General features: G+C 44.7%; 5 protein-coding genes across 11 annotated transcripts in view; 2 read left to right on the forward strand and 3 right to left on the reverse strand.

The window, feature by feature from the left end:
• Positions 1–2567: 2567 nt before the first annotated feature.
• On the reverse strand, positions 2568–14074 carry bloc1s2 (biogenesis of lysosomal organelles complex-1, subunit 2). The gene is made up of 5 exons (XM_068020435.1): positions 13843–14074; positions 10285–10401; positions 8605–8724; positions 6165–6269; positions 2568–5348 (listed from the first exon to the last, which is right to left on the reverse strand). Exons 1-5 carry the CDS (start codon positions 14039–14041, stop codon positions 5317–5319), a joined length of 573 nt encoding a protein of 190 aa, XP_067876536.1. The 5' UTR covers positions 14042–14074; the 3' UTR covers positions 2568–5316.
• Positions 14075–20453: 6379 nt separating this feature from the next.
• Positions 20454–46793, reverse strand: LOC137355406 (heterogeneous nuclear ribonucleoprotein D-like). Of its 4 annotated transcripts, XR_010970922.1 has the most exons (9): positions 46482–46793; positions 35104–35272; positions 28975–29133; positions 27872–28003; positions 27592–27685; positions 25662–25829; positions 22808–22919; positions 21461–21546; positions 20454–20830 (listed from the first exon to the last, which is right to left on the reverse strand). XR_010970922.1 is itself a non-coding variant. In XM_068020437.1 (8 exons), exons 1-7 carry the CDS (start codon positions 46751–46753, stop codon positions 22843–22845), a joined length of 1062 nt encoding a protein of 353 aa, XP_067876538.1. In that variant the 5' UTR covers positions 46754–46792; the 3' UTR covers positions 20454–20830; positions 22808–22842. The 4 variants fall into 4 exon arrangements, 3 of the variants coding, with proteins under 3 accessions (XP_067876538.1, XP_067876537.1, XP_067876540.1); XM_068020437.1 differs by lacking the exon at positions 21461–21546 and having other exon boundaries at positions 27601–27685; positions 46482–46792; XM_068020436.1 differs by lacking the exon at positions 21461–21546 and having other exon boundaries at positions 46482–46792.
• Positions 46794–52492: 5699 nt separating this feature from the next.
• Positions 52493–115557, reverse strand: LOC137355306 (protein transport protein Sec24A-like). The gene is made up of 26 exons (XM_068020292.1): positions 115350–115557; positions 114826–114890; positions 113542–113659; positions 110910–111194; positions 103230–103299; positions 100427–100566; positions 100053–100162; positions 99153–99316; positions 97280–97382; positions 96207–96333; positions 94901–95010; positions 93879–93991; positions 92465–92583; positions 80645–80700; positions 77933–78133; positions 76905–77028; positions 70914–71072; positions 69153–69326; positions 68229–68339; positions 66354–66529; positions 65015–65167; positions 64736–64840; positions 56887–56990; positions 54101–54203; positions 52726–52788; positions 52493–52600 (listed from the first exon to the last, which is right to left on the reverse strand). The coding sequence occupies exons 1-26, from the start codon at positions 115555–115557 to the stop codon at positions 52493–52495; spliced, it is 3369 nt and encodes a 1122-aa protein (XP_067876393.1).
• A 5012-nt stretch (positions 115558–120569) lies between these two features.
• sar1aa (secretion associated, Ras related GTPase 1Aa) lies at positions 120570–135869 on the forward strand. Of its 4 annotated transcripts, none has more exons than XM_068020441.1 (7): positions 120570–120663; positions 123812–123887; positions 125622–125741; positions 127088–127153; positions 128459–128562; positions 129326–129457; positions 133404–135869. In XM_068020441.1, the coding sequence occupies exons 2-7, from the start codon at positions 123830–123832 to the stop codon at positions 133518–133520; spliced, it is 597 nt and encodes a 198-aa protein (XP_067876542.1). In that variant the 5' UTR covers positions 120570–120663; positions 123812–123829; the 3' UTR covers positions 133521–135869. The 4 variants fall into 4 exon arrangements, with proteins under 4 accessions (XP_067876542.1, XP_067876543.1, XP_067876541.1 ...); XM_068020442.1 differs by lacking the exon at positions 120570–120663 and adding an exon at positions 121610–121631; XM_068020440.1 differs by lacking the exon at positions 120570–120663 and adding an exon at positions 121667–121764.
• Positions 135870–142692: 6823 nt separating this feature from the next.
• Positions 142693–143603, forward strand: part of LOC137355409 (peroxisomal leader peptide-processing protease-like) — a 10256-nt gene continuing 9345 nt past the window's right edge. Inside the window, exon 1 of the mRNA XM_068020444.1 lies at positions 142693–143603. This exon is cut by the window's right edge and continues 390 nt beyond it. Coding sequence (XP_067876545.1) covers positions 142774–143603 — 830 coding nt within the window. The 5' untranslated portion in view covers positions 142693–142773.

Consider the following 143603-nt stretch of genomic DNA (forward strand, 5'->3'; position numbering starts at 1 on the left):
TTTGGCAGACTTAGAGGTGATTACATTTGCTAAGGGTTTTTTTTGCTAAGGGTTTTCCAAGAACGGTCCCCCCGGCCGCAACTTCAAAGCGCCCGCAGGAGATGGCTCGGAGAGCATCTGCAGCGCACTGTCGGCAATGCTGCATGCCTTTATTTAAACCACTGCAAAAAATAAAAAACCCTTAGCAAATGTAATCACCTCTAAGTCTGCCAAATGATGCTTCACCTCCCGAAGAACGTGGATGAGTTGGTCCAATGGGGAGAGAATCTGTAGTTTCTTTCACGAGTTAAAAGGTCTTCCTCATCTGGGTTCATCTTATTTATTTAGAGATACAGCACTGAAACAGGCCCTTTGGCCCACCGAGTCTGCGCCGACCAACAACCACCCATTATACTAATCCTACATTAATCCCATATTCCCTGTCACATCCCCTACTATCTACCTACACTAGGGGCAATTTACAATGGCCAATTTACCTATCAACCTGCAAGTCTTTGGCTCTGGGAGGAAACAGGAGCACCCGGCGGAAACCCACGCAGTCACAGGGAGAACTTGCAAACTCCGCACAAGGCAGTACCCAGAACTGAACCCGGGTCGCTGGAGCTGTGAGGCTGCGGTGCTAACCACTGCGCCACCCCTGTGAATGCCCTCTGACTGGTAATCAGCCATTAAACAGATTACTCTTTTGAACAGCCAGTGCAGACATGACAGGCCAAATGGCACCCTTCTGTGCTGTAACAATTCCGTTATCTATGCACATTTAGTGTTTTTTTGGGGTGGGGGAGGGGGAGGCAGAGGGCGAACAGCCACACAGCCTGGTTGCACACACTAGGTTCCTGAGCTTCCTCCAAAAAAAAAAGTGTATCTGGGGATCAGTGCTAAAACCATTACAACAGACTTCCATCAGTGTAATCCTGCCAGTACAAGCAAGGTTGCATTTCACATGCCTCACTCTTCAGCAACCATAACATGAATTTCACTGCATTGAATCAATCAACTGGACAACTTTAAAAAGTAACTAATTCCACAGAAAAATCCACTACAACTGCTTCACTGCCTTACAAGTGGCAGTAATTCACTGTAGCAGCACAACTTCCTAACCTAGTGTCAAATGTGAGCACACTCGCGCCTTAGACTAACCTCCAATGCAGATGGTTTAATCAAATACTTTTTCTGATGCAACCATTAGTCAAAGCCCACACTTCTATGACAATGGACAGAACTGTGGAAGTCACATAGGACTTCATCGGTTGGAATACATTTAGCAGCAAAAATGTACTGTTGACATTGTTTGGGCCAGCATTTTAGCAACAGTGCATAGTACCAGCCAAATCATGGCATGATCAGTGCATGAAACTATTTGGATCATCTGGTTTGTGCAAATCCAAGTTCAAACTATTACTCGCTCAATACCCTCTTCTCTCAACTAAAAAAAAGGACCACCATAAGTTGTTTAACATGTTCAGTTATTGCATACATATTAAATGGCATGTTAACTGGGTTCAACTGGACAATAGCAACAAGAAATAAAGATTTCAAGTTTAATTTAGTGGAAAGGGAAATTGTACACGTTTAGTTTTGATACTAACTGCACAGTTGCTGACCTCCACTGTTGCACAGGAAGGTGGCAACCACAGGGCAAGCATGCCTGCCAACAAGTTGGCCATGGACAACTCTCACTTCTGAAGCTAGTGCATGGCATAGCAAGATGAAAAACAAGGGACAAAAGTTTTCTAAGCATGGAGCCTCACCAAAAGCAGCTTGTACTGATGCATCACAAGACATTGCGTGCACGCAGGCTTCTCAAGTCAGATGGTCAGATCCCCAGTCAAGCAGCACTCAAGACAATATGCAGCTGCAACACCAATGCTTTTTGCAGGACCCTAGGTGCTATATTCCCCAGCGTCATCACCAACCCGGCCCAGTAGAGAGTGACCACACAAAGACCCCCTTGCAGGTTAAAGAAAATTGGTACTTTTGCAACAAAATCTGGCAAGACTATTGTCTTGACAAATGAGTCATGAATACAAAGCACTCTTTAGATGTTCCTTCTGTACGTTTGATATTTGCAGATATCTTCAGTATTGTCTGTCAGTGCCCTAACTTCAGTTTTAAAAGTGGGTTAACCAGCTACAGTTTGGCATTAGACAACTATTTTGTTATTCTTTTATTGCAATTAAATCAATCCTAGGGCTAAGCTGAAATGGGTCAAAATTTGCCTTTTCCTTAAAATTGCAGACTCCTTCACTTGTGTTCATGTTGAAGATTCTGGATGCATCAGGTCGACTGTGTTGTAGTCATGCAGTCACGAATGTTCTCAATAATCAGGCGCTAGACTGACTGTACACCATGTGATCTTGCTGTTACCACAGCACACAAGATGAGCATTCCAGAAAAAGCAGCTTACAGTTGCGAGATGGGCCCCTTTTTGTGGGTCAGGTTACAGGTATACTTAGACAGGCACAAAAATATTAGCACCACACCACTGTCCCTATTACAGCCTTCATACAGCATCAGACATCAGTTGCATGACAATGCTCTTCACAAAACCCAATTTAAAATTGACATTTTTAAATTCATTAGTTTAATTTAATAGCAGTCAGATTATAAATACAAGACATAATTGCAACTATTAATCTCAGTTTCACATGCTGAGATTACATGAATCCTCAAATGCACTTGTGCCAGTTTAAAAGACAGTTAATACACTTACAGCCAGGACTTGCAGAAATAAGAGGCAAGTCTGTTCTGAAATGGATTTGCGCTTAAGATTCTATTGTTATAGAAGACTGATCAAAAGGTACCAAGCTCAAGTCCATTCCTCTGTTCCACCACTGCCAAGAGGTGGGCAGTACAAATACTGTACAATCCACAGTTTAAAAGAAAATCATTTTATATCCAGGGCAGTGAAAGTCACATCTCTTACAACACAGTAAAAAAAAAAGTGAAGCTGTGCAAACTTAACCAGGAGGGTCCAATGATACAGAACATGATTGGAGGCACTGAAGAAAGTGCAAGATTTACCAGGATGGCAGCAGAACTGAGGAGTTATACCCAGCAGGATAGATTGCACATGCTGGGGTTACTTCTGGTAAAAGCTGAAGGGGGTCCTGAGAGAGGTCTTTAACATTATGAAAATGTTTGATAGGGTAGACCAAGAGAAGATGCTTCCACTTGTGGGTGAGATCAGAACTAGGGGCCATAAATACAAGAGATTCACTCATAAGCAAGGTCAATAGAGATGAGAAACTTTATCTGGAGAGCAATTAGAATGTGAAACCCGCTACCACAAGCAGTAACTGAGACAAATAGCATTGAGGCATTTAAGGGGAAAAGCAGTAGGATACTTTGATGATAGATCAGGGATGGAGAGAGGAGACTCGTGTGGAGCATAAACACCAGGGTAGATGAAATGGCCTGTTTCTGTACGGTAACTACCATGCAACTGATCAGAAACTACAGACTCCTATCCAAATAGGAATGCTCCACATTGGGGACATTACTGTTTCTGCCTGCCCCCCAATACAACAGACAGATTAAACGAACTCTCGAAATATGTGGAATTGCTCTGCAGGACAGAACTGTGGAACCAACTGGTTGTCAAGTAAAGGCACTGACCTGCTGGCTTTCTGGAAGATCAAAAGCATCTAATGGTATCTACATTTCAGGCAGGGCTTGGGAGGAGCTGCAAAGACCCATAGGAAACCGTGGCCCAAGATCAGAGAGAAGACGGAGCATGATCTTCATGGATTCAAAGAGGAACAGGACTCAAACAATGACAATGTCTTCCCACCTAGTGCCAACCAGGGCACGTTACTGAACAATGCTAGAAACTGCTACCAATGCCAGAACAAGGAAAGAGAAAAATCAATACCAGTAATTAGAAAAGCAAGTAGGGAAGAGGAGGAAGTGATTAGCAGTACAATCTCCAGTAAAAAAAAAGTGTCAGTGTAATTGAATATTTAGAAAAACAAGCTGACAGTGAGGGAAAGAGAGTTTGCTTGGCAACAAAGAAGGTTGAGGAGAGATCTGATTGGAGATGTACAAGATGATGACAGGTTTAGATAAGGTAGACAAAGATAAGCTGTTCCTATTAGCTAATTGTACATGGACTAGGGTGCACAGATTTAAGGTTTTGGGCAAGAGTTGCAGGGAGGATGTGAGGAAAAGTTTTTTTTTTTAAACCCTGTGAGCAGTAATGACCTGAACTCACTGCATACAAGAGCTGTAGAAGTAGAGATGATCGATGACTTCAAAATTTGGGATTGGATGGGCACGAGGGACATAAACGTGCAGGGCTATGGAGATAGAGCAGGGTAATGGTACCAACTGGATTGCTCTACAGAGCCATAATGGACTCAAGGGCCAAATGGCTGACTACTGTATAGTTGAAAAACACTGATCGGCAACTCATTTACTCTAAACTGATTCTTTTCAGAATGCCGCGGTAGACCCCATTAATGCAGATAATAGGTGCTGTCGGTTAGAACTGATGTAGCACAGAACCAGAGTTTACATGCTGAAGATTTAACTACAAAATGGAATTCGCGAACAGGATGTTCGGACCTACACTACCATTTAATACTAACATGAAAATAAAGAATAATTTAGTCTTCATAAGCGACTGCATTTTGGACTTTTGCATCAGACGGTCTTTGAATGCTTTCACTCAAAATACTGCAAAGTTTCTAGTTTTGTATACACCAAGTTCATTTTTTTTTTCTTAGAAATGTACACCAGTCACCAGCACCTCCAACGCAAGAACTTATGAATGGTCAAGAAAACCCAGATAAGATTTAATATACTATTTAATAAGCAGTTTTCACAATTTACCACCTGCTGCTGCACAAGATTTGGAGGTTCTGCCTAGGGAAGGTGTGGGCTGATAACTCGAGGGCCCTTTCTCATTCCATTCATAGGCTTGTGTTGGGAACAGTCCAGGTGGCTTTGCCCTAGTAGTCACAGAGAGGAGGAACGATCCATTTAAATAATGAAACAAATTCAACAGCAACAAGCTAAACCTTTAAGCAGTTTGCACAACACCGGTTTCCCATTATCCTGGAGTGGTTATAATAGTGGTTAGAGTCCAAAATCTTTACTCTTAGCTCAATCGCTTGCCTATACATGTTGAAAAAAGGCTGCCACAACACAGCCAATGTTCAATCTTCGTAGATTGGTCACTGCAGAATCAGCCAATAATCTCTTCATCACCATATGACAGTTTTATCAGTTCGCTAGTTCTTTTTCCAATGGCTTATGCTTCATCTATCCATAGATAAACGTACATCGATGGTGACATCTTCAGTGCTGCAGAAGTCACCGTTTCTCTAATTTCTTAAACTTGGCTTCTGTAATAGAACATAGTGAGAATCTTAAACATGATGATTACTACATGGAAAAGGCTTCAACAAGGATTTGCTTTTTCAGTCATACAAGTTTGCACAAATATCTATGTTCGCAGGAGTTTGGCACAGTTTTGCCACACAACATGGCACATTAGTTTCACAGAACAGATAAAGGCCACATTGGACTGCTATAAAAGAGCATGGATACTCAGATTAAGAAACTTGAAATCTTTCAACACAAATCTTGGAATATGTCCCATCTTCCTCTTTGTCCACCCTATCTGACTTGCATTTATTTTGCTCCCTAGTATTTCACACAATTAATGTTGAAGTACAATAACAGAATAGGCAGCCATTTTGAATGTACAGACATCCAAAAACAGAAATTTAACAAGTAACCAGTTAAACTGGTTTCGAATGGGAGTTGATAAAGGGAGAAAGCGTGTGGCCAGGACAACACTCTACTTCAAGTAATGACAAGAGATTTTCAATGTGCCCCTAAATAGACAGTCAAGACCTTCTTTAACACACATCTGCCTCTTCCTTAGTAACACAATGGAATGCAAGCTCAGATCATAAACTCAACGATACAGAGCTCCAATCCATAGCTTCAGATTTAGAGAAAAGTTCTACCAATTGAGTCCCCAAGAACTGGAGATTGATTTTTTTTTTTTTTAAAAGTTGATGCCTTTGCAGCTCAAATCAATTTATAAAACATGGTCCCAATAAATATACCATTTTGCTTTCATACTCTTATCCCCGGGTATCAAGAGTGTTTGCAAAATTAGCAAATATTGTAAACAAAGCAGAAATTCCCACCCAGCTTTTTGGAGTATGCATCCAGTCTGTAGGCTGCTTGTTCCAGTGCTGCGACTTGCTCCTCAATCTGATTAATCTGATCAAGGTATGGCTGCAGACTGGCATCTAAAAGATAAACACCATGTAGATTTCAATTAATCACAAGGTTACACAAGAAATATAAAAATTTTATGAATCAAATGATCTGCGGAAAACTGATTCTACATCAGTAAATGACGGTTGTGGAACACAATTACACTTTAAGACTAACTTATCAGCAGGAGTTAGAAGTATGATTGCTTAATAAAAGCAAAGAGAATATGCTCAATCACTGCAGTGTGGATGGCTTCACTTTATGGTGCACAAATGTTACAAACTTTTTCTTTGCCCTGCTGCCTTTGTCTAGTTGCACACAATGTCTAACAAAATTATCCACTGCATGAGGTATGTTACTTCAAATTTGAACACAAACTTCTCCGCCGACCTGTCCCTGTATTAGAGGCATCCATTTGTGCTTGGGACTCACTGAAAAGGGGCCACACCAGCAATACCTATGGCACAGTCCTTTGACACCATCAAGACCTCAAGATTTGTAAATTGCTCAGCTATCTGCCTTCAGACTATTTTAAGTCTGTTGTCACTTGGAGGAGGAGGAGGGGGAAAAAATAGAAGAGATGTTTCTAAACTTGGATTAGCTTTCTCCCAACAGCCAGCTTGAAAGAACAAACTGTGCTAAATTATGGGTGCAGGCCAGGATCCTACCACTCAAATCTGGCAGCATACGCAACCACTACACTAGCCAGCTCTTTGGTTTGATCTTCTAACAGCTAAATGTCACATTAGCACTCACAGCCCAATCATAGCTCAATTTTATTTGTTGTAGCTTTGGTCTCAACACAAGCGATGCCAACATATAGCATAAAGGGTCTCACTGGAGCAAGTAATCTGAAAGAAAGCACCCCCAACACTGCACTATATCCGTCAGTACTGCACTTCAGCATCAGCCTGGATTGTGTTTCCAGATTCTGGACCAGGACTCCAGGCTACGAGATTTTCTGACTCAGGTGGTGAGAATATCACCAACTGAGACGAGCTGACAAAATCACTGTCTGCCCTTGACTGAGTATGGCATCAAGAAGCCCTAGTAAAACTGAAGTCAAAAGGAATCAGGGGAAAACTCTCCACTGGTTGGAGTCATACCAGCACAAGGGACGATGATTGTGGTTATTGGAGGTCAACCATCTCAGTCCCAGGACATCACTGCAGGAGTTCCTCACGGCAGTGTTCTAGGACCACCCATCTTCAGCTGTTTCAATGACCTGACCTTATGAAGAGGAGAAGGTGGTGAGAGCATTTGATGATGATTGTACAGTGTTCGGCACCATTTGCAACTCCTGACAAGTCAGGAGTGTGATGAAATACTCTCTACTTGCCTGGATGGGTGCAGCTCCAACACCATCCAGGCCAAAGCAGCCCACTTGATTGGCACTCCATCCACCACCAGTGCACTGTAACAGCTGTGTGTACTATCTACAAGATGCACTGTTTCAACTTGCCACTAATCTTATGACAGCACCTTCCAAACCCACCACTTCCACTCCCTAGAAAAACAAGGGCTGCAGACACCACCACACACCACCACCTTCAAGTTCCCCTCCAAGTCACACATCATCCAGACATGGAACTATATCGCCGTTCCTTCACTGTCACTGGGTCAAAATCCTGGAACTCCCTTCCTAACAGCACTGTGGGTGTACCTACCCTACATGGACTGCAATGGTTTAAGAAGGCAGCTCACCACCACCTTCTCCAGGGCAATTGACACCCACATCCCACAAATAAAAAAATTAAACCATTTACTACAGGGAAACTTCAATATTTATTGCACGACATACCTAAACATAGGTTATGTGTTTGGATAGCATTAATATGAAAAACAATCCAATTCTACTTCAAGTTTATACGCTCACAACATTTAGTATTTTTTTCATGTCCACTGGAGCTTTACCTACAAGTTATGACCACTGTCTGAAGTAGTGGATTTCTAGGTCACTAAACAATGCTCAAATTGGCACTTGTTTGATTCAGCGTAAGTTGGCTATGCAGATCCTCACTCATCCTGGAGAAAGTTACCCCAATGTTTCAAGCCCATCTACGCAAATGCTGCATCCGGCACCCACCACATTTGAAGAAATCCAGTTAACCCTTGCTGTTTTTAAATCTCAGGATAACCTGGGCAGACCATCGAGATGAAACATCAAGCAGCTCCCAATCTAGATCAGCTCCCAATAATTAGCCTCCACTTACCCACAAGACCCATTTAGACAGTCCGACAGGGGAATCTGAGCAGTGACCTAATGGGGCTAGCAGCTAAATGTTCCAACCATGTCCCAGCTCACCCATGAACAATGCCATAGGAGATTAACGACACTGTTGAAAATTGTAACGCCAAAATACTCACATTTTTGATTGAGATCTTTGAGGTTGCGGTTAATATTAACAGCAATCTCCTTCATCTCCAGGTATTTAAGGCCAGTCAATTTGTTCATGTTCTCCAAGAGTTTGTAATCTTCACAGGTAGCTGAGGCAGATAAAGAGATTGACATACATCAGTAACTCAGTGACAAATTCTTTTTGTAATGTATAGCTCAGCAGCAGGTCTGTTAAAGATAGCAACAGGTACAAGTTTATTACTGCTTATCCAAAAGGGACGCGAGCACAGTCAAACTTCAAACTGTACGGCAACAATCACTAAGAAAGAAGATTGATCCAATGTGGTTCTTCAGCCCATTTGAGCTCATTCTTGAGATTACCAACCGTAACATCATCTTCCCATTACTGACTAGCTGTTTCTCAAATGAGCCCAGTGTCCTGGTCTCAACCACCCACTCCAGCTGATGATTACCTTGTATGAAGAAATACTTCCCAGTTGTACATTTGCTTTCACAACCCTCAACCTGCTTTTTCTGATCAGCCCTGTACCAGCAAACATACACTAGCTCCCTATCCCCCAATGTATTAAATTTATCTTCTCTTCAACTTGGCTCTGAAGCCTCCTCCGCATTTGTTTGCACCCTTCATGATTCCCATTGCCCCTTCATCTCAATCACTGGTGGCAGATGTTTCAGCCATTTGGGCCTTCTCTATGTGACTATCCAATCCTGAACTCCTCTGATCGTCTCATTCATCCTTTTAAAAACCTTTCCAAAACCAAATCTTTTTACCCAATCCCTCTCAATGGTTTCCTCTGCCTCAGCCACCCACCCTTTTGCTTCTACACTAAAATGCTGTAGGACATTATCTACATTCAAGGCGCTACATAAATGCAAAATTCTGCTGCCTACCACCTACCCTAGAGTTTCACTTCAGTTTAAAAATCGAGCAAGTTTTATCATTGGGAACTTAAGGCTCAGATTGCTTGACGCACTTATGTATCAGCCCTAAATCTAACTGTAGAATTAACAAGGATGTTTCCTGCTAGTACTAACCTGAAAAGTTTGAATAAAATGTACCATCTTTCTATCTATGGCATCACAGCTGCAGTTCACCACCACTGTCACCATTTCACACAATTATTTTTGGAATGCAGTGAGTTATGCAGATAGCAGCCAATCTGCAGTAGAATCATCCCACAATAGAAATATAGAAACATGCAGAAACACAGCAAATAAGGAAGCCATCTGGCCCAAAATGTCTGTGCTAGCTGAAAGTTATCCAGCCCCTGGTCTGTAGCCTTGTAGGTTATGGCACTTCAAGAGTATATCCAAGTATTTTTTTTTTTAAATGCGATGAAGGTTTGTTCTAACATCCTTTCAGGAAGCGAGTTCTAGACCCCCCCATCGAACTCTGGATGAAAAAAAATTCTCAACTCCCCTCTAATCCTGCTACCAAATACTTTAAATCTGTGTCCTCAATAAGTTGAATGCCCAGTTAATTTTTTCATGGTATTAGTTGAGGATGACATGCTGGCCAAAACAATTAACACAAACTGAACCTAGAGAGAACCTCTGTTTATTTGTTTCAGGCGGTCTGAGAGAAACAAACAATGCCAAGGACCAACATACTGGTATGAAAGATGAGTTGTGCTGTTATAGAGCAAGGCTCCGCAGTTTCATCGCTGTACAACCAATATCAAACTCACCCGAGAGCTCTCCTTGCAGGTAGACAGACATTTTGGTAAACATGTCCTTACAGAGTTCATTGATGTTTGGTTCAGAAGGTTCTGTGGCTTCCTCTGCTGTTTCCACTCCAAAATCATCTATTTGCAGAGTAAAATTGTAACATAACATTACTGGTTGATCCAATGGTGGCAGAGACAGGTTCAAGACCCACAAAGCCAATCTTTTGCCCAAAGCCCACACAAAAGGTTTTCAAAAAAATAATTCCATGGAAATTTTTGGAATGGTCAATATAATGTTCAGAAACTATGACTCTAAACATATATACTGATGGCCATGTACATTTGTTTTAAAAATGTAAAACTGTTCAAAAAAAATTAGTTCTTGATCTTTGTGGTCCCCAACCTCAATTTAATGCACTTATTTCATTGTCACGACCAGTTTACATGGAATGTTTTTACAGTTGAAGAGTCAACATTGTATCTTACTGCATGAAAGGCTCCGCAAGTAATTGAGCAATTCAAATCAGGAGTCTCAGATCTGATACAGAATTACCCAACTTCAAAAAGTGCCATCCCAGGTTCGACAACTCTTACCCCATACTGCCATGCAGATACTCTTCCTGGAAACACATCTGTGCAATACAGCATTGGGCTCAACTCTAAAGTCCCCAACAGCAATCACCATCATGGCACAGAAAGTGACCATTACAGCAAGGTACTAAAGAACTACAAACACCATGCTATCTGATGCAGTAATGGATAAACATTAAGAATTGGAGAAGGAAACAAAAAGCATTTTCAAGTCAAACTAGTACACAAAACACTATGTGAAGTTTAAAACCTTTCCTTTAAAGATACACTAACACACAATGAAAGTACTCTCAGTATAGAGAAATTTGGACTTGGCGTTTCAGTAACTCAATAGGACCCCACAGAAATAAACTCAAATAAATCAAAACTCGAAAAACACCAGTTTTGCAGGTGGGAATACTTCAGTTTCCTCTGGTGTTATCAATAGTTACTCGAGCTCCTGGCAGCATTCTGTTCGCACTATGAAGTCAATTGGTGCCAAACAAGCTAAATGTGGTACCATTGCTGCAAGTAACCTGCACTGAGGAGGAGGAAACCTCTAGCAGCAAAATCTATTAGAACAGTTAATCAGTTTGGGTTTCTTAGTGTTTTTGAACAGATGATAATAGTTTGCCATTTACAATTCACAAGAAATAGGAGCAGGAGCAGACCATATTATCCGTCGAGCCTGCTCCACCATTCAACACTATCATGGCTGATCTCGGGCTTCAATTCCACTTTCCCGCCTGCTCCCCATATCCCTCGATTCCCTGAGGCACCAAAAATCTGTCTATCCCAGCCTTAACTCTATTCAATGATGGAGCACCCACTACCATCTGGGGTAGACAATTCCAAAGATTCACAACCCTTTTCTCCTCATCTCAGTCCTAAATGATTGGCCCCTTATCTGGAGACTGTGCCCCCATGTTTTAGATTCCCTGAACATCAGAAACAATCTCTCAGCATCTCCCTATCAAGCCCCTTCAGAATCTTGCATGTTTCAATGAGATTGTTTCTCATTCTTCTAAACTCCAGAGCACATAGACCCAATTACTCAACAGATCATGGGACAACCACCTCATCCCAGGAATTAATCTAGTGAACTTTCACTGTAGCGCCTCCAATGCAAATATATCATTCCTTAAATATGCAGACAAAAACTGCACACAGTATTCCAGATGTGATCTCCCCAAAGCCCTGTACAATTGTAGCTAGACTTCGTTATTCCTGCACTCCATTCCCCTTGCAATAAAGTTCAACATGCCATTAGCCTCCCTTGTTGCTCGCTGTACCTGCATGCTAACTTCGAGTTTCTTGGACAAGCACACCCAAGTTTCTCCGATCAACATTCACAAGTTTCACACCGTTCAAAAAATATTCTGCTTTTCTATTTTTACGACCAAAGTGAATAACCTCACATTTCCCTATATTATATTCCATCTGTCATATTTATTTTTTTTATTTATTTAGAGATACAGCACTGAAACAGGCCCTTCGGTCCATTGAGTCTGTGCCGACCATCAACCACCCATTTATACTAATCTTACACTAATTCCATATTCCTACCACATCCCCACCTGTCCCTATATTTCCCTACCACTTACCTATACTAGGGGCAATTTTTATAATGGCCAATTTACTTATCAACCTGCAAGTCTTTGGCATGTGGGAGGAAACCGGAGCACCCGGAGGAAACCCACGCAGAAACAGGGAGAACTTGCAAACTCATCTTGTTATCCACTCACTTAAACTGTCAGCATCTGTCCTCCCCACAGCTTAATTTTCCACCTAGCTTTTATCAGCAAACTTAGATACATTGTCTGTTCAGCCAAGTCATTAATAGATTGCAAATAGCTGATGCAATACTCCAATCGGGGCATAACCAGTGCTATATAAAGGTTCAGCATCTATTTTTAAGCTCAAGATTCCACATGCTTTACTAACCACTCCCTCAATACATCCCTAGGTCCCTCTGTCCATGTACACTCTTTAGAACTGTGCCATTAAGTATATATTGCCTCTCCCTATTCCTTCTGCAAAAATGCATCACCTCACACTTGTCAGTATTAAATTCCATCCGCCACCTGTCTGCTGCCCACTCTGCTAGCCTATCCCTGTCCTGCTGCAGGCAGTTCATATCCTCCTCACAGTTTGCCACATCTCCAAATGTGATGTAATTGGCAGATTTTGATTTTTGGTTCCTCTTTATCTACTCTACTAGTTACATTCTCAAAAAACTCAATTTCTCAAACAGGATTTCCCTTTCGTAAAACCATACTATGCTTTTCCAACGACATTGTTGAGACTTGCTTTATTTATTTATTTAGAGATACAGCACTGAAACAGGCCCTTTGGCCCACCGAGTCTGTGTCGACCATTTATACTAATCCTACACTAATCCCATATTCCTACCACATCCCCACCTGTATTCTATATTCTCCTACCACCTACCAATACTAGGGGCAATTTATAATGGACAATTTACCCATCAACCTGAAAGTCATTTGGTGGTGGGAGGAAACCGGAGTACCCGGCGAAAACCCACACAGACACAGGGAGAACTTGCAAACTCCACACAGGTAGTACCCAGAATTGAACCCAGGTCTCTGGAGCTGTGAGGCTGCGGTGCTAACCATTGCACCACTTAGTAATAGATTCCAGCAATTTCCCAATGACTGATGTCAGGCTAACTGGCCTGTAGTTGCGTTTCCTCACCCCCTCCATTTTTTCCCTTAGCAACTTTTTGGTGACCTTTGTTGGTTTTTTAAACACTCCCAATCCTCCAAAGTTGCTACTGTTCTTTGCAACATTATAATTCTCCCTTTTTATTCTGAAGGAGCGGTTGAGAGTCTAGAGAGGAGAGGTAACCCAATGCAGAGTTCCCAGTTGGGGAAGGGGGTTCTCCCCCCGGCGTTTCAATGGTAACGGAGGCGCCCCCGGGAGGGAGAGGCCCCGCTTGCAGGGTGCTGGGCCTGGGCCTGGGCCTGGACCCCCAGCCTCCCCGCTCACCCGTCTTCCTCACTCCTCCGACAGCCTCCGCCTCCTGACCGTCCCCCGCTGCCAATGCACCCGGGCCCGAGGAGCCTGCGCTGCCATGGCCGCCCGGTCGCCCCGCTCCCTCTTCGTCCGCCTCTTCTTCTTCCTCCTCCTCCTCCTCCTCCTCCCGTTGCTGCGGCGGCTGCTGCTGCTCCACAACCACCGCCGCCATTACCCCACCGCCGTCATGTGACTCGCCGTCCTTTCACAGGCCGACCAATCAGCGCGCGCCCGCCGCCCCCCACGTGGGACCGACCACGCCTCTTGGAACACCGCCCCCCCCGTCCCGTTCGACCAATCAGGGGGCGGATGTGCAGCAGCACGTGACTACCTCCTCCTCTTCCCACCCCCCCCCCCAACCCCTGTGATGGAGCACGTGCTCAGGGACTGGGCGCTGCTGCCTTTCCAGCAAATGGAGTGGAGGCCATTCAGCCCTTCCAGCCTGTTCCAGCAGTCAGTCACATCAAGGCTGATCTGCACCCTAACACCATCTGCCCACCTTAGCTCTGTATCCCTAAATAGGCTAGCAAAAAAAAAAAATCTATTGCTCCTACACTTAAAATTATTGAGTTTTATTTTTGGTGGGGGGGGAAAGAGTTCACAATCCTACCAACTTTTGCATGAAAAAGTGTTTCCCAACTTCTCTCCTGAATGGCCTGCCTCCGATTTTGAGGTTACCTCCCCTTGTCCTTGACTTCCCCACCAGAGAAAAAGTTCCTCTATCGACCCTATCAATTCCTTTCACACCCCTAAAAACCTTACTCAAATCTTCAACGTTACTGGGAATCATAGAAATATTCCAGGAAATACAGGGTTAGTTTGTGTAATCTCTCCTCATAATCTAACCCCTGGAGCCCTGGTAACATTCTGCTGAAACTGGACAGAGCCCTGCAAGGGAAATCAACTCGACATAATTATTACATTACAACCTGTTACAGCCATAAGTTTCATTTCCGTATGGTTAATACAACAAAAAAAGGCAATCGCATAAAAATTGTAAAATGATTGAAGGGCACAGCAAGAGCAGTGATGCTGGTGTAAACTCCTTAGTTAGAGCTCCTGCACTATTTCCTGCAGACTGTGCTTTTATGTAATTCTGTATGGCCCATAGAGAGGTTGCAGTGAATTCAGAGGGGTTTTTAATCAACCTTTGGCAAACTGCACAACTTTATAATTTTGTTACAAGGCTTTTTGTTTATGTATTAAAAACTTAGAATTCTGAGTTTTAAAAAACTGAAAAAGGAATTTTATTGGACATTGAGACACCTGCAAATAGTTGAAAGTTATGAATGTTTTGAAAGGATGTTCGAAACAAAAGCTGAACTTTATGGATGTTTTGAAAGAAAGCTTAACTTGTACCCAAGAACAGGAAAGCAGATAATTTCAAGGAAACCAGCAAGGGGTTTGATCTCCTTAGAGCTACTCTATGACAAGGGAGACTTTATATCTGGACATGTGACCTGTTCAGGAAGGGTTTGCTTTCACTTTGGACCCTTTAAAAAACCAGAGTTGGACAAATAGCAGGCATTTTTGAAATTTGGTTTTGACCTGCCTGGAGATCAGAGAGGAAGACCCAAAAAGTGTTACCTCTCTCTGGAAAGGAATCCTGCATCTCTTGAGAAACCCTGTATTTCAAAGGTGGCAGATTCCTATTGCCTCCTGTCTCTGCATCAAGTGTGGTTCCTGTTGCCTCCTGTGTTTTAACAAATCCTTTAATCTGAAGAAATCTTCTATTGCTATACTATTGCTGTAAGGTCTAAGCAGACCTGTTGCTACACCCCTGATGAAAGACCTATGTGAAGCCTTCTGCAGTTGAATTGCCTTGAATGCCTACCCTTCACAGACTGTTCATCCACCTCGCCTGGAAAGACTTTGAGTAGCATCTGACTATTAGACTTTGGGACACCTCATCAAACCGAAGGACGTCCTACCAGAACATACAAAATTATTTTATTCTTTTTATCCGTACGAAACCGCTGTAAACCAAAAATCCTTTTATCCCCCAGTTAACCATTTTTTTTTGAGCGTGTGCACACACGCACGAGGGCTAGGGAAATAAGGAGCTTTTCGTATATAGATTTACTTCACTATTGATTAGGACTTAATTTTGTAATAGTTAATTTTGTTGTTGATTAAAGAAACCTAGTTATGCTTTATTCTGAGGAAAGAATAGTGTCATTGGCTGTTTTTTGGTAGTGGAAAAATTTGATATGCTGTGACCCATGGAGAAGTGGGACTGGATTAACAGTGCATTTCTCTCACCTCAGTCGCAACAATTTGGACAAGCAGTTCCCCATCCACCCAATATCTTGGCCATCTCCCAGATCAACACACAATGGCAATCATAGCAGTCCCTTTTAAGATGGTCATTGGTTCAGTTTTGGCAGCAGTTGATTTTAGCATTGTTGCAATCCTGGAAAAATTGCTTTTATTATTCTTCCTTGGGTATGGTGCTCCTACAAATTTTTGCATCCCATCTCAGTACTCTTGTTTGAAGTATTAGACAAAGAATATGAAATTGGAACAATTTAAGTAGATGCAGGAGAAAGGAACACAATAACATTGCAAGGATAAGATACAATAAGGGAGGGAGTTCACGTGGAGCATAAATATCAGTACAGATTGGTTTGTGCTGTAAAATTCTACACAGAGCTCCAGTCACTAATTGTTCAAAGATGCAAATGAATTCACTGATCATTTTGACTAATTCTAAACACTTTGCTTATGTGAATACAGGTAAAGGATAAGAAAGGGTCATGTCTCAATGGTCTCACCCTTCTGCATCTCTGATGATCCTTAACACTATTAATGAATTATTTGCAACAATCACCAGATGAGGTTGAAGTCAAAACATTAATGATGTGCAAAGTCATGTTGGATCATCCTGAACATAACCTGAACAGTGAACCATCAAATTGTCTTTTTCTTCCATAAGAATGTTAAATCTGAGGAATTGAGGGCTAGGAGGCAACATAAGTCAACAACAACTGGGGTGATAAGTGGGAGAAGATACAGAGAGTTGAAGTGGCTGATAGGTGGTCAGCCTGGATATCAAAGGTGATAAGAGCATGAGTGAGTTAAAGTCTCATGCAAAGGATGGTACCTCCTACTGTGTCACGCTATCTACACTGGAGTGTCTGCCTAGTTGCTGAAGTGGGACTTGAACTTCCAGCCTTCTGACTCGAGCAGCAAGAGAACTACCACTATAACAAGGTGACATTTAGTTATTTTCTTCTTCTTCTTTGGCCTCCTTATCTCGAGAGACAATGGATAAGCGCCTGGAGGTGGTCAGTGGTTTGTGAAGCAGCGCCTGGAGTGGCTATAAAGGCCAATTCCAGAGTGACAGGCTCTTCCACAGGTGCTGCAGAGAAATTTGTTTGTCGGGGCTGTTACACAGTTGGCTCTCCCCTTTCGCCTGTCTTTTTTCCTGCCAACTACTAAGTCTCTTCGACTTGCCACACTTCAGCCCCGTCTTTATGGCTGCCCGCCAGCTCTGGCGAACGCTGGCAACTGACTCCCACGACTTGTGATCAATGTCACAGGATTTCATGTCGCATTTGCAGACGTCTTTAAAGCGGAGACATGGACGGCCGGTGAGTCTGATACCAGTGGCGAGCTCACTGTACAATGTGTCTTTGGGGATCCTGCCATCTTCCATGCGGCTCACACGGCCAAGCCATCTCAAGCGCCGCTGACTCAGTAGTGTGTATAAGCTGGGGATGTTGGTCGCCTCGAGGACTTCTGTGTTGGAGATGCGGTCCTGCTACCTGATGCCAAGTATTCTCCGGAGGCAGCGAAGATGGAATGAGTTGAGACGTCGCTCTTGGATGACATACGTTGTCCAGGCCTCGCTGCCATAGAGCAAGGTACTGAGGACACAGGCTTGATACACTCGGACTTTTGTGTTCCGTGTCAGTGCGCCATTTTCCCACACTCTCTTGGCCAGTCTGGACATAGCAGTGGACACCTTTCCCATGAGCTTGTTGATTTCTGCATCGAGAGACAGGTTACTGGTGATAGTTGAGCCTAGGTAGGTGAACTCTTGAACCACTTCCAGAGTGTAGTCACCAATATTGATGGATGGAGCATTTCTGACGTCCTGCCCCATGATGTTCGTTTTCTTGAGGCTGATGGTTAGGCCAAATTCATTGCAGGCAGACGCAAACCTGTTGATGAGACTCTGCAGGCACTCTTCAGTGTGAGATGTTAAAGCAGCATCGTCAGCAAAGAGGAGTTCTCTGATGAGGACTTTCCGTACTTTGGACTTCGCTCTTAGATGGGCAAGGTTGAACAACCTACCCCCTGATCTTGTGTGGAGGAAAATTCCTTCTTCAGAGGACTTGAACGCATGTGAAAGCAGCAGGGAGAAGAAAATCCCAAAAAGCGTGGGTGCGAGAACACAGCCCTGTTTCACGCCACTCAGGATAGGAAAGGGCTCTGAGGAGGAGCCACCATGTTGAATTGTGCCTTTCATATTGTCATGGAATGAGGTGATGATACTTAGTGGCTTTGGTGGGCATCCAATACTTTCTAGTAGTCTGAAGAGACCACGTCTGCTGCCGAGGTCAAAGGCTTTGGTGAGATCAATGAAAGCAATGTAGAGGGGCATCTGTTGTTCACGGCATTTCTCCTGTATCTGACGAAGGGAGAACAGCATGTCAACGGTCGATCTCTCTGCACGAAAGCCACACTGTGCCTCAGGGTAGACGCGCTCGGCCAGCTTCTGGAGCCTGTTTAGAGCAACTCGAGCAAAGACTTTCCCCACTATGCTGAGCAAGGAGATTCCACGGTAGTTGTTGCAGTCACCGCGGTCACCTTTGTTTTTATAGAGGGTGATATTGGCATCGCGCATGTCTTGGGGTACTGCTCCCTCGTCCCAGCAGAGGCAAAGCAGTTCATGTAGTGCTGAGAGTATAGCAGGCTTGGCACTCTTGATTATTTCAGGGGTAATGCTGTCCTTCCCAGCGGCTTTTCCGCTGGCTAGGGAATCAATGGCATCACTGAGTTCCGATTTGGTTGGCTGCATGTCCAGCTCATCCATGACTGGTAGAGGCTGGGCTGCATTGAGGGCTGTATCAGTGACAACATTCTCCCTGGAGTACAGTTCTAGGTAGTGCTCAACCCAGCGGTCCATTTGTTTGCGTTGGTCAGTGATTGTGTCCCCTGATTTAGATTTGAGGGGGGCAATCTTCTTGATGGTTGGCTCAAGAGCTGTCTTAATGCCATCATACATTCCTCTGATGTTTCCGGTGTCTGAGGCCAGCTGAATATGACTGCATAGGTGTTGCCAGTAGTCGTTTGCGCAGCGCCTGGCTGTTCTTTGTGCAGTGCTTCTGGCTGCTTTAAGTGCTGCGGATGTTAAATCGCTGGGGGCTTTCTTGTAGTTCAACAGTGCAATGCGCTTAGCGGCTATGACAGGTTCCAGCTCTTCATTATGAGATTGAAACCAGTCTGCATTTAGGTATTTAGTATTTAGGTAGAGGCATTTATATCAAGTCATTAATTCTGGTAGTTTTAATCTAGATGTTTACTTTTCCTAATTAATTACTTGACCATCTTCCAAGCTCTGCTTTTGATGTCACTTCTCCATTCCCCTCATGTATCTCATGTATAATGTATTTTAATGTCTTCCTCTATATAAATAGCTCATCTCCCTGGCCTTGTCCTTTTAGATGCAGCCCATTTCTTCTGTACCAACCTGTTTACCCCAATTATTTATCAAAGCATTTTCACAACCCAAGCCAGTCCCTTCAATTTTCCTTGATGAATAGTTTTGCAATGCCCTGAGGATAAAGTACTATATACACATGTAATTTCTCCCTCATGAACTTGCTACTTCTACCAAAGCATGGTGATAAATCGGGATTTTTAAAGGAGTTCCCAGTCTTCTTTCCCACCCACCCCCCCCCCCCCCCCACCCCCACCCTTAGCAGAGAGGTCAATAACCAGGGGTATAGATTTAAAATTGGTGGAAGGATTGGCGGGGAGTCGGGAGAATTTTTTTTCACTGCAGGTGGTGAGGGTCTGGAACTCACTGCTTGAAAAGGGTGGTAGGGGCAGAAATCCTCATTGCATTTACAAAAATACTTGGAAATGCATTTGAAGTGGTGGAACTTAGAGCCATGGAAAGTGGGATTTGGCTGGATAGCTCTTTTTTGGCTGGCACAGACATGAGGAGCCAAATGACCTCCCCTAGCGCCATAAATATGTTTTCCAAGCAGTATTACTTATTGAATCTATCTAATTGATTACTTTCTGGAAAAGCTTCATCTCCACCTTGTTCCGAACAAACCAGAAATCAAACCTCACCACTACAGACAGGCCATACTTGTAACGAAAACCCAAAAATTCCATTACATTAAGACCGCAACTATGAAAACATGGAGAAAATTCAGTCAAAAGACAAGTTACTGCAGTAAGCTCACCATACCCTAAACATGCCACCTGGCTGTGAAAATACCCTCAATGCTGATATATTGAAACTGTATTTCACACGTGGCAGGTGCTGTGATACAAGTTTCCCATACAGTGACAATAGTTTTTTTTATGTGGAGGGCAGGAGTATTAAAATAGAAGAGATGCAATGAACATATACAAACGTTTTTATTTAATCACGCAGAAGGAGTTACAAATGGAAATATTTCACAGAGCTCATACAACAAAAAAAAAACATTTTCCCCTTACATCTGCCACACTGATCCACGAAGTGCTCACCAGCAGTAAAACTAAATGGTGGTAACATTATATTAGTTTAAAAACTCCACACAAGAACTTTGTCTCCTTTACAAAAACAATGTCACAGTCATCAAGTATTACTTGCATTTAAAAATTACAAAGGAAACGTAAAAAGTCCACCAGATCCAACACTGCCCATAATGCAAAACAAAATCTGTGACAGGTTTCTTCACTTCTTAAAGGATTTCAAAAGATGTCTATTCCCTCTTGTTATAATTGTTGCCGCCTGGAAAACAGAAGGGACAACGCAGCAAGATTAAGCTTTTACCTCAGTTTTCTTCCAATAAAAAAAAGCACACACTAACCGTGTGAAGTACTGGGCTGGCCGAGACATGTTAACTCTATTTGTCAATATTTGATTAGCAGATTTGAAGAGCAAAACTATGTTTTTGTTTGATTGGTAGTATCTTCAAGGAATTATCCAAGTCCGCCATGCTCTTGGGCCCAGCCTTCAGTTGTTATGCCAACTGCATTTACAATACATAAACTATATTTCACACACGGCAGATGCTGTAATATACAAGTCCATTAACATTACAGACATGAGTCACTCATCACTACTGTGCTATAGAAAGAAAAAAAGCAAGCATTATTTAGCAATTGGTAGTACATTATCAAATTACACACTATTAATAGAAAGCACAATGTGTAAGAACGGCTTTATCCATTGAAGGTACAGGAGGTCATGGCTATATTACCACTTAACTTGAGCCTGTAAAGAAAATATCACTATATAATTTTATTTTTAAAAAAAAGGAAAAACAATGTCTGCGTGAATGAAAGTGTATAATTAGAGTTTTTTTTTTAAACTGTCTTTAATCTTTATGGTGAGACAGAAGGTTGGAAGAGACCATACCACAGGGCATCTCGAATTCTGTCCACAATGTGCAGGCTTGTGCGAATCGTGTGGTCATGGTGACATGGCCTGCAATGAAGCTCCCACTGGCAGGTACAAACATAACGGTACAAGTCAGAATTAGAGTGGTAGAATTCTTATCAGGCTGTTGCTCTGATACTCTTAAAACCCATTATGGTACATTACCTGAGATCTTTTACTCATTAAGTGTTCAAACAGGACTAGGTTATCCTTACACTATTTACTGCTGTATACATATATGTAAAAGTTCAAGAGAGTTAAATGGGAGTAAGAGTAAAAAATGTTATACCCATATTTAATGCTTATAATAATGGAGTAGAATTGCATCATAAAAATATAACTGATTTACGAATCTAGATTACTAAGCACAGAGATTAAAGAGCTAGTTCAATCAGGAGGCAAATATTTAGGTGACACATACCAATTCAGTTCTGCCAGTGGCTTTTTCATTGATGTTGCAATCTGATTATTACCCATTTCAGAAGTCCACAGTTTAGCTTTTATTCGCACACTGGAATTGTTTTTAAGACCTACAAGGTGGTCTCGATCAAGGAGAATTATGCTCCACGGACAATGAACAATTCAGCATGAAGCAGGGTATTAAGTTACATTACGTCACCAGGAGTGACCATTAAGTGTGCAGTTCAATGGATCAGGTTAAAGGTACCAGTCTCTCTCTCTCCTCTCTCTTATCCCCCTTTCCCCCACACTCGTATGCTTGGCTGGGATCCATTCGAAACTTCCCCAATGCCCCAAGTGCATTTAAAAACGTCACTTTTTACCGTCAGAGCAGTAGATTAGATCAAATAGGCAACACTTTTTTTTTTAAAATTAAGTCCGTATCTATTATCCCATCATCTAACAATTCAAAAAAAAAGTTGGATTTAGGTTTTTAGTAAACCAGGCTACTACCTCACTGCAACATACAACCTATTAAAAACTACAATAAAGATCATCCTCGTCACTCCAGCCAACCGCTTACGTGGCACAACAGCAGCACGTGCTTTTAAAAGCTATAAAACTAATGGAAGTTAGTGAAATAGTAACAAGTTTACCAGAAGTAGCTAACCTTCAATCGAGAGTTTAGTTTCCACAACAGACCCAAATGATGTACCTTCAGGTCAGTGGGACTGTAAAAGGTTTCAGATAAATTTGGGTCAGGAGCTTTTTTTTTTAAAATATAAAAAGCTTTGTCTTCAAAAAAAAAAAGCAAATGGAATGCAAAGGAAATTTTATTAACCATTTTAAAAGCAAAAAACATTGAACTAGCTTTTCAATTACAAATGTGCATGTTTTCCTCAAATACCTGTGAAACATAGGCTTTACCTTGTTCATGGAGAGCTTCGGAAAGGCCAAGTCATCTAATAAGGCCTATACTGAGTTTGGCCACTTCCTCCTCCTCCTCTCCTAGGAGCTTTACCATAGGTGCCTGGTTGACCTGAAAGTAAAATTAGTTGAAGAAAAGGATTTGTCAACTCTCAAGCTGTTGACTACCTTTTGAACTAAACTCTGTTCACCCAACACCTTTGTCAGAAGTGTCAGTTTGGCTCAGCTGGCAGCACTCGCACCTCTTCAGTCAGGAGACACTGGGATCTAAGCCCCTTCTCGGACTTGAACACAAAATCTAGGTGGATGCTTACAATGCAGTGGAATTCTGCAGAGTCAGATGCGCCATCTTCCAGATGAGATGCTAAACAGAGGCTTTATCTGCCTACTCTGATGGATATAGAAGATTCCATGGAACCATTCAGAGGAGCAGGGAGCTTTGGGCAACATTCAACCCTCAACCAGCAACAGAATAGCCATTTATCTCACTGCTGTTGGTAGGACCTCGCTGTGTGCAAACTGCCTGCCTTGTTTGCCTACATAACAGGAAAAACTACATTTCAGAAGTTTGCTGTGAAGTGCTTTGGGGCATCCTGAAGATGTCATACAAGTCCATTCTCTGTAATCCTTCTCGTTAAGGTGCGTGCAGTAAGTCGAAACTTTATCTGGGCAGTTTCAAAATACAGACCAACATCCAGTTCATTATGCCATTGTTCTTAAGACTATGAAGAGGAATCTGCTTATGATCACACAGATGTATGGATCAAATCCAGTTTGCCAAATCCCGCATACTTTCACTCAAGTGTGATCAGTTTATGCAGGGAGGAAAGAAAGATTCCTTCGTTCTAAACATGGAGAATGCCTAAAAGTTCAATTCAAATGGAAATGATCTGCCTGTTCACAGCACTTTGAACAGCAGTGCTAACAGCAGGCACTTCCATTTCATCTGAATTTAGCTTTTAGATATTCTTCCAAACATACTCTGTCCTGATGAAAGGTCACTGACCTGAAACGTTAACTCTGCTTCTCTCTCTCCACAGATGCTGCCAGACCTGCTGAGTTTTTCCATCAATTTCTGTTTTTATTTCAGATTTCCAGCATTCACAGTATTTTGCTTTTAACAACGCACTCTGTGGTCTGTGTTATTTTATACAGCATGCTGGCAGTTTGAGCACAGCTGCAACTGTGCAAGTCTCTGATGCAATGCTCTACCAGAGAGAGCATCATACTAAGATGCCTTCTCATGATAAAGATCCACTGCATTTAAACAAACACCCCTGGCTTGGAGGGCCGAAGGGCCTGTTCCTGTGCTGTAATTTTCTTTGTTCTTTGAAGTTAAACATATGCCTATGGTTTAACTATAGCAGGGGTGCCTTATTTCAACCCTGCTCTGCGACCAATTCTGCATGGGTGATCAAACACTACAATTGGTTTTCACTGAAATCCACATTTGGTGCAATCCTTTTATGCACCACCATCTTTAAAGATCATTTCGTGACGTGTTTGGGAGATTGAGGAACAGGATTAAGGAGATGATAGCATTTCACAACAGAGACAATCCTGGGGAAACAGGGCAAGATTTCTTACTATTTTTTTGCATGACAGGGCAATTTCACAAGCTAGAGAGAGATGATTCCTAGAATATTATAAACTTTCCAGGGCATAACAGCAAGTTAGCAGAAGTTAGACACCAAGACCAAATGTAAGGACAGACAAAAAACTAAGGGAGGACAGGTTCTTACTTCCATTTCCCAAAGACATTACTCCCTGTTGCTTTATGGTTCCACGGGCACGAGTGAACCTCACACTACCTCGGACAAATTATCGTTCATGTGACCTGTATCTCAGTATGCTATGGGAATGCATGGGGCATCACAGCCAATCCCGGCCCTGCTCTCATCCAATGTCCACAAGCATACATCCCAAAGGGACTGCTGGATAGCACATCAGGAGTGGAGACCCTGGACAACAACTTCTCCTGGGGTGTTGAGGCCAATTCCAGTATGTCAGCTGCACTCTCACCTTCAAGTCAGAAGACTGTGGGTTCAAGACCCACTCCAGGGTCTTGAGCATGAAATCTAGGCCAACGCACCCGTGCAGTACTGATGGAGTGCTGCAGTGTCAGCGGCCCCTTCTTTCGGATAAGATGTTAATCTGAGGTTCTGTTTGCTGTGTCGGGGATGGGGTGGCGAGAAAGATCCCATCGCACTATTCAAAGAGCAGGGAAGTTCTCCCCAGTGTCCAGGCCAATATTTATCCATCAACAAACACTTAAAACAGATGCTCTGAACAGTACTGCTGTTTGTGGGGCTTTGCTGTGTGCAAATTGGCTGTGTTTCTTATAGGACGCCAGTGGCTACACTTTAAAGCACTTTGGAACATGCTGAGAACGTGAAAGGCGCTATCAAATTGCAAATCTTTCTTTCATACCTACCACTGTCCAAGTGGCGATGAACTAATGGAATCCAACAGCCTTCCTAATGTGTATGATTCAGCTACTGACAACCAGGTGAGCCATCAGGAGGTCCAGGCAACAAAGTTCTGGCTGAAACTGCACTTTATTTTAAAAAAAAAAAGGTCTTTCCAACATCTTCCCTTTTCAGGTTTCTCTGGGTCATGTAGTTACTGTGGGTTGGTGTGTGACCCAACAGAGTGACGTCTGCCAACGTCATTCAAACCACTTGCTCAAAAGACAAAGCAACTCACTTTCCATTTTGCCTCTCCCTTGTTGGCAAATACCTCTCCACTACATTGGTTGACATCAGCAACTCAGCAGATTGGCAGACCAAGGGACTACTTACTGGATTTTGTCAAGCAAACTATTCAGAAGTGACTCCTGGTCTATGAAACTTACTGTTATAATCACCATATCCCTGTCCATAACCATAATAGCCATAGTTGTATGCTGGGTAGTCATAGCCACTATATCCACCATAATTCTGGTTATAGCCATAGTTATAATTTCCATAACTTGGGTTCCAATAGTTACTGTTGTAGCTTTGGCTCCAGGTCTGACTTTGTCCTAGAAATGGCAAACAAAAGAGTTAGTAATTCAAAACAAAACAAAAGAATCATAGCTTCTGACAAGGTAAAGTCTTAAAGGGCTTAATAGGGTAGATGCTGTAAGGATGTTTGCCCTGACTGGGGAGGCTAGAATTAGCAGCTCACTGTCTCAGAGTAAGGGGTCAGCCATTTAGGATTGAGATGAAAAATTTCTTCACTCCAAGGGTTGTAGATCTTTGGAATTGTCTACCCAGAGGACTGAGTGCGCTCAGTTGAACACATTCAAAACAAAGATCGAGAGGATTTTTGAATATTAAGATATGGGATAGTGAAGGAAGGTAGAATTGAGATAGATGATCAGTCATGGACTTAATGAATGGCCTACTCCTGCTCCGATTTCTTATGTTCTTTAATATGTAAAAACAAAATAGAAGCAGCCAGGTCAAAGTAGGTCTCCACAGACCTTCAGAGAGACCAATATGAATTTTGATGCACATTCCATCCTTAGTGGATCAATCCATTTACCTCATTCTCAATTACAGGTGTGAGTTAGATGGATGAATACCAGAAGTATCAGAAGGGCAGGGAAGAAAGCACCAGCTTGGCTGAAGCGGTCATACTCTTATCAAGGCAGAAGACTGCCAATTTGAGCCCTTTTCAGAACTTTAGCCAATAGCCTAAGCTGAAATTCCAACACAGTACTGAGGTAGCGCTACATTATCAGAAGTCTCATCTTTTCAGGTAAAAGATCAGATGGAGGTCCTGTCCGCCTGTTCAGGTTGCATGAAAGATCCTGCAACATTATTGATGAGCCAAGGATTTTCCAATGTCATGACCAACATTTTTCCCAATCACCACCAAAATCAGATAAACTATTCAATTCAGGCACGTGGGATCTTTTTGTGAAAGAAATTCTTGCCTGCATGACAGTGGTCACGTTTCCTATTAATTGCAGATAATTTGGTATACTTCCTGAAGGCATAAGGTGCTTTTTAAATACAAGCTCTTTCAATATATAACCAGCCCCCTTTTCCCAAGACTATAGTGCACACGAGTGTGTATCAACAGGCATTCTGACTTAGGGGAGGATGGCAGCCATGTCCACTGCCCCAGACAACATAAAAGTTCAGCAGAGAACAAGAATCAAAATTCAGATCAACTTCTACTCTATGGTTCTGTTTTCTACTACATGGTACATTCATCTGTCAAGCCAGAGACTAATGGGCAATCTAAGAGGCAGCAATAAAATGGGATATGTTACATTCATGCAGTTGGGTCAGAGAGATTGGACCTAAGGAACAAGGATGGAGCCAAAAACAAGCATCTTACTCAAATTAACTTATGCTACACCAGCTAGGATTGCTCAATAGTAATTAGAGATGTCTCAAATGGAGAAGTGGTCCATTTCTTAAGAGTAAACATCCCTCACCTTGATGAGCACAATGTTACACAAACTTCATGAATATACATAAACTGAACATGTGGGTATAATTTCAAAATTGCAGCCTTGTGCATTCAGATGACTTTTGTACTCTTCCCAACCTTTGATCTTATGGCTTTATTTAACCCCTTCAGGTTGTTCACTTTGTCATCCCCAGGGATTCACCAATTTCTTTACATTGCTCAATAAGTATTCCCATAAAGCTGAATGAGTGTAGCTATGGTTATTTCTACAAACCCCATGTTATAATTCAAGGATTATGCCTAAATAATAGGAACTCTAAGTGATGGCTTCAGAGCTGTACAGTAGCTTCCCATTGTGAAGATCCAATACATTATACCTCCTCTACCTCTTCCTCTTCCAGTGGCTCCACCTCGGCCTCCCCACTGCTGCTGCTGGTACACTTCCTTAGGTTGGGCCAATTTGATTTCAACCTTTGGGGAAAAAAAAAACACAGCAGCAATTAAACATTATATGGAAACACATTAGAACGTAAGTAGGATTATATAGACAAATCGTTGCATCTTCACTTATTCCTGATATGAGGAATCTATGAAATATCTGACAAGGTAGCATATGCATTTGTTACACAATTACCATAACTGCAAAAAGTGCCACACCTTGCTTGTTCCAACATCATGAAACTTCTTCTCCATTATTGTCTTCACTGGATTATCCTCTTTGAATGTGATGAAGCAGAACCCTCTTCTCTTGTTGGTCTTCGTGTCCATAGGGAGTTCAATAGATTCAATCTATGAAGTAAACAAAACTAATTATATTGCCTAAGTAAATTTCAATGAAGAAGTCACAGACCTGAAACGTTAACTCTGCTTCTCTCACCACAGATGCTGACAGACCTGCTGGGTATTTCCAGCATTTTCTGGCTTTATTTCAAATTTCCAGCATCTGCAGTATTTCATTTTTTTAATTTTATTTATTTTTTTTAATTTAGAGATACAGCACTGAAACAGGCCCTTCGGCCCACCGAGTCTGTGCCGACCACCACCCACCCATTTATACTAATCCGACATTAACCCCATATTCTCTACCACATCCCCACCATTCTCCTACCACCTACCTACATTAGGGACAATTTACAATGGCCAATTTACCTAGCAACCTGCAAGTCTTTGGCTGTGGGAGGAAACCGGAGCGCCCGGCAGAAGCCCACGCAGTCACAGGGAGAACTTGCAAACTCCGCACAGGCAGTACCCAGAACTGAACCCGGGTCGCTGGAGCTGTGAGGCTGCAGTGCTAACCACTGCGCCGCCCTTCTTTTAGTGTTTGCTTCCATTTCAAACTACTACCCAACTATCAGGAAATATATGACTTCAAATAATATGCCATCCGATTTAATTTCCTGTAGAAAAAAGGACCTAACCTGTACTAATGACAGCACTGAAAGCACTCCATGAGGAGCGCTTACAACCAAACTCAAAATTCAAACAGCTTTAGAACAGAGAAATATGGACATTTTAAAAGGCAAGTTAACCCACACAGCTCCCAGTAAAACAAAACTCAGTAACAGCACCTGGGAACATTTGGGGAATGGTTGGGACTTTGGAACTGGGCGAAAACGACCTAACAAAAATTAAATACGTTTAAAATCTTCACACACCTAAAATAATCATTCAAGTTTCCAGATTAGAAGACTCATTTTTCAATTAATATATGTACTACACAAAATATATCTACATATAGAAAGAATAAACCAAGGTCTTACCTCTCCAAAAGTTCCAAAATATTCTCTCACTTTTTCTTCTGGACAGTCAGGGTCCAAACCACCAACAAAGATCTTCTTTATTTGCTCTTTGCCCTTCATAGCCTGAGCTTTCTTGGGATCAATAACTCTCCCATCAAGTTTGTGTTCCTTATTCAATACCTGAATGTTAAAAAAACCCGACTAATTTACACTGCATTGGTTGAATGGATCATACTTCAGTCAGCAAGCTAATATTTTATTTGAACTAGTCAAAATTAAAATACAAACCTACAAGTGAAATACTTTTAATCATAAATCTGCAAGATTTGTAATTTTATCAATTTTAATAGTTCCTCTTCAAGTAAATGAAGACCTGTGATATTAACTCATGCTTGAAGGTTACTGACTAAATGTACTTCAATATATATTTGCAACGTCATACATCAAAGCCCAGCATCCTCAATACTGATCTGTCAAATAAAGTCTATCACTTATCAATTTGTGTTAAAAACAATTATTGAAATTCACGTGTTAAAAATAGAGATGCAATAAAGTAGAATTAAGTTTCAGTACTACCCAAAGCTTCAGCCCTAAGTTTAAGCAAGCTTGGGTTTTTCACAGCCAGTTTTCCCCTCTTTGGTTCTGAATATTTAGGCAACGTGAAGCTTCAAAGTAAAGGACATGATTATCACAAAATAGGGTCATGCTATCTTTTTCACATGACTAGGTTAACAGAGTAATGTCATGTAAAAGTTGTTACCTCTAAGGTTAGCATATAGTTTGCGCATGCATAGCAAATACACACAACTAGCGAGACCCATCAGCACATTAAAAAGTACTTAACCTGACCTGAAATAATACTTTATTTTAAAAACAAATTTTAAAAGTAAATCACTGTTATTGTTGCCCAGAAATCAAGTTTAAGGCTGTTATGCATTTAAGGCAGTCTATCTGAAGTTACTTTGAGAAGCACCAAATTTCTCTGATGAATGAAATGATGTGTTTGAGGGTAAGATAGTGTTGGCCGAGCATTAACACCTCATTTTACGTGGTATGGGCCCTGGTGAATTCAGTGTCATCTGATCTTCAAGGTCAGTTGTAGCATGAAAGACATCCCCATGCACTAAATTACGGCCCGTCACTCTGCTCCCGTTTCATCTAAACTCTGAATTGATCATTTGTATCATCACCCACAACTTCTGAAGATCTATGAAGAATCAACTTTCTATTTCAATCATTTGAGGATGGATTTCATCTTTCCTTCAAGTATCACAATTTAGTAACCCATCAAGCCTTGCAGCTGCCACATATTATTCAATTTGATCTTTAACCAATCATCTTCAGCTACTTCCCACCCTTATAAGGCAGGAATGGGGCCATTTGCTAAGGATTCCATTCTTCAGTTTCAGTTACAACTACTCCAACAATGAAGCAGTCTATGCCAGCCTGTTGCAGGACAATATCCAAATTTGAGCAACGTCAAACATTCACACCACGTGTGCTAGGCAATGACTATTTCCAATCTGATCTTCAATGGGACTAACCACATCTTGGAGTCACCAATGATAAGATTAACTAGACCAGCCATATCAATGTTCATTGTACATCAATTGCTTGTAACGTTTCACCCTGTAAATAAATGTCAGATTCAGTAAAGATTGGCTCCAGGATTATGCTTCATGAACTGACTTTCTGGATTATAAACAATCAATACCTCAGCTACAAGAACAGGACAGAGTTTGACATCTCTGCAATGAGTGACTCACCTCCTGAGCTCAAAGCCTCTCCACCATCTACAAAGCTAAACTCAAGAGTCTGGAGTACCCATCAGTCATCTGGATGGGAGCAACTGCAACAACACTAGAGAGATTCAACACGATCCAGGGCAGACCAGTTTGCTTGATGGCCTTCCCTGCTACTGGATTCCATTACTGGCACACTGTGACTGCAGAATGCACAAAGCAGTCTCCAACGTTACTTTGAAAGCATCTCCCAGTCCCACAACCAATGAGACCATCACTTCCAAGTCACAGAACAACCTGACATAGTGCCATCACATTAGTCATGTTTCAAAATCCTTTGGAATTCCCTCGCTGACAATATTTTAGTCATTGGCCTCCCTGTGTAGCACAGGGGGTTATTACATCCTGTGCTAACCTCTGCACATGCTTTGAGCCCACCATGGCCTAAAGAAAAAAGCAGCATGGTGCTCCTCACTTGAGGCATGCAAGCTTCCTTGTTTATATGGGACCTACTGCCTTCAGAGGTTGTGCTATAATATAATGGAATAGAAATGATAAATGGCCAGCTGCACTTATTTGGGACTCAGCAGCTCCACAATTTTCTCATCCATTTCAAGTTCAAAGGTATGAAATGGGTGCTGACATATTGTATGTGTTAGCAATTTGGATGATACATGCAACTGTTTGCTAAACAATATACGCTATTAAATTCTCAAGTAGAATACATTAACAGAATACAACTGTTTACTGTGTTTAAGCATACAATTTCCTTGCATCATATTCAACTCATTTTTCCTACATCTTTTACATCACTTCCCTAAAATAAGGGGTTCAATCAACAGTACGTGTCTCCCCCAGCTTCCCCCCACCCGGCTCAACCCCTTCTATGTACCTCCGCAACAATGTTTTGCTGCTGATTGTTTTAAACAAGTTTTTGGATCAGGTTTCAATACCAGTTCCAAGTGCAATGGCTATAATGGCCACAAGGCTGCCATGTCACTTAGAAAAGCCGATGTTTCAGAAGAAACTGACTCGTCATAAACAATACTTCTGTGGCTGAGCCATCAAAACGTACTGTCCAGACTCCTTGCACTTTGTGGCATGTTACCAGAAGGCTTTCGGCAGCTACATAAACCGCACGAAATTGCCACCATCAGGAGAAGTGTTGAAAGAATTACTGAGCACTGGTTACTGAACATCGAAACCCCATAACCTTACGCAAACAGTTCAAATAAGGACTACTGTAGTTAACCAATGAGTCAAAGTCTTGAAGGTTGGAATGAGGAAGAATCCTATAATGATAAAAAGGTCCAAAAGCCATGCCTTCCTGACTAAACAACAGTGTAAAGGAGACAATATATGAATTTTCTTATATTCATTCACACTGCGATTACAAGGTCATACTGCATCGTGGTAGTTCCTATACACTTCTGCACTGTTTTGAAACTTGAAGAAGTCAGTCTTCAAACTTATAGCTCTCAGCTAGCATTTACAGCTTTCTGCCATTTTAATACACAAATATTTTTACCTTTCCTTTTTCAGTCTCCCAAACCTTACTCTGGTTAAGCCATCCTGTCCTCAGGCCTTTGCCATTTTGCTCCGAGGTGAGATTACGACACCAATACTCATCGCTTCAGTATTCTTTCCAAGGAGGCATCAAGCTAATTTAGTTCCTCCTTGTGCAGCAACACTGAGACCATGATCTACATTCAACCACAGAATATCAAGAGTTCCAATAGATTAACCTACAGTGTCAATTTGGTGTAGTGTTAGTACTCAACACCTCTGAAGTCAAAAAGTCTGAGTAAGTCTCAATTCAGGACCTGAAACCAAGCTAGGCCAATACATCAGTACAGTACTGAGGGAGTGCAGCATCAAAGCTGTCTCCTTTTAAACCAAAACCCCAAACGCCATTCAGCTGGATGCATAAATCACTGCAATATTTTGAACATTTCTCACTCATCTACTACCATCTCACTGCGCAAATTGGCCATGATGTCTGGCATAACCCAGTGGCTGATATACACTGTGGACAGGATATACAGGCCTTGGAGGGAATGGGGTGCAGATTATCCTGAATGATATCAGACCTGAAAGGGATATATCAGGAGCACAGATTGCATAAATGTTAGTATTTTTGAATTTTGATGGTTGAGAAGTAATCTAATTAAGATGTTCAAAATGATAAAAGGAATACGATAGATACAGGGAAACTTTGTGGTGGAATCCAGTACAAGCAGGCATAATCTTAGAACTACAACTCAGGACGTTAGGAATGAAATCAGGAAGGATTTTTTTTTTCCACACAGAAGTGGGAATCTGGAACCATCTCCCCCAACAAGTTGTGGATCCTGGGCCAATTGAAAGTTTCAAGACAGATTTTTGTTTGACAACAGTAACCAGGGATATGGAACCAAGATAAACAAATGAATCTGAGGTACAGATCAACCCTGAGGCTGAACGGCCTACTCCTGTTCCTATGTCCCGAGAATGCAAGAAGCTATATGAATTCAAGTTTGCTTCTATTACACGACTTTCTGCATCTATCAGATAGGAATATAACTGGCTGTCAGTGTTCTCGTAAATATTGTTGGAGAAAATCATGACATTAAATGTCATATCATGGCAGTAAATTCCAATTTATCCAAGTGTTGGATAATGCCAGTTAGAGTATTAGCACATTGTATCACAGATTGGCACGATGCATATTCCTACCACAACTACACAAAACTTCAATCCAAGCCTTATGATTCATGAGGGACTCTTTCCTCCCCGTGCTGAACATAATCTTTATTTATTTTTTATTTTATTTTTATTTAGAGATACAGCACTGAAACAGGCCCTTCGGCCCACCGAATCTGTGCTGACCATCAACCACCCATTTATACTAATCCTACATTAATCCCATATTCCTACCACATCCCCACAATTCCCCTACCACTTACCTACACTAGGGGCAATTTATAATGGCCAATTTACCTATCAACCTGCAAGTCTTTGGCTGTGGGAGGAAACCGGAACACCCGGCGAAAACCCACGCGGTCACAGGGAGAACTTGTAAACTCCGCACAGGCAGTACCCAGAATCGAACCCGGGTCGCTGGAGCTGTGAGGCTGCGGTGCTAACCAATGCGTCACTGTGCTGCCCTAAAAAAAAACTAAGTCTTTCGAGATCTGGTCCCCAATCCAAATAGTTCAGTGAGCAGTATACAGCACCAGTTATACTTTTTCACCCTCACAGGCCCCGGGGCCAACGTTCCCAAACAAATTCTAAAAATTGCATTCACAAGCTTAACCATACAAATTTCATTCTGTGTCACTACCTCAGGGTATACTCGCTCTTTACAATGAGCGCATGTACTGGAAAGAGACAGAAAAACAAGGAAATAGCTAACTATTTCCCAACATCTATACTCCCATTGAGAATCTCAATTACAGAGGGCAGTCTTTTTTTTTTAAATCTGAGCTAACTGGATTTTATGCAGTGAATGGCAGGTTTTAAAAAAGAACTACGTTTAAGATTTGTTCAGAACCATTATCATTCAATTGTCAGACAAGCAACTCAGCTGACCAGGAGGATTATCAAATCTCACCCTACCCAACCATGGCGGAGAGCGCAGCTTGGTATTTCGGATCGAAGGAATCTCCAAGTGGTTGACAAATGCAACACATGGAAATAAGTGCCCCCTTCAGATCCCTCTCAAGCTGGTCAGTCTAAGAATTGCAGCAGCCTCACCTTGGCAGCCAAACAGTTGTGGGTTCACACTCCACTCCTGGACTTGTGCACATGACCTGAAGTACTGCATTGTTAAGAGGTGTCTTTCTTCAGATGAGACATTCTCAAATTGCCTGAAGATAAAGTACTCGCCAAAGAGAAGGGAGTTCTAGTGGTATTGCGGTCATCAATTCTTCCTCAACCAACACAAAAACCAGATTACTGATCATTCATCTCACTGCTGTTTGTTGGAGCCTGCCACAAACAAAATGGCAGCTGCATTTGCCTACAAAGAATCACTGCACTTAAGTATAGTGAAGTAATTTGGATGCCCTGACATATAATGCACTATATAAACGCAGTTTTATTCCTTATTGCTTGAATGATTTGCAGTGCAACACCACTCTACAGGAAAATGGGAAATCTGATGAACAAGTAGTATGATACAATCATGCAGCTCAAGTGGCTTTGGAAGAAGCCCAGGAGCAGCTTGACTGTCCAACTTCTTGGGTAAAGAATGGTGTTGACATCAGTACACCTGAAAAAAAGGGAGAGAAAATAAAATGGAAACCAAAAGCCCTGCTATTCAACCTTATGCAGTGTCACATTTGAGTCGTTTCACAAAGTAGTTAGGATTCCTCATTTAACCTGGATAAAGTCAGGTTAAAAACTGGCAGTGAATTCCGAATCCTACCTTGTCTACACTTTCAGGATCCTTGAAGAGGATAAACCCAAATCCTCGCGAACGCCCAGTCACAGGATCCATTTTGATTACGCAGTCTACAATCTCTCCATATTTAGAAAAGTAGTCCCTTAAATCTTTCTTGCTTGTTTCCCAGCTGAGTCCACCAACAAACATCTTCCTGCACAGTGATAATATAAAAAGGAAGGGCAAATCAGTTTTAAAAACAGCGCCAGTACAAATATAGTAACTTAGGTCTGGTTGTGGGACAGCATTGCCAATGTTAGTAGTCTCCTCCACTGCCACCTCAGTGCAACCTTAACCTTTGGCTATGAGGAGAATGCCCACTTTGTACTTCCTCTGTTCTGGGTCTCAAGCTAACATCTCCCATGTTTCATTACCTAGATGTATGGGCTTTTCTTCAAACTCCACATGGCTATTCATTCTGCAGGGATTAAGACCAGGCCATAGATCCTTCTAAGACCTTTGCAACAGACACTTTCCCCATAGTTTAAGGACTTCTGAGTTGTATCCTCAGAGTGCTGACCATGTCCTGCACACAAACAAAGCCTGCTCCAAGTAGGTCGAGAGTATTGAGGAGCTGGTATGGTGGAAGCTTTATACATGGAGTTGAACTACATTCACGGAGTGCAGGCAATACTTGCAGGAGGTAAATTATTCTTTACTCAATCACACATTATAATAGAACAGACCAAAATAGTGCAAGGACCTGGAAAGAAGATTCTGAGAACCTAGGTTCAAAGTAACACTGAACTCTGCAAATTCCTTATACTCTGCAGCGAATTCTAGATAATGCATGTGACGATATGCACATTTCGGTTAACTGCTGTGGATAGCATTTTGTGAAATCTTCCCTGTATTGTCCTTGAGGTTACTACTGCCTAACTGGACTTTCACTTTGTTTAGTGCTTCCTGGCTATCCAAAGAGTAAAAGGACCCAAGTTCTTAATAGCCAGTTCACTAATCAATGCTCAGTGATGGGTTTGCCTCTGGTTCCAATCCTGCTACCAAAATATTCCCTGGATTGACAAGTATACATAGTTTATTTCCATGGCTAAAGCTCAGAACAAAAGATTTTCCAAAGATAGCTGATGAAAAACACTGTACAAAATTACTGAAATGACTAAAAATCAATTTTTAATCAGAAACTTATCTTTTAACTGTAGTTTTGGCATGTCAAACATAAGCTACTGGGACCACCAACAAAGTTTGCTAAATCCAGCTTTACAAAATAGTGCCACTGGTGTGATAATCGTTTGGATCCAACACTAGACTTGTTTAGAATGAGACTCAATCTTGGAGTTAGTTAATAGACAGCAAGCTTAATTACAAGTGCAAACCCAAGTTGGCAAGCCTGCATCCAATGATTCAGAGCAAGGAAACCACTGCTCAAGAAGTGCCTCTAAAAGGAAGAACACCCAGCCATTAACAAGTGGGCTGGCTGTCATACAAAAGAATTGCAGAAATTCATGAAGCTTTTCAATGCCTATTTACTTAGCCGAGATACATCTCTGAAAATGCAAGCTCCAGTACTGTAAATTTTCAGAATCCATGCTTCGAGTTGAAAGTCAGCCAATAAAACTAGAGTTCAGCCTTCTATTCATATTAAACTTATTCCTGTCTCCAACACAGGCAATAACAAGGGAGAGAACAAAGTGAAACAATTTTAATAAATGCTCATACAGTATTGCAGTGAAATTAAAATAAAGATCAACAGGTTTTTTTTCTCAATTCACTTAGGGGACATGAATGTCATAGGCAACACCAGCATTTACTGCCCATCCCTAACTGCCCTTGAGAAGCCACTGTGGTGTAGGTACACCCATAGTGCTGTTAGGGAGGGAGAAAGAGGAGGATAAAGATGATTAGTGGAGAAAAAAAGAAATGGAATAGAAACACAGAATAGGAGTAGGCCATTCGGCCCTTCAATACGATCATGGCTGATCATCCAAACTCAGTAACCTGTTCCCGCTTTCTCCCCGTATCCCTTGATCCCATTAGCCCCAAGAACTATATCTAACTCTTTCTTGAATATATTTAATAATTTGGCCTCAACTGCTTTCTGTGGTAGAGAATTCCACAGGTTCACCACTCTCTGGGTGAAGAAATCCCTCATCTCAGTCCCAAATGGCTTACCCCTTATCCTTAGACCGTGACCCCTGGTCCTGGACTCGTCATCGGGAACGTCCTTCCTGCATCTAGTCTGTCCAGTCCTGTTAGTACTTTGCAGGTTTCTATGAGATCCCGTCTCATTCTTCTAAACTCTAGCGAATACAAGCCTAATCGACCCAATCTCTCTTCATTCGTCAGTCCTGCCATCCCAGGAATCAGTCTGGTGAACCTTCACTGCACTCCCTCCATAGTAAGAACATCCTTCCTCAGATAAGGAGACCAAAACTGCACACAGTACTCCAGGCGTATAATTGCAGCAAAACATCCTTGCTCCTGTACGCGAATCCTCTCACTATGAAGGCCAACATACCATTTGCCTTCTTAACTGCCTGCTGCAAGGCCATAGGGTTTGTTTTTCATGTTGTAGTAAATAATTTAGAATTAATGTATACTACAGAGTTATGCAATGTCCAAGTGGCTTTCAAAATAGTTTGCATGCCCCATGTTGTAAAACTGCTTCAAGTATTCAGAATTCACCCTATTCGTATTGCAGCATGGATTTAAACGCAAGAACTTGAGGCATAGTCCAGTACTGGGACCTCAATGGAGCAAAAAGTGTCAATACGTGAAATGAGAACATAATCATTCGGCTCAGGCATTAGAAAAGGGTACTGAATGGGGACTTATATTGCTGCCCTCCCAAACTCCATTCTACACAAAATTCAACTTGTCCAGAGAACCCTATCCCACATAAAAACCTGCTCATCCATCATCTCGGTCCTTGCCAACCTCCACTGGCTCTATGCCCTGCTGCATAGCAATTTCAAAATCCACCTTCAAATCCCATGGCCTCACCACTCCTCATCTTTGTAACACTCTCCAGGCCCAAGGGCTTTTACACACCATCCACTTTTCTTACGCTGGTCGACTCTCTTCTCTCCTCTGGCCCCCAATCTACTATTGTGACAGAGTTACAGCCATCTTTTCCTCACTCTGGGAACGTCTTCCCCACCCACTCCCAACCACCCAATCCCTTCAATCTTGTTGCACCTCTCTCCACTTTCAACTTAAATTGCCTTGGGAATTTTTGCTACATTCTAAGTTGTTGCTTTTAGCATCCACTTTCTTCCATTCAACCCAATCATGGTAGACACAAACATGGTGCCTGCTTACAGCAACTACCATACCAAGTTCAGGTATACTATTGATTTCATCTTGCAGCAGTGTAATCACCTACGCAGGATAGCTGGTGATGTCTCCATTTATCTCAATGCTCTAGAAATCAGAATTGATTTGCTCTTAACTTTGGGGTTCTGCACCAGACATAGACATCAGCATAATCTAGGTCCTCATGCAAGGTTCTTTCTCAAAGAGGTATGTTCGCAGCAAGGCTAACTTCCCATCTTCAGGCTCTGCAGTGACAGAGCGGTGTGGACCAGAACCCTCCCTGCAATAATTTCGATGAGAGTGGCCAAATCGAACGCAGGGCTCTAGAGTTTACTATTAGATGGAAGGCAGTAAACTTCCTGCCAGCACTGCATCCACACCATTGACTGACAGCTAAAATCTGAAGATTAAGTGACAAACATTAAAACTAGGCAGACAAAGTTATCTTCAGCCAAATCTATCTAGAGCGAGCACTCGTGAAAGCAAGGATCCAACCAAAGTGTGTATATATTATTTTAGAATTTACAGCAGCTGCAGACTGCTCTGATGGAATGCACAGTACAATTGTTCTCAGACTGCAGGTGCCACTGGCAAGGCTGTATTTATTGTCCAGCTCCTGTACAACTAGGTGGCTTGCTAGGCTATTTCAGAACACATGTAACAGAGTCAGATGTTAACCAGACCAGGTAGGGTGGCAGGTTTCCTTCCCTGGGGTTTACTTCTTTTAAAAAAAAATACAAATAGAGTTATTTTCCAGACCACAAATTAGATTGATTGAATTCAACTTTGCCTCAGAAGGATGAGAGTTCTGGACCACTAGGTGGCCAGTCTGAAATCAACCATGCCACTGCTATTCACCCATTCAAGTTAATACCATTATCTCAAAATTTCCCTGCTCAGAGAAAGATGACCACTAAGGGAATCTTTCCAAAGGGCAAGAAACCCCTTTGCATGCACTAAAGTCAATCAAATATTGTGGCACCATCTGTGTCAGTTTAAGCTCAGTGGTGAGGATACTTCTAGAAATGATAATTTGGGACAAAGTTAATAGTCACTTGGGCAAACGTGGGTTAGTTAGGGAAAGACAGAACAGATTTCTGAATGGTAAATAGTGCTTAAATAACTTGAATTTCTTGATGAAGTAACAGAAGGTTGATCAGGGTAATGCTGTTGATGCACATGGACTTCCAAAAAGCATTTGATAAAGTACCACACAAACTTGTGAGCAAAGTTATAGCTCATGAAATAAAAGGGATAGTAGCAACATGGATATGAAATTGGCTGAGTGACAGGAAACAGACAGTAGTGGTTAATGGATGTTTTTTAGACTAGAGGAAGGTTTGTAAGAGTTCCCCAAGGGTCAGTGTTGGGGCCCTTGCTTTTCCTGATATATATTAATGACCTAGACCTTGGTGTACAGGGCACAATTTCAAAATTTGCAGATGACATGAAACTTGGAAACATTGTGAACCGTGAGAATAGTGTAGAACTTCAAAAGGACAGATAGGTTGGTGGAATGCGCAGACAAGTGGCAGATGAAATTTAATACAGAAATGAGAAGTAATTCATTTTGGTAGGAAGAACACAGACAATATAAAATAAAGGGTACAATTCTAAAAGGGGTGTAGGAACAGAGGAACCTGGGTGTATGCGTGCATAATTCATTGAAGGTGGCAGGACAGGTTGACAGAGCAGTTAATATAGCATACAGTATCCTAGGCTTCATTAGTAGTGAGACAGAGTTAAAAAGCAAGGAATTTATGTTACCTTGTATAGAACACTAGTTAGGCCTCAACTGGAGTATTGTGTCCAGTTCTGGGCACCACACTTTAGGAAAGGTGTGAAGACATTAGAGAGAATGCAGAAAAGATTCACGAGAATGGTCCCAGGGATGAGTAAATTCAGTTACGTAGATAAATTGGAGAAGTTGGGACTCTTTTCCTTAGAGAAGGTTGAGAGGAGATTTGATAGAGATGTTCAAAATCATGAGGGGTCTGGACAGGGTGCATAAGGAAAAACTGTTCCCACTGGTGGAAGGATCGAGAACAACAGGGCACAGATTTAAGATAATTGGCAAAAGAAACAATGGTAACATGAGGAAAACCTTTTTCATGCAGCGAGTGGTTAGGATCTGAAATACTTTGCCTGAAAGTGTGGTGGAGGCGAGTTCAACCCAGGCATTTAAGAGGAATTGGGTTGTTATCGCAAAAGGAAGAATGTGCAGGGCTATGGGGAGAAAGCAGGGAAGTAGCACTAGATAACTTGCTCTTTCGGAGAGCCAGCACAGACATAACTGGCTGAATAGCCACCGTCTACATTGTAACCATTCTGTGATTCCATATATGCTCAAAGTTCTACTCTCATCAACAAGAATTTAAGGCAAACAGCAAAGATTACCAATGAATTTATACAAACAATTCCTAATCCAGAGAGAGGTCAAATCTTGAGCTCAATTTTGAAGCAGACGGCTATCCGCAGGCACGTTTCTTACTGAAGATAAAGGCCAGTGCAGCCAATGTGAATTGAAAAAAATGAAAGCATGACGGTCTTTACTCACATTAGGAGAGCACAAATCAACAAATTCAACAGCAGCCTTAACTGGTCTGAAGTTTAAAACACACCTATCAAAGTTATAGTTTAAATCTACAGTTGCAGCATACAACACTGAATTTGAACTTTCCTACCTTCCCTCAAACCATCTTCCATGAGCATAAAACAAACACTCTGGCATGGGGATTAGGAAGAGACATTATAAATGCCTTCAAAACACATGCAACAAGTACAGTTCTTCTCCACAGTGTCTGCATAAATACCAGTCATGCCTGAGGCATTTTCCTTGTGAGGAGCAGCAATATAAAGTACTGGCCCACTCTTGCTCCCAATGCCTTGGATCCCACTCACAGAGTGGTGATAAATCCCAAGTAAACTCACTGGATGAGCCAAGGCCTCCGCTGACAAGAGTTAGTCAAAACAAAAAAGCTTCTCAGAACGCCTGCTCACTTTATATCCAGATATTGCGCAAAATAAAAGCAACTAGACATTTAGTAATCAGGAGTAATTAAATGACTGGGTTAATTGGCAGATTAATTTTACTACATTATTAAATAATGCACACTGGAACAGGGAGTATTAAACACACAAACCCAATAAAGGAGTAGCTATATGAAAAGGTGGAAAGGGAAAAGCAATTCATCATGATTGTTTCATGTTGACTGGAAATTCAGTAGGCACTCAATAAAGCTGATCAGATGACAAGATATATTTTAGAACACTGAAATAAAATATGAAACAAACAGTGCTGACCTTATTCCTGCATTACAACAGCGACTACACTTCAAAAAGTAGTTCAGCAGGTCTGGCAGCATCTGTGGAAAGAGAAGCAGAGTTAACGTTTCGGGTTAGTGACCTTTCTTCGGAACCGAAGAGTTCCGAAGAAGGGTCACTGACCCGAAACGTTAACTCTGCTTCTCTTTCCACAGATGCTGCCAGACCTGCTGAGTGGTTCCAGCATTTCTTGTTTTTATTTCAGATTTCCAGCATCCGCAGTATTTTGCTTTTATCAAAAAGTAGTTCATTGGTTGTAAAATACAGATGTCCAGTGGTCATGAAAGGCACTATACATCACTAGAAAAACTGCACAGTTTTGAGGATACTACCTGTAAGGGCATTCACTGATCTAATGGATAGCTCTGAAACAACAGGATTATACCAGAACTTGGGGCTCTAAGTCAGGGGTTTCCAAGCTTTTAATGTGAGCTGCATAGATGCATACATTCTGGATCAGCAATAAAACTTCAGCACATGTTTCCAATGGTATGCATACATCTTCAGTTCCTGTAACTAACAGGTTAGGTGTTCTAATTTAGGATTTCTTCATTAATGAGACAACAGCACCAAGAGCAACCCTTTTCAAAAGCACAAACAAAACTGAGGTATCTGGAACTACAGGCCAGACTGCCAGCAGATGCACATGGCTTCAAGGATCCAGTTTGGACATCCTCCATAAAAACAATACACTGGAATGTTTAACAGGACATTGTGCCCCATTTCTCTGTGATCTTACCGCTGGGTAACAATTTGTTCAATTCTCCCTGTATGGAGAGATTTGCATAACCCAATCAATTTTACTGGATGTGATTGCACTGGAGAGGGTGCAGAGGAGATTCAACAGGATATTGCCTGGGCTGGAGCATTTCAGCTATGAAGAGAGACTGGATAGGCTAGGGTTGTTTTCCTTAGAGCAGAGAAGACCGAGGGGGGGACCTGATTGAGGTCTACAAAATTATGAGGGACATAGATAGGGTAGATTGGAAGAAACTTTTAGCGGAGGTGTCAATAACCAGGGCGCATAGATTTACGGTAAGGGGCATGTTTAGAGGGGATTTGAGGAAAAATTATTTCGCCCAGTAGGTGGTTGGAATCTGGAAAACACTGCCTGCAGGGGTGGTAGAGGCAGGTACCCTCAACATTCAAGTAGTATTTAGATGAGCACTTGAAATGCCATAGCATACAAGGCTACGGGCCAAGTGCTGGAAAATGGGATTAGAATAGATGGGTTCTTGATGGCCAGCACGGATACTATGGGCCGAAGGGTCTGTTTCAGTGCTGTATAACTTTAAGAGGCGAAGACTAAGTAGAGACACAAACTACGTCTTTAAACTGCTGAGAGGATGAGCAATGCAGATGGTAACAAACTCTGATTAGCACCGAGAGTAGAACTAGGGGACAGAAGTTCTAAACAATACCCAATGAAGAGTAATTCCGCCCCCAAGTTACATGGATCAGACTCCGAACTAAATTAGCTGATGTGGCATTATTTATACTTTTTTTAAAAAAGCCAGATGGTTAGAATGGGATTGGAGTTTATACAGACACGTAGACAGACTGGAACAATCAAATACACCACAGAATACAATGTTTTCCTGCAGACTGGGTGGGTCAGGAAGCATTTTCTGTGCAAGGCAGCAAGTAAAGACTGAGTAACAAATGGACCGGAATTAATATTCCAGAGTTTGTCCAATCATTGGAGAATCAAGAAGCATTTGTACAAAAATCTTCCCTTAGATTAAGTAAGGTAAATAGAGTCCATTATAGGATACAGTTGGCTGCTGAAAGATATAATGAGCTGAATGGCTATGTTCTGATAGTTTGAGATATGGCATAACAGAACAACTCTCCCACAGGAAACGCAAGTAAAATACTTTAAACATCAAATCAGAAAAGGTTAGAACAGAGGTAGCAAATAAAACTACATAAAATACAACTGAAGAGAAAATTAACAGGGTGAGCATTGGTGGAACTTAAATATTTTCACATCAATGCAAAATTGGTCTTTAGGTGCTTAATAGTTTGGGGTTGTTGCATTAACAAAATCTAACTGATTTCTGAGCAGCATGACTGTAATTAGCACTATTAAAGAGCATGAGCTGAACAAACAAAAAAAATCAACCCAGGAAACTGAAAGCTCCTTGAACAGCTATACAAGGATTAATTAGTTTCAATAAGTGCTAAAAGCAGAAATTATTTTCGCATTCAAGCCTGCAGTGATATCAAAATTGACCTTGCAACATCAGCACTTTTTGTAAACTTTCATTCACATAGTGTTCTTTTTAAAAAAGGGATTATATACATCATATATGCACATCACAAACCATTCGGGAATAAAGATGCAATCTAATCAATGAGGTCAAGGCACGAATAAACCAGTCAAGACTTCTGTGTGGTTTAGGGCATTATCCAAACTCAACTAAAGGCTTCTTCACTGGTGGATAAACAGTCCAACATAATTTTTGCAATATGGCTTCTGAAAGATCGTGTCCTACACACCACACCCCTATACCCAATATCTGAAGAGTAGATTAGTCACCATTTTGCTACACCAGCTCCACAATGCAAGTTAGCACAGAATTTCAGCAAACTCAAATGGCTGGAATTGTGAATTTCAGCATGCACTGCAAAGAAGTAAAGTGCAAGTTTGTCAAAACTATGCTGTTCACACTAACAAAATTCAAACAAATATGCTTCACTGCAGTAAGCACTGTAGTACAAGTATGTGAAAGTTTGAATATAGATCTCAACAAGATGGCAATGATTGCAACAAGCAGTAACTGCTCAAACTTGGAGATTCGGTTGGTTTTTAAACATATCAACCAACATGGTTCCCAGGTAGATAAAACCCACAAAATCTGATTTTTTTAAAACTGGAAATCATTTCAATGTCTCATTATTTAACAGAGCTCTTAAGAAGCTTTATTCAGTTTTGCTCAGGACCCAGCTACAGATTAATCACATCGCTTGCCTCCCAGACCAGCTGTTTGTACTTCTGCACAGCAGCAGAGCATCAGGTCAGCTCTACAGTTACAGTGTAACCTGAAAAAGAATTCACTCAAGATGACATCTCCATATCAGAGATGTTTTAGTCAAATGGTTGAAAAATGAAAGGACTTCAATTACGTGGAGACTACAGAAAATAGGATTGTGCTCCTTACAGCAGAGAGAATCAAGGGGAGATCTTAGAGGTGTTCAAAAGTGACATGTTTTGGTAAGAGTAAGGAAGGAGCACCTGTTTTCACATGCAGAAGGGTGATTAACCATAAAACACAGATTTAAGATAATTGGCAAAAGAACTAGAGGAGGGGTAAGAATTTTTCTGAAGTGAGCTCTGATGATCTGGAATGCACTGCCTAAAAGGGCGATGGACACAACTTAATAATAATTTACAAAAAGGAATTGGATAAATACTTGACATGGAAAATTTACAGAACTATTGGGAAAGTAGGGAGGAGGACTAATTAGGCAGCTCTTTCAAAGAACCAGAACAGGCACAATGGCTTCCTTCTGTGTTGCAACGTTCTCCAACAAATCCACATTGATCAGAAAAGTGCTGTAAAAGTAGCACGTACCCACCAGCTTTTGAAAAGATAAATGTTTGCAGATTTGACAATGTTGGGCTATTTTTCTGCAGATTTCCATTATTTGTCTAAATTTTTCTCTCACACTGTCACAATGAGTCAGAGGATACTTGAGAGTATGACACCTCAAGGTGTAAAGGGAAGCAACAGAGACACTTAGAGGAAAGGGCAGGACATTTGGAAGACTATTAATGTGTATATAGATGTATCTCAGCCAGTTGGTAACACTTTTGCCTCAGAGGCAGAAGGTTGTGGGTTCAAGTCACATTCCAGAGACTTGCACAAAAATCCAGGTCGACTCTCCAGTGTAGTACTGTGACAGCGCTGCATAAAGCCTGACTACCCCACCCGAACCCGACTACACGTGCCGGGGGTCGGGTCGGAGTCTATATTCCGAGTCCAGCATTCAGGCTCGGGCAGGGATGGACACTGCAGTTTCCGGGAAGTCACGAGATCATGATGCCCCACAACTCCATCTGCAGGAATAGCCTGGAATGGATGAAGGATATTTGTGTCAGGTTGGGCGCGGAAAAAAATTAAAGGACTCGGACCCGGGTTGGGTAGGCCATGGTCGGGTCGGGTTTCAATTTTATACACGAGCAGGCCGTTAGTGCTGCATTGTTGGAGGTGCAGTCTTTCAGATGAGACATTAAACTGAGGCTCCTTCTGCCGTCTATTCAAAGAAAAGCTGGGAAGTTTTCCTGTGTCCTGGCCAATAATTACCCCTCAAGCATCACTAAAATAGATTATCTAGTCATGGTCACACTGCAGCTTGTGGGAGCTTACTGTGCGCAAACTGGCTGCTACATTTCCCCAAGTTACAGCAGTGACTGTACTTCAAAAGGACTGCATTGGCTGTAAAGCGCTTTGGGGCGTCCCGAGGTCATAAAGGCGCTATATAAATGCAAGTTCTTTCATCTCTTCAGTCACGTGTTGTACAGTAGAAATGGAGCCTGTAAAAACATCCAGTTCATTTAACAATTAAACTTCTGGATTGCGGGTGGAGGGGGGAATATGAATTCAAGGTTTTAAACGCTGAAGTTAGCAATGAGCCAATCTCATTTACAGGAACAGGCCCAGGGCTCCAACAAGGGGGGTCACTCCGGGGTCAACTGCATTCCCAGGCCTCGAGGCCCAACCGGAGGCCCGGCTCCCTCCGAACCCTCTCCCCGCACTCACCCTTCGTCCTCCTCATTCTTGCTGGCGTTAATCTTCGAACCTTCCACCTCCTTCACCGGCGGCAGGGGCTGCTGCTGATCCCGGCTCCCGTCTCCCACCCGCCCCGAGGCCTCGCCGCCCGCCCCCGTCGCCGGCGCGGCTTTCGAGTCGGGCCCGCCGCCGAACGACGCCTCGCTCCCTCCCTGCCCGCCGAAGCTGTAGAAGGCGCCGTCGAAATCGTCGGCGGCCGCCCCGGCGCTCCCGTTTTCCGCGAATTGACCCCCGTCCGCCATCTTGAGAAGCTCGGAGAACAAACGCGAGGGGGCTTGGGCGGAGCTTGAGGGCCCGCCTGATTGACAGCGGCGTCCGGCCAATCGCCAATCGCCATCCTCCCCGGCCGCCACGCCTTCCAACCAATCGAACCAAAGGAGGGCGGGACCGAGCGGGCGGACCAATCGTCGCGCGCGGAGCGTCTCGGGTTTGAAATGAAAACGGGCTCTGATTGACATCACCCTGCACCAATAAGGAGAGGAAAGGAAAGAGAACAATGGTACACTTGAGCCAATTGGATTACGTAATTGAAGCTACTGGTCCAATCAGCGTGCAGCATGGAGGCGGGGCAGTGACGCTTTTTTTCTGCTACAATCCAGACGTTCCATTGATGTTGCCACGTCCCCATCTGCTCAATGAATGATTCAGAGCAAAAACCCATACAGGCCTTACAAGGGTCCCTCATTCGGGGTTTTAAAAGCTGTGGGTGCAAAAAATGTTCCTGTTGCCTTGTTAGTGGATAAATCCAAAAGCAGATCTGTTAAAGTGTCTTCCTTCGGTTGCCTCCCAATACCTTAGCTGCCACACACAATCTTCACTTCTTTAACCCCCCTTTCCATGATCCATGATAAAGATTGTCTCAGCCATCTAACTATCTCATTTTTTCCCTGTTAAGTCGATTATAGATCATTTCAGAGGGATACACCCTCCCTGTTTCTCCCCTCCCCTTTATTCCAATTCTATTAAAATACTTAATAATCATTTTGTGTGAGTTTTCATGAATGGCTGTACTTCTAACTGACATGCTGTTTATTTCTAGCATTTTCCACTTTTTCTTCATATTTCCAATATTTGTTGTTTTTAGCATCTATCTCTTTCCACCGGCAGCAGGGTCAGTAACCAGAAGACACAGATTTAACATAATTGGGAGAAGAACCAGGGAGATGATGGGAAATTATTTTAATACAATGAATTGTTGTGATCTGGAATGCACTGCCTGAAAGGTTGGTTGAAGCAGATTCAATAGTAACTTTCAAAAGGGTATTGGGTGCATTTTTAAAAAGCAAAATGTGCAGGGTTATGAGATAACAATGAGGGAGTCAGATTTAAATGGATAGCTCTTTCAAAGAGCCCACAGGGGAACAATGGGCCAAATGGCCTCCTTCTATACTGTAAGTTTCTATCTGTTAGTAAATAGCCTTTACTGTCTGGAATTACAATAGAGATGATTTTCCATTACATATTTTTTAATATTCCATTATTTGGGAGGTTTAAACACACAATCTGACAATCTTTAAGCACAACTTATTGACATGTACATTAAAGTGCATAAGGGTTCGGTCACACACATTATTACCAGTGACTTTGACTAGGGCTGGTGGAGTGAAAGCTGATTTGGATGGTGCAAGTCACAACACATTCAACAACAGAAACTTGCATTTATGTAATGCCTTTAACACAGTGTCACAACCAGGTGAGGAAGGGGGCTTAGGCTGTCCTCTTGCCCCTTTCCTGGTTTGGCCGTAACTGGGTTTATCTTTTAAAACACATGAGTCTTTGCTCACTGCTCTCTAATTGTAATTGCAAATGAATCAAGCAGGAGGTTTTCTTAGGTTTAAACAAGAAAGATGCAAGTTTATTAGCCTTATCACTCTAACTCAGTTAAAACTACTAAAATACGCAATGCAGCCACGCTAGCATGCATACGAGAGAAACACACGCCAATAGATACAGAGGGGGAGAAAGAATTAGGGGGGTTTGAAGTAGAGTCGGCAACAAATGGAATACAGAGTTTTACCTTTGAGGTAAAGTCCTTGGTTGAAGTTAAGGTCTTGGAGTTCTCACTGGGGCTCAGTGCACAATTTCAAGCTTGCTTCTCTGGTACCAGAAGGCTGAAGAGGCGCTCTGTCTTGAGGCTTAAGCTGCTACCTGTGGGTCGCTGGGACTTTGCATGAGAGAGAGAGGAGACCTCCTTCCTTGGTTCTCAGCTTGTTGTCTGTTCTTTCTGCGAGGCACAATTCAAATAGTCCCCAGTCTGGCCAGCAGGTAAGTCATGTGACCATCTCTTTGTTTGAGACAGCATCTTCTGGGAGGGTTGTTGATTACAAAACCTCCCAGACACACTCGGTGGAGTGTGACGTTCTGGCTCTTACACAGACAAAGAATGTTGATGATCATGATTGCCCATACCAATCTTGTTAATTGAATCAGTGAGCACTCCCATTGTGTCTCTATTCAACTGTCTCTCGGAATGCAAATGTGCAACCATGTTTCCAGCTGTTCAGCTCTGTCATCGAGTCATAGCACTGAAACAGGCCCTTCAGCCCACCGAGTCTGTGCTGACCATCAACCACCCATTTATACTAATCCTATATTAATCCCATATTCCCTACCACATCCCCACCTTCCCTCAATTCTCCTACCACCGACCTACACTAGGGCCAATTTACCTATCAACCTGCAAGTTTTTGGCTGTGGGAGGAAACTGGAGCACCCGGCTGAAACCTACGCAGCCACAGGGAGAACTTGCAAACTCCGCACAGACAGTACCCAGAACCGAACCCGGGTCGCTGGAGCTGTGAGGCTGCGGTGTTAACCACTGCGCCACTGTGCTGCCCCTCTGTGGTCTTTTTAAACAAGTTATGTGCAATGTCCAGTTAAAAAAAAAAGCTTCAGTCATGTCCCACATGACAAAATTAATATGCTTCCATTTGGCAGGTATGGTTTCTGTCACAATAGTAAAACATCTCAAGGCATTTCACAGGAGAGTAATGAGACAAAAAACTTGGTCAAAGAGGTAGGTTTTAAGGAGCATCTTAAAGGAGGAGAGGCGGAGAGATTTAGGGAGGGAATTTTAGAGTTTAGTACCGAGGCAGCTGAAGGCACAGCTGCCAAGGATGCAGTGATGAAAATCAGGGATGCAAAAGAGACCCAAATTGGAGGAGCGCAGAGATCTCAGAGAGTTGTAGGACCAGAGGATGTTCTTCTTCTTTGGCCTCCTTATCTCGAGAGACAATGGGTAAGCGCCTGCAGGTGGTCAGTGGTGTGTGGAGCAGCACCTGGAGTAACTATGAAGGCCAATTCTAGAGTGACAGGCTCTTCTACAGGTGCTGCAAAAAAAATGTGTTTGTCGGGGCTGTTGCACAGTTGGCTCACCCCTTGCACCTCTCTTTTTTCCTGCCAACTGCTAAGTCTCTTCGACTCGCCACACTTTAGCCTCGCCTTTATGGCTGCCCGCCAGCTCTGGCGAACACTGGCAACTGACTCCCACGACTTGTGATCAATGTCACAGGACTTCATGTCGCGTTTGAATGTGTCTTTGGGGATCCTGCCATCTTCCATGCGGCTCACATGGCCAAGCCATCTCAAGCGCCGCTGACTCAGTAGTGTGTATAAGCTGGGGATGTTGGCCGCCTCGAGGACTTTGCACAGGCTAAAAAGCTGTAAGGGATCTGAACATAAGGGTGAGAATTAAAAATTTGAGGCTTTGCTGGTCTCTGCGCCAATGTAGGTCAGCGAGGACAGGGAGTCGTAGGTGAATGGGGCTCGGTGTAAGTTAAGATATGGGCAGCAGGGTTTTGGATGAGCTCAAGTTTACAGAAGATGGGAGGTTGGCATTGGGAGGGCATTGTAATAGCCAAGTCTAGAGGTAACAAAAGCATGGATGAGAGTTTCAGCAGCAGATGGGCTGAGGCAGGGGCAGAGACGGGTAATAATACAGAGATGGAAGTAAATGGTCTTAGTGATGGAGAGGAAATGGTGTTGGAAGCTCAGCTGAGGATCAAATACAACACTGAAGTTGCAAACAGTTTGGCTTAACCTCAGACAGTAGCCAAAGAGAGGGATGAAATCATGGTTAGGAATTGGAGTTTGTGGCAGGGATTGAAGACACTGGCTTGGAATTTCCCAACATTTAATTAGAGAAAATTTCTGCTCATCCAATACCAGACGTCAGATAAGCATTGTAACAAATCAGAGGCAGTGGAAGGCTCAAGAGGGTGGTAGTGAGGTAGAGCTGGGAGCCGTCAGTGTACAACTGGAACCTGATGTTGCGTTTTCAGATGATGTCACCAAGGGGCAGCATGTAGGTGGAAAATTGGAGGGGGCCTAGATCACTAGGGGACACCAGAGGTAACGACGTGGGAGTGGGAAGAGCAGCCATTGCGGGAGGTTCTCTAGCTACGACTGACTAGATAAGAATGGAGAAGAATGGAGCCAGGCGAGGGCAATCCCACTCAGCTGGACACCGGGGGAGAGGCATTGGAGGAGGATAGTGTGACCAACTGCGTCAAAGACTACAGACAGGTCAAGAAAGACATGGAGGGATAATGCACCATGAGCACAGACACATAGGATGTCATTTGTGACTTTGATGAGGGCAATTTCAGTGCTGCAACTCATTCAGAATGAAAGTTGACAAAGTTGAATTGCTACTTCCTGATTGGCTTCGACTTCACTTTTCAAACGTTGCATTGCCCTGCTTTGAGGGTCTTTGCTCTTCTGCACGGAGTCTCATTAAAAAAACTCCCAGACTCCCCTGCAAACCTGATTTATTGGGTATGTAATACTTAACTCCAGCCACTCAATGGCACTATGTAGAAACAGAGCAAACTGTGTAACTGCAACTTTACAAATATCAGAGAAAAATCAGAGCGGACCAAAAGTGTTATTGCTCCCCAATTTGTGAATGGGAGAAGCTTTTTTAAAACTCAGCATTTATTAACTGTCCATTAACTATTCATTACAATAACTCTTAGAAATGTCAAAGATTTATTCCAGACATCTGACTCACCACCTTTGTTCTGTTCTGTAAGTGAAAGAAATTAAACCACGACATTAAAAAAAAAACAAGGCGCTGTTTGTTTTTGTAAAGGTTGGAATAATGAGTTATGCTGTCAAATTTCTCATTGGTTTTGTTCTGGGTCAGAGAGGTTCGATCTGATCAGACCCACCTGGAGTGCTGCATTCAGTTCTGGGCACCGCAGATCAGGAAGGATATATTGGCCCAGGAGGAAGTGAAGTGCAGATTCACCAGAATAATACTAACAGTTAGATTATGGATCATAAATAAATTATAAATTGCATAGCTTTATGGTTCTCAAACTGGTGTCCACGGAGTGGCATGGTTGTTTCAACTAAGAGGCGAGCACGCATGGAGGAGTGCCAAGAGTGGCATGAACATCTGAGCAATTTAAGGCTTCACTGTCCAATAGTTAATGGGCTACCTCCACCCCTCTTCACTTTTACCATTATTGGTTAATCCTCAGGTCTCCTCAGCGTACTACGTGGACTACCACATCGCCAGGCATAGGCTGCAATTGGGTGCTACAGCAATGCCAGCTTTGCGTGTGGATATTCACAGTAACAGAGTGACATTACAAACTAGCTTCATTCACCTGGTTTGCATCAGCTAAAGCTACACCAACTGCCCGCCCCGCATGAGTTATCTGGTGGGACGTTCATCAGATGTCACAACTATCCAGGTCCCACAAACAGCAATGAGATAAATGACCAGTGTTTTGTTAATTGAAGCATAAATGCCAATCAGGACACTGAGAGAACACTGCTGTCTTTGAATGGTTCCATGGAATGTTTTTACATCTCCTTGAACAGGCAGACAGGACGTCAATTTAATATCCTATCTGAAGGACAGCATTTCGAATAATGCAGCACTCCCTCATTGCCAGCCTGAATTATGTGCTCAGGTCCTGGAGTGCCCTCTTCTGACGCTACTTAGAATTTACAGCACAGATACAGGCCATTCAGCCTGGCTGGTCTGGTACCGTACATGCGTATCTTTGCTGTACACTTTCCCTGGCTTGAATATCCTTCCTGCACTGGGGTGTCCAGGACTGTATACAAGATGGCCTCTGTGTATCAAAATATTGGAATGTATAGGAGCAGAAAATCTGATAATAAATAGACGGTGTGTGTATTGACATCAATGTTCCAGCCAATGAGTTGGAAGCTGGGCAAGATTTATGTCAGGACTTACAGCAAACAGAAATAACTTTACAGCAAACAACAGTCTATTTTGTAAGAAAACAGCAAGCAGAATCTATTTTCCAGAAAATAGCAGAGTACATTTAAACGGATTCTCTACGCACTATAGCAAACAGAATCTATTTAAACAGAAATCATGACCGAAACTACAGCAGAGACTCTTGGAAAAGGCAGGATTATTTTTTCAGGAAAATGCAGTGAGTGGAGGATAGATACTGTCATGCAGGCCCCCACCTGCCAAGACTGAGGCACACATTATTTCGCCACATGAACATTAAAACTTAAACTTGCGGCTGGGAAGAAAAGAGGGCCTATCACAAGGAATTGCCAAGCCCTTGACTGGAAAGACATTTGCATGCTGGCAGACAGTGTTGGAACAAAGGACCCAGTCCCTGCTTCTCCAATACATAGAAGACCTGGTCAGGCCAGTTTAGTCACATGACTGTGTGAATTTGCACTTGCTGAAAGAAACTCAGAAAGCTGTTTGCTCCTGGACTGAGAATGCCTCTCTCCTGTCTGCTCTCATCTCGCTCACACCAGCTTCGGAAACCATTGAAGACACGTAAACTCAAAGAGAGAAAAGTCTCCTATGTGAATAAGGTTTAAAAAGAATACTGGGCCCCAATGAAAAGTAAGAGCTGTCTACAATCAAAGACTCTACAGCGAGCTGGAAACACAGAAACAGTCGCAAGAAACCCCCTTGAAACCTAAGAAAACCTGGTGTGCTCACTTCTTTGCCTTATAATTGGAAAGCGGTGAACAAGGATTCACCAAGTGGGGAGCTCAAAACGCGGTGTGTTTAAAAATCAAACCCTGTTACAATAAGACCAGGTGAAGACAGTAAAAGACCCCTAGACACCCGAAGAAGGGTCACTGACCCGAAACGTTAACTCTGCTTCTCTTTCTACAGATGCTGCCAGACCTGCTGAGTGGTTCCAGCATTTCTTGTTTTTATTTTTTTTAAAACCTGTTTGAACACCATGAACGCCACACGGTCTCGATGTGCTGGGGTGTTTGGGGCAGGGACGAGGGGAGGTTTCATACCCGACCCGACCACTGCTCCCTCCACCCTTCCTCACTTTGTTCAATCCTACTAATAGGGCTCATTTGGCTTTCTGTTCAGATGAAGGGTTTAACCCCTAAAAGCTTAACTTGTCTTTTCTATGCAGAGATACTAAGGGACATCTTGTGTGTATATTTCCAGCATTTTCTATTTTATTCCAGAACTTTTCTGGTTAGAATAATATTGGAATTCCAGCGCTGTAGGTGAAGGAGAAAAGATTTTAAGAGCCTACGCTGCTTGAGGGAGCTGCTGTGAACCAGTCCTCTGGATCGCTCCCTGCGGAGAAAGCTGATCACTTACACACCCGTTCTTTCAGATGAAGCAGAAATTCATAGTACGACATTGCCGTCTCAGTGCGGTCATCGACTAGGCGCCGAATGAACACGGACCGCGAGGTACTGTCATCCCTGCCAACAAAGAGATCAACAGAATCAATGTAAGGCAGCAATTAGCTGTCAATTGCCAGTAAAGTGTCTCAAAGTACAGTTGCGCTTGTCGCACAAAAGATGACAAACCTCATTTGATAACATTTAAACCGCCTTGGGATATTTTACTATGTTAAAGCTGCTGTATAAATGATAGTGTTGTTGACATTCAGCCCATTGTACCTGTGCCTGCTCATTATGTAATTAGTCCCATTCCCCTGCTCTTTCCCCATGGCCCTGCAATATTTTTCCCTTCAAGTTTTTATGCAATTCTCTTTGGAAGGTTACTATTGAATCTGCTTCCACTGCCCTTTCAGGAAGTGCATTCAGATCACAACTGACTGCATTAAAAAACATCTCTCTTCATCTCCCTCTGATTCTTTTGCCAATTATCTTAATTTTGTGTCCTCTGGTTACCGACACTCCTACTAGTTACTCTATCAAAGCCCCTCATAATTCTGAACACCTCTATTAAATCTCAATTTACCCTCCCCCGGCACTAGGGAGAATAATCCCAGTTTCTCCAGTATCTCCACCCACACAGAATTTACAGCACAGAAATAGGCCATTCGGCCCAACTGGTGCTTGCAATCCACATGAGCCTCCTCCCGACATTCTTCATCCAGCCCCATCATATCCTTCTTTTCCTTCTCCCTAATGGGATTAGAATAGATCGGTGCTTGATGGCCGGCAAGGACACGATGGGCCAAAGGGCCTGTTTCTCTGCTGTATAACTCTATGTACTTATCTAGCTTTCCCTTAAATGTATCAAAAAGAGATTTAAAAAAAAAACACATTGCAGCATAACTGAACTCTATCATCACTGGTATCAATCTGTTAAATTTCCTCTGCACCCTCTGCAAGGCTTTCCCATCCTTCCTAAAGTGTGGTGCCCAGAATTGAACACAATTGAACACTGAGACCTAACCAGTGATTTATAAAGATTTAGTATAACTTCCTTGCTTTTGAACTCTATGCCTTTATATATAAAGCCTTTTTTTAAAAACAAAAGCCTCTATCAACTTGCCACCTTCAAGGATTTGTGTATGTGAAACCCAGGTCTCTCAGTTCCTGCACTTATGCCATTTAGTTACTACTACCTCTAATTCATCCTCGCAAAATGCATCACTTCACACTTCCCTGCATTCAATTTTATCTGCCACATGTCTGCCCATTTCTCCAGTCTGTCTATGTTCTCCTGACGTTTACTACTATGCTCCTCATTGTTTACTACATTTCCAGGATCAGCTCTCACTGTCCTGTGAAAAGCCACAGGGTAAGGTCACTCTCACTTTAGAATTCAGGATTATGTCCCGTGTCTTTCGCTGTAACAGGCCATGGAATTCACCGGCCAGAGTAAGACAGAGCCATACGTATCAGACCTTTCCGCATTGTGCTCCTAGTCGGTGCTGAGTTAATTGATCAGAGTTAAAGCAACAAATGGCTACAGTGGCCCCTGAATTAGAGGAATAAAAAAATACAGCCAGGCCTCCCGATTGCTATTCACAACCTCTGCTGTACTGTCTGCATGTGCAGCCATACAAGAATGTGCGAAATGTTTAAAACTCCCTACTCTGTTCTTAAACGACAGTAGGATCACTGTGAACTGAGAACTGAGTTAGATTCCTTTTCCATTGCACTGGACACTGGAATCCTGCCTGGGATTTTAGAGATCACATTCCCCAGTCCCTCTGTGGCTCAGTGGGTAACTTTGGCCTCTGAGTCAAAAGATTGTGGGTTCAAGTCCCACTCCAGAGACTTGAGCACATAAACTTAGGCTGATACTTCAGTGCAATATTAAGTGAGTGCTGCACTATTGGAGGTGCTGTCTCTCAGATGAGATATTAAACCGAGGCACTGTCTTCTGTAAAAAATCCTATGGCATGATTTGAAGAAGGGTGGGGAAGTTGTCCTGGTCAATATTTCTCCCTCACCAAGCTATAAAACAGATGATCTGGTTGTTTATTTCATTGTTGCTTGCTGTGTACAAATTGGTTTCAAGCCAACAGTGAGTATACCTCAACATAAAAAGTACTTCATTGGTTGTAAAACACTTCAGGATGTTCAAGGTTGTAAAAGGTGCTGTATAAATCCATATTATTTCTTACTTTCAGTTCCATTCATTTATCCATGCAAACTGCAAACCAGATCTAGCAGAATCTTGGGGAAGAGGTTTGACAACTATTTTCTCTCAAAAATTGTTTCATGCGGGTTTTCTGAACACAACTGGCAGCAGAACCCAAGCAAACACAGAGTCCGCAGGAGTGCGGTACCAGTCCCTGTGCATTAAGCTGGCGTGAAGTCCAGCAGTGGATTTATAGATTCCCAATCTGAGACGGTCTTTGCAAGCTTGGGTCATTTGGTATGGAAGAGAGTGGCTGATGTAGGAGGGAAATCACTCGTCCGCTCTCAGCTGTACCCCTCAAATGTAAAGACACCTTTGCGGTGGGGGGGAGGGCTGGGCGGTAGTGGGAAGAAACATGGGGAACATGGGATGGCAATGTGAACAAAGGTTTCCCAGCTGGAAGATCATTTTGATGTTAAGACCATCTGACTAATGGCTGGCCTTGTGTGCAAAGAAGTTAAAGTGACAGCTCGTGAAAAGAATGTAGGTGACATTCTGTCAAAAGAGTTTAAGTGGCATTCTGTGAAAGCTTGTACTCACTTGACAATGAAGCAAGGTGCATGGTAAAGTCTCTCCTTCCTTAAGGATCCCAGCAATGCCTGAATAAGTTTAGATGCAGGATTTTGAAGAATGGGCAGCAAGGTCTGAAACACACCAGCAGTTATTAACACTTCTATTTGTTCAGGATTTTCCAGGGATCATCATAGTCACAAATGGCCTGGAGTTTCCTTGGAACTGATCCTGCTTGTCCGAAGCGTGTCCCACACCTGATCTGACCGCCCCTGGCAAAGCTACGGTACAGAGCAAAAAGCAGCTCCAAGGAAATCCCAGGCCCGGACAATCGGCACACTGACAACTGTACTGCAATGCCACACAATACAGAGTGAAATAAAATGGGAGGAGGAGGTGGTGGTGAGAGACAGCAGAGTATCCAGGTCTGCAGGTCCCCAAAACCCAACTTGGCCTCCAGCTGGAATAATGGGGGCAGTTTGGGCACCCCGTTTTGTTGAAGCCATGGAAAGAGTGCCAGCTTGGGATGATCCCAGGGATGAGGGGATAGAGCTATCGTGAGAGAGTATTTTTAAAAATCAGTAGCTGTATATCACTGGAGCAATTGGAAACTAACAAAAGTGTCCAATGGTGAAATGATTTGAGAGAGTAAATACAGAAAGATTATTTACACAGGTTGGTATCTGGGGGGCATAAATCCAGAATTGCAGCATTAAAGGAGGAGGTTTGAAAATTTCATTTCATGCAAAGGGTTATTAAGATATGGAATACGTTACCACAAAGTGGCTGTTGAAGCCAAGAAAGCCACGACATTTAAGAGAAAATTAGATAAACACTTGAAGAAAAATATTAAAGGATAAAAAGAGCACTTATCTAGCTTCCCCTTAAATACATCAATACTATTCAACTCAACTACTCCATGTCATAGCAAATTGCACATTCTAACCACTCTGGATAAAAATGTTTCTTCTGAATTGGATTTATTAGTGACTATCTTATATTTATGGTCCCTAGTTTTGGTTTCTCACACAAGTGAAAATATCTTCTCTTATGTCTACCCTATCAAACCAAATCATGATAGTAAAAATGCCTTATCAGGTCACGCCCTCGGCCTTCCCTTCCCTGGGGAAAACCCTATTCCATCTTTCCAGCATCTGCAGTATTTTGCTTTTATTTCCTGATAGTTATTTAGGTTCTCTTTTCATTCTAGTAAATCTTCTTTGCATTTTCTTCGATGCTTCTATATAGTTTCTGTAATAAGGAGACCGGAACTATGCACAGTCTTACAAGTATGGTCAAGGCTTGCTAAAGCCCAGCTCAGAGTCACTGAGGGTGGGGGGAACCGAAGAGCCAGGACTTACCAGAGTACCTGGTAGCAAGGTGTAGCTGGTCACGCCTAACACACCATCCAGCAAACTGGTGCTGCAGTGCCTGCCAACCCAGATGTACAGAACCTGAAGGTAGAAGAACGTAGAACAGTTCTGGTCACTCAATCACTGCATTGTCCCAGCAGAGTAAGTAACAGTTACAAATACTTTAAGAACATGCCCTAAATGGGCCATCCAGCAGCAACCAGCAGCAGCATGTGCCTGAGCAACTGGACTCTGTTGGTCTGCTGGGAGACTCCACTGAATCATACCCCTAAATGCACTGGATGCAGAGTGATAGGTCCCTGATATTGGAGGTCCTCGACGTCATCGGATTTCTGAATTTTTTGGCTATTTAGTCTCACCCATGGCTGGCAGGATAGAACACTCACTCCTAAGTCAGAAGGTTGTGGGTTAAATTCCCCATTCCACAGGCTGGCACCCACTGTGCAGTACTGAGGGAGTGCTGCACTATTGGAGGTGTCGTCTTTCAGAATGAGAGGTTAAACCAAGGCCCTGTCTGCCCTCTCTCTGATGCGTGTAAAAAATTGCATGGCACCATTTCAAAAAAGAGCAGGGGAGCTCCCCCCGTGTCCTGACCAATATTTATTCCTTAACCAACACTGAAAAACAGATTATCTGGTCATCATCACACTGCTGTTTGTGGGAGCTTGCTGTGTGCAAATTGGCTGCTGTATTTGCAACATTGCAACAGTGATTACACTTCAAAAGTACTTCATTGGCTGTAAAGTGCTTTGGGACATCCTGAGGTGGTGAAAGGCACTATATAAATGCAAGTCTTTCCTTCTCTTGTTTCTGTTGCTGTAGACTAAAATTTTCAATCACTGTATCCCTTTGAATAGCTGACAGTGTCTTCTGGATAACAGGACAGGGTCACCAAGTGTGCATCAATATTTGCAATGGGCTCCCCATGTACTGTTGTAAATCTTATGGATCATCGTCAGTGTGTCTCTGACACCCCTCAATCACCTCTCAGATACATGGGTACCAGGTAGAAGTGGAGTTGGCGAGTCTAGCGGGGAAAGTGTGGGTACCCACTTTTTAAAATTCATTTGTGGGAAGTGGGCATCGCTGGCTAGGCCAGCATTTATTACCCATCCCTAATGGCCCTTGAACTGTGTGGCTTGCTAGGCCATTTCAGAGGGCATTTTAAGAGTCAATCACATTGCTATGAGCTCTGGAGTCACATGTAGGCCAGACCGGGTAAGGATGGCAGATTTCCTTCTTTAAAGGACATTAATGAACCAGATGGTTTTTACAACAATCGACAATGGTTTCATAGTCACCACTCTTAATTCCCAGATTAATTAAATTCAAATTTCACCATCTGCCATGGTGGGATTCGAACCCAGGTCCCCAGAGCAGTAGCCTGGGTTTCTGGGTTACTAGTCCAGTGACATTAACACTACACGTCCATCTCTCCACTGCTGTCAGGACAAGGTAGATCAGCACGGGCTTATGTTCCCAAATGTAGGAGAGTGTATCATTGGTTCACTATTCTAACAATGAAGCACCTTTATAGCATCCAATTTCAACCCACCTGGGACATCCCAGGACATCGGTGGGTAAGTGAAGGCACCAGGAGCTGTGTTTTGAAAGTTGTACTTACTGTTTTCCTTGTGTTCAAGTTACTTTTGGCGCGGGAGGAACCGGAAGCTGGACGGCAGCAAGGACTCCTGGGTAGGTATTTTCTTTAAAGGTGCGGAGCAGAGTTAACCCGAGAAACTACACATGTAGTGTCTCCCACCCATCCTCCTCCTCTAACCTAATAATAAGACCCTTTTTACCCTCCTCCTCTAGCCAAAAAGGACTGAACAGGTAAGCTATTTCACTGTTTTTGTTAATATCTATATTTGTACTTAATTAAGGGGTAATTGAGTAAAAGAAATGGCAGCCAGGGGAGTGCAGTGCTCCTCCTGCAGTATGTTCGAGGTGAGGGGAACCTCCGGTGACCCTGCCGACTTCACCTGCTGGAAGTGCATCCGTCTCCAGCTCCTATCAGACCGTGTTAGGGAACTGGAGCTGGAGCTGGATGAACTGAGGATCATTCGGGAAGCTGAGGGGGTGATAGATAGAAGCTACAGGGATGTCGTTACTCCACAAAACAAAGGCAGCTGGGTAACAGTTAGAGGTGGGAAGAGGTCAGTGCAAGGATCTCCTGTGGTCGTTCCCCTCAGCAACAAGTATACAGTTTTAGATACTGTTGGGGGGGACGGCCTATCGGGGGCAGGCTGCAGTGAACGGGCCTCTGGCACGGGGTCCTGCACTGTGGCTCAGAAGGGAAGGAGGGAGAATGGGAGAGCACTAGTCATCGGGGACTCGATGGTGAGGAGTACCGACAGGCGGTTCTGTGGGCGCAAGCGAGACGCACGGATGGTTTGTTGCCTACCTGGTGCCAGGGTCCGTGATGTTTGTGATCGCGTCTTCAGGATCCTTAAAGGGGAGGGGGAGCAGCCAGAGGTCGTGGTGCACATTGGCACCAACGACGTAGGAAGGAAGGGTGGCACAGATGTTAGAAGTGAGTTTAGGGAGTTAGGCTGGAAGCTGAAAGCTCGGACGGACAGAGTTGTTATCTCTGGTTTGTTGCCGGCGCCACGTGATAGTGAGGCTAGGAATAGGGAGAGAGCACAGCTGAACACGTGGCTGCAGGAATGGTGTAGGAGAGAGGGCTTCCAGTTCTTGGATAATTGGACTGCATTCTGGGGAAGATGGGACCTGTTCAAACAGGACGGGCTGCATCTGAACCAGAGGGGCACCAATATCCTGGGAGGGAGGTTTGCTAGTACTGTTCGGGAGGGTTTAAACTAGTTTGGGAGGGGGATGGGAACCGGACTTGTAGTCCAGGGACCAGTGGGTCCACTCAGAAAGACAAAGAGTGTAGTGAGGTATTGGGGAAGGTAGCACTGTCGCAGAGGACAGATGGGCACGGAGAAGGGTTAAAGTGCGTATACTTCAACGCAAGAAGCATCAGGAATAAGGTGAGTGAATTGAAGGCGTGGATGGGCACTTGGGACTACGATGTTGTGGCCATCACTGAAACGTGGATAGGTGAGGGGGAGGAATGGTTCTTGGAGGTACCTGGTTATAGATGTTTTCATAAGATTAGGAATGGTGGTAAAAGAGGTGGGGGGGTGGCATTGTTAGTTAGAAATAGTGTAACAACTGCTGAAAGAATTTTCGAGGAGGATCTGCCGACTGAGGCACTGTGGGTTGAGGTCAGGAACAGGAAAGGAGCAGTCACCTTGATGGGAGTTTTCTATCGGCCCCCCAATAGCAGCAGGGAGGTGGAAGAGCAGATTGAGAAACAGATTTTGGAAAGGAGCAGAAGTCACAGGGTAGTAATTATGGGGGATTTCAACTTCCCAAATATTGATTGGCAACTCTTTAGATCGAATAGTTTGGATGGGGTAGTGTTTGTGCAGTATGTCCAGGAAGCTTTTCTGACTCAGTATGTAGACTGCCCGACCAGAGGGGAGGCAATATTGGATTTGGTACTAGGTAATGAACCAGGGCAAGTGATAGAGCTGTTGGTGGGCGAGCACTTTGGAGATAGTGATCACAATTCTGTAGCATTCACTGTGGTAATGGAGAGGGATAGGTATGTGCAACAGGGCAAGGTTTACAATTGGGGGAAGGGTAGATATGATGCTGTCAGGCAGGAACTGAGGAGCATAAGTTGGGAGCATATGCTGGCAGGGAAGGGCACGGTCGAAATGTGGAACTTTTTCAAGGAGCAGATAGTAGGGGCCATTGATAAGCATGTCCCTGTCAGACAGGGAAGGGATGGTCATGTGAGGGAACCGTGGTTGACAAGAGAGGTTGAGAGTCTTGTTAGGAAGAAGAAGGATGCGTATATAAGGTTGAGGAAAAAGGGCACAGGCATAGCTCTGGAGGGATACAAGATGGCCAGGAAGGATCTGAAGAAAGGGATTAGGAGAGCTAAGAGAGGGCATGAAAAATGCTTGGCGGGTAGGATAAAAGAAAACCCCAAGGCCTTTTACGCGTATGTCAGAAATATGAGGATGACTAGGGGGACCGTAGGTCCGGTCAAGGACAATAGCGGGAGACTGTGTGTTGAGCCGGAAGAGATAAGTGAGGTTTTGAATGAGTACTTCTCTTCGGTATTTACGAATGAGAAGGGGTGTATTACTGAAGAGGACGGTGTGAAACAGACTGGTAAGCTCGAGGAAGTGCTCGTTAGGAGGGAAGATGTGTTGGGGTTTTTGAATAACTTGAAGATAGACAAGTCTCCCGGGCCTGACGGGGTATATCCAAGGATGTTATGGGAAGCAAGGGATGAAATTGCAGAGCCGCTGGCAATGATCTTTTCATCTTCTCTGTTGACGGGGGTGGTACCAGGTGATTGGAGGGTGGCAAATGTTGTGCCCCTGTTCAAGAAAGGGAATAGGAACAACCCTGGGAATTACAGGCCAGTTAGTCTTACTTCGGTGGTAGGCAAGTTGATGGAAAAGGTGCTGAGGGATAGGATTTCTGAGCATCTGGAAAGACACTGCTTGATTCGGGACAGTCAGCACGGTTTTGTGAGGGGTAGGTCTTGCCTCACAAGCCTGATTGAATTCTTTGAGCAGGTGACCAAGCAAGTGGATGAGGGTAAACCAGTGGATGTGGTGTACATGGATTTTAGTAAGGCATTTGATAAGGTCCCCCATGGTAGACTTATGGAGAAAGTCAGGAGGCATGGGATAGTGGGGAATGTGGCCAGTTGGATTAAGAATTGGCTAACTGATAGAAGGCAGAGAGTGGTCTTAGATGGTAAATACTCAGCCTGGAGCCCAGTTACCAGTGGCGTGCCACAGGGATCAGTTCTGGGTCCTCTCCTGTTTGTGATTTTTATTAACGACTTGGATGAAGAAGTCGAAGGGTGGGTCAGTAAATTTGCAGATGATACAAAGGTTGGTGGAGTTGTGGATACCGAGGAGGGCTATTGTCGTCTGCAAAGGGACTTGGATAGGTTGCAGTGCTGGGCTGAAAAGTGGCAGATGGAGTTTAACCCTGAAAAGTGTGAGGTCGTCCATTTTGGAAGGACAAACACGAATGCAAAATACTGGGTTAACGGTAGGGTTCTTGGGCATGTGGAGGAGCAGAGAGACCTTGGGGTCTATGTGCATAAATCGTTGAAAGTTGCAACTCAAGTGGATAGGGCTGTGAAGAAGGCATATGGGGTGTTAGCGTTCATTAGCAGAGGGATTGAATTTAAGAGCCGTGAGGTGATGATGCAGCTGTACAGGACCTTGGTAAGGCCTCATTTGGAGTACTGTGTGCAGTTCTGGTCGCCTCATTTTAGGAAGGATGTGGAAGCCTTGGAGAGGGTGCAGAGGAGATTTACCAGGATGTTGCCTGGAATGGAGAATAAGTCTTACGAGGAAAGGCTGAACATTCTAGGCCTCTTCTCATTAGAACGGAGAAGGATGAGGGGTGACATGATAGAGGTTTATAAGATGATCAGGGGAATAGATAGGGTAGACAGTCAGAAACTTTTTCCCCGGGTGGAGCAAAGCGTTACAAGGGGTCATAAATTTAAGGTGAAGGGTGGGAGATATAAGGGGGATGTCAGGGGAAGGTTCTTTACCCAGAGAGTGGTCGGGGCATGGAATGCCTTGCCTGGGGAAGTTGTTGAGTCAGAAACTTTAGGGACTTTCAAACGGCTTTTAGATAGGTATATGGATAAAGGAGAATGATGGGGTATAGATTAAATTGTCCTTGACAGAGGACAAAGGATCGGCACAACATCGTGGGCCGAAGGGCCTGTTCTGTGCTGTATTTTTCTATGTTCTATGTTCTATGTTCTATCCCGCAGGATTAGCTTTTCCCCTTGGAGCCACCTTCGCTCGTCTAACAGGCAATTAAAGAAAGACTTGCATTTATATAGCATCTTTCAAGACCACCAGATGTCTCAAAGAGCTTTACAGCCAATGAAGTACTTTTTGAAGTGTAGCCACTGTTGTAATGTAGGGAATGTGGGAGCCAATTTGTTCACAGAAAGCTCCCATAAACAGCAATGTTATAATGACCAGAAAATCTGTTTTTGTGATATTGATTGAGGAATAAATATTGGCCAGGACACTGGGGAGAACTCCCCTGCTCTTCTTCAAAATCGTGCCATGGCATCTTTTGCATCCACCTGACAGAGGACAGACAGGGCCTCAGTTTAACAGCTCATCTGAAAGATGCCACCTCCAACAATGCAGCACTCCCTCAGTTATGCACTGGAGTGTCCGCCTGGATTTTTCTTTAACAAGCAATTGAGTAATCTCCCACTGGAACTGTTCTCTCCTCAAGTTGCTTGATGCTGGGTGCTTAATTGATTGAATGTTCAACACTTGCCTACATAACAACAGTCACAGCACTTCAAAGTCATTTGTTGTCCTTGAAGTGTTTTGAGCTGTGTTCTGGGATGTGATTGGAGGCTATATAAATGCAAATCCTCTCTCTCTGCTTCTGAAGGGTTTCCATTTTGTAGTCACGCTTACATTACCACAATCGATTAAGAAAGCTCCTTGCAGTGTAAGATTCTCTGCGGTGAGCTGTATCAAGACTGGTCTCTTCACTATCCCCATGTCCGTCTCCACAGAGACCTGTTGGGCAAAAGAAAGGGATTAGACACAGCATGACAATCTGTTTGAAAATCTCACCACCAATGTCTCTCTCTCTCTCTCTCTCTGTCTCTCTCTATCTCTCTGGCTTAGCATTGATTGAATGAAACAGAATTCAGGAGATCAATCGTACCACACAGTAACCATGGCGCTCACATTGTCAGCAGACTTGCCGTCGAGGTAATCATCAATCCGATACAGATCGGGGTAAACCATCCGCAGCACGAAGGCCAGTGGCTGTACCATTAGCTGGCACATCGTGAAAACCCGTTCGTCTAGGCTCATGGCTGAATCCGTCTGAAAGGCAGGCTGCAGGACAGAATGGAACAGGTTTAGACATCAGTAACAGAGGAGAGGGGCCACGGTACATTTCTTTACACAGAGGCCTAGTATTTGGTTGTACAGTGCCCATTTATTGAGCACTAAACAGCTCCGAAAGCCACCATTATGGTGGTTGTGGGGGGTGGGCTCCACCCTCCCCGCATTCTCCCCATCAATATTGGGATTTCAATTCGGGAACAACAAAAAGACCAAAACTAGGACTAAATTTCTTTATCAAGAAATAAGATTTAAACTTTCTTGTCTGAAGAGGAGACTCAAACTAAAACCAACGTACTTCTACAACTAAAATAATCACCAAATATGATTATTTCCTGGACAAAGTTTCTCAGGAACGTCACACATTGGGTTATGTGGAACCAATCAATCGTCTGTCAATAAATTCCTTTGAAAAGGATCTGCACAACTAGCTGGCAGGAACAAGGTCAGAGATTTACAGGCACCATCTCAACTGAGATGGTTCAATTATCCACTCGACACAGGGAAAGCGGAGGTCAGCAGGTCAGAGTTGAATAGTGAAAAGGTCGTCACAGGAATGGAGCATTGCAGCATCTGGTCAGTGCCAACGTTCAAACTATACCTGACTCCGCTTTACCCGTTACATTCTTCGATTGCTTTGTTTGCCCCAAAAAAACTATGCAGCTCCCATGTGAGCTTGCTGGCACTGCCTGTCTCCATCCATCTCCCTGGGTAGTTCTTAACAAACTCACTATTCTCTGTGTGAATTAGCAAAATCTAAACCATCTGTTCACCCTTCCTCTCCTGAGATCGAACCCACAGCAGTTACAGAGTTTGATTATGGATAAACATTCCAGAGTTTTGTTTGGAATCGAATACAAATGGATTTTTACTTATTTCCTCAACTGTGCATTAAATAGTTAGGGTGAACCCCACAATATCATAGATTGTGGAAGGGACTGCCTTCCTTAAATAAATTATTTGATCATTCACCCCTTAATTTTAAATGTGCTTGTTTGTCATATAAATCTCTGCGGCAATTCAATGGTGGAACAGGCTTGAGGTGCTGAATGGCCTACTCCAGTTTCTATGCCCTGATGTCATATTAAATCTTCATGACAAGCCCCTACTGCCATGATCTGAAGGGGCTGAATGGCCTTACTCCTGTACCCATGTTCCTTATTCTGTGTCCTCTCACCTGCTTGAGTAGGGCAAGAACGTACAGTGGGAGTTGCAGTAGACTCTGGGGGATGGTGAATGTGGACTGCTGTGGATTGCATGCTGAGGCTCGATAGGTAACAAGAGCATCAAAGAGAACTCTAATCAATTCATCTCGGGTGTAAGCGAGGGAAAGTCTCATTGAATGATCCACCGCTGCAGTTAAACATAAAAAAAATCACGTAAAGACAAGACGACAAAAAAAAAGATTTATTTAATCCTTAGATTGTTGGCAGCAGTAGGACATTTCAGTCTCCCAGAGCTGCTCACTTTTTAAGTTCACTCAATAACACCCCTAAAATAAAAAAAAATCTCATTACATATGAAAAATAGATTCAATTAATATTAACTATGAAATAACAAAGCATGCACCTTTAATCTTTATCATCCACCCATGTTGAGCTAGTTCTTAACCCAACCTGACCTGATTTCCCTAAAAGCGACAACTTCACACCAGTACTATCATTGCTGTTCCCATCTATGCCCACCTGATCTATTGCTCCTTGTCTTTCCTCCTATGCAACATCACTCCTGTGCTCGCTAACCTACACTGGCTTCCAGTAAGGCAACGCCTCAATTTTAAAATTTTCATCCTTGCTTTCAGAATCCCTCCACTTGCTCCTCCCTATCCCTGTAATCTCCTCCAGCCTCACAACCCTCCCTTACTTTCCCCCAATTCTGGCCTCTTGCACATCCCCACTTTTAATTGCCCCACCATTGGTGGCTGTGCCTTCAGCTGCCTTGGCCCTAAGCTCTGGAATTCCTTCCCTAAACCTCTCTGGCTCTCTCTGCTCTTTAAAACCTATTTCTTTGACCAAGCTTTTGGTCACCCTCCTAATATCTCCTTATGTGGCTCAGTGTCATTTTGTTTGATACTGCTCCTGTGAAATACCTCGGAATGTTTTACTACATTAAAGTTGTTGTTGAATATTGTTGTATGTGCCATCTTCCACACTCCATTGTTATTGACCAACTTGATCCCAAAATATAGTAGCACCACTAAACCCTGCCCTTACCAATTCCACTCTGCATTGAGAGTCCTTCATTACAGGGTGCTCAAGCTTTGGTTGTCATGGGCCACCTAGGCAGAAGCGTGTGCACCACTCCTGATGTTTAACTCCTCATTCCCACATAATTCAAGTTATCTGACACTATTAGATCTTGGGGCTCTGATCTAGGGTTTATTTTAAGAACAGCCCTTTCCAAACAGCCAGCCCCACAGAATTCAAACAGTAAATAATAAGTAAAAGCGCAAATAGAACTAAGTTGTCTAGGCCACTTCCCTCCATTTGCAAGCGCTTAGGAACATAGGAACAGGAGCCTGTTCCACTGTGCAATGAGATCATGGTTGATCTGTAGCTAAACTCCATTCACCTGCCTCAGTTCTGTAACATTTACTACCCTTATCTAACAAAAACATTTTCACTTGATCCCCAGCCTCAACATCCTTTTGGCAGAGCGAGTTCCAGATTTCCACTACCCTTCGCGGGAAGTACTTCCTGACATCGCCCCTGAATGGCCTAGCTCGGATTTTAAAGCTGTGCATCCCCCTCCCCAACCAACTGTTCTGAATTCCCCTACCAGATGAAATAGATCCTCTCTATTTACCCTACCAACTCCTTTAATGATCTTAAACACCTTAATTAGTTCACCCTTTATTGTTCTATACTCAAGAGAATACAAGCTGAGTCTATGCAACCTGGTCTCCTCATAATGTAACCCTTTTAGCCCAGGTATCATTCTGGTTCTGGGGGCGTTGTAGGGGGAGGCCACAGGACAAAATGTGATCTGTCCATTCAATGTTATTTCTTCCTATCTTAGTACTCATTTTATCACAGTTAATTTGATATCATACCCATTTTTGAAAGAATTCCCACGATAGCGGCCATATTGACTCCTGCATAAACGTCACTGAGGGAACTGACAACCGGCAGGCAGTACGTGTAGATTCGAACCCGACGTTCACCTGAGAAATAAGCACATTCTAAACATCATCCACAACAATCGTGCTCCACAAACCTTTAGCCAAAAAAAATGGAGTCAGCGGGGTGGAGAGGCCTGTGATGGAGAAATGTCAGAACACAGAGAGGCTGGGAATGTACTCCTTAGAAATAGAGAAGGTTAAGGCGAGGTATTCAAAATCATGAAAGGTTTGGATAGCAGAAACTATTTCCAATGGCAGAAGGGTAAGTAACCTGAGAACACAGATTTAAGGTGATTGGCGACAGGAGGAAACATTTTTTAAGCAGTGAGTTGTTGTGATCTGGAATGTGCTGCCTGAAAGGGCGGTGGAAGCAGATTCAATAGTAACTTTCCAACGGTAACTGGATATATACTTGAAGGGAAATATGTACAGGGCTATGGGGAAAGAGCAGGGGAGTGAGATAATTGGATCATGCTTTCATGACACGATGTGCCAAATGGCTTCCTTCCGTGCTGTATCAGTCTATGATTCTATGATCAACAATGGGTCAAAGATTAGGTTTTAAGGGCAGGTCCTAAAACAGGAGAGGAAGGTGGTGAAGTGGCGGGCGTGGGCTCTTCCCACAAGCCACAAATACATGAATAAAAGCATAGGCTGCACAGAAAGAGTCGCTAGCACAGTCTTGCTGCCTCAACGAAGGCACCAAGCAAAGATCCAATGGCTCCCTAGAGGGAGGGAAGATGCGTGGATGACTGCGTCTGGACCACTTCCTTGGCGGGCTGGTTTCCCAGTTGAAGGCTGCTACGAAAACATTTGCATTGAACTTGTGGAAAAGCTGGGCAAGTTGCAACCTACCTTGGCAGGAAGTGTAGAGTAGAGAGGACTGGAAGACCACAAATGAGCTCTGAGTTACAGCCCCATCTATCATCATCTGAAAGGCAAACTCCGCCTGAGGACAGACACAAGGCAGGGACAGCATCTGTGTCGACTGCAGGTACGAGTTTCCATAGAAGGTGTCCAGCACGAGACCTAAAAATCAGAGATTTGAAATGATGGTTACCATGGCGAATGTGTTCTTGGTCTTTTGATTGGTGACACAGTCAGACCAATCAGAATCAAATGCCTTTTTAAAGGAGCACTAATGAAAAAGGTTCAGTTTGGATTGGTAAATGAAAATCGGCAAACAAAGTTTTATCAAATCATGATGTTGTTCACTGGCTCAATGAGGCCCTCCAGAGCCCACTAGTCACAGACAGCCTCGTGCATACTGGTGGACATGAGGGAACCCAGGTATGAACACAGATGTGGAAGAGACGCCAGACAGCTGGGACAGACAGTCCCCTTGCTTGTACGCTGCCTGGGAAGGAATGTTTAGCCATGGGACTGACTGGGTTGCTCCTCAGAGAGTTGGCATGGACTCGATGGGCCGAATGGCTCCTTCTGGACTGTAATGACTCTCTGATGGTGTGGCCATCATAGTTTGGGGAAAGCTTGATGGACCAGCTGGTGTTTTTTTTGCCCGTCAATTTTGTATGCTCGTCTATTTCACACCTATATTTCTTATTTCTCCGAATTGAATTTTGTGGCTGAGAGGTTTGGAAATGACCATTTGAACACTGCAGTCTTATTGATGGATAAATCCCAAATCGGAACAACAAGATCCGTTAGCACAAAAGCAAAATACTGCGGATGCTGGAACTCTGAAATAAAAACAGAAAATGCTGGAAATACTCAGCAGGTCTGGCAGCATCTGTGGAGAGAGAAAACAAGTTACTGCTTCATGTCTGTCACAGACCTGCTGAGTATTGTTAATATCAGGAGCTTGAGATTTATTCAAATGAATGGAAACATTGATCTAAACTTTGCATGTGGTCCCTGAGGTGCTATGATGTGCACCTAAGTGGCTCATGAAGACTCAAAGTTGGATGTTTCAGCTCTGAGCAATCCTTCCAATGCAGAAACAAATATTCATTTAATACAATGAGGACTAATGGCCAATTGGTTGAATTTTTACATCGAATGTACAGCACAGAAACAGGCCATTCGGCCCAATTGTTCCATTTATGCACCACACCTGCCTCTTCACATACTGACAGACATAAGCACACACGTATAGACAAATAAACACACACATACACTTCAATAAACATATATATAAAGACATATGAACAAACATGAAAGCAAAATGCATACCAACCAGTGCAGCTTTCTTCTGCTTCCCCCATGCCATCTTAAACTCCCAAAAAAGGCAATATGGGCCCTCCTTAGCAAGTGATCCCAAACTCCAAAAGGTGGGTTTAAATGAGGTCCCCTCCAAGAAGTGGTCCTCACTCCAGTTTCTCATTATGCTCGCTGCTAGCTGCTGTCTCCAAACCACTTTCGCCCCCAAGGAGAAGGCAGTCCAACAGCAAGGAGGGGGTGACGCTTTTAGAAACTTAAACAATAAATACATGTCCCGTTTTCTGCACCCCATGCCGCCCTGTAAAACTGAATCGGATTGGCTCGGGCCGGTTCAGTTTTCATTTCCTGCATTCTGCCAGTGTGCTGTAAGTTATCCAGGACAGATATGACCATTCGCTTCAGTTCTGTGCAAGTTCAGGGTCACTCACTCCTCACCTTTTGTGTATCGGATTCTCAGCAGCCCCTCGTAGCCGATGGAGCGGGTCAGGTGGCATCGGAATTCTTCCTGGAGTTTCTCAACCAGGGCAGAGCTGTGGATATGATGGAATGCTGGGTAATAGTAGACATAGCCACAGGTGTACCTGGGAACGCAAACTGCAAAAACACATCAACTGTGCAGTATGGTCACTGAACCGGGTTTTGGACAACATCAGCCAGAAAGTTAGCATCGTCTTGACCAACCTCACCCTTTAAACAACTCCCCTCCCCCATGGATCCCAATTGAGGTTGTTTTTCACATTCTCACTTGTCCCAATGGAACCAAAACTGATGAGCGGGGAAAGACAAACTGGTACATCAAGCCTGCCCCACACCATGGTGTCCAGACCATCACGACTAAACACTACTCAACTCCCCTCTATCTTTCACCCATCCCCACTTCCCAAACTGAGCTGGTTCTACTCACTGGGACTCTCCTACTAAACCCCTCTGCCTTGCCACCTCTCTCCCCTTCAGAAGGCCCCACAACAATGACTTCTTCAATCCTACTCTTGGCCATCCACCTATATCTACAATTAATGCTCGGTGTTCCAACTTTGTCTCTTCAGTTCAACACCCGAGAATGCTGGCTTCATTAAAGACACTATATAAAAGACCCCAAGCTACTACTGAGTGAGAAGCTGAGCTGTGTGTAAGGGTCATCAATGCTATTCTCGAAGCTGCAAATGAAATAATGACCATTTGGTTGATCCTTCCAGGAAAGATTGAACAAGCTGGGTCTCTTTTCTCTCGAAAAGAGAAAATCTGATATAAGTCTTTAAGTTATGAAATGGTTTGATTGGGTGGATGTGGAGAAAATGTTTCCAGTTGCGGGGGAGACCAAAACTCGGGGCAGTTGCCGTGAATAGCATATGTGTAGTTAAGGGGAAGCTAGATACCACATGAGAAAAGAATATAAGGATATGCTGATAGGGTGAGATGAAGAGGGGTGCGAGAGACTTGTATGGAGCATAAACACTGGCATGGACCAGTTGGGCTTGAATGGCCTGTTTCTGAGCTGTAATTTCCATGTATGGAAAGTATCACCACTCCTGCAAATGGCCTAACAAAAGTCAGGAACTCAGTGTTGAGAAGGCAACAAAGTTGGATCTCACCCTCCCTACAACATCTCAATATAATGTTATGACCAGGTGAGATAGGGCTCTAGGGGTTCCCTCTCAGCCTTTGCCTGGTCTAACTATAACAGGGTTTGATTTTAAAAAACACCGCGCTTTTAGCTCTCCCTCAGTGAATCCTTGTTCACTGCTTTCCAATTGTAAGGCGATTTAAACAAGAAAGGTGGAAGTTTATTCATCTTAAACAATTGTTCTGCTGTGCATTCCATCAGGGGTCCTTCTCCGTCAGTGAGCAGGTATGCCCTGATTAACCCTACAGGTTTTCCCCTTAGTTTCCAGCAGTCAGATCTTAAATGCCCTGCTTTATTACAATGGAAGTACACAGGTCTCCGGATCTCACTCCGACTTACAGCACCTTCCTTTTTGGCCTGAGGAGGGCCCCCTGTGTCTCCTGCTTTTCCTTCCCTCCCAGGACTGCTTGGGCTTCTATCACCTTCCCACCCTTTGTCCTTTTTGGAATTGTGGGTGTGACTAGAAAAGGTTTACCCCTGGGAAACCGACTTACAAATGAGAGCAAACTCATCAGCCAGAACTGCGGCTTGTCAGGTTCTATGAACCATCTGTTCCTCTACATGTGTCTTTATGGAGAATGGGAGAGAGTTTTTAAATTCCTAGAGCAAAATTACTTCTCTGAGATTTTCATAGCTAAGCTGTACTTTAAGAGCCCTCAGCCACTGGACAAAAGCCAGCTGTTTACTTCTTGCAAACTCCAGATAAGTTTGATCAGCTTGCTTCTTGAGGGTTCTAAACTTTTGGCGATAGGTGTCCGGTACTAACTCATATGCCACGAGGACAGCATTTTTTGTCAGTTCATAACTGGGTGAACTCTCATCTGGCAACAGGGAATAAACCTCATGGGCTTTTCCGGTTAGCTTACTTAGTAGCAGGAGAGTCCAAGCCTCAGCTGGCCACTTGGACTGCCTTGCCAGTTTTTCAAAAGACACAAAAAGCGCTTCCACATCTCCCTCATTGAATTTTAGGATCAGTTGGGAGAGTTTCAACAATTCTGCACCCAGCCCTGAATTACGCTCCACCATATTGGCCATGCTTTCACTGGGGTTACTCTGTCGCCCCTAGTTAACTCAAGCCGCCTCAGCTCTCTCAATCTTTGCATTCCTTCTGGAAGGCTCTTTCTTTCTCTCTCTCCTGTCTCTCTCTTTCTTTCTCTCTCTCCTGTCTCTCTCTTTCTTTCTCCTGTCTCTCTCTTTCTTTCTCTCTTTCTTCAAATTCAAGTTTCCTCTGTTCCAATTGTATCTTTGCTAGCAATACCCTGTCAGAGTCTACTTCTAACCCTGTTTCTGCTTCTTCAGATTCAAGGAAAAAATGGTTGGCCACTAGTCTTAGCAGTTCAGACTTCCTAGCCTTGCCACGTACAGTGATCCCACACTGCTCAGCCATTTTACTCAACTCCTCCATAGACAGTGCTTTTAACCTATCCCAAGTTACTTCCCCTGGCTTGGGGAGCTACTAGCTTCAGTCACAGACATGTTAGTATTCAAGCACACACAACCACAAGAAAACCTGTATTGAAATCTTTTCTCTTTTTGATTGGGATCAGTTTGATTTCCCACTTCCAATTTCTGATTTGTCTGCGGGTCAAATCCAGGATGCTAGCTCCCAAATTTCTGTTGCGACCAGGCGGGATAGGGGTCTAGGGGTTCCCTCTCAGCCTTTGCCTGGTCTAACTGTAACAGGGTTTAATTTTAAAAACACTGTGTTTTTAGCTTCCCCTCAGTGAATCCTTGTTCACTGCTTTCCGATTATAAAGCAAAGAAATCAGACAGGTTTTCTTAGATTTAAACAAGAAAGGGTTATTAATCTTAATCTCTCATTCAGTTAACGACTACGAATATGTGACGCAATGACACCAGCATGCACATGCGATAATACACACGCAGATAGAGACAGAAACAGTAGAAGGAATAAAGGGGAAAGGTTTGAGGCACTATCTGGATTGTAGTTACAGTCCTTTGAGTTTGATGTTGAGTCTTTGGTTGCCAGTAAGTCCTGCTGTTCGTTGGGGCCCAGTGCATGCTTTAACTTGTTTCGATGTAGGAGTCTTTTCTCTCATGAGGTTTACGTGTCTTCAGTGGGTCCAGAGACTTGTAAGAAAGCGAGAGAGAGCCATCCAGGAGAGAGGCTGTCTTGTTCCAGGTTCAGCTGCACTCTGCAGTCTAATTCAAACTGTCCTGTGTCTAGTTCGAAAAGCCTGGACCAGCCGGTTAGTTGTGTGACCAGCTGGTTTAACCACTTCTGCGTTTGTGGGTTCCAAAGCTCTTGGTCGGTTGGTGGGGGGGTAGTGGGGGTTGGTGTAGTGCTGTCTCTTACCCCAACAAGATGTGGATCACCATTGCCCAGACCAATCTCTATTAATTGAATCAGTGAGCAATTCTTTTGTCTCTCCAAGCACTGTCTCTTAGTATGCAAATGTCCTCCAGCCAAGTGTCTGGTGATCTCTTTTTAAACAAGTAATTTCTTCACTCCAGCAACAATTTAAAATTAATGCTCATATGATGAAATTAATATACCTGGTCTTGCCCCACACTGTGTGTTGCCTCTTAATGGCCAACAAACCAAATCAACTGGAACAGAAAATCAATTGGTGGAAGTGGGGCGGCACAGTAGCGCAGTGGTTAGCACTGCAGCCTCACAGCTCGGTTCTGGGTACTGCCTGTGTGGAGTTTGCAAGTTCTCCCTGTGACCAGGTAGGTTTCCGCTGGGTGCTCTGGTTTCCTTCCACAGCCATTGTAAATTGCCCCTAGTGTAGTAGATTGAGGGAAGGTGGGGATGTGGTAGGGAATATGGGATTAATGTAGGATTAGTATAAATGGGTGGTTGATGGTCAGCACAGACTCAGTGGGCCGAAGGGCCTGTTTCAGTGCTGTATCTCCCTATGACTAAGTGGAGTATGTTGTTCCATCACCTGCAGCTTCCCCTCTGCTAATGAAAGCCCTAGGTTGACTGCTCAGCTTATCCTGGAGTATAGCATACATTTCTGGTCATCATGCTATGAAAGGGATTTGCAAGTGCAACCAACTGAGCCATGGCTGACAGCTACAGAAGTGAGTTTCCTCATCACAGTGACACAGTGTCGTCAAATAGAAGCCAGCCACTTCTTACAGATGTGCAAGTGTTGGAGAAGGTGCCAAGATACAGAACAAGAGATGATAATAAAAGAGGAGGCATAGGAATCCCCAGTGTAAGGAGACAAGGTGTGACAAAAGGGTAAAACAAATCTCTATCTCTACGGTGCAGTGAATAAATAATTGATTGCAAGGGAACATTGCTGAGATATATTACATATCAATGGCTTGATAAGATATTACGTTTAAATGGGGGTGGGGGGGAGAACAGTAGGATCAGAGGTTCTAAATATAAACTAAATAAATTTAGATTAACTATCAAAGGAAGTTCTTCACACAAAGGGTGATAACACCATCGTGGGAGCATCATCACAACAAGGACTATTGTGGATCAAGGCATCGATCCACCATTATCACCTTCACAAAGCAACCAGGGATGAGAAACTAAAGTGGCCTTTGCCCATATCAGAAGAACATTTTTTTTTAAACTATCTGGAGTAATCTGTCAGATGGTGGTAGATTTCACAGGCCTTCGAAATACAGTTGGATGCTGGGCCAGGAGAGATGGAACATTGGAGGGACAAGATTCGTCAGGTAGGATCTCTTTTCTTGTCCTTATTCCCTTCCTGATCTGTAAAGAAGTGGCTTGCTTCTATTTAACAACTCTCCAGAACAGCATGGCTGTGATAAGGATATTCACTCCTTGAGGGGTCAGTCATGGCTCAGTTGGTTGGACTCCCGCCTCTGAGTCAGAATGGTGTAGGTTTATCGTCCCACTTCGGAGACTTCAGCACAAAATCTTGGCTGACACTCACAGTGCCGTAGTGAAGGGAGTGCTGCACTGTTGGAGGTGCCATCTTTCAGATGAGACGCTAAACCGAGCCCCGTCTGCTCTCTCAGGTGGCTGTAAAAGATCCCATGACACTACTTCGAAAAGCAGGGGAGTTATCACCGGTACCCTAGCCAATATTTATTCCTCAACCAATCACTAAAACAGATTATCTGATCATTTGTATCATTGCTGTTGTTGGGAGCTCGCTGTGCACATAGTGACTGCCATGTTTCCTGCATAAAAACAGTCAGTTGTGCTTCAAAAGTACTTAATTGGCACTTTGAGACAGCTTGAGGTTGTGAAATTCTCTGTATAAATGCAAGTCTTTCTTTTTTTCTTAGTAGATGTGGAGCCCAGTCCCTGACACTCTGCAACACAGCATACAGCATTTTGCAACGTAACTAAAGCCACTGCAGGGGCGTTCTAAGAACAACAATGACCACTTGCATTGATATAACACCTTTAACATAGGAATCATGAAGCTGTTAAGATTAAATGGATTTTTTTGAACTGAACCAAAAGATAAATACAATATCTTATGATCAGACATGTGCTGATATGTTATGATATTACACATTGTTTAGATCTGGAACTTGCTGCCTGAAAGGATGGTGACAGCAGATTCAATAGTAAATGGATATTACTTAAGTGGAAAAATGTACAGGGCTATGGGGTAAGAGCAGGAGGAGTGGGACTAATTAGATAGCATGATGCATAAGCATGATGGGCCAAATGGCCTCCTTCTGTGCCATACGATTCTATGATAAAGGGTCCCAAGGTGCTGACTGAAGTGTCTTGTGATGCACCTTGGAATGTTTTATTTCAATAAGGACGCAATATAAATGCAAGTTGTTGTTGCAACTTTGTTCTTGAAGTCACCATTACCGCAAACACTCACCAATGGAAGCAAGGTCGGTGTATCGCTGGCTCAACAGGAATAAATCCACTCCGGTCTGCTGGCCACAGAACTCGAGTGCAAGCACCTTATAGAAATCAACGGCTGGTCCAAGGTGCTTAGCTCCCTTGTGGAGAGACAGATGGAAAGAAAAGGCCATTAAATTTGAGCACTTTGAATTCAGAACCACATGTATGTCTTTTCTTGATCGCTCGGTTTTATTTTATACATTAAAAGTGCGCACCATGAAAGGTGGGGTATTTGCAACTTCGGAGTAACAAGGTTTGGCAAGTTCACTGTGGGAAAGGAAACACCATTAACAGATCACAATGCACACAATTTCAAACCATTAAAAGTAGCGATGCAGATTAATAAGGCCAAAAAAAAACAAGCACTTGAGTTTATTTCGCAAGGGATGGAATTGAAAAGCAGAGAAGTTATGTTAAATGTTAGTAGAACCTTGATCAGAGCGCACAGTGGCAGTTCTGGTCTCCCTATTATAAAAAGGATATTGAAGGACCAGAGAAGATGCAAAAAAGCTTTACAAGGATGATACAGAAACTGAACTTTCAGGAAAGATTGGACGGGCTGGGGCTCTTGTCTCTCGAAGTGAAGGCTGAGCTGTGACCTGATAGTGGTTTTAAGATTATGAAAGGGTTTGATAGGGTTGACATGGAGAAGATTTTTCCAATTGTGACAGTAACCAAAACTAGGGACCATAAATATGCTATTCACTAATAAATCCAAATAGGGAATTCAGGAGAAACTTTTTTACCCAGTGATGAGAATGTGGAACTCATTACCACAAAGTGCAGTTGAGGCAAATAGTATAGATGCATTTAAGAGGAAACTAGATAAGCGCAAGAGGGGGAAAGGAATATAAGGATATGCTGATAGGGTTGATGAAGAGGGGTGGTAAGAGGCCTGTTTCTGTGCTGTATATTCTATGTAATTCTATTGTGAGACAATCACTTTCTGAACAGTACGATTGCTCCACTAAGGTAATGGTCATAGAAGAAATTTCAACCTACCAGAGTACTATCTCCAGGGTCTTCCCGCGGTTGCAAGGACCCACAGCCTTTGTTGGGTAACTGGGTCAGAAAAGCAGACACACGGCCACCACAATATTTTAGGAGTTTCTGAGCAGCCTGCAGTGCAGGCCCAAATGCGCACTGTCTCTTCTGAGTCTCTCTGAATGTAATCGGCAATTCCTCAAGCAGAGAAACAACAAGCTGTGGCAAAGAAGCGGATAATTAGCTGATGAATTATAACAGGCATGGTCACATTCAAACATGTAGCCATGAAGGAGCTGAGTCACATGGATCTTTGCTTAATTTCACAATTTGATTCAGGCTTTTTACTACTGATACATCTAAATGTATATCAGGTTAAGTTAGCCGAACAGTTATTGTTGGATTTCAAGATATTCACCATCCTTCCCATGTATAAAGCACATGGAATCAAAAGGCAGAAAAACTACTGAACCTGTAATAATAAATACATTATTATGACCCTTTACATGCAGTCGTCATGAGACAATTACCAATGACTTTCACGAACACAGAACTCATCGGGGGTTTGTAAGCTGTGTCCTTCAGACTGCTCATGGTTGCCCTTTACAAGATGAGGTAGAGTTCCTAAAGTGCTCGGGTGTGCAGTACTTTTATATGGTTAATCACATAAGATAAACATGAGGTTTGTATGTAAGCGTGTTTCTATTACGTGCAGTTAGTGCATGAGTACATGTGGCAAATACATCATCATGTCAGCAGATACATGGAGCCCCCTCCCCCCACATGCTAATTAGTGTTACTATGTTTATTGCCATGAGTGACTGCATCTGTCCTGGATAGCTTTCACTTACTTATCTTTCTTAGATATTTATTGGAGAGCCCCATCCCCTCTTCATGCTCCCTCCTGGATCTCAGATGGTGCTCGCCCAGTAATTAAAACTCCAAACTCCCATCATCCCTCACCCAAGTGCTGCTCCCTGCATCTCACTGCAACTGGAGACCTATTTAATCCTTCACACAACCATAAACCATCCTCTACATAATGCTATCTATTTAACCTGGTTTACAAACTCATACGTAGCAACCCAGAGACTGAGAGATGAAATCCGGCAAAGCCAAGTTGTGAAAATGAATTGAATGAACCTGGTAATTTGCATGTTGGCACAAAAGTTAGATAACCATGAAAGCTACAAGGTTGTTTTTCAAAACCCACAAATGTTCACCAATATCCTTCAGGGAAGGGACCTGCCATCCCAAATGGTTTGGCCTACATGTGACATAAGAACATAAATAAATAGGAGCAAGAGTAGACCATTCCACCCCTCAAGCCTGCTCCACCATTCAATAGGATCATGGCTGATCTTCTGGCTTAAGTCCACTTGCCTGCCCACTCTCCATATCTCCGGAGAAAAGAAAGGTATCAACCTCAGTCTTGAATATACTTGAATAAAAGATGGAGCATACACAACCCTCTGGGGGTAGGAAGTTCCAAAGATTCACAGCCCTTTGAGTGAAGAAATTTCTCCTTATCTCTGTCCTAAATGATCAATCCCTTTATCCTGAGACTGTCCCCATGTTCTAGATTCCCCAGCCAGGGGAAACAGCCTCTCAGTATCTACCCTGTCAAGCCCATTCAGAATCTTGTATGTTTCAATGAAATCACCTCTCATTCTTCTAAACTCCAGAGATTGTAGGCCCAATTTACTCAGCCTCTCATCATTGGACAACCCCCTCATCCCAGGAGCCAATCCAGTGAACCTTCACTGTACTGTCTCCAAGGCATGTATATCCAGTCCTACACTACATTGTGGACTCTCAATACTCTTGGGACAACTAGGGATGGGCAATAAAAACACGTGCAGAATTATCTCTTTAAAACTTTGCTGATATAATAATCTGAATTCCACGATGTGCACTTTGACTGACTTCGTAACCACAGTGACATCACAGTGAACCTGCATTACCTCATGTTGAAGTGTTCCGAACTATGGTTTGCAGACCACACCAGCCATGGAGTCACCCACAAATTCAGCTTCTCCTCCTCTGTTCCAATATTCTGGGACTGGAGGTTTGGAAAAGTCTGTCCTCAGTCCTGTTCACTCATTGGTGGATAAATCCCAAGTCTGAACACCCAGTTAGAATTGGCAGTTTGACGTGTATGCAATTTAACAGTAACCTGAACTTAACCTTAATAGAATATTTGGCAATGCAACATTTAACCTCCCTGACCAATGATTACAATGCTTCATTTATTCTTGGGAATTGTAATAAACTTGATCCAAGCAAGTAGCAATTCTGGTACCTGATGGAATCAGAAGTTGAATGTGCAGAAGGAAAGAGTGATATCTTTGCAAATAGTAGCAATCCTGGCACACCAGATGAGAGTCATTTCTCCTCCAAAACCCTTCCCCAACACATTGTAATTGACTAGTGGGTTAGGAGAAGATTCGGTAGCACAGAGAGTTAGGAGGCTGTTGAATTCACTTCTAAGGTTTCTTGTTGTGGCAGAAACTATGTCAACAGTCAGGATTAGGTGGGATAGAGTGAATGAAGGAAAATCAATTGCAGGAATATAGGAACAGGGCAGGTAAATGTGATTAGGAATACTTAGTCACACGGAGAGTAAAGACCAACTGGTTCGGCTGAATGGCTTGTTTCTTTGTTGTTATAACTTCCATCTAAATCATTTAATACGAAGCTGCATTAAAGTGAGGGAGGGGATCACATTACCTGTCGGCTTTGTTGAAGATTCACCAACAACCTATCTTCACTTGGAACAAAGATATCTGAAAGAAGACCAAAGTATGTGATCATTATGAAGACTGCAAACTCTGTACATCAATAGAAGCTTAATCAGCACCTGTTGATTCAAGACATCAGCTCACGTTCAGTGTGACAGCAGTGTGTACCATTGACAAGATGCATTGCAGCAACTCACCAACGCTCCTTCAACAGCTCCTTCCAATCCCGCGACCTCTACCACCTAGAAAAACAAGGGCAGCAGACACATGGGAATACCACCAACTGCAAGTTCCCCTCCAAGCCACACACCATCCTGACTTGGAAATATATCGAAGATCCTTCACTATCATTGGGTCGAAAATCCAGGAACTCCCTCCCTAGCAGCACTGGTGTGTGTACCTACACAACATGGACTTCAGCAGTTCAAGAAGGCAGCTCACCGCCAGCTTCTGAAGGGAAATTAGGGATGGGCAAAAGATCCTGGCCATGCCAGTGATGCCCAGATCCCATGAATAAATAAAACAAAATAACCGCAGCATCAACAACAACAACAACTTGCATTTATATAGTGGCTTCTAACATGGAAAAAAGTCCTAATGCACTTCACAGAGGGATGATTGGAAGAGAATGGACGGCGAGCCAATGAAGATGATATTCGGAGAGGGGCGATGAAAAACTTGATCAAAAATGTGGGTTTGAGGAGGAGAGGAAAGTGCAGAGGGTTAAGAGGAGAATTGCAGATCGTGAGGTCTAGGTGCCCGAAAGCACAGCCACCAATGGTGGGGCAAAGGAAAGGACGTGCAAGAGGACAGTGTCAGAGGAGTGCAGAGTTTGCGGAGGGGAGCAGGCGTGGAATTGCACGACTGGTGGAGATTTCAGAGATAGGGAGGGCAAGGCAATGAAAGGATTTAAATAAAAGAATGCAGATTTTAAGGTTGTGGCATTGGAGGACCGGGAGCCAATGTCAGTCAGGTTAGACTTGCTGCAGGATTAGGATACAGCGAGCAGAACTTTGAATGAGCTGACGTTTATGCAGGATGGATGGTGGGAGACTGGGCAGGACAGCATTGGAATAGTCAAGCCTGGGGATGGCAAAGGCATGGACAAGTGTTTCGGCAGCAGATGGGTTGAGGTAGCAGTTGAGGTGGGCACAAGAGGTCACAGTTCAAGGATGCAGAGATCTTGGAGACTTCTAGGGCTAGAGGAGGTTATGGAGATAGAGAAGGGCGAGTCCATGGAGGAATTTGAAAATGAGGATGAGAATTTTAAATTCGAGACTGATAGCAAGATACTGCTTTCTGTTTACTCAAATACAATTAGTGATATTTGATGTTTATCTGCTAGACAGCTGCTGAGAGACCTGGTAGTAAAACAATGGAGGAAAGGGCAGCAGATGTGGTTTAGACAGTGTCCATGGGACACATTGTCACTAGACGAGATTGAAAACTACTCTGCACAACACAAAGAATCATTGTCATCTGCACACTGTGTGACAGCTGACACAAATGCTACAGCTCAATATTAACTCCCCCCACCGCACAGGATGAATGGGAGACGGTTGAGGTGGGGGGGGGGGGGGGAGAGGGAGGGGTTAAGCGCATCCCAACACACTGCGCATGCACCCGACACCTTTTTTACAGCTGTGGGTATTGAGGCATCTGAGGGTCTTGTCATGGAGAGATGGGACACTTCATTAACAACCTTAAATCAGGCCCTGACTGTGCGATTGGGGGCTCAATTTAAAATGCACTGCTGCTACATGGGTTTCCCAGAGGTAGGAACATCCTTCGGTGAAAGGGAGGCAGGTGCTGCCAGCTACACAAGCTGTGCCTTTTACAGCACTCCTTGTGGGCCAAGAGGGCTAATCCCTTCCCCAGGCCCCTCGAGGAAGCCTTTGGCCTCCCCCAGCCCCAATCGGCAACCTCTCTTCCTCCCTCCACATCACAGCCTCTCTCTCGCAGCCTTGATCGCTGGCCATCACCACACCACACTTCACGAGTGATTCCTCCCGCCCACTGGAGAAGCTGTCAATCTTGTTGACTGCTGGGCAGGAAACAGATCAAATAAAGATAATGCAGTCCTGCCATTAAGCTGTGTCGCTGGCCTTGCTGTGTTTTTCAACAGTTTTTGGCCTCCTGGCACCTTCCCCATTAATATTGGGATCGAACTACGCCTCACGCCAGTTCCTTTTGACAGAGTGAATGCTTTGGCAGTCACAATAACACTGCAGTTATTGGGAGGCTGAAGGTGGAGTTTGTAAACCGCAGCCTGAGTGGGGGCCTGGACAAAGGGTTGGTGAGGACACCCTTGTTCACAGTCCAAGGAACATATGTTGAAAGCTGATTCTGGAAAAAAAAAAAATTTTTATTTCCAAACTATACTTTATTCATAAAAATCTGTAAAAATTACATTGCCAAACAGTTTCCAAACAGCACCAAAAAATACAACCATTGCAAGGGAGATCAGTTTCCTTCAATACTGTCATGAGTTTCTTCCCAACCCTTCCGTTTCACAATTGTCATGTCAATTACAGTTTTACATTTACAGCAATTGAGAATATTAACGATACAGTTTGAGGGGTTTCCCATGGATCCAGCCCCTCAGTCCAGCTTGGTGGGGGAACCTTACACTGTGCTCTTTCCCCATTGAGCCTTTGCTGCGGCTGCCCCAAGCTTTAGTGCGTCCCTCAGCACGTAGTCCTGGACCTTGGAATGTGCCAGTCTGCAACATTCGGTGGTGGACAACTCTTTGCGCTGGAAGACCAGCAAGTTTCGGGCAGATCAAATGGCGTCTTTCACCGAATTGATAGTCCTCCAGCAGCAGTTGATGTTTGTCTCGGTGTGCGTCCCTGGGAACAGCCCGTAGAGCACAGACTCCTGTGTTACAGAGCTGCTTGGGATGAACCTTGACAAAAACCACTGCATCTCTTTCCACACCTGCTTTGCAAAGGCACATTCCAGGAGGAGGTGTGCGACCGTCTCTTCCCCACCACAGCCAACGCGGGGGCACTGTGCGGAGGGGGCGAGACTTCGGGTGTGCATGAAGGATCTGACGGGGAGGGCCCTTCTCACCACCAGCCAAGCTACGTCTTGGTGCTTGTTTGAAAGTTCTGCTGATGAGGCATTCCGCCAAATGACTTTGACGGTCTGCTCGGGGAACCATCCGACAGGATCCACCGTTTCCTTTTCCCGTAGGGCCTTGAGGACATTCCATGCAGACCACTGCCTGATGGACCGGTGGTCAAAGGTGTTTTTCCGCAGAAACTGCTCCACGAAGGATAGGTGGTACGGCACCGCCCAACTGCATGGAGCGTTCCGCGGCAATGTGACCAGGCCCATCCTTCGCAACACCGGGAACAGATAGAACCTCAGCACGTAGTGACACTTGGAGTTTGCGTACTGGGGATCTACACACAGCTTGATGCAGCCGCACACGAAGGTGGTCATCAGGATGAGGGCCACGTTGGGTACATTTTTCCCGCCCTTGTCCAGAGATTTGAACATCGTGTCCCTCCAGACCCGGTCCATTTTAGATCCCCAGACGAAGCGGAAAATGGCTCGGGTGACTGCCACGGCGCAGGAGTGGGGTATGGGCCAGACCTGCGCCACGTAGAGCAACAACGTGAGCACCTCGCACCTGATGACCAGGTCCTTACCCACAATGGAGAGAGATCGCTGCCCCCACATGCCCAACTTTTGTCGTACCTTGGCTACTCGCTCCTCCCATGTTTTGGTGCACGCCCCGGCCCTTCCGAACCATATCCCCAGCACCTTCAGGTAATCTGACCTGACGGTGAAGGGGACAAAGGATCGGTCAGCCCAGTTGCCAAAGAACATGGCCTCGCTCTTGCCGTGCTTAACTTTGGCTCCCGAGGCCAGTTCGAACTGGTCGCAGATGCTCATCAGTCTGCGCACGGACAGCGGATCCGAGCAGAAAACGGCGACGTCATCCATGTACAGGGAGGTTTTGACCTGAGTGCCTCCGCTGCCTGGGATTGTCACCCCTCTTATGCTCGCATCCTTCCTAATAGACTCAGCAAAGGGTTCAATACAGCAAACAAACAAGATCGGGGACAGAGGGCAGCCCTGTCTGACTCCAGATTTGATCGGGAAACTTTCCGATTACCACCCGTTGATTGAGACTGCGCGACTGATGTTTGTGTAGAGCAGTTAGATCCAATTGCAGATTCCCTCCCCAAGCCCCATTTTGGAAAGCACGTCCATCATGTAGGTGTGCGATATCCTGTCAAAAGCCTTCTCCTGGTCCAGGCTGATGAGGCAGGTGTCCACCCTCCTGTCCCGTACGTAGGCGATCGTATCCCTGAGTAGCGCGAGACTATCAGAGATCTTCCTGCCGGGTACAGTACAGGTCTGATCGGGGTGAATCACCAACTCCAGAGCAGACTTGACTCGACTGGCTATGACTTTGGACAGAATCTTGTAATCAACATTAAGCAGTGAGATGGACCGCCAATTTCTGATTTCTGCCCTCTCCCCCTTCTGCTTGTAAATGAGGGTGATGATGCCTTTTCTCATGGACTCTGACATGCTGCCGGCCAGGAGCATACTCTCGTATACTTCCAGCAGGTCCGGGCCGACCCAGTCCCACAGGGCCGAGTACAACTCGACCGGTAAGCCGTCGCTCCCGGGAGTTTTACTCGTCTCGAAAGACTCGACGGCCTTTGTCAGCTCGTCCAGAGTTAGCAGCTTGTCCAGTCCCTCCCTCCTGCTGTCATCTAAGACCTCTGTGATAGATGACAGGAAGGACTGGGAGGCTCTGCTGTCTGTGGGCTTCGCGTCATACAGCCCAGCATAAAAGGATTTTCTGATCCTTAGTATGTCGGACTGCGAAGACGTTACCGAGCCATCTTCTTCCTTCAGGCTGCTGATAACAGAGCTCTCTCTGTGTACCTTTTGGAAGAAGTAACGCGAGCACGTCTCATCCTGCTCGATGGAGCGGACTCTGGACCGGAAGATGATCTTGGAGGCCTCCTTGGCAAAGAGCGAGGCCTGCTGGCTCTTCACCTCTTGGAGGTCCTCCTTGACCTCGACCCCCACTGACTGCAACCGGAGTAGATTTTGCATAATTTTCTGGAGTCGGGACAGTTCCCTCTGTCTCTCTCTCGCCTTCTGAACACCTTTGTGGATGAAGAACCTCTTGATGTTCTCCTTAATCGCTTCCCACCAGTGAACTGGAGACTCAAAGAGGGGTTTCACGGTCCTCCAACCTTTGTAATCCCTTTTGAGTTCCTCAACGTTCTCTGGGGTCAGCAGTGTCGCATTGAGCTTCCATGTCCCTCTGCCAACCCGCTGGTCGTCCTGTAAGTGACAGTCGGCCAGTAAGAGGCAGTGGTCGGAGAAGAACACCGGCTTGACGTCGGTGGATCCGACCGTGACAGCACGGGACACAAACAGGAAGTCAATCCTGGAACGGGCAGACCCGTCCGATCTTGACCATGTGTATCTGCGCTGCACTCCGTCTGCAGGTTTGCTGAAGACGTCGTGCAGTTTGGCATCCTTAACTGTTTCTATTAGGAATCTGGACGTAGCGTCCAGTTTGCTGTCGTCACTGCCAGATCGTCCAGCCGCATCGATGATGCAGTTGAAGTCACCGCTGAGGATGACCGGCCTGGACGTCGCCAGCAGCAGTGGGAGCTGCTGGAAGACGGTCAGCCGCTCGCTGCGTTGTACCGGGACGTACACGTTGATCAACCGGAGCGGAGCGTTGTTGTACATCACGTCTGCTACGAGGAGGCGGCCGCCCACCACCTCCTTAACTTCGGAGATGGTGAAGTTACCTCCCCGCAGCAGAATACCCAGGCCGGAGGAACGGCAGTCATTACCCCTCGACCAGATCGATGGCCCGTGGGACCACCATCGCGACCACTGCCTGTAGGTGCTGAGGTGTGGTATTCCACACTCCTGCAGAAACAGTAGGTCAGCTTTGATCTTGGCAAGGTAATCCAAGGTTGAAACACATCGCGTAGTAGATTTAATGCTACGCACATTAATGGAAGCAATTCTTACACCCATTTTTTACTAAAAATTAGTTGTTGCTTCCCATACCATTTGTCCTCGCTAGTCCCAGTCCTTCGGGATGTTCCTGCATACCCATCGTGTGCGCAAGCAGTTTCACGTTGGTTGGGCTCAGAAACCCCTCCTGATTTTTCATGCAGGGTTTGTGCCGCTCGGGTGACATCGGGGGGGGGGTCTTGTAGGCAGAGAGGATTGGGTTGTCCTCAGCTGCTTCCATCTGTTCCTCCTCGAAAACATCACAGCTCCCAGTCTCCCGGAGCTCAGGTGCGCCAGACGTGTCTTTGCTCCCGGTGTCCCGGAGCTGAGATGCGTTGGCCACGTCGTTACGTGTGGGGCATTGGGGTTGGGGCACGTCGGGCCCATCACAGCTTCCAGTGCCCGGGGGCTGGGATGCTTTATCATCCATCTCGGAGTTCTGCCGCCTCTTTTGAAGGGGCTGTCGTTCCAGCATTTCCCCGTCCAGTGAAGAGGAGTTGTTGCAGTCTGATTCAGAAGAGAGCCTCCTCTTGCCACTGGTTTGGTGGTGGCTTTGGGATGTTTTTTCTTTGTGGTTTTCCTCTGGACCACTTGCCACTGACCTGTTTGTCCATCTGCTGCCTCCTCCTCCATTGATTCTGTCTGTGGAGGAGGGGTTTCCGGAAGAAGGTGGGGGATGGGGGGGGAAGAAGGTGGGGGATGGGGGGGGGAAGAAGGTGGGGGATGGGGGGGAAGGTGGTGGGGGATGGCGGGGAAGAAGGTGGGGGGATTGGGGGGAAGAAGGTGGGGGGGGAGAAGGGGGGAGGAGGGGGAAGAAGGTGGGGGGAAGAAGGTGGGGGGAGGGGGGGAAGAAGGTGAGGGGAAGAAGGTGAGGGGAAGAACGTGAGGGGAAGAAGGGGGAATAAGGTGGGGAAGAATGGGGAAGGGGAGGAAGAAGGTGAGGGGATGGGGGGGTAGGAAGGTGGGGGGAAGAAAGGGGGGGAAGAAAGGGGGGAAGGGGAGGAAGAAGGTGAGGGGATGGGGGTAAGAAGGTGTGGGGGGATGGTGGGATGAGGGGAGGGGGAGGAAGAAGGTGTGGGGGGGTGGGGGATGGGGGGAGGGGGAGGAAGAAGGTGGGGGGATGGGGGAAGAAGGTGGGGGGGATGGGGGGAAGAAGGTGGGGGGATGGGGGGAAAGAAGGTGGGGGGGATGGGGGGGAAGATGGTGGGGGGATGGGTGGAAGAAGGTGAGGGGATGGGGGGAAGAAGGTGGAGGGAAGAAAGGGGGAAGAAAGGGAGAGGGGGGAAGAAAGGGGGGAGGGGAAGGAAGAAGGTGAGGGGATGGGTGGTAAGAAGATGGGGGGAAGAAGGTAAGGGGAGGGGGGGGGAAAAGGTAAGGGAAGGGGGAGGAAGAAGGTGGGAGGTGGGGGGAAGAAGGTGGGGGGGGGGTGGGTGGAAGAAGGTGAAAGGAAGAAGGTGGGGGGGGGAAGAAGGCTAGAGGTCTGCTGGTATGTCCCCTGCTGGAGCTCTGGGATGGTCCCTGCTGGAGTTCTGCTGGGATTGTGCCCTGCTGGGGCTCTACTGTGATGTCGTCTGCTGGGATGGTCCCCTGCTGGAGCTCCGCTGGGATGGTTGTCTGTTGGAGCTCTGCTGTGGTGTCATCTGCTGGGGTGGTCCCCTGCTGGAGCTCTGCTGGGATGGTCCCCTGCTGGAGCTCTGCTGGGGTGTCATCTGCTGGGATGGTCCCTGCTGCAGTTCTGCTGGGATGGTCGTCTGCTGGAGCTCTGCTGTGGTGTCATCTGCTGGATGGCCCCTACTGGAGCTCTGCTGGGATGGTCCCTGCTGGAGTTCTGCTGGGATTGACCCCTGCGGGGGCTCTACTGTTGTGTTGTCTGCTGGGCTATTCCCCTGCTGGAGCTCTGCTGGGATCGTCATCTGCTGGAGCTCTGCTGTGGTGTCATCTACTGGGATGGTCCCCTGCTGGAGCTCTGCTGGGATGGTTCCCTGCTGAAGCTCTACTGTGGTGTCGTCTGCTGGAATGGTTCCTTGCTGGAGCTCTGCTGGTATCGTCGTCTGCTGGAGCTCTGCTGTGCTGTCATCTGCTGGGATGGTCCCCTGCTGGAGCTCTGCTGTGGTGTCATCTGCTGGGATGGTCCCCTGCTGGAGATCTGCAGGGATGGTCCCTGCTGGAGCTCTGCTGGGATGGTCCCTGCTGGAGCTCTGCTGGGATGGTTCCTGCTGGATTTCTGCTGGGATGGTCCCCTGCTGGAGCTCTGCTGGGATGGTTCCTGCTGGAGCTCTGCCTGGATGGTTCCCTGCTGGAGCTCTGCTGGGATTGTTGTCCGCTGGGATGGTCCCCTGCTGGAGCTCTGCTGGGATGGTTGTCTGGTGGGATGGTCCCCTGCTGGAGCTCTGCCGGGATGTTCCCCTGCTGGAGTTCTGCTGGGATGGTTCCTGCTGGAGCACTGCTGGAGCTCTGCTGGGATGCTTCCTGCTGGAGCTCTGCTGGGCTGTTCCCCTGCTGGAGCTCTGCTGGGATGCTTCCTGCTGGAGCTCTGCTGGGATTGTTGTCTGCTGGGATGGTCCTCTGCTGGTGCTCTGCTGGGATTGTCCTCTGCTGGTGCTCTGCTGGGATGGTCCTCTGCTGGTGCTCTGCTGGGATGTTCCCCTGCTGGAGCTCTGCTGGGATTGTTGTCTGCTGTGCTGCTCCCCTGCTGAAGCTCTGCTGGGATGGTCCCCTGCTGGAGCTCTGCTGGGATGGTCCACTGCTGGAGCTCTGCTGGGATGGTCCCCAGCTGGAGCTCTGCCGGGATGGTTCCTGCTGGAGCTCTGCTGGGGTGTCATCTGCTGGGATGGTCCCCTGCTGGAGCTCTGCCGGGATGTTCCCCTGCTGGAGCTCTGCTGGGATGGTCACCTGCTGGAGCTCTGCTGGGATGGTTCCTGCTGGAGCACTGCTGGGCTGTTCCCCTGCTGGAGCTCTGCTGGGATGCTTCCTGCTGGAGCTCTGCTGGAATTGTTGTCTGCTGGGATGGTCCTCTGCTGGTGCTCTGCTGGGATGGTCCCCTGCTGGTGCTCTGCTGGGATGTTCCCCTGCTGGAGCTCTGCTGGGATTGTTGTCTGCTGGGCTGCTCCCCTGCTGGAGCTCTGCTGGGATGGTCCCCTGCTGGAGCTCTGCTGGGATGGCCCACTGCTGGAGCTCTGCTGGGATGGTCTCTTGCTGGGGCTCCATTGTGGTGTCGTCTGCGGGAATGGTTCCTTGCTGGAGCTCTGCTGGGATGGTCCCCTGCAGGAGCTCTGCTGGGATTGTTGTCTGCTGGGATGGTTCCCCTGCTGGAGCTCTGCTGGGATGTTTTCCTGCTGGAGCTCTGCTGGAATGGTTCCTGCTGGAGCTCTGCTCGGATGGTCCTCTGCTGGAGCTCTGATGGGATGGTCCCCTGCTGGAGCTCTGCTGGGATTATTGTCTGCTGGGATGGTCCTCTGCTGGAGCTCTGCTGGGATGGTCCCCTGCTGGAGGTCTGCTGGGATTGTCCCCCCTGCTGGAGCTCTGCTGGGATGGTCGTCTGCTGGGATGGTTGTCTGCTGGGATGGTACCCTGCTAGAGCTCTGCTGGGATGGTGCCCTGCTGGAGCTCTGCTGGGATTGTCCCCTGCTGGAGCTCTGCTGGGTAGGTGCTGGGTCGTTGGTTTCAGCTGCCTCCCCTTCCTTCTCAGGTTGAAGTTCCCCACTGCGGAGAAAGTTGCTGGTCTCCTTTCGAACAGCAGACGCCTTCGTCGAACCTTCTCCCGGCCTATCCTTGGACCTTGTCGCCTGAGCATAGCTGAGGCAACGTTTGGGACAGGTCTTGTAGAGATGGCCTGCCGCACCGCACAAGTTGCAACACTTAGTCTGCTTACAGTCCTTGGTCTGATGGCCTTCCTCCTTGCAGTTCTTGCAAACAACCGTGCTGCAGTTGGCTGCCATGTGACCAGATTTGCCACAGGTGCGGCAAACTCTGGGCTGCCCAGTGTAGACCAACAATTCCAGCAGAGCTCCAGCAGACAACAATCCCAGCAGAGCTCCAGCATGGGACCATCCCAGCAGAGCTCCAGCAGGGGACCATCCCAGCAGACAATAATCCCAGCAGTGCTCCAGCAGTGGACCAGCCCAGCAGACAACAATCCCAGCAGAATTTAAATTTTTGTTCAATCCTCATTTATTTCTCAAGTTTCTCCCATACCCTCATGTGTTGTTAGAGAAATGAAGCAACAATTAGGTGATTCTTGCAAAGATATTAATTGGAAAAGTCTTGAATGGCACTTTGGAAAGCAAAAAACTACATTTGCGACAAAAAACATTCTAAAAGTTTGGTTGAAGAGCTGGGCTTTGAGGAGCCTTTATGGTGGGGAGAGATTACCAAGGGTAAGCAGTCTACGAATATACAAACATGCAAATTAGGAGCAGGAGTAGGCCATTCGGCCCCTTGCGCCTGCTCCACCATTTGATAAAACCATAGCTGATCTGAATGTGGCCTCATTTCCCCTTTCCTTGCTGCCCCCCGTAACGCTTCACTCCCTTTTCCATCAAGACTCTATCTAACGCAGCCTTGAATATATTCAATGACCCCACCTCTACTGCTCTCTGAGGACGTAAATTCCACAGACTAACAAACCTCTGAGAGAAAAAATTTCTCCTCATTTCTGTCTTCAATGGGAGTCCCCTTATTTTCACACTGTGTCCCCTCGTTCTAGTCTCGCCCGTCAAATCCCCTCAAGATCTTATATGCTTCAATAAGATCATCTCTCATTCTCCTAAACTCCAATGGATATAGGAAGAGAATACCGGGCATTAAAGGTTGTTAATTTCACCATCCCATGGAATGGAAGGAGATTGGGTTGCTCTCTGCAGAATGGTAGACCTTCCTCGGCTGTAGAATGCATTATGGTCGACAATATTGTTTTGTTACAGATGATCACAGATACTTTCAGTGATTCAGAGTTCTTAAAGTTTAGCTTATTTACTGGAGCAGGGCGTTTTTTATTAATGCATTAACTTTTTTTTTGGTCTGTAAGTTTCACATACGCATGGAAATCCACCATCATGGTGAAGAGTCTCCAAACTGGAGTACTGGGATATCCGTCTTGCTAGCCTCTTTAGTCAATATGGAGTGTTTACTCTCCCCCTTCCCCCTCAAGGAATTGCTAGACCAAGGCCCATTGCCTTCTGGTAGTCACAAGAGAAGGTTAAGGGGAGAGCTGTACTGTGCTGGAAGCAGATTGAATAGTAACTTTCAAAAGGGAATTGGATATTACTTGAAAAGGAAAAAACAAATTGCTGGGCTATGGGGAAAGAACAGGGACAAATTGGACAGCTCCTTCAAAAAGCCAGCACAGGCACGAAGGGCCGAATGACCTCCTACTGTGTATATCATTCTATGATTCTATGTCATAACAATAGTTCTTGTTCCAAGCAATCTATCTCTAGCAATTAGCCTAAAACAGACTCAGAAATGACACAAGGAAAACCCCAGGCCAACTTAGCTCAGGAACAGGGTGGCCAGGAGCAAAGCTTTGGGTTACATAAGTGTGAGTAGTGGTAGTGCTGTCATTTAATAGACTATAATCACATGGCTAACCAATACAGAAGACTGATAAGCCTCCTGCTGCTTGTTCGACTACCCTGCCTGTTGAGGCACTGGTTTTCAGGGTTATCGAGGGGCTGTGAGGGAAGCATCCAAACACTGTCATGCAACAGGTGCTGGTTCCAGGTTCCATTGAGCCAAGCTGGTCCACCATCAACAAATGTGCATTAAAACAATAAAGCCCCAGAAAATAACGACTTACCATCAATATCAGCCACAGTCATCATGCGGGGCCGAAACAGACTTCCATGCAAGTGGTAGAAGTTCACTGTGCTGTCAAATGTAATGAACCCAATGCGGGTCCGTGAATCACCTGGTAACCTAGGTAATAGAGACAGGAAAGAGGGTTGGAAGTCCGACTGGTCCCGACTAAAGGAACTGCAGCTGTTTTCCTGTGATAACCTGTGTTAAGTGCAGGAGGACTGCTCTAGGGGGAGAGATCTGGGATTTGAACTAACAAAAGAGAGGATAAACACAGAATGAGAAAAGGTCCATGCAAATCATCAAGCCATTCCTCTAAATGACTGTCAACTATTTATCCTTTCATGAACTCTATTGTACCCATAAAATAAGGTTAGAAAGTCGCGGGTTTGAGCTCCACTCAACATTAATCAAGGCCAGACCGGTCTCCTGGACTGATTTCAAACACCTAATTTTCCAGATACTTTTTCCATAATTGGCCTGGTTTTTAATCTGATTCCTCGCCTCTCCAGTGAAGAGGGTTCAGATTGGGTGGGGAGAGTCTATACCATGATGCACAAGTTTTTGTATTGTGTGGGACAGGTTGAATGGACCAGAGGGTCTTTTCCTGTCGTCATTGTTTGTATGTTCAAGGATCTCAGCACATAATTTATTTTTTTAAAATTTATTTAGAGATACAGCACTGAACCAGGCCCTTCGGCCCACCGAGTCTGTGCCGACCAGCAACCACCCATTTATACTAATCCTACAGTAACCCCATATTACCTACCACATCCCCACCATTCTCCTACCACCTACCTACACTAGGGGCAATTTACAATGGCCAATTTTACCTATCAACCTGCAAGTCTTTGGCTGTGGGAGGAAACCGGAGCATCCGGCGGAAACCCACGCGGTCACAAGGAGAACTTGCAAACTCAGCACAGGCAGGACCCAGAACTGAACCCGGGTCACTGGAGCTGTGAGGCTGCAGTGCTAACCACTGCGCCACTGTGCCGCCCTATATCTTGTCTCACTCTCCAGTACAGTGGAGTTCTGCCTTGTCTAAGGTACGGTCTTTCATAGCAGACATTAAACTGAGGCACCAGTGGCCTGGCTGAATGGTTCAGGTGATATTAAAGATCCCATGGCAGCTTCGAGGAAGCTCTCTCGTGTCCTGACCAAAGCGCTTCATCTGCAAGCGCAGTGACTGCTGATACGTAGGCAAATGTGACAGCCATTCAGAACACAGCAAGATCCCACGAAAGACAATGTGAGGCTGATGGTTTTTGGTGCTGTTGATTCTGGCCAGAAACTCACAAACTTCAGATCTGATATTTTGCATGAAAAAGTATTTTGACAGAGACCAGGATTGACACCTAAATGTTTATTTGATTTTGAACATAAATTAAGAGGACAGGTACTGAATGCCTTACCTGTCTATGTTCTCCAGCAGGGTTTTGCAGACAATTTCCAGGTAACCAGTTTCCAATGCACTATAACTAACATCAAACACAAACAGGTACGTCACAGGCCGAGGGCGTCCAGCCTGAGCAAGGATAGAGATAACAGAGTGTGGTCAGTGAAATCGGTTTTCTGTCAATCAGAGCGGTACACAAAGTACGTCACAGTAAATCGATTGATGGATAGCAGGGAAGTGTTGGCCAGAGTTCAGGTGCACGTTCTTCACCTCAGCTGTCAACTCGGAGGAGGAGATGGAGTACAGGTACAGCACTGCTCACAAGAGGGAATGAAATTCAGCAAAGCAGATAGCATTCACCCCCGTGGCTGATCCCATGCAACTTCTGAAATCCAGGCCCCGCTCTCATGAAAGGTCACATACCTGAAATGTTAACTCTGTTTTGTCTCTTCACAGATGCTGCCAGACCTGCTGAGTATTTCCAGCAATTTCTCCGTTTATTCCAGTTATAGAGAGGAATTGGTTGTGCGCTGGGAGAACCTTACTTACCTGGCACAGGTGTTCTGTACAATGTCAGAGGATCTACCTGGCACAAGTCTGCTGCTTGAGGGAGGGTGTACTGTACAGTGAGAGACAGTGTACCTAGCACTGGTATTCTGTGCAGTGGTAGATGATGTAGCTGCTACAGGTGATTTGTACAGTCAGACAGGGTATAGCTGGCCCAGGACTTTGTACAGTCGTACAAACCAGAGACAACATGAAGAAAAACTTTTTGCACAGCACGCGGTTAGGATCTCGTCTGCTGACAGTGTGGTGGTGGCAGATTCAATCAAGGCTTTAAAAAGGGAACTGGATAAGCACATGAAGAGAAAAAATTTGCAGGGCTACAGGGTAAAGGCAGGGGAATGGGACTAGCTGAGTAGCTCTTACAGAGGGTTAGCCCAGACACAATGGGCTGAATGGCCTTCTTCTGTGCTGTAAACATTCTAGGATTCTATGTACAAGGTGTAGCTGGTACAGGTGTTCTGCAGCTTATACCTGATATTCCAGAGGTACCATGAATTCCACTGCCGCGTGCTGGAGCTCTGGTCGACTGTGCGGGTCACAGTTGCTGCCTGTCATGGGGTCAAAGAGGAATTTCCCAGGAACTGGTAAAAGAAAAAATGTGGATCATGAACTCCAACCGATCCAGACTCCTCTCTCGCATCCTCTCCTGCACCAAGTCCTTCTCACCTTTCACCTCAATCCTCGTCAACCTACTCTGATAGCCCCTCACCCAGTGCACAGATTTTTAAATCTTTGTGCTTGGCCAGAGAGCCCTTCACTACCTTGCCCCATTTTACCTCCACAACCCTTCTGTTGTCTACACTCTCTACTCTTCCAGTTCTACCACTCCTCCTCCTTCCTTCTGCCCTGCCATTGGCGGGCAGAAGCTCAGGCATCTCCTCGCCCCCAGAATTCTTTGCTTAAACCCTTTTATCTTGCCTGTCCTTCAAAAGGACATCTCCTGCCCTTCTGAGAGCTCCTCACTGTGCTTTTAGTTACCGCACCAGTGTTCCTGATGCTTGGCTTTGATGTCCAACTTTGAACCAGCCAGTGGTTGGGCTGCCAATCAATCGGACTGCTCTGTCCTGGTTGGCGTTGAGCTTTGAGTGTTATTGGAGCTGCACCCTTCCAGGTAAGTGGAGAACATTCATCACAGTAAAATCTGTCTGCCTCTGTGCTTCACCTCCTAATGGCCTTCCTGTTTGGTGAGTTGGCCTTAAGAAGGGCAGGGGGAGAGTTGGCCAATGTTCCTCAGCATTGCCACAGACAGGAGAAAGGGGCAGAGACCTATTCGACTGGGCCTCTACACCGGTTACGACCCTCTGAGACGTCTGGTCAGTGGTGGACTGACCTTACGGAAAATTGGGAGAGCGTTACTCACAAAGCCATGCCTGACATCTGGAGAAAGTAAAGGTAGAACAACTTGCAATTCCCATCTGTCAATAATCGTGGCTGATTTTATCAGTTACTAATGCTGCATCGTCTACAGGCAACTTCATCCCTTCCAATTTACAATTGGACAACCCAAGCTGTGGAGCAATAGGAGATAAAACCACCCATCATCTCTGCTGTGTTCTATATACCAGGCAACCATCAGAGGTCATGTTTGAAATTGAAGTTCTGACCAACTTGGGCTTTCTTCTAGTGCCTCGTGATGACAGCTGAACACTTTGATCCAACTACATACTCCCAAGGCATCCATTATTCTCCACAGAATTTTGAACAGCAACCTAAACTCTGGTTTGACCATTGAATGCTCCCAAAATAGGTCAAGTCAATCTCCAACATGTGCTCCTACCATCATTGAGCGAGAAACAAGTGCTGCATTTCCAGTGTCGCTGGTCAATAAAGGTGATGAAGGGGTTAATGTAGGTCTGACACATTGAACAGCGAGGGGGAACATCAGTGATCAGCAACGGAGGCTCCTGGAAAACCAGCCGGGAAGAGTCATGTTACTAAAATTGTACCAGTATTTATTACAAACAAAATGGCTTTATCACTGCTCCGTAACATAGCTTAGGATCGTCAACTCTTCAGGATTGAAAGACTAATCTCCAAGGCATGGCTGTCAGCAAACCCAGGAGAAAAAAATAATCACAGGGGACGTTAAAAAATTGTGGTTTTAAAAACATTTCTTCAAACACTTTTGATGATTAGTTATGGAAATGTCAGACGTGGAAAAGAAAAAGGCAGTTTTACTGAGAGGCAGGAATCATCCAATCAGGTAGTGAAGAGTCTATTTGGTTTCCGATTGGCTGCAGGAAGGTGGGACACCGTGAGTATGGATGTGTCACGTGACCTATGGTGGGATTGTGGGGGTGGAGCGCCTGGAGGCATGAGGTGACACCTCCAGGAATAAGTCCAACCAAAGTTGGGAACCCTAATATAGCTGCATCTGCACGGTCATGTGGAAGATGAATTTATAAAGATGCCGGACATTCCATTAGGGGTGATGAATTATTTATGGTGGATCCATAGCAAGACCAAGAATGCTTGGAATTCTAAGGAAGTTGCATTGTTGATGTACAAGGCTCTGGTCAGGCTATCTCTAGTACAGTAGGCAGATCCAGTCACTTTTGAGAGGGGACAGATGTGGGGGTAATATCAATGATCCCATATATCAGTAATTTAGCAACATAGGAACAGGAGTGGACCATTCAGCCCCTCAAGCCTCTTCTGCCATTTTGTTAGATCATGGCTGCTCTGCAATACACTCTATTTCTTTTCTCCACATCCCTTGATCCCCTTACCGAACAAAAATCTATCACTCTCAATCTTGATAATGTCAATTGATCCAGAATTTAAGGCATGATGAGAGGTTAAGGACCCTCATAGAACAAGGGAATATTCATCCCATCCAACTCCACTTACCATGGAATCCTTGAATGGTTGGAATATAAGACCCAGAGGAAGTTTCACCTGTTTCAGCAGTGCCAGAGACTGTGGAATATTCATCAGTGTACACTGAAACACACTATAGAAGCAAACAGGAAAACACAACATTTATAGCAGCATTGTGAGTTAATGGCCTACTTCTGCTCCTAATTTGTATGGTCGTACACAAAGAAAATATCTTGCTTTGTCCCCAGTGTTTGCAAGTTCACTGCCTGTGTCTGTCTGAATCACACACATCAACTGTGAATCGCACAGGCTATTTGACCAGGATAAGCCACACAACTGAGTCCAATCCTGTCACTACCCAAAGTCCATGCATTCTGCAGCAGATGCAACCAAGCAGCAGACGTTGGCAGGAACAGTGCCCATCATTCTCTTCCCTCATCAGGTACAATGGGAAGATGTTCAGCTATCCAAACTCCCTTATATACAAATATGCAATATATAGAGAGAGAATGACTTGCACCTTATCATAGAACGTTTATGGCACAGAAAGAGGCCCATCTCTCATATTATCACATCTCTCAGAAATGGTCCAAAGTTCTTCACATGCAGTGAGTTACTCTGAACTGCGGTCACTGTTGTTTGTGAGTCTTTATACAGCTAATGAGCAGGCAAGACTTCACCCCCTGACCCTCTGTCAGGCACCACTCCTAGATGCTATGCAAGTTCATCAATTGGACAGGGTTGGGTGGTGCGTGGGGGTGGAGTTGAAGGCAGCACAGACTGGAATCTCAGTGCTGCTTCGAGCTGGCACCCCACTCAGTGCAGAGGATTGTTGAGACTATCCCATGATAGTCACCACTGAGTACTTAGCACTGGCATTGTGTGAGATATATCAAGATTCACCCTCCACCTTCACAGATGGACATAACGCAAGCATTTCCAAGGTAAAAAACTCTGGTTCTCTGCCTGTCCAGATAGCGAAAAGTTTTTAAACTCGGTATCAATCAAGTAGCCTACCTATGGACCTTTTCCAGGGCCTTGGCATCACCATATGAGGGAACCAAAACTGGACACAGTATTCCAGATGTAGCCAGGCTAAGGCCGGGCAGGCTCCCTCCTTTCAGATGAGGTGTTAACCCAAGTCCCCGTCTATTCTCAGCACTATTTTGCAGACGAGCAGGGGATTTCTACCCAGTGACCTTGTTGCCCTTGACCAAGATCAATAAAAACAGATGATCCAGTCATTATCTCATTGCCATTTGTGGGAACCCGACGTGCAAAAATTGGCTGCTACCTTTCTCACATTATAGCAATGACTGCACTTCAAGCGTGTTGGCACTTATCAAACAGAGGTGGTTTTGATGGATCTGACACGTCCGCAGGATGGAAGACGATCGCATACCCAAGAACCTTCTGTATGGTGAGGTAGCCGGGGCCAGACGGCCAGTGGGGGACCCAAAGCTCAGCTTCAAGAATGCTTGCAAGCGTGACATGAAGGCCCTAATGTCGACTATCACACCTGGGAGTCACTAGCTGGTGAAAGAGGGAAATGGCGACACATCCTGTCTGGTGTTCGCTACCATGACAACCAGTTGCTGCAGCAGCTTGGCAACAGGCGCCAACGTCGAAAACAACAACTCACAACATCACTTGGCAACTTCAGGTGTGGCACTTGTGGCAGAACCTGCCTCTCAAGGATTGGCCTTCACAGCCATCAGCAAAGAAAGGTGCACCAAGAGAAGACACCCCCACCTAAATGGATTGTTTACTGTTTGACCATCATCTTTCATAGTTGAAAGAATGCCACACTTCAAATAAAAGTGCTTGACTGTAAAGCATTTAAGGATGTCCTGCGGTTTTGAAAGGATTTTACTGTACTGTGTGAATAGGGTGCAGTTCTTACTCTGAACAGCGGTTCAATTTCCGAAGGCAAGGGGTCAGGTTTGGCTCGGGTGGTTCTGCCCGTGGAACATCCCTTTGCTGTAGGAGGTCGATTGGACATATGCGGCCCTGCTGCAGGTTCAGGTTGGCCGTTGTCTCCATCAGCTGCTCCATGCAGAATGTATCCTGCAAGGACAACAGACAAAATCATTCCACAGGACAGCTGGAAACGGTGGAGAAATGGGAGTAGAGTTACTCTTTTAATGCATATACGTATCCATTCTTGGGATGTGAAAGTCACTGGCAAAGATGGAATTTTTTTCCCCTTATTGGTTGCCCATTGAGAAGGTCGTGATGATGAGCCTCCTTCTTGTACCAGATTGGATTCCTGCTCTTGGCCATGACAGCAATTGGGGCCCGACAAATTACCTCAGTTCCTGTGGGCTGAGGAGGATGAAAAATAGAAATCAACCAGGGTTCAATCTCTGCCCTGTATCTAATGATGGACATTACCCTTATGATAATCGTTGGGAGAGCAGGCATCTGGTACTGTTGTAATACCCTCCACAATTGACTCATGGTCTGGGGGTGTCCCCTATGAAAAATGGCCTCATGGCTGAGGTCCTCCCTACCCAGCAAGCGTCAGCACCTTCAATAGTAGGGAAAGAAATTGGAAACAAAAATCGACGCACTTTCATTTGCCGTGGACTTGATCAACACCCCATCCACTGGCTTAAATATTCACTCCCTCAAGGCATCTTAGCTGCAGTGCCTACTAGCCATTGGAGGCACTGTAGCAATTCACCAAAGCTTCTTCGGCAGCACCTCCATAACCTTCCTCACTTTCCCTAAGGAAGAATGTTGTGGGAGGCCGAAAGGCCTCCTTCTGTGCTGTAACCATTCTATGATCCTATGTACTAACCTGCGCTGCTGAACTCAGAACTTCTGTCCAAGATGACTTGTTCGGCAGACGTTGTCCTGGAGAGATGTGTGACTGAGCTCCAAAACCCCCATTGGAGCCGGAATGGTGAACTGGAATGGGGAACAAGGACAGGTTATCCTGTGTAACCATAGAATGTAATGCTTGTGCACTGATCAGTTATCCACTTTAATCAGAGCAGACCCATGCACGCATTTTATTAGCTTGAAATGCAAGGTTAGAATGTCGAGAAAATTCAAAAATGTCAGTCGAGACTCTGAGAAAACATACAAAGCAATCATCAGAACTTCAGAAAAAAATCAAATTATGATATTGTCACAGAGTCTCAGCTGACATTAAATGCAAATATCAGTTACCAGCATATGTCCCATGGTCAGAACCCAGGAATAAGAATGAGAGCAGGTTTAAAGTAGGTGCAGAGCAAACAGCAGGTGAGGGCTGAGGCTCAGGAGGCATGGGATCTGAGAAAGGATGGTCCAGGAAGTGATCAGACAGACTGAAAGTGAGCAGAGAGCAGACAAACTGGGAGTGGGCAGAGAGCAGACAAACTGAAAGTGAGCAGAGAACAGACAAACTGAAAGTGAGCAGAGCAGACAGACTGGGAGTGAGCAGAGAGCAGACAAACTGAAAGTGAGCAGAGCAGACAGACTGGGAATGAGCAGAGAGCAGACAAACTGGGAGTGAGCAGAGAGCAGACAAACTGAAAGTGAGCAGAGAACAGACAAACTGAAAGTGAGCACAGCAGACAGACTGGGAGTGAGCAGAGAGCCGACAGACTGGGAGTGAGCAGACAGCAGACAAACTGAAAGTGAGCAGAGAGCAGACAAACTGGGAGTGAGCAGAGAGCAGACAAACTGAAAGTGAGCAGAGAGCAGACAGACTGGGAGTGAGCAGAGAGCAGACAAATTGAAAGTGAGCAGAGAACCGACAGACTGGGAGTGAGCAGAGAGCAGACAAACTGAAAGTGAGCAGAGAGCAGACAAACTGAAAGTGAGCAGAGAGCAGACAAACTGGGAGTGAGCAGAGAGCAGACAAACTGAAATTGAGCAGACAAACTGGGAGTGAGCAGAGAGCAGACAAACTGGGAGTGAGCAGAGAGCAGACAGACTGAGAGTGAGCAGTATAAGAAAGAACTTGCATTATTTGGTTTATTCTATGAGGTCCTTAGGATGTCCAAAGCACATTGTAGCCAATTAATTACTTTTGAAGTGCTGTCACTATTGGTATGTAGACAGTAAGCAAATGAATGAATGGTTTGGGGTTAGTTAACATCCACGTGTGCTGATAATCCATGCCTCGACTTTAACATCTCATCCAAAAGGCAATTCCAACAGTGTAGCACTCCCTCAGCACTGCACTAGGATGTCAGCCTAGATTTTACACTCAAGTTTCTGGAGTGGGATTCAAAACCACAATCTTCTAAACTCAGAGGCGAGAGTGTGATCAACTGAGACACAGCTAGTGATTTACATTGGATGGAGTCACTGTTGCTTTGTAGGCAAGCATGCCAACCATTGTTCACACAACAAGATCCAACTAACAGCAAACTGCCCAGCTAATTTGTTCTGGTGGGTTTGGTTGAGGAACAACTGTTGGACAGGACACTGGAAGTGCTTTCTTACTCTACTTCGCACAGTGTCATTGGCGCTTTTTACATCCATCTGAAAAGATAGATAGGTTCTCAGTTCAACATCTGTAAAATTGCAGCCCACCCTGCAGTGAAGTTCTGGAATACGCGTCCCTATTGTAGAACCTGTAAGCTTCCGACACAGAGGTGAGTGTGTTACTGACTGAACCAAACATGATGAAGATAGAGAGAGGGGAGAGAGATACAGTGGGAGGGAGATAGATGGATACAGACAGGGAGCACAGGGGAGTTAGAGAGAGAGAGGTAAATAGATAGATAGATGCATGCAGTAGCATGTGCTAGAATACCAAACAGGTCCAAGATTTAGAGTCAACAGATGGCAATAGCAGTACCCGTTTAGACTGGAAGAGGGGAGAGAGGAGAAAGATGGAGCCTAAGGGAGAGAGAGTGAGAGAGAGATTGAGCAGAATGCATCACACATCAATCTGCGGTATGAATTACACTGTATGATCAAACTGTTCCCCACCCCACTCACCCAAGAAATTAAAGCTGTCAGACAGCAGTACTGATTTCAGAGAGCAATGGCACATGAAATAGATACAACATCCACAAAACAAACCATGCAGATGGCTGAATTTTAATTAGAACACAGCATCAATCATTAATACCAGCAGCAGATTGTGTCACTTCCCTCACTGCAATAACCTACTCATTTGCCTCTCGTTGGCATAGCTACAGAAATAGTTACCGATGCAGCAACAAACACAGATGAGCCTCGGGGCAGTGTGGTCATAGTCTGCACAGATCTACTTAAATCTGTCAGTGTGCCGTGTCTGCTCTGTCAGTCAGACTGCGGGCAGGACCAGCAAACTCCAATGCAGTGTCGATAACGGAACTGCTGGAAAATGGTTGCCATGTCCAAGAAAGAAAGAACTTGTGCTTTGCAGCCAATGAGGTTCCTTCATGAAGCGTTTTTTAGGAAACGCGGCAGCCAATTTGTGCATAGCAAGATCCCACAAACATCAATGTGATAATGACCAGATATCTTTTTTTTTTACTGTTTGGGACTGTCAGGAAATGCTTCTTCACACAAAAGGGGGAATTTTAACTTCAGACAGTATGTAAAATGGACAATATTGGATCAGTTGCTACTCCCACATCATGAATCTCCTTTACACTGAAGTTAATATTGCCTGTATTTCACCATCGTGCAAAGTTAACATTGCTCCCCCGAGAAAGATCAGCACATGGAATGGATCTCAGTGTCAGGCAGTGGAGTTGAAACCACTGGAATTATTTAAGCAGCAGCTGGAGGCTGTGATGAACTTTGGGATCTTTCTGGATAAGCAAGCTAAGGTGGGCTGAGCAATCTCCCTTCCCATTATTTATCACATTTGGGCTGAATTACATGAGATGCCACATCCTTAAAAAAAAAAGTGTCATTTCAGCTGAAATAATTTTTTTAGCTCTAGGCTAAGTCTTGCAGCCATGTGATTCAGAATTACATGATGATAATTCAGAGTGAATTACCCTACAATTCACTCACAAGCAGCCACGAACTTCAATCTCACTCCAGCCTCTCAAAAATCATCCTACTTGTTGAAAGTTGGCAGCCAGTAAGTTTTAGTAGCCTGCCATCATCTAGTAAGCACAGGTAAGAAAGGCACATCAATTATTTGGCATTTCATAACAGCATAATTTCACAATAAGTAATAGGGTGGGAGAGGGAAGTAATTTACAGAATATTTAATGTGTAGCTGGTGAAGATTTGGCTGCAGTGGAGAGACAAGGTATAAAGAGGCAACATGAACAGTTGAAAGAGTACTGACCTACATGGCACGTCTGGGATTTACTACCGACAACAATAACAATGTGTGTTTATATAGCCACTTTAAAGTAACAACACATCACAAGACGTTTCACAACAGCATTATCAAACACAATTTAACAAGAAGCCACAGAGGATGAAAATTGAGGAAGTGCAAGAGGCCAGAATTGGAGGAGTGCAGAGATCCTGGAACATTGTAAGAGGTTACAAACAGTTACCACATACTAGATCCAAAAACTGGTCCGAAAAGAGGAGGATAGCCATTAACCATCTGGGATCACGAAGTTGGTCAGCTGCAATTGAGATGGATAATACCCACTTCATAGTTTCAGCCTCCAAGCTATCGTCAACTAGTCTGAGCTTCTTTCCTCTGTAAAGAATTATTTTCTATCTGGCTGGCGCTGCCTACTCAAGGGGTACCTTTATATTTAGCTCTGCGAGTTAATCTGATTCAGCCGTATTAATCACTGTAATCTCTTTTCCACAAATCTTCACAATGGATTGAACACCTGCACAGACCAACCATGCTCTGTCACCAGGGCAACATTCCCTACAGCCAACCAATTAGCAACCTGCTCCACATTCACTGCTCCCTCACTATCACTCCCCCTGTCTCCACAGTTGCCAGCTACCAGCTTTCATTCTTCATACGAATTTTGTATCGGACCTTTGTCTGCAATTCCATCTGGATTTGGTACTCAGTGACAAAAGTGTTTGGGGCCAAAGATGGACAATATGATCAGACCCTGAACTGGGCTGGAGACACTGAAGGGGACCCTTTGGGGTGAATTGGTGCAAAATTGGCAATTTTCTAGAAAACTAGCTGGAGGTGTCAAATGGGCTATTGCTCACTTTGCACTATCACTAAAGACCAATTTCACCACCTATATGCACCAGCTGATTTTTTTTTTTAAGGACATTTACCTTAACTTTATAACCTCATGTTTTTCTTTGGTGCACATACTGACCTACAGAGCACAGCTTACCCTAACACAACATCTTTAATGTAGCAGAATATCCCTTACACCTTCATAAAACACTGGTTACGCCTCAGCTGTTCAACTCTGTTCAATTCCGGGCCACCGCACTTTAGGAAGGATATCAAGGCATTGGACAGGTGCGGAGATTTATTAGAATGGTACCAGGGATGAGGGACTTCAGTTAAGTGGAGAGACTGGAGAAGCTGGGATTGTTCTCCTTACAGTAGAGAAGGTTATGGGGAGATTTGGTAGAGGTGTTCACAATTATGAAGGATTTTGCTGGAGTAAATAGGGAGAAACTGTTTCCAGTGGCAGAAGGGTCAGTAACCACAGGACATAGATTTAGGTGATTGGCAAAAGAACCAGAGGTGACAGGAAGAAACATTTTCTTACATAGTGAGTTGTTGTGATTTGGAATGCACTGCCTGAAAGGTGGTAGAAACAGATTCGAGAGGAACCTGCAAATTGGGAATTGGATAAATATTTGAATGAAAAAAACCACTTCCATTTATATAGCACCTTTCACGACCATCGGATGTCTCAAAGCACTTTACAGCCAATGAAGTACTTTTGAAGTTTAGTCACTGTTGTAATGTGGAAAAGGTAGCAGCCAATTTGTGCACAGCAAGATCCCACCAATGTGATAATGACCAGGTAATCTGTTTTTGTGATATTGATTGAGGGATAAATATTGGCCAGGACACTGGGAAGAATTTCCTCGCTCTTTGGAATAGTGTCAAGGGATCTTATACGTCCACCTGAGAGGACAGAGGGGGCCTTGGTTTAACGTCATGCAAAATAATAGCATCACCAACAGCGCAGCACTCTATAGGAAAAGAGCAGGGGGACTGGGATTAATTGGATAGCTCCACCAAAGAGCCAGCACAAGTACGATGGGTTGAATGGCCTCTTTCTGCACTGTATCATTCTATGATCTCAAGGCACTTCACAGAAAGAACAAATATTAATCAAGAAAGAAAGAGTAAACTTTCATTCATATAGCACCTCTCACGAAGTCCCAAAGCATTTCACAGCCAATGGACCATTTTTTAAATGTAGTTATTGTTGTTCTGAATGCAAACGCAGCAAACAATTTTTGCACAGCAAGGTACCACAATTCAGATAAACATTGGCCAGGATACCAGGAGAACTCACCTCCTTTTCTTCAAATAGTGCCATTTTATCCTTTTATTATTTGTTCATGGGATGTGAACCTCACTGGCAAGGCCAGCATTTTTTTGCCCATCCCTAATTGCCCTTGATAAGATGGTGGTGAGCCACCATATCGAACTGCAGCAGTGCATGTGGTGTAGATACACCCACAGCGCTGTTAGAAAGGGAGATTTTTAGCTGGTGACAGTGAAGGAATGGCGATATAGTTCCAAATCAGGTTGGAGGGGTCTTGCAGGTGGTGGTGTTCCCATGCGTATGCATGGACTTTGTCTTTCTAGGTGGTAGAGGCCGTAGGTTTGGAAGGTGCTGTCGAAGGAGCCTTGGCGAGTTGCTGCAGTGCATCTTGTAGATGGTACACACTGCTGCCACTGCGCGTTAGTGGTGGAGGGATGGAATGTTTAAGGTGGTGCATGGGGTGCTGATCAAGCGGGCTGCTTTGTACTGGATGGTGTTGAGCTTCAAGTGTTGTTGGAGCCGCACCAATCCAGGTAAGTGGAGAGTATTCCATCACACTCCTGACGTGCCTTGTAGATGGTGAACAGGCATTAGGGAGACAGGAGGTGAGTTACTCACCACAGAATTCCCAGCCTCTGACCTGCTCTTGTAGCCACAGCATTTATGTGGCTGGTCCAGTTAGGTTTTTGATCAACGGTAACCCCTAGGATGTTGATGTTGGGGAATCAGCGATGGGTAATGCCGTTGAACATCAAGGGGAGATGGTTAGATTCTCGTTTGTTGGAGATGGTCATTGTCTGGCACTTGTGTGACGCAAATGTTACTTGTCACTTATCAGCCTAAGCCTGAATGTTATCCAGGTCTTGCTGCATGTGGACATGGCCTGTTTCAATATGTGAGGAGGTGAGAATGGTACTTAACACTGTGTAATCATCAGTGAATATCCGCACTTCTGACCTTATGGTGAGGGAAGGTCATTGATGAAGCAGCTCAAAATTGTTGGGCCTAGGGCACACCCCTGAGGAACTCCTGCAGTGATGCCCTGGAGCTGATATGATTTGCCTCCAACAAACCACAACCATCTTCCTTTGTGCTAGGTATGATTCCAGATAGTGGAGAGTTTTTCCCTGATTCCCATTGACTTCAGTTTTGCCAGAGCTCCTTGATTCTAAACTCAGTCAAATGCTGCCTTGATGTCAAGGGCAGTCACTCTCACCTCACCTCAGGAATTTAGCTCTTTTGTCCATGTTTGGACCAAGGCTGTAATGAGGGTTGGAGCCAAGTGGCCCTGGCAGAACCCAAACTGCCACGGCAGCCTTAGTTTAATGATTCATTAAAAGGGCAACACTTCAGAGTATAGACGATGTGCTCAGCTCCGGTAGCACAACTTGAACACACAACTTTCAGCTTCAGGGGTGAGAGTGCTATTCACTATTGGGAAATTGTTAAGGCAAAAAGAAAGATAGAATTGCATTTATATAGCACCTTTCGCAACATTAAAGCATCTTAAAGCGCTTTACAGCCAATGAAGTACTTTTGAAGTGGAGTCACTGTGGTAATGGAGGAAATGCGACAGCCAGTTTGCACACAGCAAGATCCCACAAACAGCAATGTGATAATGGCCAGATAATCTGTTTTTGCGACTTTGATAGACAGATAAACATTGGCCAGGACAAAGAGGAGCACTTCCTTGCTCTTCTTTGAAATCGTGCCATGGGATATTTTGCATCCACTTGAGAGAGCAGACGGGACCTCGGTTTAATATTTTATCCAAAAGACGACATTTCCGACAGTAAAGCATTGCCTCAGTATTGCACTGGTGTGTCGGCCTGGGTTATATGCTCAAGTCTCTGGAGTTGAATTGTTCACATAGACACAACTGTCTTCTTCTTTCTTCTTTGGCCTCCTTGTCTCGAGAGACAATGGGTAAGCGCCTGGAGCTGGTCAGTGGTTTGTGAAGCAGCGCCTGGAGTGGCTATAAAGGCCAATTCTAGAGTGACAGGCTCTTCCACAGGTGCTGCAGATAAAATTGGTTGCCGGGGCTGTTTCACAGTTGGCTCTCCCCTTGCGCTTTTGTCTATTTTCCTGCCAACTGCTAAGTCTCTTCGACTCGCCACACTTTAGCCCCGCCTTTATGGCTGCCCACCAGCTCTGGCGATCGCTGGCAACTGACTCCCACGACTTGTGATCAATGTCACAGGACTCCATGTCGCGTTTGCAGACGTCTTTAAAACAGAGACATGGACGGCCAGTGGGTCTGATACCAGTGACAAACTCGCTGTACAATGTGTCCTTGGGGATCCTGCCATCTTCCATGCGAATCACATGGCCAAGCCATCTCAAGCACCGCTGATTCAGTAGGGTGTATATGCTGGGGGTGTTGGCCGCCTCAAGGACTTCTGTGTTGGGGATACGATCCTGCCACCTGATGCCAAGGATTCTCCGGAGGCAGCGAAGATGGAATGAACTGAGACGTCGCTCTTGGCTGACATACATTGTCCAGGCCTTGCTGCCGTAGAGCAAGGTACTGAGGACACAGGCTTGATACACTCGGACGTTTGTGTTCCGTGTCAGTGCGCCATTTTCCCACACTCTCTTGGCCAGTCTGGACATAGCAGTGGAAGCCTTTCCCATGCGCTTGTTGATTTCTGCATCGAGAGACAGGTTACTGGTGATGGTTGAGCCTAGGTAGGTGAACTCCTGAAACATTTCCAGAGCGTGGTTGCCGATATTGATGGATGGAGCATTTCTGACGTCCTATCCCATGATGTTCGTTTTCTTGAGGCTGATGGTTAGGCCAAATTCGTTGCAGGCAGCCACAATCCTGTCGAGAAGTCTCTGCAGCCACTCTTCAGTGTGAGATGTTAATGCAGCATCGTCAGCAAAGAGGAGTTCCCTGATGAGGACTTTCCGTACTTTGGTCTTCGCTTTTAGACAGGCAAGGTTGAACAACCTGCCATCTGATCTTGTGTGGAGGAAAATTCTTTCTTCTGAAGACTTGAACGCATGTGAGAGCAGCAGTGAGAAGATCCCAAACAGTGTAGGTGTGAGAACACAGCCCTGTTTCACACCACTCAGGATAGGAAAGGGGTCTGATGAGGCGCCGCTATGCTGAATTGTGCCTTTCATATTGTCATGGAATGAGGTGATGATACTTAGTAGCTTTGGTGGACATCTGATCTTTTCTAGTAGTCTGAAGAGACTACATCTGCTGACGAGGTCAAGGGCTTTGGTGAGATCTATAAAAGCAACGTAGAGGGGCATCTGTTGTTCACGGCATTTCTCCTGTATCTGACGAAGGGAGAACAGCATGTCAATGGTGGATCTCTCTGCTAGAAAGCCACACTGTGCCTCAGGGTAGACGCGCTCAGCCAGCTTCTGGAGCCTGTTTAAAGTGACTCGAGCGAAGACTTTCTCCACTATGCTGAGCAGGGAGATTCCACGGTAGTTGTTGCAGTCACCGCGGTCACCTTTGTTCTTATAGAGGCTGATGATATTGGCATCGCGCATGTCCTGTGGTACTGCTCCCTCGTCCCAGCACAGGCAAAGCAGTTCGTAGAGTGCTGAAAGTATAGCAGGCTTGGCACTCTTGATTATTTCAGGGGTAATGGCGTCCTTCCCAGGGGCTTTTCCACTGGCTAGAGAATCAATGGCATCGCTGAGTTCCCATTTTGTTTGCTGTACGTCCAGCTCATCCATGACTGGCAGAGACTGGGCTGCATTGAGGGCGGTCTCAGTGACAACATTTTCCCTGGAGTACAGTTCTAGGTAGTGCTCCACCCAGCGGTCCATTTGCTTGTGTTGGTCAGTGATTGTGTCCCCTGATTTAGATTTGAGGGGGGTGATCTTCTTGATGGTTTGCCCAAAAGTTCTCTTAATGACATCATACATTCCTCTGATGTTTCCAGTGTCAAAGGCCAGCTGAATATGACTGCATAGGTGTTGCCAGTAGTCATTTGCGCAGCGCCTGGCTGTTCTTTGTGCAGCGCTTCTGGCTGCTTTAAGAGCTACGGATGTTAACTCGCTGGGGGCTTTCGTGTAGTTCAACAGTGCAATGCACTTAGCGGCTATGACAGGTTCCAGCTCTTCAAAGTCAGATTGAAACCAGTCTGCATTCTGCTTCACACGTTTGCCGTAGGTGGTCATAGCTGAGTCATAGATGGCATCTCTGATGTGGGCCCACTTGGTCTCTGCATCCCCTGTGGGAGTGTTTTGAAGGGCTTTTTCAAGTGAATTTAGAAACTTATGTAACAGCTGTGAATGAGAAATTCTGCTCGTGTTGATGCGCGAGTGGCCCTTCTGCCTCTTTGGTTTGAGTCTAACCTTGCTGCACACCAGGGAGTGGTCGGTGTCGCAGTCCGCACTGTGGAAGCTGCGTGTGATTTGAACGCTGTTTAAAGAGGCTCGCCTTGTGACGATGAGGTCCAGCTGGTGCCAACGACGTGATCTTGGGTGCCTCCAAGAAACCTGGTGAAACTCTTTGCTCAGCATGATAGAGCCACCTTCAAATGGCTCAAACTGCATACTGTCCATCCGACTGCTCACCGACTCTGGTCCAGTACACCTACTCAGCATCTATGCTCCTTCACTCTGCTCCCCACCTGAAGCTAAAGACTAGTTCTACGAGGAACTCTATAATATCATTAGTAGCATCCCCAATACCAAACATCTGTTCCTGCTGGGGGACTTTAATGCAAGCGTTGAGGCCGACCATGACTCATGGCCCTCCTGCCTTGGGCGCTATGGCATTGGAAGGATGAATGAGAATGGACAGACGCTGCTTGAGTTGTGTACCTATCACAACCTCTGCATCACCAACTCGTTCTTTCATACTAGACACAACTGTAAGTGTGAAATTACTCCACTAACTAAACTTGACTTGTAATTTCCTCAGTTTATAATTAAGACCCATGAGGAGTTTCACTAAAGTGCATTAAAACCACATTGATCTTTATTAAATGTTAAGCTAGGGCATTGGTAGATATTAGCATGTAGGCTAATACATCACTTAATTGATTAAGTTTCCAGCCCTATCATCCTGTGTATTAATGTTGTAATATCCTATCTTGGCACCTCCATTATAAAAATGGCATCAATGTGAGGGTATTCTGCAGGTATCAGCAGTTCCCAGAATGGCCTGCCTCACACAGCTTCCATTTCCACTTTGGGTAATGATTGCTCTGTATAACGTGGTACAAGGCAAAATTTCACAGGAAACAATTTATTTTAATAGTAGTGGAACTCCTGTGGCATTGCTCACAATGAGTTGAAACTGGCATTGCTCAATCAAATCAATAGCATACTGGCTGACCTACTGTGGCGTTGCTCATAGGTGAGTTGATAGAATAGCAGTAAACCTCCTGTGGCATTGCTCATTGTCAGAGCAGCTTTAAAGGATACTGGCTTTGCCTCAGGTCTGAGAACAAACAAGCAGACCTGCCCTCCTATTGCTGTGTCGGAATATAGGATGCTGGCACACCTTCCGTGGCATTTCACATGGTGAGTCAGAACAGTTAACACCAGCAAACCTCCTGTGGCATTGCTCATGGTACTGGAAGAATTTATTAATACCATTGCTCCGAGCCAAAGGATATCTTGTTCTATAACAATAAAAGGGTTGCACCATGTAACACAATGTATTGTACAATACAGGTAGATCTCCTATGGCACTGCTCACTGAGAGTCAGGGGATGTGGTAGGTGCTTGAGAGAGATGGGGGAGAGACAGTGAAGTACGTCCGTATTAGTAAAATGCTTCTTGATTGAGTCCTGAAAACTTTAAATCAAACGAAGTAAGTGAACGTTGCTGAAGTGTTCTTTCAATCAACATTAAAGGTATTAGATTTTTGAGTCATAGTCACATGTAAATCAGGGCATGTGCTATAGGCACAATTTGTTTTATAATATATATGTAGATTATTTATGAGCATATACGTCAACCCTTCTTACACCTATTCTTATTTCCTCCATATGGTGGTGCTAAAAACACCAATGTTGCGAGAAGACCTGTTATTTTCACTTGCTCCAGAAGTGGAAATGCAACTTCCCCCTGGCCTGTTACAACAAACACACCTACAAGATATACCACTTTCTCCAACTAACTGTGAACAAGGGCACTAGAGATTCACCAATAATATATGAAGTTTTGTGTACAGCACACACTTCCATCAAGTGTTACATTTATTTCCTGTTGATCTGACATGGCAGAATTAGACTGTGAATCTGTGGCCCTGGTGAAGTACATGGCATATTATTACAAAACAGCAAATCCCATAAGCAATGCGGCACAGTGGCGCAGTGGTTAGCACCGCAGCCTCACAGCTCCAGCGACCCGGGTTCAATTCTGGGTACTGCCTGTGCGGAGTTTGCAAGTTCTCCCTGTGTCTGCGTGGGTTTTCTCCGGGTGCTCCGGTTTCTTCCCATAAGCCAAAAGACTTGCAGGTTGGTAGGGAAATTGGCCATTATAAATTGCCACTAGTATAGGTAGGTGGTAGGGAAATATAGGGACAGGTGGGGATGTGGTAGGAAGATGGGATTAGTGTAGGATTAGTATAAATGGGTGGTTGATGGTCGGCACAGACTCGGTGGGCCGAAGGGCCTGTTTCAGTGCTGTATCTGTAAACTAAACTAAACTAAACAATGCCATGGGAGATCTGCTGGAATATAATTATAGATCTTGTTTCTAGCACATCTTTCACACTTGAAAATTTTACACATACAATCTATTTGACTTAGATATATTCATAAACTCGCAACAAGGACCGGTGAAGGATCCCGCCCCGCCCCCCCCACAATCCCCATCCTCTCAGGCACACATCAAGAACAGGTGAGTCTCTCTCCTTACCCTCAGGGACATATCAGGACAGGTGAGGTTCCTTGCTCTTCCATGGGCAGCAATTTAGAAAATGAGTCACCATGCAGCATTCTCACAGACCTCCCATTGGCTGACACAAGGAGGCATGAAAATAGTCAGGTGGTCTACACATCCTTGGAGTAAGAATGATACATCATTCTAACAAGCAACTTCTAAAGAAAGAAACACTTGTGGTTATATCGCACTTTTCACAACCTCAGGATGTTCCAAGGTGCCTCACAGCCAAGAAAGTATTTTTGAACTTTAGTCACTGTTGCACTGTAGGAAATGCAGCAGCCAATTTGCACACAAGAAGTTCCCACAAACAGCAAAATGATAAATGACCAGATAATTTTTTTTAATGATGTTGATTGAAGGATAAATATTGGCCAGGACAGAAGACAAAAGGAACCTAAAGCGGCAATGGAATAAGAGCCATAAATGGGGTTGAGAGAAAAATAAGTATCAGACTGTTAAAGAGAGAATCAGTGGTGAATGTAATCCATATGCTGAAATCATCGGGACTGGATCAAATCAAAAGAATTATTCTTGAATACAACAAAGGAACTGGTAATAGCAAAAGGTGGAATGGGTGTCATTTCTGATTCCCAACTCAGACCTCAGCAAACTTTATTTCTTCCCAGTGGAGCAGGTGGACTGACAGGTGTATTATGGAAGAAACAGGAGCAAGAATAGGCAACATCTTTCAAGCCGGCTCCACTATTCAATATGATCAAAACTGATCTTCTACTTCAACTACATCTACCCTCATTGTCTCCATATCCCTTAACCCCTTAGTGCCCAACCATTTAGTGACTGCTGTCTTGAATATACTCAATGCCTAAGCATCACAGCCCTCTGGGGTACAGAATTTCAAAGACTCACAACCCTTTGAGTGAACAAATTTCTCCTCATCTCACTGTTAAGTGGCTGACTCATTATTCTGAGACTGTGTCCCCTAGTTCTGGACTAGCTACAACTGATGTCAGTGGACTGGCATTATATTATATACAATAAATAAAAAATTCAATCTTTTACATTAGTTTGTAATGAGCTAAGAATGGCACAAGAATCACGTAAAGGGCATGCACTTACCCGAGGGCACTGGGTGAACTTTCCTCTTTAACTGTTTACTGGGTTTGAAAAACACTGGCATCGTAACTGGATGAATTTCAACATTCTGCAACAACCATCCTCTTTGTCCCAGGGTCTCCTATCTGCAAAAATTGGCAAATGTGCCTGAGTCTTTTGATATACAGTGTGAGCATCTCCGCCCATTGTCTCTTTTCACATCATGCATGCTGCACCCCTTGGCAATGTGCAACCTCAATCAGTGTCCCGGATGGCTGTGTAGAGTGCTGTACCCCCACCCTCGTTGCCATGGAGGTTTTACGTTACAGGGAAGGCAGATGTTGTTTATCTCACTGTCAGGTTCAGTTTAGAGTAAAATTGAGGGCATACTGTGTATTGTACAGTGGGTCAGTCACTGACACTGCATGCTAATTAAACAATGTATTCTTTTTCAATATGTTTTGTTTCTAAATGAATTCAGCAGGAGGTTTGAAATAACTGGATTGATCTTTTGTTTGGAGACACCATATATTGTAATTTGAGTGTCGTTGATTCATCATTTCTCAAACGTTAAAAAAAATTGGTCTTCTGTGACAAAATTTAAAGTATAACTGACCCATCTTTCATTTATTTATTCTTTCTAGCTTTACACGCACATTCAATTTTACATGGTATAATTTTCCTTCCCTTATAAATAGTGCGCTCTCAGACCTATTGTGATAAGTGTTGTTTTGGTCAACAAAAATTAGGCAAATTCAACAGACATTGAATAAATTATTGTACTTTGTCCAGGCAAGATAAATTAAGTTAGAAAAACATTTTTTTTAATGAAGTTGAAACTAAAAATTGAGATAAGAACGGGAGACCAAAACTCAAATTGCAATCAATTTTGGGATTCAAGTACAATGATGGGTAGTTGCCAAATCGAAGAACTGATGTCAGCAGTTGAAATGAACAAATGAAAATGGTGAAATTTATCTTGGTAGACAGTGCAAGTTGAGCAGTAGCGAATCATCAGCCAGCATTACAACCTCTGAATTTGTGTTCAATTGAAAGAAAATCTTACAGGGTGCACAATACGAGGAAAATATTTGGCGAAGTTTTACCAGGACTGAAACTAAAATATGACTTACATTTGGGATCAAAAGACTAGATAACAAAAAACTAGATCTAAATATCTTCCAAAGAATTACCAATGAAATATTAACACACAACTAAAATGGTTATTCTTCCCATGAATAAAATAACCCTGCTTCTCTGACAGCTGCATGTGGATGAACTTCTGTTCTTTATATATTTTCTTTTTACTCCAAAGCTGAACATGTTCTCTCCCTGACTACTGATGAATTTAGCCTGATATTTTCTTCTAGGATCTGAAGGATGTGGACAGAAATGCATCTTGTTAATTATTTTGCTGACTGTATAAATGGGACAAGCCTCTGCAGTAAATAGCTGATAGAATAGCAATGCATTCCATCGCTAGAGTCTTCGAACGTACAGATAAAGAATTCCAAAACTGACTTTAGATATCCGTCATATCATTACAAGTCTTTGAGGGCCCAATATTGAAAGAGGATCTCTTGAAGTTCCATCAACAATCCAGCAATTAACAATATAAAATGTGAATAATGAATATAAATTCGCATTTGTCCCTTTTAGGAACTCTCATTGGCCTGTAACAATCATGCCAAATTTCCAAATGTTGGGCTCACTTTCCAGGAATCTTATTGGCTGACAAAGATCATGCAACCTTTCAATTATTGGTGATGGGACGCTCCTGCTTGTGCCATTTTCTAGCTATCTTATTGGCTGCTGCTAGATACAGGACGCACCTGAATATTCCTTATTTGCTGGGGTTCTGTACCAATGGGAATAAATTTTGGATGGACGGGCATTCAGCAGACTTCGGTTTATACAGTACTGGCTCTTTGGCACATGGTAACTTGGTGCCAGCTGCTGATCATTGGCTATGTTTGCTGCATTGACCAATGTGACTGAGAAATCATCATCAGACATTGGTCCAAAGTAGCCAAAGCTCATTGGTGCTGTACCCGAGTGATAACAGAAAGGCATTGCATCACAATGCCAAAGTGACTTCACTGAACAATTTCAACTGATTTTCAGTTCAAATATGTGTTACCAGAAGCATGTTTTACATAGTTGTTTATCTCTACAACATAGGAATTGTTAATTGATTAAAAACTCTTGGTCTATCCATTTCCTGATAGTCACGAGACAATGATAATGAAACTGTTGACTAATCACAGTAATCAATCTCTATCAGTGAGTCTACAACAGATCCAGACATGAGACAAGGAAACCCTTGTAGCGAAGAGCCTTGGGAACCATAGGTGCAAAGTCAGCTTTTTAAATCATTCATGGGATGTGGGCATCGCTGGCAAGGCCAACATTTATTGCCCATCCCTCATTGTCCCTGAGAAGGTGGTGGTGTCCTTCCTTTTGGAATGCAACGGAGTAGCTTGCCAGGCCATTTCAGAGGACAGTTATGAGTCAACCAGATTGCTGTGGGTCTGGAGTCACATATAGGCCAGATTGGGTAAGGACGGCAGATTTCCTTCCCTAAAGGACATAATGAACCACATGGGTTTTTACTCCCAAGCCTCCTACACTTACCACATATGTTTCAAATTACTCATATGCGTTGAACCACAATGTTATTTCCTGAAAATAATTATTTGATTTGCATTTGGTTTAATACTATATGGCTCCAACATCTCCCTAGTGAGTCTGTTCCATAGATGATTGACTACTCACTCACTGGCATATTGGGCAGCATTTTAAAGCCCTTCCGCCATCGACCTCGATGGTGACAAGCCCCGTGCCGATCTCGGCGACAGTGGCAAGGCCTCGTGGCAGCCGCCCCACCGCTCGACGACGGGACCCCCATTTCAATATGTAAACTAATCCACATACCTGTTTTAATGAGAGTCCCATCGCCTCACCGATCTTCATTTGGGTGGTCGACAATGCTGCACCTTCAACTCCCCGTTCGGGGAAATGTGGCACGACACCTGTGGGGCAGGAGGAGGAGGATTTTTTCTTTGTGCGGGAGGGGAGCAGCAGGGTGACAACGCTGCGGATTGGTCAGGGGGTTGGGGGGTGGTGGGTGATGGGAAGAAGTAAAGGGTAAAGTTACCGAACTTTGGAAGGGGGAAAAGGGCAAATTCTCAGTATTCACGAGGGGAGGAAAACGGCATGAATGGCCGGAAATGCCATTGGGGGTGGGGTGGGAAAATGCATTCAAAGATCACGTAATTCTGTTTTGTTGCAATGTAACTTACCTGAAACTTAATTTGTAAATGTCCATTAAGGGCTGTAAGTCCTTTAAAAATGGCGTGGCACCTGCGCATTGGCACCGGATGCTGTTGCCTGTGACAACTCGCCTGTCCCCTCCATGTCATTGCTGTACAGCCATGCAAATGAACCGCCGCATTTGAAATTGTGGTGTTTCTGTGATGCGGCGCCTATGCATGCCAGCTGTATTTTTTTACGTCCGCCGCCTACTTTAGCGGCGGACTCTTAAAATGCAGCCCATTGTTTTCATAGATTCATTTTGAATTTACCCTTAAAGCATAGACAGTGTCATCTGATTCTGCTGTTCCAGGCAAGGTGAAATAGATGTCCCCTGCTACTTTGAATCATGTCGTGGGATCTTTTACATCCACTTGAGAGAGCAGATGATCCTGAGCTTAACGTCTCATCCGGAAAATGGCACTTTCAACAATGCAGCACCCCCTCAGCACTCCTCTGCAAGTGTCAGCCTAGATCATGTGCTCAGGTCTCTGGAGTGGAACTCTGACTTAGAGGCAACTGTGCTACCTCATTGTCTATTATTCTGCTGCACAGACTTAAGAACACAAGGTCCTACTTGCTCTGAACAGGCTTCTTCGGAGGTCAGTTAGAAAGTAGCATTTTTTTTCTGCAGTTTGGCAGCTACTTGCAAATTTCTGACTCCTCTCGAAGGTCAGATGAACGGAAGCAAATGACTGGCTGACGATCGGGGTTGAAAATGGATAATTGTGTGGGCAGAAGGGTTCATGACAAGAACTGGGGCACAAGTTAAAACTAGCAATTGCCCAATTTCGAACTGATATCAGGAAACTAATTCTTCACACAAAGAGAGATCAACACTTGCACTCCACATAGGGTACTACATGTGCAAATCTTATTCATCGGAGATGATGTAACTTGATGAAGGGGGAAGTCACAGCACATTTCATTTCCAAAAAACACACCCGCATTGATTCCATTCCTGCTGTAACTACACTGAGGATTAATGTTCTTATAATTAATTTCTTTTCCTTTCTCATCAACTTTCATCTCTTGCCTGAAGGAAGTGATTTCTGGCTGGAGTAGGGTGCCAAGTCCCTTCTGGTTACATTGGTCTAGTTGCTGTTTTGCACCTGTGAGACTCAACAATGAAATATCAACTGAGTCAGCCTTAGCTCAGTTGCTAACACTCTCACCTCTGAGGCATAAGGTTGTGGGATTTGAGTGCCACTCCAGGCCCTGAGTACAACAATTTGGGCTAATACTCCAGTGCAGTAGTGAGGGAGAGAGGTGCTGTCTTTTGGATAAGGACGTTAAACCAAGGCCCCATCTGCCTTCTCAGGTGGATGTAAAAGTTCCATGGTGCTAATTCAAAGCAGAGCAGGGGAGTTCTCCCTGGAGATCTGGTCAATATTTATTTCTCAATCAACATCACAAAAACAGATTATCTGGTCATTATCACATTGTTGTTTGTGGGAGCTTGTTGTGCACAAATTAGCTGTCGGGTTTCCTACAACAGTGACTATACATCAAAAGTTGGGTGTAAAGCGCTTTGGGACATCTGGTGGTGGCGAAAGGCACTATATAAAAGCAAGTCTTTTTTTCTGAGAGAGGCATTGCAGCCCAACCGGACATCAACTAATGTGCATTTCAAACTGAGACTGCGGACCAGTGTCGGTCACAAACCCAGAAGCATTAAAGATCGCTTATTGTCTCCTTTACACCTGTCTGAATGAGACTGACGAGCTGAACACAGAACAAGGATCAAAGCTGGGACTTTCAGCTCAGTTATTGACTATTACAGCTATTTCTAATGTTTGCTGTGTATATTCTTTCAAGCAGTTGGACTGTCAGCACTTGTACGTTAGTTGGATTGGTAAATGCATTCATAGCTGTCTGATAACTTCATTGTCACTCTCCATTTTGTTGACCTTCAAGGTGAGGTTAGTAGACAAATTGTGCTATTTACCCATCACCCTTCTGCCCGCTGATCTACATTGGTTTCCATTCCAGCAACAACTCAATTTTTAAATTCCTATTCTCGTGTTCAAGTTCTTTCTTGCCCCTCCTTATCTCTGTAACTTCCTCCAGCCCTACAACCTTCCGAGAACTCTGTGTCCCTCTAATTCTAACCTTGATTTTAATTGGTCCACCACTGCTGTGCATTCAGCTGCCTAGGTGCTAATATCTGAAATTCCTTTCCTAAACCTTCCTCCTCTCCCGCTGTCTCTCCAACTTTAACATGGTGGGGATGTGGTAGGAATATGGAATTAGTGTAGGATTAGTATAAATGGGTGGTTGATGGTCGGCACAGACTCGGTGGGCCGAAGGGCCTGTTTCAGTGCTGTATCTCTAATCTAATCTAATCTTAAAACTTACCTATTTGACCAAGCTTTTGTCACCTGTCCTAATCGCGCCTTCTTTGGTGTGGTACTAATTTTTGGCTTAGTACTCTCCTGTGAAGCATGTTTTACCACACTAACGTCTCTGCATAAATGCAAGTTGTTGATTTTAATCCATACCCCAAAAACACAATGTCCAAAGTTTTCTCCCTGTGGGCTGTATAGATGTAGACCATGGACCCCTGGGCCACATTTAAAGAATTACACAAGACACCAAATTCAAAGAATGTAAACATTCCCCAGCCCTACACAATAAGTTACAAACTGTTTGAATTTCCTGCTCTGTTTCAGGAGTTGACTGGAGAACCTAGCTATGTAGATACTGCCCTCAGGGACACATGCATGAGGATATCAGGAGGAGTATGGAAACTGACATGGGCAGCTTGGGCTGAATGGCCTGTTGTTGTGCTGTAAATTCTAAGTGATCTTTGTAACTTAGCCATCAAAGACGCTGGAGACTGTCACCTGTCAATGGAGTAGTGGAGCACAATGAGATGAGCGGGTAAACGGGAGACTGTTTCTTTCTCCAGAGCAATAATTGGATGAACCCTGACATCAACACGGGAAACCTCCATTATGTTTGCCTATTATCAGGTTCAGTACCATCATAGAGAACCCTCAAGCAGGGTCTCCTCTCCCCTGCAATATTGTCTCACTCCAGTGACATCAGCAATGGGCCCCAATGCATGCCAAAGAGCCAAAAAGAGTGAACAATGGAAACTGCATCTTCCAACCAGTCTAAAGGCTACTCCCAAGACGGCCATCCAACTCCAGCAATGCTACTGTCTGGGGGAGTCTATATGCTGTGCTTGTTGTCCTTCCTCTCTGTGTCTGTGCATCTGTCAGCTTCCCGATGGCTGTGCCTGGTCCTCCCTCTCCAGCTATCTGTGGTTTCTGTCTCTCTCAGTGTCTCAATGCTTTTCTCAGTGCATTCCTCAGCTACTTTTTCTCTCCTCCTCTGTTCCCCTGTGACTTTCCCTCCTCCCCATCTCTTTGTCACTGTCACTGTCCCTGCCTCTCTCTATTTAACTCCCTTCCAGTCTCTTCCTCTCCTCAAACTCCTTTCCCATCTCAGGACCTCTGTCTATATTTTTGTTGCTTTAATATTTCTCCCCTTTCTTCTCTCTTTCTCCTTCTATCTCTCCTTTTATTTTCCCTCTGCCCTTTTCCTATTCCCTTCTATCTTTCCTTTTTCCCTTCCTTTCCCTATTTCTTCTTTCCTCCCCTCCTCCTTTCCCTATTTCCTCCTTCACCCCCTTCCTTCTATTTCTCCTGTTTCCAGCTGACTGGCCCTAACCCCGGAAGGAGTCTGGGGAGGGTTGTGACCCCCGGAAGCAGTGTGTGTTTCCGGTGCGGGGCGGAGGGCAGTCGCTGCCGGTGAGCGCGGGGGGGCGGGGGAACCGGGAGCGGGGAGACGGAGCGACCGAGGCCGGTGCGGCAGCGTCAGGGACAGGTGAGAACACGCGAAGCCCCGGTTACCGGGGGCGGGGGCAGTCCGGCCCGGTAACGGGGGGGGGAGAGAGGGGGAGGTGCTCCCCGGGGGGTTGTGGGAGGGGCTCCCGGGGTGGGGGGTGGGGGGGGCTCCCGGAGTGGACTGTGGGAGGGGCTTCCTGGGGGGTTGTGGGAGGGGCTTCCTGGGGGTTGTGGGAGGGGCTCCCGGAGTGGGTGGGGGGGTTGTGGGAGGGGCTCCCGGAGTGGGTTGTGGGAGGGGCTTCCGGAGTGGGTTGTGGGAGGGGCTTCCGGAGTGGGTGGGGGGGTTGTGGGAGGGGCTCCCGGAGTGGACTGGGGGGGTTGTGGGAGGGGCTTCCTGGGGGGTTGTGGGAGGGGCTCCCGGAGTGGGTGGGGGGGCTCCCCAGGGGAGGCTCTCGGGGGAGGGGCTCGGATCTGGGGAAAGGAAATATATTAACAAGAAAAAAAGTCAATGCAAAATAATCAATGTAGTTATGGTTAATGACTCTGCATATTGTGCTGACCTGGCAGCAGATTCAATAGTAATTTTCAAAAGGGAAGTGGATAAATACTTGAAAAGCAACAATTTGTGGGGGAGAGTGAGAGAGGAGGGGGCCTAATTGGATGGCGCTCTGAGTCAGCAGAGGTGTGATGGGCCGAATGGCTGCCTTCTGTGCTATATCATTCCACATGAAATAGGGACAGGAACACACATCCTGTCCTCACCTGCAACAACCCACATGCTGAGAATTCCCATCTACTGTAAGAGGTATAAAGTAGAGGGAAAATCCTCTGGGAAATTCCTCTGTGGATCTCCACTCCCCCTCCCCCTCCCCAGCTGCCAAAGGGCAATTTAGATTGTAGTTTCTGATACTGTGGCACTCGTTCCTATTAACCAATCCACCTTCTGTACTTCAAATTACTCACAGGAACTTGTCCTTTGATTTTGCATGCACTCAACTTATTCCAAAGGTCAGTAACTCTCTGTGGGAAAAAAACCTTTTTGAGTACTCGTGGTCATAAATGTATGATAGTCACAGATCAGGAATCCAGGAGACACTTTAGCCAGAGTGTGTTGTGGAACTCACCACAAAGAGTGGTTGAGGTGAGTAGAAAGCAAGTGCCTGAGGAGTAGAAGGATATGCCAACAGGGTGAGATGAAGCAGGAAGGGGAGGTGGCGAATGCAAGCCAGTTCCACAAGGTGCAGCATTACTCAGCAGTCTTTGGCATAGCGCATTATCAAGAGCTATTTGAAGTTGTAAATGCCCAGTGCCGACTGTGCTTCAGCCACCGACTGATTTTCTAACCTGTGTGAAAATTCATTCAAGTTGGTGAGTCCATTCGCTGCTATTATTGGCACCACATGGGGCTGTCCCTCCAGATCAGGGGAACAATCCCAGGGCGGCGCAGTGGTTAGCACCGCAGCCTCACAGCTCCAGCGACCCGGGTTCAATTCTGGGTACTGCCTGTGTGGAGTTTGCAAGTTCTCCCTGTGTCTGCGTGGGTTTTCGCTGGGTACTCCGCTTTCCTCCCACCACCAAAGACTTGCAGGTTGATAAGTAAATTGGCCATTATAAATTGCCCCTAGTATAGGTAGGTGGTAGGGGAATATAGGGACAGGTGGGGATGTGGTAGGAATATGGGATTACTGTCGGATTAGTATAAATGGGTAGTTGATGGTCGGCACAGACTCGGTGGGCCGAAGGGCCTGTTTCAGTGCTGTATCTCTAAATAAATAAATAAACTCAGTGAGGCACTAAATATTGAGCCAGTGGATCACAAAGCACAACCCCTATTTCCTACAGCCCCCTTGGGTTGATATCATCAGGGTCAGCAGCCCCATCAGCTTTAAACATCCTAACTGCAGTATAGACCATTGTCATGTCCAAATCTACACATTCAGTATCAATGTCACTCTTACACTGCAGCATTCGTAACTCAATGCGATCTCCAGCAGTGAAGCATGAAGCAAAGTATCTACTTAAAACCTCAGCTATATCTTGGAACTCAAGAATCCTCAGCGGCCCCTTGACTTCCAATATAGCTGAAAGAGATCTTACTGTCACTACCATAGCTAACCACTTCTCCAGTCCCGTTTTAGCCAATACAGCAGCAGATTTCATCACCCTTATTGCATTATTTACCTTTATAGCTGTTAAAATACTTCTGCTTAGTTCAATTTGTCTTTGGACATGACAAGTTAGCTGATTTGTTAACCAAGAAGCATAAATGTCTTTCTGCATAAGTGGTTTTCTAGTGCTCCATTTTTCGCAGTGCGACAATTAATCCCCTCGTGGCAGGAACGACCCGCCCGGCCCTCAGTTCAACCTTACTCAATTCGTCTACCATCTTTGTAAATGTAGCCCTCCTGTAAAGAGAGCCAACATGGAGTTGGAAGTAACACAGAATTGAGGAAATAACTAAATTAGTAGACAGGGTAATGTCTATGCATGTAGTTTATGTGGACTTCCAGAAGGCATTTGATAAAGTTCCACATAAAAGGCTGTTAGCCAAAATTAAAGCTCTGAGAATTGAAGGTGGTTTCTGACCTGTTTAGGAGATTGAAAGGGGAGATAGAGAGTGAGTTTCTGCTGGTTGGAGAGTCTAGGACAAGGGGACATAACCTTAAAATCTGATTCAGGAGAGAAGTTAGGAAACATTTTGTCATACAAAGGATGGTAGAGGTGTGGAGCACTCCCATGAAATGCCGTAGATGCTAATTTAGTTAATTTTAAATATGAGATCAATAGGCCTTTGCTAACCAAAGGGTAGTCAGGGATACGGAGCCAAGCCAGCTGGATCATAGGAAATAAGAGCAGGAATTGGCCATTCGGTCCATCGAGCCCGCTCTGCTATTCAAATAGATTATGACTGATCATCTACCTCTACGCCGTTTTTCCCCACTATCCCCATATTCCTTGATCTCCGTAATATCCAGAAATCTATTGATTTCTGTCTTGAACATGCTCAATGATTGAACTTCCACAGCCCTCTCTCGAGTTGGAATACAGATCAGCCATGGTCTCAATGAATGATGGAACATGTTCGAGGGGCTGAACAGCCTCCTTCTGTTCCTCTGTGATAACCTTGCACAAGCATTCAATTTTAAAGGAATCTTCTGTGATTTGAATTTGTCTTTTTCCTGGTGCAGGTGTGTCCCGATTCAGCAATGTCAGGCTTTTTCGAGTGGCTGTACAATGGCTTCACCAGCATGCTGCAGTTCCTGGGTAAGTGGCTCCGAGCCACATGCTGTATTGTTTTTCCGCATTATTCCCTTCCCCTGTCTTTGGTGACTGCAGACAATGGAGGGAAGCAATGCTAAAGCCATCTCATGGTTCCGCTATTCCAATCCTAATCTGACTCTGGAGTACAGGAGTGCGAGACTCTATTGGAAAGGGCGCCACAAACTGCAGGGACATGGCACCGTGCGCAGTGTAACTCCAGTGTCGCGTTAACCAGATTGTAAAACGTGCTCGCACTGCCCGTTACACCTCACAGACACTTGATAAACTCAATATCTTGAGAAAGCTCCTTCCTGCACTCTCAAAACATTAGAAATGAATGGAGTAGTGGAGCTCTGCATGTTATGAGCTATCTCAACCATTAGTGTGGTTCATCGTTAAAGGTGAAACTCCAGACCTAGCAGCATTTGAATTGCAGTCTTGCAGCTACTGGGCCCCAGTGTAATTATAACATTAGGTGCTTTCTATCTTCTGTCTGTAATCAACTGATCAAGCTCTAAACTAGCAGCTATAGACATGGCTGTAGCTATATTACAGTCACGCTGAAGAGGAGGAGAATTGTCTCACTATAAGCATCACACATGCAGATTTATTTTAATATAGTTTGTTGATTGTTAATTGCTCTAAGGATCTGCCCAAGGACTTAGAATATTGCGTGCAATTCTGGTCGCCACACTACCAGAAGGACGTGGAGGCTTTGGAGAGGGTACAGAAGAGGTTTACCTGAATGTTGCCTAGTCTGAAGGGAATTAGTTATGAGGAGAGGTTGGACAAACTCGGATTGTTTTCACTGGAACGACGGAGGCGGAGGGGCGACATGATAGAGGTTTACAAAGTTATGAGCGGCATGGACAGAGTGGATAGTCAGAAGCTTTTTCCCAGGGTGGAAGAGTCAGTTACTAGGGGACATAGGTTTAAGGTGAGGGGGGCAAAGTTTAGAGGGGATGTGCGAGGCAAGTTCTTTACACAGAGGGTGGTGAGTGCCTGGAACTTGTTGCCGGGGGAGGTGGTGGAAGCAGGTACGATAGCGACGTTTAAGAGGCATCTTGACAAATACATGAATAGGATGGGAATAGAGGGATACGGACCCCGGAAGTGCCGAAGGTTTTAGTTTAGGCAGGCATCAAGATCGGCGCAGTCTTGGAGGGCCGAATGGCCTGTTCCTGTGCTGTACTGTTCTTTGTTGACAGTTAGCCCCTAGTTCACTAGCAGTAAGATTCAGCAAATAAAACTTGTCTTTCAAGGGGCACAGCTGAATAATGCATTACATATTATGTGAGGTAGCTGTCTTGTCCTTGTGAAGCAACACATCCTCATGTCCTGCCGTGACCAGGGTGACAAGACTCTGCTAACATTGAAAAGTTTCTGTTGGATGCGAGGTTCATAATAAAAAAGACACATTTATTTAGCGCCGTCCATGACCTCCCAAAGTGCTTTACCGCCAGTGAAGTACTTCTGAAGTGTCGTCACTGTTGTAATGCAATGAACTCAGAAGCCAATTTGTGCACAGCAAGCTCCCAGAAGAAGCAAAGTGATAATGATCAGATCATCTATTTTCAGTGATGTTGATCAAGGGATATATATTGGCCAGGACACCGGGGAGAACTCACCAGCTCTTCAAAATAGTGTAATGAGGTCAGCGTGCAAACTGGTTAAACCGAGAAACGTGCCTATCAAAAGCAAGTTGTAATGCGTATATTGTGGGGGTTTTTTTGCCAGGTTTATATAAGAAATCTGGAAAATTGGTCTTCCTGGGCTTGGATAATGCTGGCAAAACCACCCTACTGCACATGCTGAAAGATAACAGACTGGGGCAGCATGTTCCTACGTTACATCCCAGTAAGTACTTACAATTGAAACATGACACGGCTCGCTCTCAGCTAGTACCGGGGTTCTCTCTTTGCAAAACTGAGCACTCATTTTGCTGATGTAATGACTATATTCCTCACCTTCTCCCATCCCGCTGACGTCTTCAGTGGGTAAAGTCCACACAGCAAAGGACTGTAGCAGTGTTCAATCCTCACCCTTTGAATCCTGCCCAAAAAGCCAAGGCTTAATTTGCACTTAAGTTTTCTTATTTAGTGGGTTGCCCTGCTGAATTTCCTTAGTCTGGAGATTTGCAAAGGGCTGGTCTTTGTACTATTGATTCATTGCTGTATAAATCCTAACTCAGAACAGGATTAGTTAATATCGGCAACTTGAGGTATATTTGAATTAATAGGAACACTGTACTTTTCCCAGGGCCCTGTGGTACGCAGCTAAGTGATCGGCAAAGACAGAAAGCTGTACACTTATAGTTCTGAGTCATACAGACCAGAAGGCCCCACGTTTGATTCTTGGTCAGTACTGATTTAGCTGATCAGGCGGGAAAACTTTTGCAATGTTGGTATCGGCCTCAAATATCCCAGGGCTGGGGTCGAGAAAAGAATTATCTAGGAATTCTGTTCCTGATGGTAACCTGTTGGAGAGGTTAGGATGCGGCTTGTGTGTGATCCTGTTCATGGTTGAACAGCTTGTTAAAACTTTCTAGGATTGCGCAGAGAACAGCTGTGTGTGCAGGTTACCAGAGAGTTAAAATTCAGCACGTTCAGGAGGTGGGGAATGAGAGGAAATTTTTAAATGTAATTTAATTCATGAACGTTCAAGGCATAAAATACATAAATGTGTGTATGCGTATTTGTACATTTCTAAATTCCCTGTTTACATGAGCACTGTCCCTCCTTCCCCTTCTCATTGATCTCCTGCAGCTGTTCCCACAAATAAATGGAGAAAGCAAAATGCCCTTATAGTGCTGTGGTTATGCCTGAGATGTAGGTGTGGGGTTCCAGAGCTGCTGATACTCCATCGAGTGGTAGAGATGTGCTGCCACAGGTGTGACTTTGTGCCGCAGTATGTGAAGCCTCAAGCTGCCCTTAGATGCAGCTTTACAAATAGCATGACTGAAATTCTATCTGCTCTCACAAAGTTCCTGCAGTGTCATGAGGTGAATGAACACCAGTTGATGAGTTGTGATTGAGCAATCAGTGCACATACAGTCGCAGACCCTGCTCACACTCGTGCAGACCATTGTGAGTTGCCCCTGGCTTTGTGTATGCATGAGAATACAGTTTTGGATTTGTTAGCTCATCACATTTGCACACAGGTCACTTGAATGGCTTCTAACTAGTCTCCCTTTATTGTCGTAGCATCAGAAGAGCTGACAATTGCGGGAATGACATTCACTACATTTGACCTTGGAGGTCATGCACAAGGTATGAAAAACAAAGCTTCTGCATATTTTCACGCAGAATATGTTATTTTTCAATCTGTGCTGATCAGAATCAGCATATTTGGTGTAACATGCCAGCTGGTTAAACTGGAAAATATGTCTATCTCAACCAAGCTATAATGCCTATACTGGTGCCCCCAGATTTAGGGGGATAAGCGATAATGAATCAAGATTCCTGCTTCTGATGACCATCCAACGACCCCGTCCTGGAAGTGCACATATACATGTGTGGTCTTTGGTGGAGAAAGGGTTAGGCTTGCCTTCAAACCTACTTTTTTGGCCACCCTTTTGGCCACCTTTGTTATATGTTTACTCCTTTGGCTCAGTGTCAATTTTTGTCTTGACTACACTCCCTGAAGTCCCTTCAGAGGTTTCACTATGTTAGAGGCGCTGTATTAAGTGCGAGTTGTTGTTGGCACTGTGGCCAGCCGACCTTCACTGCTCCCATGTTGAAATTGGCCATTTGGATCAAGTCTGTGGGACTGTATCCCAAGAAAGAGCCTTTTCAAGGGGGGGAGGGGGGGTGGGGTGGGAGAAAGTTGGGAGGAGAGGGGCACGCTTCATTCAGGTTTTTCTTTTCATTCCTGTTCAAGCAGTTCTGAAAGCCTTACCACATCTCTCAAAAGATCTCATAAGACTTCACGTACAGTGAGTTACTCTCCCAGAGCACCTATCGCAACTGCCTTTTCCATTAATAGATTCTGACTGTCTAACCTGCAAAAATCTGCTCGCTGGTTTTCTACTGGATGCTCCCATAAAGTGGGGCTGGCCTTCACTGCTCCTTCCAATTTCAAGGCATGTGAGTCATAAATTGAGAGAGTTTTATGCTATTTACATAAATTCAAGAATCTTCATTTGGAAGATGAGAAAAAGCTGCATATGTTAGCAATCTGGTGGGTTTTTTCATACAACATGATCAAGGTTCCACACTTTCACTTCAAATGAAACAGTAACATTGATTGCTCTTAGTTTTTCATAGAGCTACATAGAAATCACAGCACAGAAACAGGCCATTTGGCCCAACTGGTCCATGCTGGTGTTTATGGTCCACACGAGCCTCCTTCCACCCCTCTTCCTCTTGCCCTATCTGTATATCCTTCTATTCCTTTATTCCCTCATGTGTTTATCTAGCTTCCTCTTAAATGCATCTATGCTATTTGCCTCAACTACTCCACGTGGAAGCGAGTTCCATATTCTAACCTCTCTCTGGGTAAAGAAGTTTCTCCTAAGTCCGTCACTGGATTTGTTAGTGAATATATTGTATTTAAATGATGCTGCTTATTTACAGCCCGACGAGTCTGGAAGAACTACCTCCCTGCCATTAATGGGATTGTTTTCCTGGTTGACTGTGCAGACCATTCACGACTTGCTGAATCTAAAGTTGAACTTGATGTAAGTGGAACAATGTTGAGGAATTCCTGGGGTGAGGAGGGTCCTCGCGCAGAAAAGTGAGGGTATGTTCCAAGGTGGCTTTGGATCTCAAATAATGAAAGTGGATTCCTCCCCTCTCTACCTCTGCCCAGAGTCTTGACGATTGCGCATTATAAATCAGGAAGGTGGAGTCTTTGGTTTCTGGTCTGTGCTCAGTTAGCTCAGTGCAGCCAGGGGGTGCGCAACACATTGCCTCAGTTCCTTTGGGTTCGGGATGCAAAACAATTGGGCTACCTATCGCTGCTCAGCAGCTCAGAGTGCAGGTGGAGTTAAGATACAGATCAGCCAGGATCTCATTGAATGGCGGCGGAACAGGCTCAAGGGGCTGAATGGCCACCTCTTGTAACTATGTGTGAAAAGAGGCATGACTTAGCCGTACCCATTATGTATTTTCAAAAACTGCCGTAATGTTGTCCTCTGCTTCAGTGACAACGTCATGGCGAAGGGGGAAATGGAACAAAAAAAAATTACTGACCTAAATGCATTTAATATGGCTACACAAGAGTCTAGTTGTGACTGATAGCATATAGGAAATGAAGTGTTGCCAGTGATCAGGTCTGTTGCAAGTCATTGGGTGGTTTTTCCCCGTGACCCACTGCTGACAATTGTGTGTAATCTTATGTTTCAGTCACGGGCTGTTTATTAGTGCTTTTGCTTCCATTGAACAAATGTATGGCATGTTTTTGAAATAAAAACCTCTCACTTTCTCTTTCTTCCCCCGCAGGCATTAATGACAGACGAAACGATATCTAATGTTCCCGTTCTTATCCTGGGCAATAAAATCGACCGATCAGAGGCCATCAGTGAGGAGAAGCTTCGGGAAATCTTCGGCTTGTACGGACAAACGACAGGAAAGGTGAGGAGTCACATTTGTAAAGCACCTGATCACTCGCTTCGCGTACAAGGAGTTACTTTTTGAAGCGAAACAATTCTTGCAGAGGCAAACCTGGCCATGTTGTGCATGGTGATGAATGACCTGTTAATCCAATATTTGTTGTTGGTTGGGGAGGAATATTGGCCAGAGCTCTCAGATGGTGCCTCAATTCAACAGCTCACCTGTAGGACTTCCTACAGTACTGCACTGGGGTAGCTGTCTATTTTCTAAAGAAATGAACTTGTTGAGTACATGACAATCAACAGAAAGTGGGGGTGTTAGCAGATAGAGCCTTCATTAGGATGTAATGACCTTTTAAAAGGGAATAATCAAAGGCACTAATTCTTGCTGCGGAATGGTTCCATGGGATTGGTACCATCTTCAAGTGGCCAGTCTGTGTGCGTGAGGCAGGAGTGAGAGTGTTGGCCGAATGTTCTAACAGGTAGTGGGGGTAGTCGGCAATCACAGCCAGTCCTGACTCAGCCTTCACCTCACACCCATTTGTCTGTATTTCTAGGGGCTGGACTCTGATCGGGAGAATTGTGGCTTTTTTTTTCATTGTTTTCTCCTGTAACCAATTGTGGTGGAGACCGACCGACTCAGCACAGACTGGCAATTGAACTTGGTAATTGCAAATCTTTGCGTACATTGGTGAACCACTGGGAGAGCTAAATTTACTGCAATGAGTGAGTCAATCCCACAACAATTTGCAGTAAGTACGTAAGGGCTCCTGTAACAGCTGACTCTGCAGATCAGTCCGGAAGGTAAATGGAGGCAGAAGTGCAATAAAAGCAAAACTAGGTCAAACCTACCACAATAAAATGAGACCGTTTACTGGTTGTTCACTGATGCTTTTAAAATTGCAAGATAAATCTGGTTAGAATGTTTAGCAACTTGAAGGTTATGCACTTCTGTCGATAGATTGTAGGTAGATCAAAGGGTATTCTTGTTTCGATCTTTCGTGTCCGATTTTTGAGAATTGTAATGCACTTTTCAAATCTTGCAAAGTAGGAGGCTTTGCGACGATGATAAGTGGGTGGATTTTGTTTGTAGGCCACATGTTTAGATACTTGGTTGTGGCTCAATGGGTAGCACTTTTGCCTCTAAGTCAGAAGGTTGAGGTTCCAGTCCCACTCCAGAGACTTGAGCACAAAAAGTTTACGCTGAAGAAGGGTCACTGACCTGAAACGTTAACTCTGTTTCTCTCTCCACAGATGCTGCCAGACCTGCTGAGTATTTCCAGCATTTCTTGTTTTTATTTCAGATTTCCAGCATCCGCAGTATTTTGCTTTTATTTTTGTGATTACAATGTGGCACGTTGACTCGGAAAATTTCCTTTGTAAATATGGACATAGAAATTGATCATGGAAATATATAAATAAGGACAGAATCCATGACTCTAAACTGGGGTCTGAGGTAAAGGCCTGCTCGGGTCTGCAAATGAGACCAGACCCAAGCCCGACAGAACCCTGCCCGATCCCGACCCGTCCCTACCTTCCATTTTTCACTTTATTCCTTACCTGCACAAGCTTAAAATAACTATAACAAAACCACCTTTAAATGCCAAAAAGTAAATCAACATTAGAGTCACTAACCTGAGGTTGTGATAGAGCGTGTCTGATCCAGCCCGGCCTGACCGAGCCCGAATGCCAGACCCGGAAGTGCGACCCGACCCAAGTAGTCAGGTCCCGCCGGGTTCGGGTCGGGTAGCAGGCCTTTATTTTTTTTTTATTTAGAGATACAGCACTGAAACAGGCCCTTCGGCCCACCGAGTCTGTGCCGACCATCAACCACCCATTTATACTAATCCTACATTAATCCCATATTCCTACCACATCCCCACAATTCCCCTACCACCTACCTATACTAGGGGCAATTTATAATGGCCAATTTACCTATCAACCTGCAAGTCTTTGGCTGTGGGAGGAAACCGGAGCACCCGGCGAAAACCCGCACGGTCACAGGGAGAACTTGCAAACTCCACGCAGGCAGTACCCAGAATCGAACCCGGGTCGCTGGAGCTGTGAGGCTGCGGTGCTAACCACTGCGCCACTGTGTCTGAGGTATGAGTCCATATCCTGATGCAATGATCCCTGCCTTCCAAACCTCTTACACTTGAAGACTATCCATATATAACAGCATGGAAGATAGACTAGTAATTAATAAATGCTCTGCTTATAGAAAACATGGCCAGTACCCAGCAGTGAGTTTGTCATTCAGCCTTGAGCTCTGCTGACATTTGTAAGAGTTCCACTCTTGTAGCTTGACAGTGTCGCACTTGATTGAATCTCTGTCTTGCGACTCCACCTGCTCATCTGTTATCTGGAGGTAATTGATTGACACCCTCTGGTATGTGGTTTGTGTTAACAGTCATCTGAAAAGCTGAAATTGAATTAATTCATGTCCTCAACATCGTCGCACTGATTGTGTGTTGGGAGAGCGGGACCACACCATTCATTGAGTTCATTTTGAGCCCATTGTGAAGTATCATGTGTGAAAGCCAATGAGTCGCTCCAGTTCTGTAAAATGGTCTCTTTCAATTAATGATCTACTTAAAAGGCAAACCCAATCAGTGACTCATTCAGGCTTATAAATTACCTCAATTAAACCGTTAGACATCCTCAAAGCTGTTTTAAGATCGGTTATAAATGTACATCACATTGATATTTGGTGGCACATGGCTAATACTGAAGCTGCTTCCCTTGTTCTGGGTGCCGATAGCTGTAATGCACTGTGGGGAGGCCAAAGCTTTCTCCATATTACAGCATTTTAGATTTCCTTCGCTCCACCATTGATGGCTGTACCTTCAGCTGGCCAAGTCCTAAGCTCTGGAATTCCCTCCCTAAACCTCTCCCACTCTCTACCTCTCTTCTCATCTAAGTCACACCTTAAAACCTACCTCATTGACCAGACTTGTGACCTGGTGTCAAATTGTGTCTGATGACACTCGTGCGAAGCACCTTGGAACATTGTACTATGTTAAAGGTGCTCTATAAATGCAAGTTGTGGTTGAACGACCACACTTCAGAAGTAATCCATTGGCTGTGTAGTGTTTTATTGCCTCCTGATAAGGCTCACTTTCTTCCTACCTGCTCCTGTCAGTGCTTTGAGTTCTTGCCATGGGTTGTGTTGTAAGGGAGAGGAGCAGAACTGGACACTGTGCGACCTCCCCCTACCAAAGCCACTCTAGTGAATATCTTTGCAGTCGACTGACGCAAGCAATGGTGGAGGTCTGGAAAACTTGACTTGGAACTTGAGACCTCAAGAAGCCAAAGCAGTGAGGAAGGATTCAAATTCTGTTTAAATTATGCGGTGGTGAGCTTGAGTACAGGTAGGTCAGCCATCAGGTTATGTGATTAAAACAAAGCAATAGAAATCATTTGACCAGCAGGATTGGGGTGTGTCTTGGCAGAATTTCCAATTTGTCATCAAAATACTTAATTATACATCATCTGATTTTGTAGATGCATGCTGTAAACTACACACAGATTTGCAAAGTTGCCAACGATGCACACAGGGTTCATTTAGGCTGGGTTTAGGCACATTTGCTGTAGGGTTGCCTTGACTGCTTAATTGCATATTAGGCTAGAAATTTAGGACGAGGCAGGGTAAGTGGAATTATATATAAAGGTTATTATGGTGTTTGATACTGTAGCTCACTGTAGAGAGTGCACCCGTGCTCCTGGCCCAGTGACACACACTGTCTATTGTTCACTGTTTCTATCCAATACCAGCAACACATGAAACTGTATACATTAAAATCAAACTAATTGCATCCTGGAGAGCTGTGGTGACTGCTTTATGGCTGAAAAGTGGTCAGGGGGTTGTCATATTCATGAGTCACCTTGTGTATGAGTAATATGCTCTGTTACTGAAACTTGTCTTGCCTGCTTTGGGGATATTAAATTTCCTTGCTGGTCTGTTCCAGGGGACTGTGCCACTGAAGGAGTTGAACACCCGACCACTCGAGGTGTTTATGTGCAGTGTGCTGAAGCGCCAGGGTTATGGAGAAGGATTTCGCTGGCTTTCGCAATATATTGACTGAACTCGAGACAAAATTACGCCACTCTGGACTGAACTAGTTTGCAGCTGTCTGCATTTTTTTTGTTTTTTTTTTAAAAAAGGACATACAATTGTTGACAAGATCACAATGCCAACTAGGAGAGGTTCCGATTTGCTGCATTTTTAAGTATAATTTTGAGCTGAGCGTTTGTACCTAGATTAAAATCGGAATTCCTTTTCCAAGTGTAATCTTTTTACAGCTCCTGTATAAACATTGGCTGAGAATTCTCAATTGAGTTAGGCTGTGCAACAGTCCCAGAAATGTATTCATTTTTTTTTTGTGTCCCTTGAGATGTTCGGAACTCCTTGAAGCTGTTCAGGTACGTCAGTCCCTCTGGGCCCTGTCACGCTAGGCAGTGTGGATGGAGTAGTACAGCAGCTGACTGGCCACCCCTCAAAGCATTTTAGCTAAATTAAGTGGTAGTCTAAATAGTATTTGAGTGAGAAAAATATTTTCATCTGTCTTTGTCTGCACTGACATAGTTTGTGTCCGGAGCCATTCTTCATAAGTTTAGAATAGTCTGTGGCTGAAATTGAACATTCTATGTGGTTTTGGGGTATGCAAATGTGGCCAACTTAACAGTGCCCATTCTGGTTCATGTAGTTCCCATGAGATGAGGCTGCAAGAACTGAAAGTCCTCTCGGCTACCAGTTTACCCTAAGTGGGATGTGCTGTTTACATACATGATAACGTTTGAAGAAACATTAGTGGCATCTGGATTGGTTACAATCCTGTCGATGATTTATAAATGTACATATAATTTGGTTAATTATTTTGAGAATCAGTTCCCCTATGGTAGTGGAATCAGTGTAACAAACAGGTTGGATTTTGGAATCGAGGTGGATCTTTGCTGAGCTTTTAATAAGAACCAGGATATTTCATCCCCTCCTGAAATCTGCACGCCAGTTTTTTTTTTTTAGGTAAATAACTGCAAAATCAGAAAATACAATTTTTTTTTGAGTTGTAGAGATTTAACTTTATAATGGAGTGATGGCTCGGTTGACAAGATTTCTTTTTGCATTTGGTGTAGGAGAACTTTGGGAGTGGGAAAATAAGCGAAGCAAGTCACAAGTGGATTGCGTGTAAAGCGGAGTCGCTGTTTAAACATTTTTAGGGAGTACTTTCAAATAATTTAAGACAAGCTAGATGGTATGGTTAACACCATAAACTTCTGATAGAACTTACTCACTTCTGAGGGACTCATTGACATTTGGGCAAATTGCACAATTTCATGCACACTTTTTAAATTGTAAAGCTTTTCTAAAATATGAACTAATTTGTACTGTTGGTGCTTTTAATGTGATTGTAGGGACAATGTGACATTATGCAGACTGCATAATGCGGGGAACTGTTTTACATTTACATTTTAACAGCTTACACGTGTTAACGGGATCTAACAGTGGGTGTGGATGGAGCAGGGAACTTTGAAATTCTGTGCTTTGAGGTAGGATATGCTTATGAAGTGAAATTGGGCAGCATTATCATTTGATGTGGACAGTGAATAAACAGCCTTTCTCCCTGGGAAATTGTAGGGAATGAGCAGTGGCCAGTCAACACTATATTACTATTTTTTTTTTTTGCTTCTAAAGGCTTTTGTCTATTGCTCAGAATGGTGGTATTCTTTCACAGTTGAAAGAATGGAGGCATTCTGTGTAGCAATTTTATTTTATGCCAGAATTAGAAAATCAGATTGCACCACCTTCCACCCCAGGAGTAAATGGCTTTCTTGGAAACACCAAACTAGCTGTTCTCCGTTAGGCCCTTTGTGGCAAAACTAGACAAAGACACAATATTCCTGGAATGGGAATACAGTAGAAGCCAATTAATGGGAATGTTATCTTTTGTTTACTTCCATCCAGCCTCGTACACTTTATAAATAATTGTTTGCTCAATGTGAGAGTGGATAAAGAAAATGTTTTACTTGTCCCAAGAGGAGACACCTACAGTAATCCATTCATAGGGCAATTATCACTGGCACAGTCCATGGACCTGCCTGTCTCCTAAGTATGAATGCAAAACTTGACATTTTCTTTCCCTTCTCCCAAAACTTTCGGGTCTAACACAACAGGTTATTATTGTACCTGCAGTATTACTCAGTTATTGCAGTTCTACATGTTTGTAGTCATTGTTCTCCACTGTTTGAGAGGGTATTGGTGACCGCTTAAGCCCCTTGCCAATCTAAAGCCGTCACCGACTCATTCTTGGAAAAATATAGTTCTTACCCTCGCTCTGTTCATTCTCTATGTGGTAGAAAGATAACCTGCAACATGTATAAATGTATTATAAATCATTGCTTTATTTGAAATAAACATAATTATATATCTTCGTGAATCGAGTTTCCATTGTCTTGACTGGTATCTTGAATGAGTAGAATACATTGGGTCTTAAAAAGACTTTCATCAATATAGCACTTTTACCCATCGCTGAATCTCATTGCTTCACCTTAAGCTAATTACTAACCAATAGTGACTTGACACACAGCAGCCAAACTCTCAGGCAGCAGTGAGATGGATGCACAGTTAAGATTGATTTGGGGTGGTAATCGTTGAGAGGAATGTTGGCCAGCTCAGTGAAAGAACTTCCTACTTCTTTGTGAAGTAGGACTTTTAATGTCCACTGCAACAGATTGGACCCTGAGAGAGGTACCTTTTACTGTGCAGCACAGCAGTCCCTGAGTGCTGGAACTCAGACTGGAATCTACTGACTCAAGTCTGTGTTCCTGCAGGTTATGAATCTCTAAAGTTGCAGGTGAAACATACAAATGTTATTTAAATCCCTCTTCCTGCTATTCTGTCTGTAACAAATGTACTGTTCTGCAGTAACCCCCAGAATGTTCTTCCCTGGACGGAAAAGTACCTTTTCTATCTTCTTGCCAACTTTTGTTATGTTGGCAGTGGCTATATTTTATAAACGCTGCCCAGTTTGACTCTGTAAGTTCCACCTCTAGTATATAAGCACATCATCTACCTTGGCAGTTTTCACTGCTGATATTTTTGTAAAAAGGAAAAATTTAATGAGCAGGCTAGATTGATGGTCTTCTGGCCCTACTAAATTGATTCCTGGAATGAAAGGGTTTGCGGTGAGGAGAGTGAGTAGAATGGGCCTATATTGTATGGAGTTTAGAAGAATGAGAGGTAATCTCACTGAAATGTATAAACGTCTTAGAGGGCTTGACAGGGTAGATGCTGAGAGGCTTTCACCTGGCCAGAGATGAAAACTAGGAGTCATCTTCTCTTCTTTGGCCCCCTTGTCTCGAGAGACAATGGGTAAGCGCCTGGAGCTGGTCAGTGGTTTGTGGAGCAGCGCCTGGAGTGGCTATAAAGGCCAATTCTAGAGTGACAGACTCTTCCACAGGCGCTGCAGATATAATTGATAGGGCTGTTACACAGTTGGCTCTCTCCTTGCGCTTCTGTCTTTTTTCCTGCCAACTGCTAAGTCTCTTCAACTCGCCACACTTTAGCCCCGCCTTTATGGCTGCCCACCATCTCTGGCGATCACTGGCAACTGACTCCCACAACTTGTGGTCAATGTCACAGGACTTCATGTTGCATTTGCAGATGTCTTTAAAGCGGAGACATGGACGGCCAGTGAGTCTGATACCAGTGACTAGCTCGCTGTACAATGTGTCTTTGGGGATCCTGCCATCTTCCATGCGGCTCACGTGGCCAAGCCATCTCAAGCGCCGCTGGCTCAGTAGGGTTTATATGCTGGGGATGTTGGTCACCTTGAGGACTTCTGCGTTGGAGATATGGTCCTACCACCTGATGCCAAGGATTCTCCAGAGGCAATGAAGATGGAATGAATTGAGGCGTTGTTCTTGGTTGACATACATTATCCAGGCCTCGCTGCCGTAAAACAAAGTACTGAGGACACAGGCTTGAAACACTTGGACTTTTGTGTTTCGTGTCAGTGCGCCATTTTCCTACACCCTCTTGGCCAGTCTGGACATAGCAGCGGACGCCTTTCCCATGCGCTTGTTGATTTCTGCATCGAGAGACAGGTTACTGGTGATAGTTGAGCCTAGGTAGGTGAACTCTTGAACCACTTCCAGAGCGTGGTTGCCCCGATATTGATGGATGGAGCATTTCTGATGTCCTGTCCCACGATGATTTGTTTTCTTGAGGCTGATGTTAGGCCAAATTCGTAGCAGGCAGCCACAATCCTGTCGATAAGTCTCTGCAGTCTCTGTGTGGGATGTTAATGCAGCATCGTCAGCAAAGAGGAGTTCCTTGATGAGGACTTTCCGTACTTTGGTCTTCGCTCTAAGACGGGCAAGGTTGAACAACCTGCCACCTGATCTTGTGTGGAGGAAAATTCTTCCTTCTGAAGACTTGAACACAGTTGAGAGCAGCAGGGAGAAGAAGATTCCCAAACAGTGTAGGTGCGAGAACACAGCCCTGTTTCACGCCACTCAGGATAGGAAAGGGGTCTGATAAGACACCGCTATGCTGAATTGTGCCTTTCATATTGTCATGGAATGAGGTGATGATATGAGTAGCTTTGGTGGACATCCGATCTTTGCTAGTAGTCTGAAGAGACGAAGTGGACCCACATCAGAGATGCTGTCTATGACTCAGCAATGACCACCATTGGCAAACATGAGAAGCAGAATGCAGACTGGTTTCAATCTCACTTTGAAGAGCTGGACCCTGTCATAGCCGCTAAGCGCACTGCATTGTTGAACTACAAGAAAGCCCCAGTGAGTTAACATCTGTAGCACTTAAAGTAGCCAGAAGCGAGAACAGCCAGGCGCTGTGCAAATGACTACTAACAACACTTATGCAGTCGTGTTCAGCTGGCCTCCGACACCGGAAACATCAGAGGAATGTATGATGGCATTAAGAGAGCTTTTGGGCCAACCATCAAGATCGCCCCCCCTCAAGTATAAATCAGCGGAAACGATCACTGACCAGCGTAAGCAAATGGACCACTGGGTGGAGCACTACCTAGAACTGTACTCTAGGGAAAATGTTGTCACTGATACCACCCTCAACGCAGCCCAGTCTCTGCCAGTCATGAATGAGCTGGACGAACAGCCAACAAAATCGGAACTCAGTGATGCCATTGATTCTCTAGCCGGTGGAAAAGCCCCTGCAAAGGACAGCATTACCCCTGAAATAATCAAGAGTGCCAAGCCTGCTATACTCTCAGCACTACATGTACTGCTGTGGGAGCAGTACCACAGGACATGCGCGATGCCAATATCATCACCCTCTATAAGAACAAGGGTGACCGCGGTGACTGCAACAACTACCGTGGAATCTCCCTGCTCAGCATAGTGGGGAAAGTCTTCGCTCGAGTCATTTTAAACAGGCTCCAGAAGCTGGCTGAGCGCGTCTACCCTGAGGCACAGTGTGGCTTTCGAGCAGAGAGATCCACCATTGACATGCTGTTCTCCCTTCGCCAGCTACAGGAGAAATGCCGTGAACAACAGATGCCCCTCTACGTTGCTTTCATAGATCTCACCAAAACCTTTAACCTCGTCAGGAGTCATAGTCTCAGGATACGGGGTTAACCATTTAGGACTGAGATGAGGAGAAATTTCTTCCATGTGAATCTTTGGAGCCGTTGTTGTTGATCTTTATGTCGTCATTGTCGACAGGAGTAGTGCCGGAAGACTGGAGGATAGCAAATGTTGTCCCCTTGTTCAAGAAGGGGAGTAGAGACAGCCCTGGTAATTATAGACCTGTGAGCCTTACTTCGGTTGTGGGTAAAATGTTGGAAAAGGTTATAAGAGATAGGATTTATAATCATCTTGAAAAGAATAAGTTCATTTGCGATAGTCAGCACGGTTTTGTGAAAGGTAGGTCGTGCCTCACAAACCTTATTGAGTTTTTCGAGAAGGTGACCAAACAGGTGGATGAGGGTAAAGCCATGGATGTGGTGTATATGGATTTCAGTAAGGCGTTTGATAAGGTTCCCCACGGTAGGCTATTGCAGAAAATACGGAAGTATGGGGTTGAAGGTGATTTAGAGCTTTGGATCAGAAATTGGCTAGCTGAAAGAAGACAGAGGGTGGTGGTTGATGGCAAATGTTCATCCTGGAGTTTAGTTACTAGTGGTGTATCGCAAGGTTCTGTTTTGGGGCCACTTCTGTTTGTCATTTTTATAAATGACCTGGATGAGGGTGTAGAAGGGTGGGTTAGTAAATTTGCGGATGACACGAAGGTCGGTGGAGTTGTGGATAGTGTCGAAGGGTGTTGTAGGGTACAGAGGGACATAGATAGGCTGCAGAGCTGGGCTGAGAGATGGCAAATGGAGTTTAATGCGGAGAAGTGTGAGGTGATTCACTTTGGAAGGAGTAACAGCAATGCAGAGTACTGGGCTAATGGGAAGATTCTTGGTAGTGTAGATGAGCAGAGAGATCTTGGTGTCCAGGTACATAAATCCCTGAAAGTTGCTACCCAGGTTAATAGGGCTGTTAAGAAGGCATATGGTGTGTTAGCTTTTATTAGTAGGGGGATCGAGTTTCGGAGCCACGAGGTCATGATGCAGCTGTACAAAACTCTGGTGAGGCCGCACCTTGAGTATTGCGTGCAGTTCTGGTCACTGCATTATAGGAAGGATGTGGAAGCTTTGGAAAGGGTGCAGAGGAGATTTACTAGGATGTTGCCTGGTATGGAGGGAAGGTCTTACATGGAAAGGCTGAGGGACTTGGGGTTGTTTTCGTTAGAGAGAAGGAGGAGGAGAGGTGACTTAATAGAGACATACAAGATAATCAGAGGGTTAGATAGGGTGGATAGTGAGAGTCTTTTTCCTCGTATGATGATGGCAAACACGAGGGGACATAGCTTTAAGTTGAGGGGTGAAAGATATAGGACAGATGTCAGAGGTAGTTTCTTTACGCAGAGAGTAGTAGGGGCGTGGAACGCCCTGCCTGCAACAGTAGTAGACTCGCCAACTTTAAGGGCATTTAACTGGTCATTGGATAGACATATGGATGAAAATGGAATAGTGTAGGTCAGATGGTTTCACAGGTCGGCGCAACATCAAGGGCCGAAGGGCCTGTACTGCACTGTAATGTTCTAATTCTAATTCTCTACCATAGATGGCTGTGGATGCTCAGTCGAGCATATTCAGGACTGATAGATTTTTGAACATTCGGGGAATTAAGGGATTTGGCAATAGGGTGTGGAGTAGCTGTAGATGATCAGTCATGATCTTACTGAATGGTGGAGTAGGCTCGAGGAGCTTTATGGGCACCGCCTGCTCCTATTTCTTATGTTCTTATGTGCTAGTATGTAACTTTAAGAGAGGCCCACACACATTGAAAATGAGTGGGTTGGAGGTTTCCCACAGAAACGGAGCTATGTTGCAGAGTACTTGCAACCACGAGTGAATAGTTCTATTAGTAGCATCCTTCTGACTCTGCTTTCAGCCTTGCCACTGAGGCAGCAAGTTGTGGGTTTAAGCTCCAATGTAATGACTTGAGTACATGGTCTAGACTGATAGCTTAACACATTACTGCAAGATTGTTGCATTGTTTGAGCTGCTCCATGGATTAAAAGCTGCTCGGGTCTGCAAATGAAACCCGACTTGAGCCCAAAAAAACCACATCCCGACCCAATCCGACCACCGGAATATAATGAGCTTTATCGAAGAGGTTATGCTCTACCTTGGAATCGCTCACTGCAGACTAGTGGGGAGTGTTTCCCGCCTTGATGTCCTGGCTGTCACTGTGTCCCACCCGGCCCAACCTGACCCGAGCTCGAATCCCGGACCGGAAGAAAGACCAGACCCGAACTGAACCCGACACACGTCGACGGATCCCGTTGGGTTCGGGTCGGGTAGCCATGCTCTACCGCGGGTGGTCAAATGCCCCAGGTGGAGATGTCCAGGTCAAAATTTATCAACAAACACCCCCAAAACAGATTATCTGGTGATTTATCATATTGCTGTTTGTGGGATCTTGCTGTGCACACATTAGCTGCTATGTTTCCTACATTACAACAGTGCCGTGCTTCAAAAAGCACTTCATCAGTTGTGACACCCTTTAGGATGTCCAAAGGCTGTGAAAAGCAGTATATAACCACAAGTTCTTTCTGTAGCATTTGTTTAAAGTTATCTTTGCAAATGACAAACCAACCCCACCGCCCCCCCCCCCCCCTGCTATTTCCTGAAGGTGGAAATGGTGGAAACATGCTAAAGATGCAAGGCACAGCTAAAACTGGTTGTTGTGGGAGAGGGACTCTCTCAGTTCTGGTGGGCTACCACAAATAAAGTGCTTTCATTCGAATGGGGATTGAACAAGTCAAATTCCATTTTGCACATGGACGTTCAAGGGTGTTACCAGTGTTTTGGGAATCATTCTCTGGAATCCTGTCCATTTTTCTGTTTTAAAAAAAAACCCAGAGCCCTGGGCTTCTCTTCACAATCCCATCCATATTTCACTCCAAATTTTGGTTACCAACTCTGGTTGAATGTATTCCTGGAGGTTTATCACATGACCTTATGTCCCACCCCCACATTCCTGTCATTGGTTGTCCAGCATGTCTATCATGGTGACCTGTCTTGCCACGCCAAATTGGCTAGCTAACAGACTCTGCATGACTTGATTGGATGATTCTTGACTGTCAATCAAACAACCATTCTTCCCGTCTGCGATATTCTTACAATTAGAATCTGTTCAAAGAAAATGGAAAATAAAATTGAAATGATCCTATTTTCTCCAGGGTGTTGCTCCCAGCTGTGTCCTGGCGATTAATCTCAACTCCTGGGGAATCCAGGACAATGCTGCAGGATTTGGAATCCTGCTCCAAATGTCTAAATTCAGTTCATGTTCCCCCTCTGCCCGAGTTTGTTACATTTGGTGCTGCACTCCCTTGTTTCACAAAGCCTGGATGCAGTGCTTGCTGCAAAATATACCATTAAGCTAGGCAATGGGTTCATGTACATTAAAAAATCAAGTGGGTTATTCAAAATTATTATTGAATGCATTGAAGAGGGAGCTAGAGAACACTTGAGGGAGAAAGGAATTGAAGGTTGGATGGAAGAGGCTTAAACATCAGCGTTGGATTGAATGACCTGTTTCTGTGCTGCAGACTCGATCTAAATCTGAAACTGAGTTTGAAAAGACTGGAAAATAATTTAAAGCACTGCTGCTCTTGACCCCAGTTGCTGCCATGTGATGTTAAATGCATTGCTTCCGGGTTAGCAATCAGGGTTTTTTGCAATGGTCCACAACGGTTCCTTGGGATTGTGCTGTGCTATAAATGCAGAGTGATCGCTGCTGCCCATGATTTCCCCGGAGAGCTGCAGTTGTATTGTCTCTGCAGAGCTGCGGAGCTGCAGCGGCGGGGGCCAAGTTGCAAGAGAGGAGACGCAGTCCGGGATCCCAGCGCTGTCTCTCGCTCCTGATACTCAATGGGACGAAGCGTGGAGCTGCAGCGGGCTGCTGCTGGATGGCAAGCGGGGACTCGTTCTCTGCCACGGCCAAATCTTCTTCCCTTTCCTCCAGCAGCGAGAGCAGGATCTGCGCCGCAAGCCATTCCTGCTGCCTGGGGCTTTCCACAAGGATCTACAGATCCATGTCCAGTTCCCTGCAGCCAACCTTAGGACCAAACCCAATCCTCCTCTGCCTTTAGCTCCCAACCATGCAGGAGCACTGGATGCTGAAGCAGAACCCCTCAATTCTGACTCGAATCCAAAGTTGCCTTCAGTAGCTCCTGGTCTGGTCAAGCTCCAGAGCTACAGCCAAGCTGAGATGCTGTTGGTCTTCCCCTGCCCAGAATTTCAAGCTATCTTCCAAACTTTATTCAACAAGTCAGACAAATGGCATTTCTACAGCGAGGACAAGGAACAGGAGCTGCGGTCTGAGCTGTTGGACTTGGTGTGGTTCGGCTTGCTCCGATGCCCGGGTTGGGCTGATGATGCCCTGGGAGGAGAAAATCTGCAATACGCGAGGAGTGAGTGTTTGAGGAAAGGACAGCCCCTGTTCAGTTGTGCTTCACCCTTTGCCTCTTTCTGCTCCGAGATCTTCATGAACACACTCAGTAAAGGAATCGTGAGTAATCTGGCTGGGGAGCGGAACGCAATGATTTTGACAGATGCACGCTGCCTGCCAGG

The sequence above is a fragment of the Heterodontus francisci genome, chromosome 42 (assembly GCF_036365525.1).
Source record: "Heterodontus francisci isolate sHetFra1 chromosome 42, sHetFra1.hap1, whole genome shotgun sequence".
Lineage (NCBI taxonomy): Eukaryota > Metazoa > Chordata > Chondrichthyes > Heterodontiformes > Heterodontidae > Heterodontus > Heterodontus francisci.

What these genes read in the sequence shown, in the direction of transcription:
- LOC137355306 (XM_068020292.1), bottom strand. Translation starts at nt 115,557, where the DNA reads ATGAGCTTTGGCTACTTTGGACCAATGTCTGATGATGATTTCTCAGTC. An exon ending in ACGGCAAGTCTGCTGACAAT is followed by an intron (nt 64,841 to 65,014) that starts GTGAGCGCCATG and finishes TTTGCCCAACAG; the next exon opens with GTCTCTGTGGAGACGGACAT. An exon ending in TCTTAATCGATTGTGGTAAT is followed by an intron (nt 56,991 to 64,735) that starts GTAAGCGTGACT and finishes GGTGTGTTTCAG; the next exon opens with ACCTTGCTGCCCATTCTTCA.
- LOC137355406 (XM_068020436.1), bottom strand. Translation starts at nt 46,753, where the DNA reads ATGGCGGACGGGGGTCAATTCGCGGAAAACGGGAGCGCCGGGGCGGCC. An exon ending in ATCCTGAAAGTGTAGACAAG is followed by an intron (nt 29,134 to 35,103) that starts GTAGGATTCGGA and finishes TTTAACATTCAG; the next exon opens with GTATTGAATAAGGAACACAA. An exon ending in ATTTTGGAACTTTTGGAGAG is followed by an intron (nt 28,004 to 28,974) that starts GTAAGACCTTGG and finishes TTTACTTCATAG; the next exon opens with ATTGAATCTATTGAACTCCC.
- sar1aa (XM_068020440.1), top strand. Translation starts at nt 121,687, where the DNA reads ATGATAGTCACAGATCAGGAATCCAGGAGACACTTTAGCCAGAGTGTG. An exon ending in CCTTGGAGGTCATGCACAAG is followed by an intron (nt 127,154 to 128,458) that starts GTATGAAAAACA and finishes GCTTATTTACAG; the next exon opens with CCCGACGAGTCTGGAAGAAC. An exon ending in ACGGACAAACGACAGGAAAG is followed by an intron (nt 129,458 to 133,403) that starts GTGAGGAGTCAC and finishes GGTCTGTTCCAG; the next exon opens with GGGACTGTGCCACTGAAGGA.
- bloc1s2 (XM_068020435.1), bottom strand. Translation starts at nt 14,041, where the DNA reads ATGGCGGCGGTGGTTGTGGAGCAGCAGCAGCCGCCGCAGCAACGGGAG. An exon ending in CCTGCAAGGAGAGCTCTCGG is followed by an intron (nt 8,725 to 10,284) that starts GTGAGTTTGATA and finishes TATCTGCCTCAG; the next exon opens with CTACCTGTGAAGATTACAAA. An exon ending in TGCATACTCCAAAAAGCTGG is followed by an intron (nt 5,349 to 6,164) that starts GTGGGAATTTCT and finishes GTTCTATTACAG; the next exon opens with AAGCCAAGTTTAAGAAATTA.